The 127329-nt window shown below is 33.0% G+C and overlaps 11 protein-coding genes, 1 long non-coding RNA gene and 2 pseudogenes across 16 annotated transcripts; 10 read left to right on the top strand and 4 right to left on the bottom strand.

Moving 5' to 3' along the window:
- The first annotated feature begins 8069 nt into the window (after nucleotides 1–8069).
- On the top strand, nucleotides 8070–16105 carry LOC114391477 (serine/threonine-protein kinase SRK2I-like). The gene is made up of 5 exons (XM_028352486.1): nucleotides 8070–8183; nucleotides 14774–14866; nucleotides 15519–15623; nucleotides 15717–15815; nucleotides 16058–16105. Exons 1-5 carry the CDS (start codon nucleotides 8070–8072, stop codon nucleotides 16103–16105), a joined length of 459 nt encoding a protein of 152 aa, XP_028208287.1.
- LOC114392553 lies at nucleotides 14700–26646 on the top strand. Of its 2 annotated transcripts, none has more exons than XM_028353727.1 (14): nucleotides 14700–14866; nucleotides 15526–15623; nucleotides 15717–15815; nucleotides 19472–19562; nucleotides 23427–23715; nucleotides 23814–24026; nucleotides 24118–24384; nucleotides 24483–25178; nucleotides 25277–25530; nucleotides 25619–25786; nucleotides 25858–25962; nucleotides 26063–26135; nucleotides 26233–26328; nucleotides 26429–26646. In XM_028353727.1, the coding sequence occupies exons 5-14, from the start codon at nucleotides 23431–23433 to the stop codon at nucleotides 26534–26536; spliced, it is 2265 nt and encodes a 754-aa protein (XP_028209528.1). In that variant the 5' UTR covers nucleotides 14700–14866; nucleotides 15526–15623; nucleotides 15717–15815; nucleotides 19472–19562; nucleotides 23427–23430; the 3' UTR covers nucleotides 26537–26646. The 2 variants fall into 2 exon arrangements, with proteins under 2 accessions (XP_028209528.1, XP_028209527.1); XM_028353726.1 differs by having other exon boundaries at nucleotides 15519–15623.
- LOC114391476 lies at nucleotides 20098–23289 on the top strand. The gene is made up of 2 exons (XM_028352484.1): nucleotides 20098–21673; nucleotides 21749–23289. The coding sequence occupies exons 1-2, from the start codon at nucleotides 20098–20100 to the stop codon at nucleotides 23287–23289; spliced, it is 3117 nt and encodes a 1038-aa protein (XP_028208285.1).
- A 336-nt stretch (nucleotides 26647–26982) lies between the features above and the next one.
- Nucleotides 26983–28631, top strand: LOC114391820 (WD repeat-containing protein 91-like). Its single transcript, XM_028352800.1, has 7 exons — nucleotides 26983–27077; nucleotides 27180–27274; nucleotides 27387–27449; nucleotides 27630–27705; nucleotides 27780–27888; nucleotides 28298–28410; nucleotides 28489–28631. The coding sequence occupies exons 4-7, from the start codon at nucleotides 27685–27687 to the stop codon at nucleotides 28576–28578; spliced, it is 333 nt and encodes a 110-aa protein (XP_028208601.1). The 5' UTR covers nucleotides 26983–27077; nucleotides 27180–27274; nucleotides 27387–27449; nucleotides 27630–27684; the 3' UTR covers nucleotides 28579–28631.
- A 746-nt stretch (nucleotides 28632–29377) lies between these two features.
- LOC114393304 (synaptonemal complex protein ZEP1-like) lies at nucleotides 29378–30381 on the top strand. 3 transcript variants are annotated; one of them, XR_003662526.1, is made up of 5 exons: nucleotides 29378–29467; nucleotides 29577–29645; nucleotides 29721–29831; nucleotides 30124–30200; nucleotides 30281–30381. XR_003662526.1 is itself a non-coding variant. In XM_028354592.1 (5 exons), the coding sequence occupies exons 1-4, from the start codon at nucleotides 29395–29397 to the stop codon at nucleotides 30136–30138; spliced, it is 300 nt and encodes a 99-aa protein (XP_028210393.1). In that variant the 5' UTR covers nucleotides 29388–29394; the 3' UTR covers nucleotides 30139–30200; nucleotides 30281–30381. The 3 variants fall into 3 exon arrangements, 2 of the variants coding, with proteins under 2 accessions (XP_028210393.1, XP_028210392.1); XM_028354592.1 differs by having other exon boundaries at nucleotides 29388–29467; nucleotides 29545–29645; XM_028354591.1 differs by lacking the exons at nucleotides 30124–30200; nucleotides 30281–30381 and having other exon boundaries at nucleotides 29388–29467; nucleotides 29545–29645; nucleotides 29721–29971.
- Nucleotides 30382–48774: 18393 nt separating this feature from the next.
- On the top strand, nucleotides 48775–49378 carry LOC114391475 (uncharacterized mitochondrial protein AtMg00810-like). The gene is made up of 2 exons (XM_028352483.1): nucleotides 48775–49193; nucleotides 49321–49378. Exons 1-2 carry the CDS (start codon nucleotides 48775–48777, stop codon nucleotides 49376–49378), a joined length of 477 nt encoding a protein of 158 aa, XP_028208284.1.
- A 1092-nt stretch (nucleotides 49379–50470) lies between these two features.
- LOC114394074 (probable prolyl 4-hydroxylase 9) lies at nucleotides 50471–56793 on the top strand. Its single transcript, XM_028355636.1, has 8 exons — nucleotides 50471–50784; nucleotides 50928–51047; nucleotides 51585–51742; nucleotides 52353–52455; nucleotides 53533–53628; nucleotides 54734–54799; nucleotides 54879–54998; nucleotides 56432–56793. Exons 1-8 carry the CDS (start codon nucleotides 50653–50655, stop codon nucleotides 56516–56518), a joined length of 882 nt encoding a protein of 293 aa, XP_028211437.1. The 5' UTR covers nucleotides 50471–50652; the 3' UTR covers nucleotides 56519–56793.
- A 4993-nt stretch (nucleotides 56794–61786) lies between these two features.
- LOC114393813 (uncharacterized protein At2g23090-like) lies at nucleotides 61787–63759 on the top strand. The gene is made up of 3 exons (XM_028355270.1): nucleotides 61787–62086; nucleotides 62209–62249; nucleotides 63297–63759. The coding sequence occupies exons 1-3, from the start codon at nucleotides 62011–62013 to the stop codon at nucleotides 63414–63416; spliced, it is 237 nt and encodes a 78-aa protein (XP_028211071.1). The 5' UTR covers nucleotides 61787–62010; the 3' UTR covers nucleotides 63417–63759.
- Nucleotides 63760–66207: 2448 nt separating this feature from the next.
- On the bottom strand, nucleotides 66208–73978 carry LOC114393635 (casein kinase II subunit alpha-2-like). The gene is made up of 10 exons (XM_028355004.1): nucleotides 73665–73978; nucleotides 72847–72976; nucleotides 70872–71066; nucleotides 70470–70627; nucleotides 67884–67974; nucleotides 67680–67745; nucleotides 67342–67424; nucleotides 66834–66897; nucleotides 66653–66721; nucleotides 66208–66530 (listed from the first exon to the last, which is right to left on the bottom strand). Exons 1-10 carry the CDS (start codon nucleotides 73943–73945, stop codon nucleotides 66471–66473), a joined length of 1197 nt encoding a protein of 398 aa, XP_028210805.1. The 5' UTR covers nucleotides 73946–73978; the 3' UTR covers nucleotides 66208–66470.
- A 2552-nt stretch (nucleotides 73979–76530) lies between these two features.
- LOC114392012 lies at nucleotides 76531–77188 on the bottom strand (annotated as a pseudogene).
- A 446-nt stretch (nucleotides 77189–77634) lies between these two features.
- LOC114391473 lies at nucleotides 77635–80669 on the bottom strand (annotated as a pseudogene).
- Nucleotides 80670–90858: 10189 nt separating this feature from the next.
- LOC114392611 (BTB/POZ domain-containing protein SR1IP1-like) lies at nucleotides 90859–94875 on the top strand. 2 transcript variants are annotated; one of them, XM_028353810.1, is made up of 7 exons: nucleotides 90859–90986; nucleotides 91191–91259; nucleotides 91380–91523; nucleotides 91641–91710; nucleotides 91954–92556; nucleotides 93053–93595; nucleotides 94144–94659. In XM_028353810.1, exons 3-7 carry the CDS (start codon nucleotides 91504–91506, stop codon nucleotides 94657–94659), a joined length of 1752 nt encoding a protein of 583 aa, XP_028209611.1. In that variant the 5' UTR covers nucleotides 90859–90986; nucleotides 91191–91259; nucleotides 91380–91503. The 2 variants fall into 2 exon arrangements, with proteins under 2 accessions (XP_028209611.1, XP_028209612.1); XM_028353811.1 differs by lacking the exon at nucleotides 90859–90986 and having other exon boundaries at nucleotides 91061–91259; nucleotides 94144–94875.
- A 2302-nt stretch (nucleotides 94876–97177) lies between these two features.
- Nucleotides 97178–98433, bottom strand: LOC114391859. Its single transcript, XM_028352852.1, has 2 exons — nucleotides 98148–98433; nucleotides 97178–97951 (listed from the first exon to the last, which is right to left on the bottom strand). Exons 1-2 carry the CDS (start codon nucleotides 98349–98351, stop codon nucleotides 97409–97411), a joined length of 747 nt encoding a protein of 248 aa, XP_028208653.1. The 5' UTR covers nucleotides 98352–98433; the 3' UTR covers nucleotides 97178–97408.
- Nucleotides 98434–98542: 109 nt separating this feature from the next.
- Nucleotides 98543–100767, top strand: LOC114391860. The gene is made up of 2 exons (XR_003662185.1): nucleotides 98543–98802; nucleotides 100332–100767. It is a non-coding gene; the product is annotated as an uncharacterized LOC114391860 (long non-coding RNA).
- The last annotated feature ends 26562 nt before the right edge of the window (nucleotides 100768–127329 follow it).

Here is a 127329-nt window from a genome sequence, read left to right as displayed (position 1 = left end):
CTTAAAATTAACTATAATTAAAATCAATTCTTGTTAATTTCACCCTAATATGAATCATACTTTCAACTTTTTCTTTCCTGTGACACCATTAAATAATAGATTGATGCATGTAACATTTTCTAAACAAAAATAGAGATAAAAACAGATTATATATTAAGCATCAAATGCGCTGAAAAAGCTGCCAATAGCCTCTCTTTGCTCGTAGGGATAATGAAACGTTTCGGCTGCAAGTCAGTGTGGGTCGCACCAAATGTTTTCACAGCTTTGATGACGCGCTTTCTCAATGCCATCGTAGTTACACAGACTTACACGCTAACAACAAGTATCAGTGTATTACTTAGAATTTAGAAATACTTGTTGTGTCATGTTACGTATTGTCTAATTATGATGGAATTGATCTCCTTCACCAACTCATTTTCATTTTGACGATTTTTCCTTTTCCTAGAAAAAAGGGCATTGATGAGATAAAAATACCCAAAAAATTTAAAAAAATCCATTCACGTGTTATGTATCGCAATCACAGGGCCAAAGAACATAATTCATCACCAGCTTTGTATAATCTGAGATACTAGTGTAAGATACCACCAGGCAACAGATCGAAATTTTTATAAAACCATCTTTCTTAAATAATTGAGGTTCATAATCCTCAGTTTTTTTTTTTTATTTTTAAAAATGAAGTATATAAACAGTGTAGTTTTTCGTCTTAGTTATAATTGCATTGATCCATACCACTTGATCCAGGATATATTCTTTCTTTTTTTATCATTAACTTTCAGCATATATTCTATATTTTCAAATTTTAGTGAACGATATATATAGTTTGATATTTTGATTCATACTCTTCTCTGTCTGGGTATTTATTATACATGCACTGATGCACCGGCCTTTTCTTATATAGCTCGGGGACCAACTTCTACGTAAATTACAATTAGAGATTTTTTTTAAAAAATGAAATTACAATTAGAGATAATATTTATATATATGGACCTAATTATATTAATCAGCGTTTTGAGAGAAACTTCATTGGAAGGTTTTTAATTTCCTTTTTGCATTAAGGAGTTATACTTTTATAAGATGTACCATCAGAGTGCATTAAGGAACCAAAGTTATTTAGTAAGCATTGCATATATAATATATCTACTCAGAAAGGGACAAAAAGCGGGTTGATTTGGGAAAAATTTTTGTATTGTTCCTACTGAGTTTCGATGATGTCCAACCGAATTGTTTGGTCCTCTTCTTTTTAGTGGAATCTTTGATCTCCGATGTTGATGTGATGGGAAGGTACTTTCAAAATGGACTCCAACAAACAAGTCAATGGTACTTTGAAGTATTTAACTACCTATATTTGAAATGAGTAAAACATACCTAGGGATCTTCCCTTTGGGTTTATATATACAGGTCTAGTGTTGAGAGAGTTATGCAATGTTTGGAGCCATGTTGATAAACTGCTCCTTTATGCATTGTGGTCGAGTTCGTGGGCAGTAGTTGGGGATTGCCATGAGCCGAGTATGTAGGACCCCACGACTCGAGTACGTGTCGAGTTTCACGGGTCGTACGGTACATAAGTCCCCTAAGCTCTGAATTCATTATGAATGATAGAGTTTAATATGTGATCCTCAAACTCTGGCGTGGGTTGAGAATGTGCCGAGGTCACGGGCCATACGACACATAAGCCTTCTGAGTTCACACGAGTAGTTTCGTTGAGTTACCTCAGACGGGTGAACTAGCCATGGGGGTTGAAACTGAGTTGCACAACGAATGAACACAAATGTCACGTGTGTCTCTACCTTTTCAGACATCAAGAGTTTCCCAAGTATCGGCTGACACATGTCTCAATCTGTGTGGTTGGCCTCGTGATGGTCATTGGGTGTCTTGTCACTTTGAGAGGCATGACGGGGTCAGGGTAACGTCACACCATTTTTCGTGGGGTTTTAACGCTTCATTTTTCATGTCGCCTCATCAGAGGTTATGACTCATAAAGTGATTTTTTGAAACAGGGTTGTTGGAGGGTTTTATGAAAACAGAAAGTGAAGGCCAAGGGGTGTGCTAGTGAAGGCCAAGGGTTTTACGAAAGGTTGGGAAACCCTTATAAAAAAGAGCTTGAATGAAGATAGAAGGTCACCCCTATTTTCTTGCTCTCTCGCCCCTTGCTGTCCTTTCACCGGCATTGTTTGCTCATTTCTTCGCTCTTGCCTTCATGCGGTTGAAGTGTTCATTTTGCTTCCCTTTGCGCTTGCTTTTCTTATGCTTCCTATTAGGTATGCTCCTTGGTCATGCTCCTTATTTCCTTCAGTCCCTTGTTCTTCCTTGTTCTTTGTTTCTTGCACCATGTCTTCCTCTGCTACAGAGGATGGGTCTCCCGTTTGGGGTAGGTCCCTATTGGCCAAAGAGGTTAGGGGCATAGGGGAGTCTGGGAGTGAGGAAGAGTTTTTTGTGTTGTCCCCTTCATCTATTTTTGATTCGGAGAGAACAAAGGATTTCTTGGTGAGTGTTGGTGAGGGGGTAGAGGTCTGCGAGGAGATGGAAAAGATGGGATAGAGCCGAAAAAGGGATGACAACGCCATCGAGGGGGATAAAGGGACCAAGAAGAGTAGGGGGAGCAAGTGCCCCCCATTGCCATCCTCTGGGTACGAGTGGGTTTCCGTGAATGTTAACTCGTACCTTACTCGGTTTTGAACCCATAAGTCTATAGAGGAGTTGAAAAAGAAGGTTGACATGATGACCTTGGACGAGGTCGAGTTGTTGATTGTCGAGCCCCGTAGTACTGAGGAGCATGCGTCTATGGGGCATCAAAGGGTGAGGCTGACTTCGTGTATATGTATGATGATGTATTTAAAGAGTTGAACATTCAATTTCCCTTTTCGGATTTTGAATGTGAGATGTTGAGTTTGATGAATGCTACCCTTGTGCAGCTTTATCCTAATAGTTAGGCCTTTTTGAGTGCCTTTCAAATTTTTTGTAAGAGTTTAAAAATCGAGCCCATTGTTAATAAATTCATGTACTTCTACTAGTTGAAGATAGGTGTTAAGGCGGGCTGGGCTTCGTTGAATTCATTCAAGTTTGGAAAATTGTTACAGTTGTATACCCAATCTTGGAAAAAGTTCAAGTCAGGCTTTTTCCGAGTTCATCTTAATCTTGCCTATGGGGAGTCAAGAGAGTTGTTTTTTAAGAAGGATGGGGAAACTCCTAAGTTTCCTTTTTATTGGCAACGTTTTCCTTTTAAATTCAAATCTTGTCCTCACCAACTGTTGTTGGCGCAAGAGGTGAAGGACATTGAGATTATAAGGGAATGGCCACGCGAGATGTCGTGTAAATTTATTATGGTTATTCCAAACTCGTGTTTTCTTGATCGCATTCTCAGAAATGAGTACTGTTATGCTATAATCTCTTTTTTTATAAATTTGGGGAAGTACTGACTTGTTTATTGAGTCCTTTACAGAAGTTATGAAGGGCTACAATTACAAGAACCTGAAGAGTTTGGTCACTGATGACTGAACATAAGTCGAGAAAATGAAGAACAGGAAATGAGTGAAGAACGCATCTAAGCCTGAGAAGAAATTGGTTAAGTCTGTGGATGGGCAAAATGAGGTCAGCAATGCCAAGGTAGAGATTGTTAACTTGGATGGGCCTGAGGTGGCGAAAGTGAGCAAAGTGTCTGAAGGGCTTGTGGCGATGTTAAAAGAGGGAGTAGGGGGAAAAGAGGTTGAGAAGGAGAAAGAAGTAGAGGTTGCTTAGAAGCCGACTGCAACCGAGAAGAAAAAGATGACAGAGGTCGCTCAAAAGTTGACTTCTATTGATTTTGAGGGCAATCCGAGTATGGGGGCACCTCGAAAGAATAAGGTGGTCCTGCGTTACGATGAAGGTAAACTTCTTCGCTTGGACCTTGTTTTTGTGGCTCCGAACATTGTTTTGCTTTGGAATGCTGACCTCACCAAGGCATAATTTGTCTAATCTTTTGCTTTTTTTAGTCAAACCGATCACAACATGATGGACTATGTGGGCTCGGTGGAGAGTTTGGATGCAACTGAGATCTTTCTTGGTCAATTTCTTACTGTTGTTCACCACTTGAAGGAGACAGTGTAGGCTGATGAGAAGACCAAAGCAATGGTCGCGTAGTTGAAGTCGATTAAGGTTGAGTTTGGGAAGGCCAAGGAACTTGACCTAGAATTGGCCAAAAGTAAAGAGGTGGCAAAAAAGTTGCAAGAGGAATTAGATAAGCATATTGGGTGTCTATCCAATAAAGCCAAAGAGAACAAAATGTTGAACGGTCGAGTCTCCAACCTTGAGAAGCAAGTAAAAGATGTGGGGAGGAAAATGGATGAGTTGTCTTCGAAGAAGAAGACTGTGGAGTAGGAGTTGACAAAAATGAAAAAGGTTGTTGAAAAGTTGGAGGAGGATTTGCTGGAGAAATAAAAGAGCGAGAATGCTCTGATGGTCGAGTTAGATGTGGCTAAGAGGTTGATTGTGCTAAACCATCGAGAGGGTGTTAAGAAGGCGCAACGCCAAGTTAAGGTGTTGGTCCCGAGCATCAACTCTGCACAACATAACGTGAATGGCGACATCGTGGATGGTGAGACTATCAGGGAGTCATAACTCTGCTCTAAGTCTGAAGGTGAGGCAGAGAAGGAAGTAAAATCTAAGTGATCCTATTTTGTAGTTTCTAAGTTCATTTGTAGAAGTTTGCTGTAAGAATTGCTAGTTTTGATGTAAAATTTTTTTGTAAGAGTCTAAGTTTAAAATGAAAGAGAATGTTTTGTGTATCGAATGTTGAGTTGCTTGTATGAAACTTTAAAAAAAATTTAATGAAAAGAATTGTAATTTGCACATTGAAGCTGAGTTGTTGTATGAAACTCTTAAAAAGGAAAAGCTAAGTTATTTTCCAACAAATGTCGAGGTTTGAATTCGACCTCCTTTGCTTTGGAAGGTCAAGCTTCAGATTTGATCTCCTGAGAGTTGCTTGAAAAAGCCAGGTTCAAACTCGACCTTCTGGGAACTGCTTGAAAAAGCCGAGGTTCAGATTCGGCCTCCTGAGAGTTACTTGAAAAAATCGTGGCTTAGACCTAACCTCCTTAGAGTTCCTTGAAAATGTCGAGGTTTGGACCCGACCTCCTTAGAGTTGCTTGAAAAAACCGAGGTTCAAACTTGAACTCCTTTACTTGGAAATTTACTAAGTGAATTAGCAAATAAATGTGGATAACAAAAGGATGAACAAAGTTTGGCGACTAAAAGAATTGTATTGATAATGTGATTCATGAAGCACTCCTCTTTTACATGAGTACTCGGGTGTGACTCGTTAAAATCTCTTTAGCAAAAACCCTTATTTTTTTACAAGTGGGAGAAAATATGAAGTAGGAAAAAGAGTACACTACCCGATTTTAACTGTAATATGGTCTTAAATGAGTCGTATTTCAGGTCCTAGGGATGACCTTTCCTGTGACATCTTCAAGCCTATACGCATCGTTTTGCATGGACTCGGTGATGCGGAATGGGCCTTCTCAGTTTGGTGAGAGCTTTCCTTCTGAGCTATCCTTCCCGGCATCTCCTTGGAGCCTCCAAACCAAGTTATTGGGCTTAAAGCTACATTTCTTGAGCTTCGAGTTATATTTCCAAGTTATTCTTTGTTTACATCCTTCCTCCTCTAGGAGGGTCAAGCTTATTACGGAGTTCGAAATGGATAGATATAGTAACAACTCAGCTCTAGACGTGAGTCGAGTAAAGATGGGTAGAGTGGTGAGGAAAATCTTGAACTCAGAAAACATTGCTTTGCACTATTGGTCCCGATGGAAGTTGGTTGGCTGCTTCAGTAGCTGAAAAAACGATTTCGCCTTCTCGGCCATTCTCTTTAGAAATCGAGACAGATCTGCCAATCTATTGGTCAACTTATGTATTTCCTTCAAGCTTTGTGGGCTGCACATGGCAATGAGGTCTTCACATTTGTTTGGGTTGCCCTCGATCCCCATACAGGTGATCATGAAACCAAGGAACTTACCCCTTTCGACCCCAAAGACGCATTTTTCTGGGCTCAACCGCATGTTGTGCTTTTAGAGTTTGGCGAATATCTCCACCAAGTCTTTCGAATGATTGTTGAGGTCAGATGACTTTACTATTGGACCAGCAACCTCAATAACTTAAGAGGGATAGACTCAGAATGCAGAAGAAGTAGCAATCAATTTAATAATGTTCTTTAAACATGCAAGACAAAATTGATTGCAACAAAATAAATGAGATAAGGGAAGAGAGAATGCAAACACAGTTTTATACTGGTTCGGCAAAGTCCGTGCCTACGTCTAGTACTCAAGCAACCCACTTGAGATTTTCCACTACCTTTGTAAAAATCTGTTTACAAAGTCTGAACTACACAGGGACAACCCATCTCTTGTGTTCAGGAATCCTTACAACTTAAGAGATCCTCAGTCCCTTAATCAATCTCTTTGAATGAGAAGAAAGAAAGAAGAATTCTCTCTTAAAGAGAAGGATATTACAATTGAAGTCCATGGAGAAACTCTTGATGGATTTGCAAGTGTTTGCCCAAAAGTTTCTTTTGAGAGAGCATTTGACAATGAAGTTCTCTTGGAATATCTCTCTCATACATTTTGTGTCCCAAGTCACCTATTTATAGGCCTTTGATGACCATTCAAAAATCTCTTGAGCAAATGTGACTCTCAGGAGTTATTTTCTGAAGAGTTGTGACTCTTGGGAGTTATTTTCTGAATTTCTGAATTCTTGACTTAGATCAAACTTGAGAAGCGCTTATCTTTGGCATCATCAAAATCATGTATACATACATTCACATTCTCCCCCTTTTTGATGATGACAATCAAGTGATTTCTTTTCGACATCATCAAAACAATACATGATCCACATTTACGACCATATCATCGACGTAGACCTCCCAAGTAGGTCTTTGAAGACTTTGTCCATTAATGTCTGGTATGTGGCGTCGACATTCTTCAGACCGAAGGGCATGACTTTGTAACAGAAGTTGGCATCTTTAGTGATGAATGTCGTCTTGCTTTCATCTGGTAGGTACATCTTGATCTAATTATAGCCTGAGAATGCGTCGAGGAAACTCAGAATTTAGTATATGTGGGTGTCATCGACAAGTTGATCGATGCTGGGAAGCGGGTACGCATCTTTTGGGCAAGCCTTGTTATGGTCGATGTAGTCAATACACATCCTTCATTTCATGTTGGATTGGTTGACCATCACGACGTTGCACAATCATGTCGAGTACGCGACTTCTCAGATGAAACCAACTTTGATTAACTTCTTAGTTTCTTTCTTTACAGCTCATCGATGCTCCTTGCCGAGCTTTTGTCGTTGTTGTGCCATAGGTTTGGCTTCAGGAAAAATGGAGAGTTTGTGGCATATGAAATTAGGATCTATGCCTGGCATGTCAATGACGCTTCATGCGAAGAGATCAACATTCTGTGTCAGCACGTCCTTGATTCGTTTCTGAAGGTGCTCATTAAGTCATTCCCCTATCTTAGTGCATTGGTGTGGCTCCTTTCTGAGTTGGAAATAATGCAACTCCTCAGTTGGTGTTGGCCTTTTGTCTTCCTTATCTCTCTTTCGTTCGAGATCGACCCAGCTTGGTATAGCGTTTTCCACATGATTGACATCTGCTGCATCGACATGCTTCGCGGAGGCATGTGTGTAGGGCTTGACGAGTAGGCTTTTGGCATAACATTTCCGGGCTTCAACTTGTCTGCATTGACAGTAACTATGTCACCACTTTGGTTAGGGAACTTCATTGCGAGATAAGGTGTCAAGATGATTATGCCTAGGGCGTTCAACATCATTTTGCCGATCAAAAAGTTATAGGAGGTGTCGACATCAATGAGGACGTACTAGATGAGTAACATTCTCGATAACTCTCCTCTTTCAAAGGTGGTCACCTACTCTACTGCACCATGGGTGTGGACTTCCCCCTTGCAAAACCGATCAAGGGTTTGGGATGAGGTTTTATGAGCTTATGCAAGACATTTAACCTTTGAAAAGTGGACCAAAAGAGTATGTCACACGAGCTGCCTTCGTCTATCAGGACTTTCCTGACGTCCCAATTGATAATGACAATCATAATTACCATTGGGTCTTCTTGCTCAAGATCGAATCTTGTGAAGTCGACATCGGTGAACGTATTTGGTGGGATTGATCTCCTCAAGCCCGCTGCAATTGGGAAGGTTTGAGATTGGGAAGGTTTGGTTTTGTGACAATGCTAAGATTAGGAGGGTTTTCATGCAAAGATAGGTTTTGTTGCTTGTACGTACTTAGGCTGAGAAAGTTGTTGCTACCTTGGACCCAATAAAATCTCTTTTGTTGTTGCTTCATGGATTTCTATTTTTCTAGTGCTTTTTGTTTAATTGTTTTTGTAATTCTTCGAATGTGATTTTAGGTGAACTAGTGATTTTTTTGTGAACTGCTATGTGCTTGTCGTTGTGAATAATGTGCTTCTATCTATTTGTGATTCCACACGCATCTGTTTCTATGAGAATTTTTGCGTGTTTGGAAAATTTGCTCCACATTCTCAAATTTATTTTGGTAATTGTCGTAATTTACATGGCCGAGACGTGTTTTATGCTTTTAGTGAGTGATCTGGATTCAACTGTGACTATTTTATATTACACAGTCGATAATTTTGTTTAGGACTGTTCACACTAGAGAACACACTCAGCGGAGACTCCTAAAGTTCTATGTGAACTCTAAGACTCAAGAGTCCAATGAGCTCTACAACTTAAGCGTGTCCTCCAACCATTCCCGCCTTTTTCTGGTGGCTGAATGAAGCCTTAGTAGATTCATAGGAAGGATCTATAAGCATTATCTTTGGCCCATAGACTCTTTGCGATGTGGGATCTCTCCCATTCATTAATGGGTTATCAGTTGTGGCATTAGTCCAGTCCAATCAGTTGAGCATGATATTGGAGCAGTTCTAAGTATACGTTTGCCCATAAGAGAGATCGATCTTGACAAAATGTATGTTACCCAACTAGCCGTATTTGGTCTATCTCTCAGTGATAGAGACCAACAATGAGTTTCTTAGTGTGGTTAGATAATAGTTGGGAAGTTTATAATGCTTTCCAACTTCCTAAAGCAACATTGATTGAAACTTGAGATGCTTGCTCCTGTTAAATAATTTTACATAAATGTAGCTATCTGTGTTGGTTTTTATTTTGTCTTCTTTATTTGCTGCATTTTATAATCTCTTATGGAAAGCATTTCTCTTGAATCAATTCCTGTGTTTTTGTGAGGCTACTTTTTTCTGTTTGCACAACAAAAACATGAAGCACCATATTTTATTGCTTCCATGAACTTTAAAATTTAACCAATTTATGTCATAAGCTAGTGTGTTAAATGTAATGTGTTTGTTGTTGTTATAAGACTTTCTACTATTTCAATCCTTTATTTCTGTGATGATACACTTTCAATTTACAATTTAGGAACAGTGAAGCACAAATACTAATTTCCTTCTTGAAGTTTCAAATTAAACTGGAATGTGTTACAGGAGTTAACATTGTAAATTGTGATGCAATTGGTTCTCTACTACCTTTGTAATTTGAGATGTTTTTATTTTCATGCACTAAATTAACATTACTATACTAGAAATTGTAGTTTTCAAGTAGGGTTATTCTTCATTAATCCATATCCAATTTGGTTAATGCATTTAATATTCATGCTTTTAGAATTTGTTACATGTATTCAAAAGACTAGGAATTAATTAATTAAATTTTGTAAATCTTATGTCATTTGACTAGATAAGGTATATATATATATATATATATATATATATATATATATATATATATATATATATATATATATATATATATATATATATATATGACTAGGAATTAATTAATTAATTTTTGTAAATCTTATGTCATTTGACTAGATAAGGTATAGATATTAATGTTCAATATTAAATGTCATTTGTAGGCAGATTTCATTTTACACTCGACATCGTACATTGATTGTTGGAGATTGTTAGTGACTATCATCACAGTTACAAATATCATCCATACTTTTTTAGGCTATTTTTTTCTTACAACTACTTTTTAATTTCTTTTATGTGATTAATGACTATTGCTTTATATACAATTAATGCTCATTCTGAGTGAACCTTAGTTTTCCGTTTGAGATTCAATACAATGATTCTTTCAAACATTTTGGATTAATCGTTGTATTGACAGGTCAGTTGTATTTTGTAAGACATTTACTTTATCATAAAACATTTGACATCAATATTTTAAAATTGTACATATGCATGCATGTTTCTCTTAACCCGTGCTTTGAAAGGATTCAACGATATTCAAGGAAGTAAATCAAAGACTACTGCTAAATGGATTGTAGTTAAAGTAAGTCATTTAAATAATGGTTGATATATTAAAAATTACATTTTATTGTTGTGTACACTAATTTTTGGTTAACTTTAAATATTTTATTGAATTTAGTGTAATACGCAAAGAGGAAACACGGAGTGCGGGTATTATGTGATGCATTGGATGTCAACGATAGTCCTAGGAGGTTTCAAGGATAATTGAAAAATGATAATTGTTTACTTCAAAACTAATTTTATTTGTTATACTTGTTATTATTTATACTGATTAAGTTATGTTTTATTATATCATGCATTATTTTATTGATTCAAGACCATTGGAATCAGAGAGATTAGAGGCAATTCGCATTCCGTGGACAAGATTTTATGTCAAAGTTAAAAATGAAACACTAGGTGTTTAAGGAATTTTACAATTGTATATAGTTATGTTTAATTAGATTCATTATAATAGATGATTTTATGTATTGACATTATAGTTCTTCTAATTGATAGTAATTATTCAATAGTAATATGAAAATTTGTACTGTGAAACTGTCTAGATTGGTCTATTTTTAAATTTGCAAGTTTGGCTAATATTAAAAAAATAATACAAAAAATAACATCGATTTTTTAAAAAACTGATGTTGTGGTGCACTCACAACATCGGTTTATAGGAAAACCAATGTTGATTTATGCACCACATCTGTTTTTTGAAAAAATGATGTTTCTTTTTTTGCATATCTTACATTTTTTTGGGTTTATTACGTATTATACGACATCAATTTTTCTAGTAGTGTTATGTATTGTATGTTAATATCAGTTTTCAAAAAATCGATATTAACATTAAGTTCGTTAATGTTGGTGATTTCAACATCAGTTAAAAATCGATGTTGAAAGTAAAAAAACCCTATTTTAAAAATCTATTTTCTAGTAGTGTTTGAACCCACCTCTCCTCTACCAAATCCCTACACATTCTCAAACCTTCTTCATGACTAAAAACTAATTTTTTATTGGTCCTCAAAGTATTGTTCTGTTTTCTTTTTCATCCCACCATGCATTTAGGAGCTACATTAAGTGGTAACTTGACGTTTGAGATGGTGAAGGATGCCATGTGTCAAAATTGATGGCTTGTATAAAAAAATTTAGATCATATTATCATAGTTTGATAAGTTTAGAAATTATTGAAAAAATATTTTTATTTAATTTCTTTGATTAAATATTATTAAGTGGTGAAGTGTTTTGTGTACGTTTCAAAAGGGAGAAAAGCTTTTGTTGGTGGAGCCCTAATCAGATGAGAAGTTGGAGGCTGCTCAAACTCGTTGGAGAAGGAGAAGTGGTCATCGAAAAATGTCAGGTCAAAGAGGTTCTTGTGCGAAATTGTCAAGGTTGAGGGGTGTGCCTTCTTTAGCATCTTCGCCGACCTCCATTGTTGAGAGTTGAAAGAAATGCCTTTGTAGAGATATAAAAATGTTGGTAAGTTCACACAATGCAAAGAACCCAAGAAGACTATTTTGGGGATGCCTTAATTGGAAGGTAATTAGGTGTTTTGTTACTGTTTGATACTGGTTTATTTTCATGTTTTAGCTAGAAAAATTTGAAGACACTACTAGAAAAATGGCTTTTTAAGACACGCGATTTACGACGGTTATTTGAGGAACCGCTTTAGAAAGTGGTGCGGTGGCATTTTTGTAATTATTGTGTAACAAATTTCATTTTACGACGCACTTTCTAAGGCGGTTATTGAAAACCGCCTTAGAATGTTATGTTTTATAAAATTTAAGCCGGTTTTTAGAAAAAAACCGTCGTAGTTGTAAAAACAAATAAGGGAAATTGCCTCACGGGTGTGCACGTTTCTGCTAGCTTTCGAGATTGCGCTGCTTTGAACCCTAGACCTTTGTGCTTGCTCCTTCGTTTTCTGCTTTGAATCCTAGACCTTTGTGTTTGAACCCTATTGATTTTCGCTTTCTGCTTGCATGAACCCTACTGATTTTCGGTTTCTGCTTGCTCCTTCTTCCATTGAAGCTCCTTCACCAAAACTGGCAAATCGGATGCAACCCTAATTGAATCCAAGCAAGCAGGGAAGGGGAGTATTATTATTTGATACGAAATACAAAGCTCTTCAAAACCCAAACAACAACCGTACTGCACAACTCCACCACTGTGCAATGTAAGCCTCCAAGCTTCTCTCTTTCTTTCGTTTCTCATCTGCTAGATCTATTCTTTTTCTTCCATTATATATGTCCTCACTTTTCAAATCTAGGGTTTCCAAATTTCGCAGCAATTTTTTTAATTTTTTTATTTAGGCCTTTCTTTTTTTAACCGATTGCGATAATTGACTGTTTAGCGCACGCTTGATTGCCACAGATTTTGTGTGGATCGAAACGTCATTTGGGGGTTCTCTTTGAATTTGATTGAAAAGTTAAATTTTTTTATAGATATTCTGCGAATTCAAGTTGGGGGTTTGTTGATTTCAAGCATTTTAGGTGTGACCCCTTTGGAGATTGGGATCATATCCAATGCTAGAATTTTCTTAGGGGTGTTTGTTAGCTGTTTTCCACTAACTGATGTTGTTTGTTGCTACCTAGTTAGTGATAAATCGATGTTTGTGTTGAAAATGATTGCTTGTGTTTTGATTTACTTTATGATATGTTTTTGTGTGTGTGATAAATTCCTTAGAAAATGATGCTTTGAATGAGTTTTTTGATGGTCGGGTGCTCGATTTAATAAACATAATCTCTTAGGACCCAGACAAATATGTCTGACTTGACCCCTTCTCATTTTTAAGTTTTCTTTTATCAGTTTCATATATCTGGTTCCCTTCACTTGGTTGCGAAAGCTTTGAGTTTTTTTCTTTTCCTTTGTATTCATGGTTTTGCTAGTGCCTATTTAAATTTGCCACATTAATAATTAAGGTGTCTCTAATTAGCTTGTCTGCATATGAAAAGTTTGGCATCTATTGGAATTTGGTTGGTTTAATTTTGGTACTTCAATGTAATTGTGGTGTCACCATCAATAGCTTCCGCCGACTGCTGTGTTCTTCTGCTTGTGTTATTTTACTTTTCTTTTTTATGGCATTCTCTCCTATTTATTGCATTTCATTTGTTTGGAAAACAAATTTTTACATCTTTCTATGTTCGCATGTCATCCATTCACCATTCAAAATAACTAAACACTTAAAAATTCCAAGTATTGTTACCAGAACCTAATCACTTTGAGAGAAACACCCCAAATATATGAGAAATGAACTTTGACATATTTTAGGGTCCATGAAACTATTGAATATGTTTTTTCATATAGAATGTTCCATTATAAAATTCCCCTGTCTTCTTGATGGGCTAAAATGAAGTTTCTTTGTCCATGATTAAATGAGAGACTTTGACATCTCTGCCACTTATTGTGCTTGCTTCTAGTTCTCACACAGTTGTGATTTATTTTCAAACCAAGTAGAGAGAATGATCAAGAAGCATCAAACTACAGAGAATAATTCTTTTGTTTGTCTTACGTCTTGTTTTGCCTGATATAATTTATAATTATTGAGTCATGACTAGTTTGAAAAGTTCAGTTCTAACATGTTGATAATATAAATAGACTAATTTCTTCAAAAAAATGGTGATATTTTGGCAACTTTTTATTTTAAACCTCAAACTAACAACTCTTATTTTATTTTTTATTTTTTTTCTATCATATCAAGTTACATATAATCTATTATATAAATATTTTTGTTTCTTATTTCTTTATCTCTCTCAAATTATCAATTGGTCTTGGGTGTCAAAAGAATTTTTTCAAAAACAAAAGATTGAACTAAAACATCAATTTAATTCTTAAGATTCTTATTAATAATTAAACATTTTATTGTTTGATAATATGAATAAATAAATTTTGTCACAAGCTCTCAAAACTGTGAAGTAATTTAATTCATAAAATTGATATATTTGGGTTAGTGTCATGTTATAAGTATTAAGTATCTTTTAATTTTAATGTTATAAGTACGAAGTATCTTTTAATTTTAATTATGACTAAATTTTATTAACAATTTGAGTGACTATTTTTAGTGAAGATTTTCTTCCTAATTATTTTTTTTATTTAGAAGGCTTACCTAAATTGATCTATCCAATTAATTTGATTTCTAATAATTATAAAAAATAATCAAACAATTTAAAAGTCTGAATTTGATTACTATGAATTAGTTTGATCCCTAAAATTAAAGATTAAATTAACTAATACTTATTTTACCAAACTTGACAAAAGCAAGCAAGCTAGTCTACCTCGGCCTAGAATACAGACTAACCCAAAGATTCCTCAGAGAACAAAAATGAACTAAAGTCCACAGAAGGATCTAGTGCATATCTCAGTACTTAGGGAGTAAACTCATAACATCACTAGATAGATGAATTGTTTGTAGTTGTATTTGTTTGAGTTTTTTTTTTCTCACAAATCTGTTTGATGGTGTGATTCGCCCAGTCTTCAGTGCTTCATTCACAACCAAAGTCAACTGTGGGAACTCCTGCATATATTGCTCCAGAAGTATTGTTGAAACAAGAGTATGATGGCAAGGTAGAGTGGTTATTGTTTAGTTTCATGGTATTGTTCTTTTTCTGTAGATTTATTACTGTTACTCTTAAATGAACAATTTTGTTGTTAACTTGTCATCATTTATGAGCTTGCAAATTTGTTGACTTTTCGTGATATGAGGATCTAAAGTAATAATATTGTCTAGTTTTTCACCCAGTCCAATGGTCATTAATTTGGTCTGCACTCCAAACAAAGGTCATTGTATTTTTTTGGTTTTCATCTCCACCTAATTTAGGTCTTTCTCGAACTAGGTGAGAATCTTTACTTAGCAAGAAAACACAGACAGTTCAAAATTATAGCCATGTCCGTGTTGTACCTGTGTCCATGTTCGACACATCTCGTACACTAGCTGAGAATCTTTACTTAGCAAGAAAACAGACAGTTCAAAATTGTAGCCATGTCGGTGTTGTACCTGCGTCCATGTTTGACATATCTCATACACTAAAATTACTTGTCGTCTCCGTGCATTTTGCAAAAAAGAAAAAAAATCAATGTAAAATTTTTTATATATCACAAGAACAGAATAACTTGATAAATTATAACCTTTTTATTATGTCTACAATTTAATTTTCTATATTTTTTCATAAGTGTCTAATGAGTTGCTTCTGTTATGTTTTCTTGCATTTAATATTAGCTTGCAGATGTCTGGTCATGTGGAGTAACGTTATATGTGATGCTAGTGGGAGCATATCCTTTTGAAGATCCTAATGAACCAAAGGACTTTCGCAAGACAATTCAGGTACATCAGATATTAAGATATGTGCTCATTTTTTTCTTGAGTAGTGTCTGATTGCTTGAGTATAACTTGTGGTTGCTGCTTGCTTCTTTCCAGAGAGTTCTTAGTGTCCAGTATTCCATTCCGGGCGGTGTTCAAATATCTCCAGAGTGTGGCCACCTTATCTCAAGGATCTTTGTTTTTGACCCAGCAGAGGTAATTTCTATTTCAAATAGCTGGCCTCCTACTGCAATATATAAATTTGACAATACACAACCCTGAATCCTCGAGTAATTTTGTTCTTTAGATTCAGTTTTAATTTATGTATACTACCACTTGAATGACTTGATTGTGTTAATTAAATAAAGTTTGTGCAATTATATGTGAGATCAAACAGTATCGCTCATGTCATATTAAGTGGATTTTTAGCATTTGAATGTTTTTGACATAATTGTCAGGCATTTTCCTTCTCCAAGGAACATTTATTCAATTTACATTTGGCTTAAATATATTTTTGATCCCTAAAAAAATCCAACTTTTGCGTTTGTTCCCTTATAAATATTTGTTTTACATTGAGTTCCCAATAAAATAACAATTTCATTTTTGGTCCTTGGTAATCCCTAATAAATTAATGAATACTGCCCTTCAATAATGTGATTGTGCGGTTTCTCTAACCCTTGTCAAAAAAATATCACAGCACTTGACAGAAGCAAGCGTCAAGAGAACTGTGAAAAGAAAAAGGAAAGTTTGGACTAAATTTTGCAAAGAAAAATAAAATATATTCGTACTTGCCAAAGCTGTTGTTCTGTCTAGTGTCATGTAAATTGAAAGAGACCACAAAAAGAGCTATAAGTTGGTATATTGTGTGTCTTGTCTTCGGCCTCCTTAAAGAAAACATGACCATGAGTTGTGACTTGTGAGTTCATTCATATAATAATAAGAGATGTTAGAGGGGTATTGATACAAACAAGAATCTGGTGCATTTAGATTTGGACCACACTGACTTTGGTCCAAGTAAGAGGGCAGGGTGTGGGCCCAGGTCAAATTTCATTTTCACTTGGTGCTTTGGGCCCATGGGCCCATGGGCCCTGGGCCCGGCCCTCTTCAGCCTCATCACGTGTGGTTGCTGTCCGCTAAAGGGGTGTCAGCAGGGTGAGGGGATACATTACATACTTTTCCTCTTCACCTAACTCCATCCATTGTCTGAATGTTTGGTTTCACCATAGATATTTCAAACGACAAAACTTAGATACTATACTATTATAGCTGTTTTTGGTGTTCTCACGCGGATTTGAACATAAAGAAAAGAACATACACGGTGTTGTATGGTCCTTTGAATTCAAATAAAAATGTCAATGTGTTATTTAAACATAAGTTATGTCACTTCAAAAATATTTTAAGTAAAAGAAAAACCTATGAAATTTAAATATAAGTTACATCACTTTAAAATTAATTATGTCAAACATTTATCTAAACATAATATTTAATTTTGAGGGCATAAAAATAAAACGTACTCACTGAGAGAAAAAATGGCCTCATGGAAGGAGCCGAGAGATTTCAAGGAAAGAAAAATGAATATACAATCATGGTAGACTGTCAGTTTGAAAATAAAAAATTATTAGGTGCATATGATACCAGAACAAGTCCAATAATATTTGTAGGCTGCTCATAATAGACAGGAACTCTGCTATGCCCTTTCTCCAATATTGGATTCATCAAATCCCTGCTTAATAATAAGCATTCAGTTGGATGACAAAATGCTGTATAAGATACAAAAGCTAGTTTGAACTTGTAATTTTTTTGAGTCACAAATAGAGTCCTTACCTATCAAGCTTTGCATTAATATCAATAGAAAATATATCAGTTATGGGAGTCATGGCATCACTAGCTGTCTTTTCATAGAGTCCTTACCTGTAGGCTGTAAGGAATAGAATAGAAGAAAAACCAATACCCTCAAATAATAGATGAGAAACTCACCTAATGCTTGTGCTGCAGTCATTGTTTTCCTTGGATCTTTATTTTGAAGTCTCTTAAAAAGGATTTACAAAAGAAAATTTTAAATTTTTTTGATTTATGTATCAAATTTATTTAGTAGGAAAAAACATGATTTTATTGTGATAAGATAAAACTCTTAAGTTGAAAAGAAAAAAAAGAGAATGCTACCAAAGTTTCAAAGAAAGGGACACAAGCATAATTTGTATAACCGGTTGCATGTAAAAATGAAGGAAAAAAATAACATGCTAAGTCCAGGTGCAGTGAGTTGGATGAAACAAGGGCTAGTAAATCCAAAATTTGTTGCCAGCAGCTAAGAATAGACCTGTCTTGGAACGGTACATACATTAATGTGATTAGGTAGGTAGGTAGGTACTTTGTTCCTTTGGAAATCACTATCGACCCGGTCATGATCCCTTGAACATACTTAACATTGGGGAAAAGCTCTGGTATTAGGCCATACCAGTTGGTAAGCCCCATGCACTTGTTAAGTTTTAAGTTGGCCAGCTCAATGCTTATATTTAAAATTCTTGATAATTTTGTAATTGTAAGATGACCTATCTCGTACTCAACATAAATAAATAAATAAAAACTACACACAAAAAACAATAAAAAAATTGCTCTATAAGTAGGCATTGACCGATAACAAACCTCAAATGCACCTATAAGAAAATTGCTCTATTTGTGAATAGTTATATTGTTGACCTTGCCTGCATATTGTTTAGAAATGAGTCAGTTACTTTTAGCCTTTTCATCAAGTGATAAGTAACAGGATAACAAATAAGAAAAGGAAAGAAAGAAGGACATACCTTGAATCTGCAAAACAATGTTTTGGCATCCATAAAGAAGAATGAAAATGAAGATTGAAATTTACCTTGGCCAAGAAGAAGAAGTAGAAAATAGTTAATGAAATGGAGAAAAGTAAAACCAGAAAGTCATTACCAAAGACGTAGAAGGGCAAAAAAAAAAGAAGGAAAATCCTAGAAGAAGTGCAGAACACATACTGCATTAAATCTATTAATGCAAAAAATAAACTCCCCTGGATCATGCCATCGTCAGCTAAAAGTCTTTCTATTAAATCTACTCCAAAAAATAAACTTTTTCACGATGGAAATATCATTTCTGAATACAATTTTGTGATGCAAACACCAATTTAACGTTGCTAGGGAAGATTCTTGATATTGACATACTTTATAGGGCAAAACATCAACTCCTCAAGCCTCTATTTTCAGCCCCAAAAAAAAATGCTATTTTCTAATTGCTCTTGTCTTTAGTCAACTAGGCCTCTACCCTTTAGAATCAACCCATTGTTTCCGTTGATCTAAAAGCTAGCCAGCTAGGCAGCCAAAAATGGAGCAATCATAAATAATGGAAAACAAATGAACAAAAGATATAATAATTTTCAAAGACAATAACAACACAAATGAGCCTCATGTCACTCATGAATGCCCTTACGTACAGGGAATTTAATTACTTGACTTTTGTACATAATTGACATTGTTATACACCTACAAAATCGGGCCTTGGTTAATGGATGTTGTACTGATTGAAGTAATATTTTTGTGTAATTCAAGCTCTAATTCAATGTAATTAAATTAGTGGGCACATAGAAACTCTGGAATGGTATTATTATCATGTGAAAGAAGCTTGTTGCCCTCAACATGTTAAAGAATACATGAGTATGCTTTTCCCTGTTCTGGTCAAGTTAAGATGTTAGGCAAAACTTAATTTGTTTCCATTTGACTAAATATTTAAATTATCCTTATTTCACTTAAAATAAACCTCTTTACTGGTTGTACTATTTTATAAACCTCAAACATGATGCATTGTTATTTGAGTATGATTGATCCAGCTGATAGTTTCCCCCATTGATGGTACAGATTATATGTCGTCATTACAACATTTGTGTTAGTGTTTTCCCTGTAACTGCATCCCCGCACTCGTTGTCATTGACACTGAGCATCTTTCGAGGTATGTCTCTATTTTTAAAAAGTGGTATGATTGTAACATGTCGTTGTTCAAATATCGATATTGTTTCATGTTACTAGTTAGTTGCATTATGAGTGAACCTTAGTTCCCCGTTCGAGATTCGATACATCGATTAATACGGATAGTTTGAATTAATCGATGTATTGATTCTTGAATTGTCCGTTTGGACAGTTTGGGATGACATATTTTTATAGTTGAATCATACGTAGAGGTAAATTATCTTTTGAATGATTTGAATAAATTTCGGTATACTGCATTTGACATTGTTCTTCGGGTGCATATTTGATCGCGGTGATTGTTCACACATTCATCGCTTTCATCTTGTGTACTTGAAGACCAATGCGAAATGCTGCCGAAATTTCATCAAATCACTCGAAAGAGATTTTACTTGTACGTTTGATTCAACTATAAAAAATGTCTTCCTGAATGGGGTAGGGCCACACCTTCAATGCAAAAAAGTGAGTTTAGCATGCATCACAGATAACTTATTCATTGTCATGAATAGCAAATACGAAACATGGATCGAAGTTGGATGAAAGCAAAACGCATCAGTGATGAGTATGAGAACGGGGTGGAACAATTTCTACTGTTTACGCAACTTAATGCTGAAAGTTTGAGGGGCAATTATTTTTGCCCATGTGTTAAATGTCTTAATGGTAGACGACAGTCAGTTGATGAAATCCGATCACATCTGATATGTTACGGCATCATTCCAAATTACACAAAATGGATATGGCATGGGGAATCGGCCGACATTCCAACTGTTTCTCAGTCTCAGGCGGTTCACGAAGACAGCGGAGAGCGTATAGAGGAAATGATCCGTGATCTTGGACAAGAGACTTTTGAGCAAGCGCATGCACCTCTGTATGATACAATAGAACGTGATTCCAACACGCCATTGTATCAGGGGTGCACATCTTTCACGCGGTTGTCAGCTGTGTTAGCTTTGGTAAACTTGAAGGCAAGATTTGGGTGGAGTGATAAAAGCTTCACTGAATTGCTGGTCTTATTGAAGAACATGCTTCCTGAACAAAACACTTTGCCAAAAAATCACTACGAGGCCAAAAAGATTTTGTGTCCAGTGGGAATGGAGTACAAGAAGATCCATGCATGCCCTAATGATTGCATATTGTATAGAAATGAGTATGCAGAACTACGGCAATGCCCCACGTGTGGGGTATCACGATACAAAGTGCAACACGATGAATTAACTGATGATGCAGGAACCAAAAATTGTCGTCCTGCCAAGGTGTGCTGGTATCTTCCAATAATACCAAGGTTTAAGCGATTGTTTGCTAATGCACATGATGCAAAAAACCTTTCATGGCATTCGGATGACCGAAAATCTGATGGATTACTGCGACATCCTGCCGATTCGCCACAGTGGAAGACAATTGATCGTTTGTATCCAGAGTTTGGGGATGAGCCAAGGAACCTAAGGCTTGCTCTTGCTTCTGATGGAATGAATCCTTATGGTAGCTTAAGTAGCAACCACAGTTCCTGGCCTGTTTTACTGATGATTTACAACCTTCCCCCATGGTTGTGCATTTTGCGTAAATACATTATCCTGTGTATGATGATCGCGGGTCCAAGGCAGCCAGGGAATGATATTGATGTGTATCTTACGCCATTAATCGAAGACTTGAAACAATTGTGGGAAGAAGGGGTAGATGTGTGGGATGCAAATGTGCAGCAGACGTTCAGGTTACGCACAATGGTGTTTTGTACTATTAATGATTTTCCAGCATATGGAAATTTAAGTGGATACAGTGTGAAAGGGCATCATGCATGTCCTATCTGTGAGAAAAACACAAGCTTCATCCAACTCAAGCATGGAAAGAAGACAGTATATACCAGACACCGAAGATTTCTAAAAGCTTTTCACCCTTATCGACGATTGAAAAAAGCTTTTAATGGAAGTCAGGAGAATGAAGGCCCCCCAGAAGCATTAACTGGAAACCAAGTTCATGATCGTGTAAAGGACATTGTAACCGTGTTTGGCAAGTCCCAGAAGAAGACATCATCTCCCAACAACATGTGGAAGAAACGCTCAATATTCTTTGATCTTCCATACTGGTCTGATCTATATGTGCGTCATTGTCTAGATGTTATGCATGTGGAGAAAAATGTATGTGATAGTTTAATTGGTACTCTTCTTAACATTAAAGGGAAGACAAAGGATGGTTTGAAATGTCGTCAAGACTTGGTTGACATGGGAATACGAGAGCAGTTGCATCCCATATCACAAGGTCGACGAACATATTTACCCCCAGCATGCCACACACTGTCAACAGCAGAGAAGAAAAGTTTTTGTCAATGTCTGCGGAATGTCAAAGTTCCACAAGGATACTCTTCAAATATCAAGAGCCTTGTCGCCCTCAATGATCTTAAGTTGGTTGGCTTGAAGTCTCATGATTGCCATGTCTTAATGCAACAATTATTGCCTGTTGCGATTCGCGGCATCTTGCCTGACAAAGTTAGAGTTGCCATAACCCGTTTGTGCTTTCTTTTTAATGCCATATGTAGTAAAGTCATTAATCCTCATCAATTGGATGACTTGGAGAATGAGGCTGCCATTGTCATTTGTCAGTTAGAGATGTATTTCCCACCATCATTTTTTGACATCATGGTTCACCTCATTGTTCATCTTGTGAGGGAAATTCGGTTGTGTGGTCCGGTTTTTTTGCGGTGGATGTATCCAATTGAACGCTACATGAAAGTGTTGAAGGGATATACCAAAAATCAATACCGACCAGAAGCTTCCATTGTAGAAAGGTATGTTGCTGAAGAAGCTATTGAGTTTTGTTCACAATACATGGAGACAGTTGAAGCTGTGGGGGTACCGAAAATTCGTCATGACCGGACACGAGGAGGTCAAGGGACACGAGGCTTCAATGTTGTTACCATGAGTCGACAAGATGTGTCACAGGCGCATTTGTATATCTTGAATAACACACAGGAGGTCGTTCCATACATACAAACTCACAAACAATATCTGACATCTATTAACCCAAAATTGAACATGATGAAATTGTTACAAGAGCATAATAGAACTTTCATGAACTGGTTTAAAGAAACAATAATGACTGATGACAATGCTTCCAAAACATTAAGATTGTTGGCTATTGGTCCGAATCTAAATGTCCCTACTTGGCAGGGGTATGACATAAACAATTATTCGTTCTATACAAAGTCACAAGATGATAAAAGTAGTGTGCAGAATAGTGGGGTGCTTGTGGAGGCTCATTCTGAGCACTTTTCTAGAGCATCTGATAACAACCCAATTGAAGCCTCAATGCCTTATTTCGGAGTTATTGAAGAAATCTGGGAGCTTGATTATAATCAATTTAGAGTGCCAGTATTTAAATGTAACTGGGTTAATGGAAATACCGGTGTTCATAGAGATGAAATGGGATTCACTTTAGTAGACCTTAACAAGGTAGGTTACAAGGAGGAACCATTCATAATGGCAGAACAAGCTAGACAAGTGTTTTACATCCAAGATCCAAATAATCGTACATTATCAGTGGTTCTACAAGGAAGGCCAATTGGTGTTAGGGAACAAATTCATGATGCATCCCTTGACATTTGTGAGACTCCTCATTTTTGCACAAAAATGCCTTCAATATGTGAACAAGCAGAGGTGGATGACGTACATGCGATTCGTAATGATCATGCTGAAGGTTTATGGGAGAACATTGCTCCTTAACCGCCTTGTATCAATGTAATGTTACAATATTATTTTATTTGTTATTGACTTATATGTAACGTTCATATTTATTTTGTGCCGCATACATGCTATTTTTAATCCTACCAAATTAATCTAAATTTGTTTCATTTGGACAGCGTCATGGTGACACCGCCAAGGTCCCCTCCGCAGTCAGATGGTAATTCGGAGCCACAACCTAAGAAGACACGACAAAGCACACGTCTTAGAAGGTTGACTTTAAGAAGTTTAGATCAGCCTAGACCAATAGTTAATGTGGATCCTGCAACTGGAAGAGCATCAGGCCCAGAGAAGCAAAAGTTCCACAGTTTTTTAGGGGTTGTAGCTCGAGAAAAGATCCCCATTGTCCACACCAATTGGAAAAATGTGCCAGAAACTCTTAAGGACATGGTATGGGGGGACATTTTGGTAAGTCACATTAACAATTTGATGTATTCAAACATTGAGTTTATTTTCAAAAAAATGTTTACATGCACTAAAATTGACATGATGAATATGTAATGCAGGCTAAATTTGATATCCCAGAAGCTGAAAAGGCCAAGAAAAAAGTAATGTCCACGGTGGGCACTAGATGGAGGCAATTTAAGTCTTCGCTAACCACTAAATTTGTCTATGCTGACACACAAGCCGGACAGGAAGAAAATCCTTCAGCAAAATATGGTATGGATAAACAAACTTGGGACGAATTTGTTGCAAGTCGCAAGACCCCGGATTGGCAGGTAACATGTTTGTTCAATTTAGTTTAAATTTCTTTAGAAATGTACATTTTTAACAATTAAATAAATGCAAATAATATATTGTCAATGACAGGAAATTCGGAAAAAGGCAAAGGAGAGTCAAAAATACAATGACTGCCCCCACGTACTGTCTCGTGGGGGTTATGACTTGCTTGAGAAAAAAATGTTAGATGAGAAAACAAAGCAAAGACAACAGCAGGCACTTTTGACTGAGAATCCATTGTCTGATCTGGAGGAGCCGCCATCTCCCATTAAAAGGCACGTGAAGTGGAAAATGGCTAGAACCAAACGATATGGCCAGATGACATCAAAGGCAGCAAAAGAAATTTCGGATAGAATTGTGAGTTGCAGCATGATTATAATCAATTTGGAACTAATTTTTGTTTGCTTTATAATTACTACCTCATTAACTCTTTCAATATGTTGTGCTTGTTTTAGGACTCGTTAGAAGAGCAGACGACACAGGGTAGTTTTGTTCCCCATGGTCGGGATGACATCTTGAATACGGCCATTGGCAAACCGGAACATCCAGGTCGAGTTCGTGCAGCGGGATCTGGTATGACCCTTACTCAATTTTATGGTAGGGCAACACGTACGTCGAGTAGTTCCTCAGCAACACTAATGCAACAACAGTGGGCTGACATTATTGGAAACATAAAGGAACAAGTAAGGAATGAATATGAAGAACAACACAAGAGGAGTCTGGAGGAATTTAAGAAGGAGTTGTCCAGTCAGATCTTCATTCAATTGAGTCAGATGGGATCACAATACTCTCCCCTTATTGAGGTGGATTTACAGGCATTGGCTGCACGTCTTAGCACTAAAGGAAGTAATGTAGAAACTGCTGATGTTGACCCATCAGGCGACAAAAATGTGAGCTTAAAACCCACTATGGGGTTATACGTGCAACGACAAAATACTACAGTGTTGGTGGCCTTGGGGAAAATATGTGAGGGTGGATCAGCCATTCACAATGTCACTTATGCTGATGATGTTGTGAGGGTGAGTGTTGACAAAGTTATAGAAGGTGACGCCGAAGTGCCCTTCCCGACATCAGAGATTCAATATGTCAAGCAGGCTCTTCAAACATTCATTGCATGGCCAACAAATCTTGTGAAAAAAGTGTCACATGAGGTAAATTTGGTGTTATTATATTTGCTGCATGACATGTTTACATGAATATATGTTAGTTTATGAAATTATGTAAATTGTTGTTTTCATTACACAATTAGGAGTCCGATACTAGTCCAAAGAAACTTCCTGAAACAGATGAAAGAGGGACGAATGATTTTGACCATGATCCGTTGCGTCAACTGATTAAGAGCCTATATTTCATGTACGACACACCTGTTGAGTTGAAGTGGGATGGCAGCAAATTTGGGCTTTCAAATGTTGATGCTTCATTCTTCTTGACATTCTCTGATGTAAATGAAATAGTAGCTGGATACAAATGTTTGAACATATCTATACTACAGTTATGGATGTTGTAAGTAAATTTAATATGATTCATTGATAAGTAGTATTTTGTATGCTATGCATCAGTATCAATTTTTATGTATAATTTATCAAAGCAGGTTTTTGGATGAGTGGAGCTCTACTTTGGGTCATGCTTCCGTGTATGGATTCCTTGAGCCACAATCGATACACAATGCAAAGGATCGACGTGCTGAATGTGAGCATTACTTACAAGCATGGCTCAAGGAATCGCAACGAGAGGTGTACCTAGGAGCTTACTTAAATCAGTAAGTACTATTAATTCAAATGGTTATAAATAATGTTGAAGTTCTACGTACCTAATACTTGTTTCTTGTAGGGGCCATTGGCAACTGGTAGTACTGTGTCCTGCGACCAATGTTGTTGCATGGTTTTGTTCGTTACGTAAGAAGCCTGATACTCATATCAAAACTGCAATTAACAAGTAAAGTTTTGTATTGTCCCTCATATCATGCAGTGTAATATTTTGTGTCAACCATTTGTTATCGTCGTATAGATGTTGATCATGCTATTATTATAAGCAGTGCAATGAAGTCAGCAAACACAACCGCGGATGGTACAAATAATCCAGCAACTCCTAAGTGGGTTGAAGTCAAGGTTAGTGATGCAATTAATCATTATTTTCCAGTATTGATCTTCAAATGATAACCTCAATACAATTGTTAGATCGAATTATTATTTATATTGAATGTAGAGCCATGTACAAAGCGGAGGGTATGAGTGTGGCTACTACGTGATGCATTGGATGTGGAACATCGTCGGTGGGGGTTTAAAGAATGATTGGAGCATGGTATGTTCGGTTTAACATCTTCAAATTACTATTTTAGTAGTATTTTCATTCATTTTACATCTTCATTAAATACACCCTTTGTATTCTTCATATTTTGTAGTGGTTTCTTGATGGAACGGCGTTAGACAACGAAACAATTACAACGATTCGCCAGAAATGGGCAGCATATTTTCTTAAAGTTCAAAGCATTCAATGTACAAAGTCTTAGTTGACATAGGAAATCTTTTGGTTATTGTGAACATTACTGAGACAAATGTCACTATATTGGCTTGTATTTATTTGGAAATATATTTATGAAACTTTGTGTTTTGTTGTCTCTACCGCTTACATTTTTGCTATACCGCTTATTCTTTTTTTTAATAAGACAGCAGACATAAAATTCACAAACTTCTAACTGTTGTACATACTTATTCTTTTATAACTATAAAGAAGCAATGCTTCTTATTGGCAATGAGATTTCTTTGCCTCTATCAGATTTAGAGTGAATGATGGGGAGGACACCTACACAACTCTTCCAAGAATAGACCCTTCTGTGAGCCAAAGGATCCCGACACAACATGGTAATTTTACATTTTTTATTTATTTGTGAATGAGTTTAATTTTTCCTTGTTGAGGCTTTTGCTTTGTAGGCAGAATAGCTGGCCCTAGGCAAATCATATGATACATCAACTCCAGTGTCTAGAAATGCAACCATATATTGCAGCACTGAAATTTTGTCACTTGACTGGGAATGTAAATCAGACCGCTTGGTATGTGAATTGATTTATCATGGTGATTGAGTTTATTCAGTTGTAATGATTATGAGATGAGATTATGAATTAAATTATTAAGTTGTTCCTCTTGATAAAAAGCTTCTTATAGGTACATCCGATGGGTGCATTAAGGCATGGAATGTGGATGCAAAGAGAGTTGTCTGTGACCTCAACACAACCGAAGCATTTCCAACGTATTTCCTAATTATATATTGGCCTAATATTCGCAGAAACATATTTAAACCTTGTATATTTTCCAGGTTTCTGTGTATTGCCTTTTTAACTCTCCTACTTGTGGTTTTACAGTGTATTGGACATAAAGTGCAGTCCTGTGGAACCTATTTTTGTGTCTGCAGCAGCATCTGGAGGGTATTTGTTAAATTTCTAAATATTGAATTCTTTGTTGAACTAGTAATTTAATTTATTGATTTGATCCTCTGTTGTAACTTTTAATAAAATGTTAGTCTTATTATGATATGTATGTTTTGCTGTTTTGATTTCGGACATAAGGATGAACTATGGAATATGAGGACCTTACTTTCTTTGTAGGGCTGGTTCTAACTATATTGACAACCTGGGTTTTGCTTCACTTACTGTGTGGAACATGAAGACATGGAAAGCCATGGTATGTTCTTCTTTGTATAAAATGTTTTATGTTTATGTTGTTTATGGCTATTTTTAATTTTGGATTTCATAAAGACAGTCCTTCCTCTTGGAGAAGATCCACCAGCAATTACTTCTCTATGCTTTAATCACAATGGAAAGATTTTGGCAGCTTCTGCCGTTGATGGAATGATTCACATGTTTGGTATCCTTAATTTTGTTCATTTGATTGTTTCCTTGGTTTGATATACTTAGTGATTAATATGTGAAGTAAAATATAATGTAATTTTGTTGCTGTTAAACATATTTCCAATATAATTTGATTTGATTGTCATATTTCCATATTTCTATTGTTATTTGATTTCTTTCTAATTTCTCTTAATTCTTTAGTTTCTAATTATTTATCAATAATATCCATCACACTTAAATCCCCACAATTTCAACAATTGGTTGCATTTATTAAGTTATATCTTCCCTTGCTGGAGTTGCCAATTTGCTGGGATTTCTTGTTCAGTGAAATAAAATGGTGCATTTCTTTTAAAGATAAATGTATTTAGAATGTTCTAGCAGTGGCCACATGATTTGACAATCATGTCATCCTTAACTAGTCGAAGACATGTCTGCTGGTCTACAAATCACTGGCTGGCCTGCACATGATTCTTCCATCAGTTCAATTCTGTTTGGACCAGATGAGACTAGCATTTTTAGCCTGGGCTCTGATGGGAAGGCAAGTATTATAAATTTAATGTTATTCCAGCTTGTGAAATGGGTTGTACATTTATATTAATTTATTCTTTGTTGTCAGATTTTTGAGTGGAGTTTGCAAAATCAAGGTCAAATCCTGTGGTCGAGAGACTCTAGTAGGTATATTTCTAGTTTGACACCTTACACTTAGATGTACACTGTTTCTTTTTTCTTTTGTGCGGCTCAAAATAGTTTTTATTAGCCAAATGCAGGAAAATTTGATGCATGAAATAGAGGATTGTCATATCAGACTCAAGAAGTAAACAGACTTCATTATTTATGAATAAATTATAGAAATAATCTGGTTTTTTTAGGCAGTAAACGGAGCTTTATCTGTTGTTTGAGCAGTTCTGTGACCACTTCCATGCAACATCAAGGAATTCAATGTATATGAATTTCATATCTTCTCATTCGAATAATATCCACGCACTGGAACAGCTCCGGAGCATTAAAGATAAGGCAAGCAGCTCTGCACAGGTAGTGTTGTTGGTTGTATCCTTCTAATCACTTGCCTCCTCTGTCCCTCCCTTCCTAGATAAAAGAAAAAACAAAAGACAATGTACGTGATGTGCTAATGTGTTCTGTGTATAAATTTTGTTTGTAGTTTTGCAGTTTGTGAAGAATATTTTTGAATCAAGATTCATTGTACGTACACATTACTTTTGAATCAAGAATATTTTGATAGAAAAGCTTTATACTCTATGATCACATCCCAGTGGCAAAAATATTTGCTTAGTAATATTCTAATTGATTAAAAAAAAGTTATAGGTTGTATACTTGTAATTGCATTTAATTCCAACCAAGACACGAGGACCAATCAAGTCATGGCTTGAGGAGTTATTTTTGTTACAGGATAGGGGAGGTTATTTTCAGCTATTGCATTTATATCTATTGTAATAGAAAAAAATTACAGAACTTATGGATGACATTCGTGAGAATGTCTCTGTGTTGACACTGCTTGCTGGATATGATTGTAAATTCATTTGCTCATATGATATCAACTAAGCCTGTTGATCGATATACAAGACCAGAATTTACAGGTAAGGAAATTGATCATTTCTATTAAAAAATTGTATATCAGTAAGAAATTTCTTTATTGGTATTTTTTATTTGATAGAGAATGGGCCGTTGGCAATTGATTCTAAACAGGCTATTAATCATATTAAGAGGAAGTATGAGTTGGAGAATATGGAAATTGTGAACAAGGAAAAAGAAAAGGTTCGATATGATTTCCTGGTATTTGTAGAATGTAATTTCCATCAACATGTTTCTAATTAATTTGAACCTTTATAGGCTGACAAAGCCATTGCAGAAATTGAGGCAAAGTGTGGCCAAAAAATTGAAGAATGCAAAGAAGAACAAAGGCAGCAGTTGATGCGCATTGAAGATGAACACACGTTGCTCGTAAGCATAGAAAAAGTCTTGAATTTGAAATTATTGGCTGCTTAGAAATATTCTATCATTGCATTCTATTACATGGGATCATAAGTGTTCTGATTTGTCTTTAGTTATATTTTTAATTACTTAATGTTCTAATTAATTGAAAAAACCATTTTTTTAAATAAAGTTACTATCTGATTAGTATTTGTTAGAGATGCAATATAAAGTCATTCATGTATCGTTACCTAGCAGCTTGAGCTTTTTGGATAGTTTGTTAATGACATGGTACGAAATTCTCTATGACTATGTGGTCTAGAGATCAAAGCATTGAGGTGTGAACTTGAAGATGAGTGTCAGAAGCTGGAAGAGGAGTTGCATCTTCAAAAATCCAAAGTATGGAATACCCTGATATGATAAATTAATTTCTTGTCATAATTTTTATTATTATATTTATTCTTTGGAATATATTGCAGGAAGACAGGCAAAGGGCTTTGTTGCAGTTGCAGTTGAAAGTGATGAGTGACAAGCCCAAAGAGGACCAAGAAGTGAATTCAAAACAGGTTTACTTGTGTTTCAATCTATTTGTTTGTGTCTGTCTTCAAATGGATGCCATATTTGCTAATTTTCATGTTGGGATACCTTTGGTAGTTTGGTTTGATAGGATATTCCATTATTTCAGAGCTTCCTAATTTTGTCTGGTGATGGTGTGTTTTTACAAATGCTAAAATTAAGATAGACTCCATGCTATTACTTACTAGTAACTGTTTCCTGGAATTCTATAATTTGTTGTCTCAGACTCTCAGTCATAGCCTCTGCCAGGGAATAAATACCTTGAATTCAAAAAATCAGACACTGCATTCAAAGGCGGTTATTACATAATAACCGTCTTTGAATGTTACATCTGGTCGACATTCAAAGACGGTTATTATGTAATAACCGCCTTTGAATGTTACATCTCCTCGAGATTCAAAGACGGTTATTACATAATAACCGTCTTTGAATGTCGACCAGACGTAACATTCAAAGACGGTTATTACATAATAACCGTCTTTGAATGTCGACCAGACGTAACATTCAAAGACGGTTATTATGTAATAACAGTCTTTGAATGTCGACCAGACGTAACATTCAAAGACGGTTATTATGTAATAACCGTCTTTGAATGTCGACCAGATGTAACATTCAAAGGCGGTTATTACATAATAACCGTCTTTGAATCTCGAGGAGATGTAACATTCAAAGGCGGTTATTACATAATAACCGTCTTTGAATCTCGAGGAGATGTAACATTCAAAGGCGGTTATTATGTAATAACCGTCTTTGAATGTCGACCAGACGTAACATTCAAAGGCGGTTATTATGTAATAACCGTCTTTGAAAATTTTTCACTTTCAAAGACGGTTGTTATAATAACCGTCATAAAAAGCAATTGCGTTTCAACGACGTTATATACAACGACGGTTTACAACCGTCGTTAAAAGCACTTATTAACCGTCGTAAAAAGCCATTTTTCTAGTTGTGAGAGGGGAATGCATTGTTCATATTTTAGGTGGGCTGGTGTGAAGAATGGTGATTTGGATGTGCTTCACCGAATGGTTGCTAAAGTAGTTGAAAAAACGTAAAATGAAGATGAACAAGTTGTAGAAGAAGGCAATTGTGGAAAAGAAAAAGCAAAAAATTTGTATGGGTCTTACTTTGTTTCATGGATGATAACTACCGTGTATGGAGGCATGACCTGTGTTGCCAAATAATGGACAACCCACCTTAGAGTATCTCTAATAGGAGTACTTACATGAGTTGTTTAACTTTAGGCAATTTTACTTAAATTTTTATTCATTGGAGTAGATGAGATAGAGTTGTTTATATAAACATCATTGTTTAAAACATATATACCATAAATAATATATTTTTCAAATATTGTATGACCTACAAAATTAAGTTATGCACTTTCCTTAATAACTTTAGTATTGATGTGAATTTTTGTGTAGTGTTTAAATTTATATAGAATTATAAGACTAAAAAAACTAAGATAAATACCTCATCAATACAACTATACATTATAGATATTTTTATGACTATTAGTCATAAGAAAGGAGATTGTCTAATAAGCTTAGAAAAAAATCCACAGAAATTAAATATAATTTAATGTATAGAGAGAAAGAGAGAAAAGATAGAATATTGTAAATATATAATAAGTGATGGGTTATTAATGAATATGTTTATTTTATAAACACTTTATCAACTTTTTATTTTTATTTTTTTTCCTTACGTCAATATCATATTATGTATTATACTTAATATGTGTTTAGGTATGAGTTAGTAAAATTAATTTTAAATGAAATTAGTTAAAAAAACAGTTAAAATTAATTTTTAAATAAATTAATAATTGTTTGGAAACTTTTATCTTAAATGTATTTTTTAAAAAAAAAACTTAGCATAAATTTAATACGTAAACAAATATATTTTTATAAAATCAAATTTAACTGTAATTGAAATCAATTTTTGTTATTAGGAAGTTTAGCTTATTTGATTGAGAGTTTTGCTCATGTATTGAATTCCAGTTTCCAACCGTTCAAAAAGAGAAAAAAATCAATTCTTGTCATTTTCACCCTAATAGGAATCACACTTTATCTCACTTCCAACTTTTTCCCTCCAATGATACGGTTAGATAGTAGAGTGATGCATGCAACATTTTTAAACATAACAGATTCTGTTGAGCATCAATTGCGCTGGAAAAAGCTGCCTAGAGGCTCTCTTTTCGCGCAGGGATAACGAAATGTCTTCTTCTGCTAGCCAGTGGGTCGCCACTCGCACCTCATGTTTTCGCGGCTTTGATGACGCGCTTTCTCAATGCGTTGGTAAGTTACACACTTACACGCTAACAAGAAGTATCAGTGTTATCACTTAGATTTTAGAAATACTTATTGCATCATGTTACGTATTGTCTGATTTGTGATGGTACGTATTATCTCTTCCACGGGTTCATGTTCATTTTCTCGATGTCTCCTTTTCCTGGAAGAGAAACGGCACACAGATAAGATAACACTTGCCCAAAAAATGGAAAATTCATTCACGTGTTCCTCCACGCATATTATGTATCATAATCACAAGAGCATAACCATCACGATCGAGCTTTGTATAATCTGAGATACCAGTCTAACTGTCTAAGATATAGCCCAAGATCAAATTTATAAAACCATCTCTAATTGAGGCTCACATGCTCATCAAACTCTCGAGTTAACTCGTTAATTTTTACGAATTTAGACTCATTCTCTGCGAGTTGACTCTTGAATAAACTCTTTTTTTTAGTGAACTCTGAACAAACTCCATATAGTAAACTCGGTAGACTCTAATTTATCACAAAGTGAACGAATTAGTAAGTTAAAAAATTTAGATCAAAATATAAGTAATTTTTTATTATTTTTTATCTGTTTAGCATTTAACATACTTTTATTTAGTGTATTATTCTCAACTACAGAATTCTCATCTTTAATAATATTAAACTCTTGTTCTCTACTAATATCAAAGTCTCGATGAGAATGATCTACCATTACTATAACGATTGCAAGTTATTATCTAGTAGTGATGCATTATTATTAGGCTTGGTTATTTAAATATTCTAGACTTTTTTATTTACTGTTTTGCTTTATTATATTATTGAAATGTTTAATTAGTATGTTATTTATAAATATTTTATTATTATTTTCATATGAAATAGACTTTTAAGAGTCTACAACTTGAGCCCACGAGTCGAGTCTATAAAATTCTAACACAAGTCTGTGTAAATTCTCAAGTTTGATAACCTTAAAGACTCATAATTATTATTTTCTTTTTTAAAATGATATATGAACAGAGCAGTTCGTTCGCCTTATAGTTATAATTGCAATATTGATCCATACCACTTGATTGTGAGCTTTCTTAGAAATTCAAATAATTATGAGCTACTTGATTATTTTGTTAGTTTTTTGCAATTGATTGGGATGACACTGTCAGCACGCGCGCTTATAATTTGATTCATAGTCTTCTATGTGTATTGGCATTCACTATACTTACTTTTCTTAGCTAGGGGACCAACTCCTACGTAAATTAGGTAAATTACAATTAAAGATAACCTTTATATAAATCATCAGCATATTTTAAACATACCTTTCAACTAAAAAGTGTATATATTTTATAATACTTTCTTAAAACCTAAATATAAGAAAAATTAATTAACTTTTACAATAATTTTTTTAGTTAATATCATTTAATTTTTCTATTTACATTTAAGAAATAAACTTTTTCCTTAAGTGTCTTTTTTTAAGAAAAAGGAAGACTTGCTACCGCAAAGAAAGGTAGACTAATCCCAACTAAGATGGTACCAACTAGAAATCAAACCAAAGAAATTGCATTAACAATAGAGAAAGAGAGAAGGTACAAGGCATGGGGGCAAAACTAAACCAGTGTAAACAAAACAACAATTTGAACCTATAGTTTGATAATTCATCTCTATTCTTATAAAACTTTACTTCTACAAAAGAAGAGATTGACACAGAATCCCATCAGCTGAGACCAATAATAGATGTTGCATGGAAGACAAATAGGTCTGCAAAAATGTTGTCCTCTCTATAAATATGACCAACTAAAAAATGTATATATTTTTTTTCTATGCAATTAATCCATCTGTTTCTCAATTTATAAGGAACCAAGTTTAAGTTTTGGAATGTATGCACTACCAAAATTGAATCACACTCTAGCCAAACACTGATTCTTAATAGCTATTTTAATAGCCAGAATAGCTCCCATGAGCTCAGCAAATAAAAACTTTTGAATGCCCATATTTGCAGCATAACCACCATGGAAAGGTTGCCTTATTATTTTTGAATATATATGCCCCCACACCTAGCAGCACTCGAGCACCCCTTAGTTGCACGATTAGTGTTAGCTTTAACCCAACCTGTCAAGGGCGCATGCCACATGACCTGCTTGATTTGCACACCCTTCCTGGGATGACCCCATATTGTTTTCATTGAAACTTGTTTTCAAGAATAAAAAAAGTCATTCAAAATAGAATTACAATTAATTGATTGAAGGGTATTTTTTAGATAATATCATTTTTTAGAAAAAGGCTAAAAACCGTCATGAAAAAGGATGTGCATCCCAGCTATATATTGACAATCATTTCCCCCACACACCCTCAAATAGCCAAAGTATTATAGATGAAGATAAAAGGAAACATAAAACATGGGGGGATTATACCAAAACCCATGGAAGGAGGAATCAACCAAATCTGTAATTAGGTGGACCTAACCTATTGTGCATATAATCAACCATACAAAAAGTAGGAATAGAATCCCACCAAGAAGGGTGCTAACAATTAAACCATGGATAGCTAGCTAACTTGCCCGCGCAAGAATTCCCTTCTCTACAAATGTGGGAAACGCGAAACTGCATTTTAGAAACCAGATCAAGACAATTGAGCCAACGATTTTATAGTCTCCAAGGAACCAAGGATGGCTTAGAAAAAGATTGAACAACCAATGTGGAATCACATTCTAACCAAAAAAGAATCCATCCTTTTTTCCCAAGCAATCTCGATAGACAAAATAGCCCCCCAAAGCTCAACGACAAAAGTTGTTGAATTACCAAGATGACTACAAAGCTACCAATTGCTCTTCCCAAGTAATTTCGAAACTAACCCCCGCGGGCAGCCAAGCTAGGATGACTCTAGGCAACGCCATACCTTTAACCCATCCATGAAGCGGAGGGTACCAATAGATTTGCCGAATCTGATTGCCCTTCGGAGGGTGGCACAAAATAGAGTAATTCTTTAGAACAATGAATTCATCAATTGAGGATTTTCATAGAGCCTTTAGAGATATTTCCAGAGAGAGTGGTTGCTGCAGATATCAATTGAGTGGCAACCAAGAAGGTGATGCTTGTATCTTGAAAACGACTGTTGTTTCTAGCAAACTAAATCGCCCAAATAGTGTTAGCTATGGAAGCCAAGGCGACGTCCTGTACCTAGCTGCTAGAGAAAGATTCACAGCAAGAAAGAACAGTATGCATAGAAGATAAATTAATACAACACTGAAGCTTGCTGGGAAGCCAAGCACAAAGATTTTTCGCAAAATGCACAATCAAAAAAGAGGTGATGGGTGGTTTTAGAAGTGGAGCAGCAAAGGCTACACCAAGAGACGATAGTGCAACCCCTCTTAATAAGATTTTCATCAGTAGGCATTCGGTTATGAAATATCCTCCACAAGAGAAAGGACTTAGAAGGGGGAATGCATGGCAGCACTTCAAATCTTGGAACCCTAAGAAGCATTAGGGAGACACCGACGTAGGAAATTAAAAGCAAGCTTGAAAGAGAGACAACTTGAGTCCGAATTAATATTAATGCTGCTAGATTATCTCATCAGGCCTGGGACAAGTTGGGAAGTCTAGTAAAACAATTTCGGCTGCTAAACCAGCAGGAACATGATCCATGATAAAAGCCGGAATGTGCCAAGCTCTATCTATTTAAAAATCACTGACAGTGGCTTTGAGAGAGAATCTGACCTCAGCGGGCAAATTTAAGGCATCTGCTATTATTTCAGACAACCATTTATTGCTCCAGAACTTCATACTTTTACCATATCCAATTATCCGGGAGGAGTGAAGCTTAACAAGACTCATTTTGTTGTTGATACCTGGCCAAATGAATGATTTGATATATTTGTGAGAATCATGCCTCAGGAAACGGGCTGGACAGAAAGAAGCCCATTGGCTAGAAGAAGTTAATACGTCCCAACAAAGTTTTAACACAGCAGCTTCATTGATGAGAATAGTAATTTTTTGCGCATCGGGGTCACCAGCCCAAACAAAATTGCACATCCAGTTGTTAATAAGCTTGAGAAGGGAAGTTGGCCAGGAATAAATATGAATGCTAAAAATCAACATTCCCTGGATAACATGAATGCTAAAATTCAACATCCTGGATAACATGAATGCTAAAATTCAACATTCCCTGGATAACAGACTTAACCCATTGCACACGACCTATAATAGAGAGCATATGAACCGATTGGAATTTTCTATTCCAATAATTAATATGAGCTAATATTATAAGACAATTATATTAACTATTTATTATTAATAAATTTTATTTTATGTGATCAAATTAAATAAGCCTCTTAGACAACTAAATTAGAGAATATGAACTTAAATGAGCATATGTTAGTGTGTGTCCATTAAGGGATCATGAGAACCCTATTAGGTTAATACACTAAGACTATGTTCCCAATATACCAAGTCATCACATATAATTTTTTTTCTCCCTATCTAAAGAGTTATGAATGTTCTATTAAGGAATAAAGAGATTCGGATTGAGAGAGAACCATGAAGTCACCGGTTACGCTGTTAACAGTTATCTGATTCCGTAACAGATCCTAAGAAGAATAAATAGATCAAAAATCACCTACGAATTCAGATTTCATTGCATATGTTTGATCAATTATTATGGATCCAGGTATTCCTAAAACTTTTCTTGATAATCTAACGTAATATGTTCCTAGTGGTTATATTGGTATTTTATAAGGATCCTCTAAAATTCCAACAAGTGGTATCAAAACCATCATTACTATTAGATTATTGGGAATTAAAGTTTTTTTTGCAATAGACTGATTTGTAGAAATTGGGTTGTTTTTCTATTTCGTCAAAAAAAAAATTAATGTTGCTTTGCTGTTTTCCTGATCTTGGTTTCTGACAATTGACTTTTAACGCCATCTAATCATGTATTGGTTTGATTCACTTCCTTTTGGATAAAATTTGTGTTTCACATTTCTTGTAATGCTAATAAATTAAAGGAGAAATATTATTATATATTTTATTTATATAACTCTGATTTTCTAACGTGGGAGCAAATTAAAATTAAAGATGACGTAAAGTTTTTCCAGTTTCCAAGGTGCATTATACAAACATTACAAACATAAATCAGTACCAAGGAAATATTTTTTATGAATAATCTTATTATTTTTTTTATTTATATAAAATCTTTTAAAGATTTCTTTTAGGAATTTATACATGATTTTTTTAATTCCTTTCATAAATTTGTTATAACTTTATTTATGAATGCAATATTTACTTGGGATATTTTAAGTATAAATCAATGATAACATTAAATATAATTTAAAGATATGATATTTACTTGCCGTAATTAATGTTTTATATTTTTTTGCTATCATGATTGAGTGTAAATTTAGCCATAACAGATATTTCTCATTTAGTTGTAGGTTTAGTGTTTTTTAATTAAATTGATTGACACGATATATTACAAAAGTAATCCCTATTGTGAAAATTGATTTAATTAAAATTGCATAGATTTTGTATGAAATTATTTATGCGAATTGTGTTTGGCTAAAAGGAAGACACAATTTGGCAAAATAAGATTTTGTACCTATGATGATAAATGTGTGACAATTATAAAGGTATTTTCATGTGAATAATAGTCAGTCCAAAGAAAAGCTATTATTTGACAGAATTTATTGTCAATATTTGATCATTGTGTTGAGAGTACCAATTACAAATTAATTTCTCTAGGAATTAATGTTGTGCTAGGTATCTTGTGATGGGTCTGTTCTACAAAATATTTGCATATTCTGTTATATATATTTTATATAACTAAATTATATGTGAAAGTTGTGTAATTTTATGACCTCCTATTTATTATATTAAATTGTTTTGTATGTTTTGGTTAAATTAATTGAAACAACATGTTGTCAAAGTAATCTCTGTTACGTAAGTTGATTTGATTAAATTTACATGGATGTTGCATGAAATTATTCATGCGAATTGTGTTCGGCCCAAAGGAAGATATAATTGGGCAGAACAATTACATGCTTGCGATGGTAAACATGTGGTAATTTTAAATAATGTGATTTTCCATGTGAATAATGAAATGTTCAAAGACAATCATGATTTGACTGGAGTAATCATCATATAAGTTTTTCATGTGAGCAATGGAGTGTCTAAAGACAACCTTTATTTGACAGAACTTATCACCAATGTTTGATCGATGTGTTAAGAGTACCACTTGCAGTTAGTCTTTTTCAATCCAAAGATTGAAGATTAATCGTGCGCTAGGTATCTTGTTTGGGTCTTGAAATTTACCATAAAGATTATTTGTGCATTGTATGTTTATTGTTCTCTTCTTTAATTATTGTTGTTGTTACTATTATGGTTTAAATTACTCATTATTTAAATCTCAAAGTTGCATGTATAAAATTTAGAGTTTGAGAGGAGTCGGTTGAAAGTTGAACATATTGTATAATTTATTTTTTTTCTAGAGAAGAAACAAGAGAACAATATAAGAAATTTCTTTTTTGCTTTTGTAAGATGAGGCATATAAAAAAAGGTCTCATTTACACTATTTAGTATGTGAAAATAGTAAACTTCTCATTTTTTTTGTTTTAAAGTTAATTTAGTTTTGTACTGAAGGACATTAGTGGGTAGATTTTGGTTCTACTACTCACAAAAGCATGTCTATACGATACTACCTATGGAGTCATCCGCCAAGTGATAATGAAAGATTCTTCTATGTGGGCGATGACATAAAGTTATAGTTGAAGCTATCAGAACTTTCATGTTGTTTTAAAAAACTCAATTTCATTTTAATTTGGTTGAGACATATATTGAGTTATTTATTAAACTAAATTTTATTTCTAATTTTGACAAATTCAGTTATTTTTGTTCAATTAGAAATAATATAGTTAGTCTCTCGTGTGATTCAAATATTGCAAGTTATGAGTTTTTTTATGGATATTTCAGTGTTCCTATTGCAAACATTTTTTGGGTGGTACAAAACTTAAAATTAAATGAGAATTTCGTTACTTTATAACATAAGTGCTTAAGTCATATCTCTTAATAGAGAATTTGGATGCTTGTGTTATAGGAAATTTTGGATCCTTTATATTGGTTGAACCTTATCGTCTATATTGAGTATATAAAGGGAAAATAAACAAACAAAATGGAATTCAGATGCTGAAAGAAATAAGGATGTCTTAGAACTAATACATGCATATATTTGTATTTTATTTCTTATGAATTCATGGAATGAACAAATGTATTTTAGTATATTCATAGATGATTCCTCTTTATTTAAATTATGTAAAGTTTTGGTCTCTAGACATTTAGTCTTTCAAAGATGAAGTTGAACTTCAACTAAGAAAAAGAAAAAAAAATTAAGATTGTCAAATGTGATCGTGGGAAATACTATGGTATAAATGACATAAGATACAATGTTTGGAATCTCCCATGTGTTTTCTTCAAAAATTGTGAAATTGTTTTACAACATGTAATGTTAGACAAATCTAGCATGAACAAAGTTATAGAATGATGAAATTAGACTTCTACAAATATGGTAAAAAGTTTAATTCTTCTCTACCAAAGTTGCTTTGGGGAAAGACATTAAAGAATACAATTTATATCATTTTAGGGTACCAATTAAAGTAGTCACTACCCTATAGGTATGAGTCAGGAAAATTCCAACATTAGGCATATACACATTTAGAGATGTTTAGTCGAAGTAATGTCTTATAGGTTGCATAAAGGTAAGTTGGACTTAAAGATAATTAGTTATAATTTTTTTATTACATTTAAAGCTCTCGCATGTATAAGTTTTACAATTCCACTTTAAGATTATGTTTGAGAAGTGCAAGATTCCTTGAGGAAATTGAGCTTGGAGGGGAAGGAAACATAAGGAATGTTATCTTTAAAGAATAACTTGTTATTGATAATAGATAAGCCTTTGTATTTACCATTGTTCAAGAAATGGATATGGTAATTAAATAATGATGTTACTCCTAACATTATTAAAAAGACAAGACAACATTAAGATTTCCTCTCAAGAACCACCTAAAGTTCAAACTCAATAACCTCAAGAAGTGTCATTAAGAAGATCCACTAGAGAAAAGGAAAATATAATTTGATATGATTATGTCATATTTCTTGAAGAACATGAATATGACATTAGGTTGACTAAGAAGGTCTAATTGACCTTAGTCAAGTCATGTTATACTCTAACTCTCAAGTGGATTGATGTCATAAATGATCTAATAAAACCGATGGTTAAACATGACATTTGGGATATCGTCAAATTGCTTGAAAGTATGAAACCCATAAGTTGTAGGTAAATATCTATAGTCGAAAGAGATTCAATGGGTAATATTGAGATATATAAAGTTTATCTTGTCATCGAAAGTTTTACAAGAAGGAAGACATTGATCACAAAGAGATTTTCTCTCTGATTTCTTAGAAAGACTTTCTTAGGACTATAATGATATTGTAGATCATTGTTTTATAATTGTTTTGCATAGATGAATGTAAGGATTACGTTTCTAAATGAAAACATTGATGGAAAAATTTATACGGTGCAACCAGAAAAACCTTGTTTAAGATTATCTAAAATCTATGGTATGCAAACTAAAGAAATTCATTTATGCTTTTAAACAAGTCTCTCATCTATGGTATTGCCAAATTCATCAAGATTACTTCTTATGGTGTTGAGGTAAATTTGGTTGATGATTGCATATACTAAAAGTTCAATGAGAGTAAATTTATTATTTTTGTATTATATGTTGATGACATCCTACTATCATCATACGACTTATTATTGCAAAATAGTTATATTACAATTTATCATGTATGCTTAAGTTTATTTTTTTTATTGTCCTGGAATAATTTTTTGTGGGAGTCCTAAGGTGATATATGAGTAATCTTGGTATGCAATACTAGAAAGTAGTAAAGTGCATTATGCGTTAATTGAAGAGAACAAGAAACTACATATTTTCATATCAAAAGTCTAGAAGTTTAGAGATCATTGGGTATTCTGACTTCGATTTTTTCAAAATGTCTTAATAGCAATCACTCCACATAAGGATCCACATTTAACCGTGTTGAAGTTAATATTTTGCTATAGACATCATACAAGAATTTATGATTGCTACATTATTGTAACTGGTTTGCCTATTGTCGCTAACATTAAGTAGTTATCGGATGTTTATTGGAACAATATCTTAGCGGTATTATTAAGGATTCAACCAAGTAAAAGTTTGTTGACATAAACTATTTGGTTGCTAAATAAAGGATTCAGAAAATATAGATTCATATAGAACATATAAGAACTCATTCCATGCTAGCTGATCAACTTGCTAAAGGTATGACACTTAAAGTTTTTCATGAGCACACTACTCATATGGGTGTAATTCCTGATAATACCTTAGTTTAGTGGGAGTCTTACTTATGTTATATATCTTATGATTTACAAACATTTTGTTGTTTGGGTTTTCTGCAGAAATAAAGTTGAAGTTTATCATTTCATTATAAGCTTGTTTTGTTTGCAATATTTATGTTGTGTTTGGATAGATCTCTATAAAGAATAAAGTTTGGACCAATTGGAAATAGGCTTGACTGAGATCACATTGGATGTAATTTCCATGTTACTTATCCATATTGACCTATGTCATTGAGTGTATTGATGTGGTGGTCATTGGGATCTAGTTACATTTGTTGTAGTGATGAAAGACGCATTGATTTCATTATTGATACATGAAATGAACCAGGTTGTTAAGGTGAAAGTCTAAAGGTAAATAACATACAGATGCGCGCTTAAGGATTTTTTATATAATTGTTACAATATGTAGCGCAAGTGGGAGATTGTTGAAATTTTCTATTCCAATAATTAATGTGGACTAATATTATAAGACAATTATATTAACTATTTATCATTTTTATCATTAATGAGTTTTATTTTGTGTGATACAATTAAGTGAGCCTGTAAGATAACTAAATCAAAGGATATGAACTTAAATGAACAATGTAAGTGTTGGCCCATTAGGGGATAATGAAAACCCTATTAGGTTAATACGCTATAAGAAGTCTATGGTTCCCAATATACCGTGTTGTCATATATAATTTTTCTTCTCCCCATCTCAAGAGTTATGAAGGTCCTATTAAGGAATAAAGAGGTTCGATTGAGGAAGAACCATGAAATTACCGGTTACACTATTAACCGGTTATCTATTCTGTAACAGATCTTAAGAAGAGTACATAGATCAGAAATCACCTACGGATTCATATTCCGTTGCATTTGTTTGATCATTCATTATGGATTCAGGTTTTCCTAAAACTCTTCTTGATAATCTAACATAATGTGTTCCTAGTGGTCTCTTCTTGATAATCTAGCATAATGTGTTCTTAGTGGTATTCTATAAGGATCCTCTAAAATTCCAACAAATCCTTCTAAGAAGAGAGTTTGGCTTTAGTTTTATCGGCACTAGACCTCAGAAATGCTTTGCAATCTAGATTGAGTAAAGTTGCTAGCATAAAATGGGCATATGTTATTAATGAATATTTGAATGTATTTATTAATTGATTATTATATATTTATCTTTATATTTAAAAATTTTAATTTTAAAAATAAAATATCATATTTAAAAAGAAAAATTTTAAAAGAACTAAAGGTTTTAATAGGCAATTGCGTAAATTATCATTTGTAATTACCTATGACCTATAATATATAAATTTGACGGTGTTTCAAAAAATATTATCACGTGTCTTGCGTAGTAAAAAAAATATTCATAATGTCAAAAGATTAATAACCGGTAAACTTTTTTTTTTTTTACACAACGGTAAACTAAATAAGCATACACAGTAGATATAAGATTTTTTTGACAATTAATTAGTCGTGACAATTAATTAGTGCACGACTAAGTAATTAGTCAGATTTTTCATCAATAATTAATCATCAATAAAACTAATAAATATTTTCACACTAATATTATAATAATCTAAAAAAATACTTAATTATATTTTAGCTAAAATACAACTTTGATTATCCTATTTTAGTCAACTGATAATTTTAGTGCTCATTTTAAAATAGAGATAAATTATTTTTTTAATTTTCAAAAATTAATAATTTTTGTTTGATATTCAATTTTGCATGTGATTTTTTTTTTATTTTGTTCCAATTAAACATTAATCCTAACATATTCATTTAAGATACATTGAAAAAATAATTTAATTAATTAAAATATAAGAAAAAATAAATATAAAGAAAAAAATGAGAATTGAACTAAAATTATGAATTTTTGAAAATTGAAATTAAATGCCTTTATTTTAAAATAAAAGGGGAACAAAATTAAAAATTAGATAAACAGGAGACCTAAATTGTATTTTAACCTTATGTTTGTAGTCCTTCAAATTTATATTTTTTTAGTTCCCAAATCAAAATTTATAATTTTTGTCCCTCAAATCCAAATGATGCTCTTTTTAGTCTTTCTCCTCAGATAAAATTTACATTTTCCATGTCTCAAATTTTGGCAAGAAAGACTAAAAAATGTATTTTTGAAATTTGAGAATTAAGAAATAGGTTTAAATACTTTTAGTCTTTCTAATTTATCTTTTTTATTTTATGCTTATAATTTTTTTTGTTTTATTCCTTACAAATTATATTTTTCTTATTTTTTTTTCTTTAAACGATTTAGATAATGTTTTTCTTTTTTCACTGTTAAGAAAATATAGCTATTAGATAAAAAAAATATAGATAGTTTTATCTTTTGAGTATTTTATATTTGAGTCAGAATCCTATCCTATAACTTATTTATTGAGTAAAAAATATTAAGCTTTGATTCTATCTTTTCTCTTTTAAATTTTGTATCTCATTATATATATTTTAAAATCAAACTGGAATAACATTTGTATTCTAATACCATATCTTTTAGCACAATGAAACTAACATTTATATCCTATAAAGAAATATTAAAACGAATTTTTGTCTCTTTTACATTTTAAGTATTAGTTCAATTGCTATTTTTTGTTTTAAATTTTTTACTTTAGTATCTTATAATAATCTAAAAAAACACTTACTTATGTTTTAGCTTAAATACAACTTTGATTCTCCAATTTTAATCAACCGATAATTTTAGTACTTATTTTAAAATAGAGATAATTAGTTTTTTAATTTTCAAAAATTAATAATTTTTTTATATTCAATTTTGCATATGATTTTTTTTATTTTGTTCCAATTAAACATTAATCCTAAGATATTCATTTAAGATACACTGAAAAAATGATTTAATTAATTAAAATATAAGAAAAAATAATATGTCAATTTGTCAATTTTTTATATTAATAATATTAATTTTGACTTACATAACTTCTCCAACAGTTTATCATGTTACTAATTTAAACCAATTTTGATATAATGAAGAAACTTTAAGGAATTAAAGTAAATTTTTTTGTGGTTAGTTGCAATTTTACCTCAATTTTTTTAATTTTTGACGAATTTTATTTCTTAAAAATTAATTTGACATTTTCAAGTTTTATTTTTTAAGAAATTTGTAAATTTTATTTTCATTATTTTAATGGTAACATAGTTACATTTTTTAATCTCAAATTCTTATTTTGTTGACAAATTTTGCATCCACTTTTTATACTTTTTAACGAATTTTACTCTTAATGTTTTTTAGCATTTTTTTCATCAACTTTTGCGCTTATTGGCAGATAAATTATGAAAGTTAAAATTTATGAATTTCTTAAAAAATAAAGATAAAATATCTTAAATTGATTTTTTAAGAGTACAGCTCATAAAAAAATAAAAACTTGAAGGTAAAAAGTACAATTAAACTAACTTTTTAAGGATATGTTTGATTCCCTAATTTATTTCTTTGTTATAAATTACTTTCTTATCTTTTAAAAGTTTTAAAATGATCTACTAAAGATTTTTTTAGTAACATGTTTGTCCTTTGTTAGTTTTAATTTAAATAATGTTAAATTTACGTCATTGGTGAGTCAATTATGACTCCTTTGGTGTGAAATGCATCGGTGGTAACATCATCCCACCGTTCCACCAGCCATGCAAGCGGAGTTCACTCTGAACAATGTCGGCGGACTGATTCTTTGACGTGAGCTTCGTCGACAATTATTACCTCTCCATGATCGTGGATCTACGAGACAGAACCCTTACATGAAACTGCATTGCCACGGAATCAAAGGAGCCACAATCGCCGGTATCACAAGTTTTACATTGTTTGAGTTAAAATTAACATAAAAAAAATATATTACTAAAAATATCTTTAGGGATAATGTCAAAATTTTTAAAATATAAAAAACCAATTTTTAAAAAATAAATAAATAAGTGTTAGGAAAATCAATATTCTATAATTCTTGTTATTATAAGAGTTAATTGTATCCCATGATTCTTGCTTTAAATATGGTAACCGTCAGTCATATTAGAATGACTTGATTGTAGGAATAGATTGCTGAGTTATAGGAGCAAAATGATCTAATTAGAGATATGTATTTGTGTATATATTGTCTCTATGATTTTGAATGAAAATACAACCAAATTATTTTCATTTTCTCTTTCCATTTTTTACATGGCATCAGAGCAATAACGATCTGCTTTCTCTCTTTCCCATTTTTTTACCTTTCAAACATTTTTTTTTCTAAACCATTATGGCTAACGATGGAAACAAATCTGATTCCAATAGCTCTTACTCTCTTCACCATTCCGATCAACCTGGAATGGTCTCATCAGCACATGTTCAGCCCCTTGTGAATGGATTGATTGAATTATAATTACAACAAATTTTGTCTATTATGCAAGACAATGGAGCATCTCAATTAGCTGCTCTCAAGGCAAATAATGTCACTTTTTCTTCAGGTCTGTCCGCATCCAAGTTGATAATTGATAGTGGTGCAACTTCTTCTCCATCTATACTTGTGAATAGTAAAGAAAACACTTCTTTACAACCAGTTGTTATGCCAAATGGAGATCAAGCTCCAATTATTTCTACTGGAAATTTACCTTTGAGTCCTATTATTTGTTTAAAGAATGTACTTGGGGTACCATCTTGTAAGATGGATTTGATGTCTATGAGTCAAGTCACAAGAGAATTAAATTGTTCACTAACCTTTTTCCCTCAATTATGTATTTTGTAGGATTTGATGACGGGGATGACGATTGGTTTGGGTGAACAACGAGATGGACTATATTACTTGGTTTCAATGAATAAGACACACAAAGTAAATACCATCAAAGCTGCCTCCACTTCAAACACCTCAAGTATATTGTGGCATAAACATCTAGGACACTTATCCTCTTCTCGATTAGACTTTATGGCCAAAAACCTCCTTCATTTCCCTTTCAAGCAAAATAATGATTGTACTATTTGTGCTCTTGCAAAACAAACTAGCCTTCCTTTTTCCACAAGTTCAATTTCCTCTGATAAACCTTTTGAATTAATACATTGTGATATTTAGGGGCCTTTCAAAGTTCCTTCCCTTTTTGGTGCAAAATATTTTTTGACTATTGTGGATAATTTTTCTCGTTTTACTTGGGGTTTTCTAATGCATCATAAAAGTGAGACAAAAAAATTTCTAACCAATTTTTTTTCATATGTGAAAACCCAATTCAATACTACAATAACAAATATTCGGGTTGACAATGGAGGAGAGTTTTTCTCTATGCGAGATTTTTTTCCCCAACAGGGCACTAATTATCAACATTCTTGCATTTACACACCTCAACAAAACGGGGTGGTTGAGCGCAAACATAGACATATCCTTGAATCAGCATGAGCTCTTCATTTTCAATCTCATCTCCCTTTACACTTTCGGGCAGAATGTATCTCCGCTGCTGTTCATATAATTAATAGGTTGCCCACACCTATACTTTCTCACCAAACTCCTTTCGAAAAACTTTATAAAAAAGTTCCCTTTTATTCCCACCTTAGAGTTTTCGAATGTCTAGCTTATGCTACAAATGTTCATGTACCCCATAAGTTTGCTCCTCGTGCCACCAAATGTGTTTTTATTGGTTATCCAGTTGGTCAGAAAGCTTACAAATTATATGATATTGAAACCAATAAAGTCTTCACTAGTCGTGATGTTATTTTCCTCAAGGATATTATTCCCTAGGAATCCATTTCTCCTTCCCCAACTAAAACAGATTTTGTCCTACCCATTGTTGTCTTAGATTCCTCACCTATCCAGCCAACACATGTAGAATCTAACCTTGCCATTACTATTTCTCCAACAACCCCTTTGCGTCGTTCTCAAAGAGCTCATGTCCCCCCTGTAGCCTTGAGTGATTATGTTTGTAATCAAGTAAGTTCTTCCGAATCATTGTCATTCTCGCCATTTTTTCCATGTAAAGGTACATGATATCCTCTTTGCAATTTTATCTCATATGATTGTTACTACTTACTCACCACAACATAGATACTTTATTGCTACTATTACTAATGATGTTGAACCTACATATTATGAACAAGCTGCTTCCTAATCTCATTGGCAAATAACAATGCAATCTGAGTTGGCTACTTTAAAGGCCAATAATACTTGGTTTCTCACACCTCTTCCTACTGGAAAGCAAGCTATTGGTTGTCGTTGGGTCTACAAAATCAAGCGCAAATTAGATGATTCTCTTGAACGCTATAAAGCATGGTTAGTAGCAAAAGGTTACACACAACTTGAAGGGATTGATTACCATGACACTTTTTCACCTACTGCTAAACTGGTTACAATACGTTGTTTATTAGCTTTGGTAGCTGCTCAAAATTGGTCACTTCATCAACTTGATGTCCACAATGCATTTCTTCACGGAGATCTTTCTGAAGAAATTTATATGTCTCTTCCTCCTGGTTTTCAGCGACAGGGGGAGAACCTTGTGTGTCGCCTCAACAAATGCTTATATGGATTAAAACAAGCCTCTCGCTAATGGTTTGCCAAGTTCTCTACAACTATTCAAGGTGCTGGATTTATTCAATCAAAAGCAGATTATTTATTGTTTACATGTAAGAAAGGCAAATCATTTACTGCCTTATTGATCTATGTTGATGACATCCCCATAACTGGTAATGATCCCAATGCCATAATTGCTCTTAAAAAGTTTTTGCATAATCAATTTCGGATTAAAGATTTGGGTGACTTGAAGTATTTTTTGGGCATGGAGGTTTCTCGGTCAAAGAAAGGTATATTCATTTCACAAAGAAAATATGCTTTGGAAATTCTAAAAGATGGAGGATATTTGGGAGCTAAGCCTGTGAATTTTCCCATGGAGCAAAATGTAAAATTGTCAGATGAAGGAGAATTGTTGAAAGATCCATCCCCATATAGGCGACTTGTAGGATGCCTAATTTATTTGACTGTTATTCGTCCGGATATCACCTACTCAGTGCACATATTGAGTAGATTCATGCATGCTCCTCGCAAACCTCATATGGAAGCTGCCATGCGAATATTGCAGTATCTAAAGAACAATCCAGGTCAAGGTTTATTTTTCTCTTCCCAAAATGATTTATCTTTATGTGCTTTTTGTGATTCGGATTGGGGAGGTTGTCCAATATCTAGAAAATCTACTACAAGGTATTGTGTTTTTTTGGGATCCTCTCTAATTTCTTGGCGAACAAAAAGATAAAAGACAGTTTCATTATCATCAGCTGAAGCAGAATATAGAGCTATGACAGGCGCATGTTATGAGTTGCTTGGCTAGGTTCATTGTTGAAGGATTTGGGGATATTGCACTCAACGACAACACTGTTGTATTGTGACAACAAAGTAGCTCTTCACTTTGCGTCTAATCCGGTATTTCATGAAAGAACTCGACATATAGAGATAGATTGTCATTTTATTCGTGATAAAATTCAAAATGGTTTAGTTGTAACTAAGTATGTTCCTTCAACAGAACAAGTTGTCGATGTGTTCACTAAACCACTAGGAAATGAATCATTTCTTACAATGAAGTGTAAGTTGGGAGTTTTTGATATCCACTCTCCAACTTGAGGGGAAGTGTTAGGAAAGTCAATATTCTATGATTCTTATTATTATGAGAGTTAATTGTATCTCATGATTTTTGCTTTAAATATGATAACAGTTAGTCATATTAAAATGACTTGATTGTAGAAATAGATTGTTAATTTATAGGAGCAAAATCATCTAATTAGAGATACGTATTTGTGTATATATTACCTCTATAATTCTGAATAAAAATACAACTAAATTATTTTTATCTTCTCTTTTATTTTTTACAATAAGAAGACCAAACATATAATTTAGCCAAAGATCAAATCATATATAAAATTTTATTGAATTTAATTTTTCAAAAGAAAAAAATTATTTTATTTTTTAAAATCTAACAAATAACAATCATTATTTTGCGGCATAATCGTGTCATTTGTGAGACGTTCAGAATGCAAGTATCCAACGAGTAAACGCACTACAGTACAGCCTCCTATAGATTGGAAACAGTTTTCAATTTTCACCCAAGAATCCTGTCCGATTGGGCTCCAGCCAGTGTCCCACTTAAATTTTTTTGTAATTATAAAAGTAACTTTCAATAAAAGTAAATAAATAGTTACTTCCTTCGTTATTTTTTATTAAAAAAATAATTAATTTTTTTCAAATATAAGTGACATTTAATTATTTTTATTTTCAATAAAAAAATAATTTAATGAAATTAATTAACTTTTTAATATATGTAAAATCTTTTTTTCTTCCCTTTTAATAAAGAAGGAAGGGAGCAGCAGTATATGGTATTACTAAATTATCCAAATTAATTCCGAATCCAATGAATTTACTGCCTCATTTAACTAGTCTTAAAAATGAGGACTGGATCAGAATATATAATTTTTTTTTACTAAGAATAGAATATTTTCTTCTGTTGACCGGAGATCCACTGGAAATCGATCACTACAAAAACAGAAAGTGAGAGAACACCAAACCAAACGCAAGATAATAAGTCCCTTCTTCGTCTTCGTTAGTTATTACCATTCGTGGAAGAGAAAAAGAAAAAAGTAACTAAAAAAAACTGTAATAAAGAGTCCAAATGAAAGCGAAAGCGGTGAAAGGAAATTGGAGCTTGAGGACGAACAAGCTCAGCTTCCCTTACGTTTTCCTCGTCTGCATCTTCTTCTTTCTCGCTGGATTCTTCGGTTTCACTCTCTTCTCTCACTCTCAGGTTTTCCTTCTAAGTTTTAATCGCTACGTTGTTTCAGTTTTTCAGCAATTTTTCCTTTGACATTTTTTTTTGTGTTTTTCTTTCTTTTTTTTTTTTTTGCTGGAAAATATTGAAGTGATTAATCGATCGCTGAGAATTTGCAGGGCGATGGAGATGGCTTGAGGCCGAGGCAGAGGCTGCTTGATTCGACGAACGAGGCGGAGTACAATTTGATGCCTGTTGGAGAGCTTGGTGATGATTCCATTACTTCGATTCCTTTCCAGGTGTGTGATTTTGTTTCTTCAAGCGCTCTTTTTTTTTTTTTTTTGAAAGGCTCTTCAAGCGCTCTTGAATCTTTAGCTGAAATGTTGTTGTGAATGATTCTAGCTTTTAGCTGAAATGTTTTTTTTTTTTTTAATTAATTACTTGCCTGTTTAGATTTATGTTTCTTAATAGTGTAGTATTTCGCGGATTTAGGGTAATTTTGGACAATATTTAGTAATTGCGGCTTATTTGAAATTAAAGTTGAATCAAAGCTCAGATTATAGCCGTTGTTTGCGCATGATTCCTTTCCAGATATGTTAATTTTGATTTTATAGACGTTGATTTGAAGGAGTGGAATTCTAGAATCTGTTATTATTATTTGACTAAAGTCCAGTCTTATGCATACGGTTCTAATTGAGGATTAACTTTATAAAATAGTTTTCGTCGTTGATAAAGAGGAAGAAATATATGATTAGTTTTGGTCGTGTTCATAAAGAATTAATTCTTGTTTGTTGAATCTCAAATAAAAATATTTTTTGGTTGTGTTGCTTAATTAGGTTTTGAGCTGGAGACCTCGAGCTGTATATTTTCCTAATTTTGCAACTGCGGAACAATGTGAAAGCATAATTGATGTGGCAAAGGATGGCCTCAAACCATCAACCTTGGCGTTACGCCAGGGAGAAACAGAGGACAATACCAAGGGAATTAGAACAAGGTATTCTGTGTGTGTGTCTGTAAAATACTTAACTCTTTGGCCTCACTATGAACTGGACAAAGTAGAATAGCTAACTTTACTTTATCATTAATTGGATGAAGATGAATGATTAACTATATTTCTTTATGAAAAACTAGGCAAATGTATGAGTTGCTCAAGTCAGAAGTCACTAGAAAGAATTTGATATTGGAACGACTAAGGTGGCAAAATTGTATAAAATGTAAAGAATCACTGAAGGCTGCCCAAGTTGAAAGATTATTGGCTTGTCCGAAATTTATGATATATTCTGATCAGGATTATCAATCTGTCTGAGACTATCAGTATCTTAGAAATTAAGGGGCATTTAATTGGATTCCCTAAATCCTAATACTGGCTCACCTATTGCTTGTCTCTATATAGACCATCAACTTTTTGATCAAGACATTAACACGAGATATTTTATATGCTTTAGTATAATGCAAGTGTAACCTTAGACACTAGACAAATGATTTTGACCCACGAAAAAATATATAATTTTTGTTATAGTACCTTGTGCTAAATCCTAGATGGACTTATGTCACATAGTTCCTTAATTTAATCATAATGTTGTATTTTCTTTTTATTTAAACAGCTCTGGCGTGTTTGTTAGTGCTTCTGAGGATAAAACAAGGACTTTAGATGTCATTGAGGAGAAAATTGCTAGAGCAACAATGATTCCCAGAAGTCACGGAGAGGTAACATCCCTATTAAGGTTTCTCTTTGCTGAAAGGCATTTTGGAGGGCTTTATCAACCTGATTTACTGAAAATATTTCTCTCTTGTTTTATCGTTTTATTAATTGATTGTTTGGATTTCTATCTATGCTAAAAGTTGTTAGAATACTGTTTTTCTTTCAGTAGCAAAACTGGCATCATGTCCACTACTTTTGTAATGTAAATGTACTTACTCTAGGGGAAGCAAAAAGGTTTTATGCACAAGGAAAAAAATGTTCTTTCATAGGTGCAGGCTAGTACTTATGCATAACCTTAAATATCAGTTCCCATGACTGGGAATATCCTTCTATTAGTGAAAATGGTGCAATTTTTGTTGATGCAATAAAATTTACCACATTATTGAGGGTGGGATAATTGATATGAGAGAATCACTGTGTAAATTTATAACATTTGGAATGGTAAATTTGCTCCTCATGGGTTTGTGAGAAATTTCAGTGCATATGACATTTAATGCCAATGTTGTTTGTCTAGGTTTTCACATTTTATGTATACAAATCTTGAATGATTCACTTCACTTGTCAGCCCTTTGCCACTAACATGGCATGTGCTGTCGTTACTCTTGTGTGATCTAGCTGAGTAATAGTCCACTTGTTGTCGGTGAATCTGCACTAAGTTTTGTAGTTGTCTTCTATATCTTTGGAATCAAAACTACCAATTACATGTCTATGGCAGGAATAGAGTCACTGATGAAGAGAAGATAATATTTCCTTCTGTGATTTTTTAAATTTCTAATCTTTATTTTTTCTTTGGAGAAGTGCAATCTAAACTTCTCTCTAGGCTAAAAGTAATTTTTAGGGCAATTGTCTTCATCTTAAATTAACCATAATCATATATTTTTAAACAGAATAAAGGGAAGAATGATCCTAATAACATTTTAGAGAAATATTTTTGTAGGCTTAAACAATTGAATGTAATATGTTCCCTTTCTGAACTTTATGTTATCTGCAACAACTAAGGTGCTTTATGATTTTGTTGAATTTGTAAACCTCTCTCATTTTCAGGGTGATTTTAAATTGTCTGAGGAATCACCATGTTTCAGGCATTTAATATCCTACGCTATGAGGTCAATCAAAGATATAATTCTCATTATGATGCATTCAATCCTGCTGAATATGGCCCACAAAAGAGCCAACGGGTACGTCTGAACTAAAACTCATACATTTCTGATTCATTTTAGTTAAAAAATTTGTGTTGGTTGTGAGGACGATGTAGTGGTCATGCCTATTGTCAAACATGGCTTGTCATTTTACAAGATTGATATTTATCTAATGGTTACTTGATGAGGGTTTGGATGAAATAGAATAGATGCTTTTATTTAGTGAAGGGGAGGTTTTTATCTTCTTCTTTAAATTAATACTTAAAAGATTCTGTTGTATGATCTAATCTGTATCATCAAACTGTAGGATTCCGGAGGAAAGAGCAAAATGGTGTTATTATGTAGGCCTGGGTCCAATTAAAGTTTAAACTGATCTAGTTAAAACTACGATGTAATGATTGATGTGCTATCTTATGAATGGTGAAGAAACGTTTTCAATATCAAAAGATTATAAACCAATGAAATTTTTAATGTGGGTCCTTGAAATGTGGCATAATGTTGAGTTGCTTGTACTTGCCTCAATATGATATAATAATTTTGTTCCTAGTTTATTGCTTTTTCTACTTTTTAGCTCTTGAACCAGTGCAATTTGTTTCTTTTAGAATAAATGTTCATTTTGTTTCTCTAAAGATATATAAGTGTTTGCAGGTTGGTCCCCCAATTATTATGTCATAGTTGTCCTTCAATGTCAATTTATGTCATGAAATTGGTCTTCAAACTGCCACAAAATTGACACTTAAAAATGAAATTAATGGCATTAATTCTCACCAAATAACCTTTCTTTTGGTACCACTGTGACAAAGATTTGAACCTAATGACCTCACACCAATTATTCAAACCTCTGACCACTAGCTCAATCCCAGTGGTTTACTAAATGACGAATTGTTGCACAGAAATATCAAATTATCAATTTGATGAGAACAAATAGATGACCAATGTGAAATTTTTTAATGACCAAAGTACACTTTGTTTAAAGTATCTAGTCTCAGAATGTTTGGTTTTACTTAATTATTCTACAAAACCAACTTTTCAGCCAAAGCACTTTCAATAGCATTTTGATCATAAACAGTTTTACCACAGAATAACTTACGCCAAACACATTTATGAGATCATTTCTTAGCTTCAGTTTTGGTTAACCATGCAGATGGCATCATTTTTGCTATATTTAACTGATGTTGAGGAAGGTGGGGAAACTATGTTTCCATTTGAGGTAAAACCAAGTCCATCATTATATATTGTTTCACATACTCAGTTTTTTCCTTGGTAGTTAGTGCATTATTATTCTGCAGAATGGCTTGAACATGGATGGTAACTATGGTTATGAGGATTGCATTGGTTTAAAAGTTAAGCCACGCCAAGGAGATGGTCTTCTATTTTATTCATTGCTCACTAATGGTACAATTGATCCGGTTAGTATTGTTCATTTGTTCTCATGATTTTTAACTTGTCTGGTTGTCGTGTGGGTAAGACTAGATTAACAATCCCAACGGACAAAATGTAAGACTGCAAACTCTTGTCCCTCAATGTGGATATGGATTCTAAACTCAGCGTGTTTCCGAGGGGTTCACCAAGCAAAGATAAATGGGTACTGTTACTTCAGCACATCTCAAATATTGAAATGTGTGGTTGACATTTTTTTCGATCTTTTTACTACCGAGTTTTCCCATATATACTATATATGGAAGGGAAAATATTTCAACTAACCAAATTTGGACCAAATTCCTTATAGGATTTTTAAATAAGTAGACCCTGATATGTCAAATTAATTTGTAGATATGAAGAAATGAAGAAATAGATAGGAACTTAATAATTCAACTAATATATAAGCTATAAACTTTGGGTCAGTAAAAAATGTTCTATTTGGTGGGGTAACAATTGTTGTGCTAACATGTGAACTAAATTTTTAACCAGCTTCTTTGGCAGGCTTGCATTTACATCATACAACAAACGTAATCAATTCTATTCTGTTACTTTTATTCTCTTAAAACACACCTTTCTTTGAAGCTACTTGATGGAGTTTTTCTGTTGAATTTATAGAACATACTTTGTGTCGAAGCTATAAAACAGCAGGTTTCACAGTTTTACCTAAGATCATCCAACAGTCATCATGGTTAAACATAACCTCCACTAAACCATAGGGATATTATAGAATTTCTGCCAAAAAATAAATATCATTGTCCAAAATCAGGGTACATGAAAAGATGGTTTATCCTATGTCCTGTATGTCAAAATTTATAGCTTGTTTATGTTCGACGATTTTATTACTTTTTTTGCAAGATAAGTTGATATAAACTATTAGACAATGTGTACCTTGCCGACAAGATGGCAAAACTGAGAAATCAAAACTAAAAAGGAGAGACAAAGTTGTGAGGAAAATGTTGTATAGAACATTACATCCTATTTAACACCTAGGATGAGAAAGAGATAGAATATTAAGTAATATAATAAGTGATATAATGTGATAGGAAGAGACTAAGAGAAGTGATGAGTGCTAATGGAATGTTTGTAAAACAGAGGTGTTCACATATCACTTCGCAAGTTATGAAATGAGAACATTTTGATCAATTTATCCACCATGAATTACATATGGGTTCATATACATACAATAAATCAAGGGTGGGAGTAGCTGAAGGGATTTAGCTAAGACAACTGCTCTAGTTAAGTGGTCTAAACATTAAGCTCAGCTGTTAAAAGTGACTGATGACTCTGACAACACAAGGTATTTTAGACGAGCTATGCAGAAACCATTTTTACTTTGTGTCTATTCTTTACTTGGGTGATAGACTTGTGTTAGTGCAAACCAGATTCTGGTTGTTTGACTTGTCCTAGGTATCTTTGGCAGACATCACTCCATGGGAGCTGCCCCGTGATAAAAGGGGAGAAGTGGGTGGCTACAAAGTGGATAAGAGATCAAGAATTGGATGATTAGATAATTGGCACCTGCAATCGAGATTCGAGTTCCGACATCAATCGAAGCAATTCTGTCTCATAAGCAAGGTCACCATCATACATTTTATTTTTATATGGTCAGATACTCATGAATAATCAAGGGGTAAATTTAATTAGATGCTGAAATAACACCAGTACAAAGTTTGATAGCATGAACGCACTACCAGCTGACCATTAAATTGAGACCCATTATTCATTACTCTTCACTTTTTGCATTACTCTCTCGATCTCTAATTTAAGAGCGTGTTTGTTTTCTGTCTTAGGATGTACGAGTTATTATAAATCATCTAGTACTTATTTTCGATTCTTATATGGATAAAAAAAAAATAGTCATGTACGCTGACAAGTGCTCTTGTTCTTTATGACACAAGGATTTTTTATAGTATCCTTGTTGATAACACTTTTTAGTTTTTAGTCGCAAAACTTTGCATTTATCTAAATAATAATACTACTATTAAATATTTTTAGGTTAAATTGATCCATGGCTTCCAGGCCCTTGAACTTTTTATTTTTTTCAATTGAGTTTTCTAGTCTAATTGTTGTGAAAAATTAACTGCAAACATTTCATTAGATGTTAAGATAGCGGAATGATGTTATATAAGCACAAGTTAATTGCTGGAGAGTTTTTTTTTCCAGAGTTTTTGAGGTTAATTTTTCATAACAATTAAATGAGAGCACCTAATTGAAAAATATAGAAGTTTAAGGACTCAATTAAAAGTTTAGTAAAAGTACAAGGACGTGTAGAATAATTAAAGTATATTCTTATGTTTCATTTAATATTTTCTACTTTAATTTTTTTAATCATTAAAATTCATTGATCAGTAGTGTTATATCTTCGTAAAAACATCTCTAAATATTGCTTAGAGGCTAGAGCGGATGTACAGTGTGTTTCTTACCCTCGTGGGTTTAAGTAATTTGATCAGTGGTGCCCCCCCACTGTTTTCAAAAAATAAAATCTCTAAATTAATTAAGGGGGATCTAATACTTATCGTGACCAGTGCAATGCATACAATTGAGACAACCTCTATTTGTACTCGATCTGGATTTACTGTAGCTAGGTTTTTATGCATTAACATAGTCAGCAAATCAGAACTATTGGATCATATGGCTCAAATCTCAATATGTCATTCGATCTTTATTCATTGGTTTTGATTCATTGACTGTGAATACGTAATAATAAGGCTGCTACAGATCTGGATCTGAGTGGGGTACAAATAAAGGTGTTCAATTATTGGTGTTGCATTTGGTGCTCAGTTGTATGCATTTCGTTTGCACGAAATTAACCTAAACCACCAATATAATCTGAACCTGAAGGTAAATGTAACACCAAGCTGAGCATTAAATGCAGCAGCCGAACTTGACCATACCAACACATAACAACTCGACATAAAGCACCGCAATACACCACGAAATAACTCCCAAAACCAAATTCATTTATATTCGTCAACTCTTATCAACCGATTTTAGTTTGCAGTTCCAATACCAAACTACTTAAGCACCAAATTATCTACGACATTAAAAGAGGAGCAGGGAGGTCAACTTAAAATGGCTACTACTAATTTATTACATTGACAAGACAATAAAATACAAGTTATTCATTTAATTTGTTTGAAAGTCTAACATTACAATACTAAATATCAATGTTAGTCTATAATATCTTAAACTTCTGTTTTAATGGAAATATTTACTTAGCAATTATAATATTATATGAAGTTAGGACATGACATAATAGTTTTCCACTTGTTTTGAAGCTATGATCATCAACATTGTTGTTACCTAAATTACCAAAAAATGTAAATAAAAGTATTAAGCCTTCTTCTATTTGATCACAATTTTCAAGATCTCAATTTTTAATAGGACAAATCGTAGAATAATTGAGTGTCATACCAATGGAGAGAATCTAGTCATGAGTATATATTAATACTAAACAATCATTACATGTGTGGATTAACTAGAGATTATTTTATCTTAATCAGTAGTTTAAGGTTTGAATTCTAACTATGCAATTATATTAAATATTTGAAGATATTTTTTCTGTCCATAATGATCCTATCCAACTCAAATATGATTATTTCAATTAAATATATCTGTAGTCTAGATAAAAAAAAAATTAACACTAATCACATCTCATAATAAACTTGGTGGTTAAGATCTACATTGTTGTCCACATATATCAATATTAAAGTTCATTACTAATGATTACCATATCAACAAATTGAGTATCATATGATGGATCATGGCATTAGTTTGTTGTTCACAAGTCAAAAGTCATAATTGATTGAAGCCCCCAAAAATATTAGAAATCTTCCAATATTTTCACACTTGAGCAAAATCAATTGTGATATATTAATTTGTAGAAAATATTTTTGAAAATTACTCTAAGTCTTACATTTCGTGAACAAAAAACACATGATCAAGATACAACATCTAATTAATCTTACATCTAAAAAAAATCATGTAATATCCAATCATGGAGTAGTTAATTGCATATCTCATTGATGCAACATCTTCCATGATTACAAGTATCATAAACTTTGTTGACTAGTGATCATTGTGAGTGTACCAAGAAAATGGTGTGCTAATATGATAAGTCATACTGTTATTTTTTTCACCAATCCTCAATTTCTTTCAAATGCTTGAAAGTTAGAGAAATTGATGATTTTGCCAAAATCATTATGCTTCAACTCCAAAACAAAATGGAGCTGGGAATAATAGTCCTAATAACACCAAACTTTAATATCCCACCTCATCTCCATCATGGTGTCAATCACCAACATAACATTCCAAATGACACCGAGCATAAACATTATGCCTTAGCTCCAAATGTGACGTCAACCACAAGCATAACAGCCCTAATTTCTTTTTCTCCTTAATTTTCTTCTCAAAATTCAAATTCTTTAACTTCTCCCATTATTGTTCAAATTTCATTTACTTTTATTGCAATTTAGTGTTTTGCAATCTATCCGTCTTTTCTCAAAACTAAAACTCTCAATTTTTTTGCTTTGTCTTTCAAATTCTATTTAATTACTCTTTCGTCCCAAAATAGATGTCATATTTTTATTAAAATTTGTCCCAAAATGATTGTCACATTGGACTTTTCAATGTAGCATTAATTTCTCTTTTCACCCATACCCTTAATAAATGTTACTTTTGTTACGTCTATTTATTAGTTTTTTCTTTTTGTAAGTGTAAGATAATCTAAGACAACACTTATTTTAGGATAGAGGGAGTAGTACTTTTCAAACCCTTTATTTTTTAAATTTATTTACATTTTTACTTATTTATTTACTTAGTGAAAAGTATATTACACTACTTTTTTTTGGAACTTTTGATAGCCTTCATAGTTTGGGTCAAATTATTGTATTCAATTACGATTATATTAAATCCTTTGTATACAAAATACTTCTCAAAACAACACCTTTAAAATACCGAGACATCCAGGTATTTGGCTTAGCCAAAGAACATAAAACTCTTAGAAATTCAACCTAGTCAACATACCCATATACCTTTGAAATCTAAAATGTGTAGAAATCCAAGGTATTTACGTATTCAACTAGACCGAAAACCCAAGTACCCGCCATCATCCAATCAATAATGATCATCCTAATCATGCTCATTAACCATATTAACACCTTAATGATAATTAGGGGTAGATTAGCTAATAAGGTTATGACACAAGGGCCCATGGATCTAAGGCCTACTAAGGTATGCATAAATAACTATCCGAATTTTGCGGTAAAGACATTGTTCATTCTTATTTAATACTTTTATTTATTATTCTGGACCGATACCTTATTTGAGAATTGGTGTGTTATTTGCAAGTATCTCACCCCTTGACTTGTCAAAACAGGGGATCATGAAAAAGGACATGCGGAGTAGGAGACACAAGGACAAAATTTACATGTCTACCCGTTGCATATACACTTCATTTGCAAGTTTTCATACTTGTTAACCTTGGCAGAATAAAAAACCATCATTTGGTTCCATTTTCAGAAATTGAATTTGATATTATATATACTAATAAGAGTCTTATTCACATACAAATTAAGATTTTAACTTATCTCGAGCCCTCAAATTGAAAACACAACATTGCTAGTTCGACATAAAAGAACTTATAACTAATTTTGATTCTAAGTCTCACGAATAAAATAATATATTTATCAATTAAAATTACCAAGGAGAGTCATCCATTAGAGAATTAAAGATACTTGGACTCTTGAAACAAATGTCCACAATAAACATCAAAACACTCCAAGAAACTGATTACACAATAAAAATGAAAGTCTTTTATTATAAAAAAAAATCATTAATATACTACTTCTACCATTGTTTTGAATGTATTTCCAATACGAATTTTAGTATTTTTTTAATTAATTTGTTAATTAATGCTCTTAGTAAATTTCCTATTTTATTTGTACTATATTATTTTTTTTTGAAGAAATTTGTACTATATTATTAAGTATAATAATTGTTCTTATATGCCCAAAATTTTCCACTGTAGTTTAGGTATCGAAGTTAATGCTAATTTATAAACATCCACTTATCTTTTAAATGTAAAATTGTGACCGATCATTGAGCATAAAAGTGAATAATATGTCAAAAATAGTGACTCTAATGATGCCAAAAAAATCTTTTACTTATAAATGTAATTTAAATTTTATTAAGATTTTTTTAAAACCAAAAACTCATTTTAAAAAATAAAATAAATAATCTCAATTATTAAAAAACTAACCATCAACATTAAAACATTAGATTTAGCCCGGTGTAAGCGAATCTTATCCCATATATTAAATTATAAATATATATTCTTATTAATTTTTATTAATAACGAAAATTGCTTACTTTTTAAAGTGAATCGTTCCTAGCAAGAATTCTTAATAAGAAAGGAGTACAGCCTAAAAAATTCTTATTAACAAAGTTTTTCTTAGAGAGGGAAAAGAGCCATATCTAAGGTTTTAGTAGTTTTATTTAGAGAGAAAAGAGAGAAATAAGAGAAAAATATGTGTGTTTCATGTAAGACGTTTTAAATTTTACACTCTATCTTAATTTTAAAAAAATCTTTTTATTTTCATCTTTAAAATTAAATACAACATTAGAAAAGAAAAGAAAAAAAAAAAGAAGAGAAAAAGCATGATTTGTGGTAAATGGGCATGAGTGCATTAGTATTGGCATCTAGCTGTGACATTTGCCGCGTAATATAATAATTACGTGCTGAGTGCTGACACAGATGCCACGTGAGGATCCCTACACTTACACCGGTGTGGAAAAACTAGGGGCGGAAAAGAGCTCTTTAAAACCCACATTTAATGAACCAAACAATTGCGCGTGAGAATCACTTGTTGTTCATAGTCCCCCGTATATATCCGTTCTTTTTTCTTCCTTCCTTCCTTCCTTCCTTCAACGCTCAGCACTCAAATCCTCTGAGAGAAAAAAAAATTAGGGTTTTGCATTTCGGGTCAGACAGACTCAGACATGGGAGGAGGCAATGCCCAGAAGTCAAAGATGGCTCGCGAGAAGAACCTCGAGAAGCAGAGGGCTGCCGCTAAGGGTAATTTCTCTCTCTCTCTCTCTCTCTCTCTCTCTCTCTCTCTTTTCGAATACCTTAGCGGGGTTATATGTGTTAGATCTGATGGAGTTATTGATTTTAATAATCGTTTGGTATGTGTGCAGGAAGCCAGTTGGATTCAAACAAGAAAGCCATGTCTATTCAGGTAAAATTTCCGCTGTTTTGTTCTTTGTGTTATATTATAACCCCGTGTTCGTATCAAAGATTGTAAAATAGAGCAATATGATGGCTTGGAAATAAAGCTTTGAAAATTATGTTAAGTTCATGCGAGGACACTGTTAATGCTTAAATACTTAGCTGAAAGTCTTTTATTTACTTCTCTTTCCGAGAGAAATATCTCTAATAAAGTCACCTTGTTGTTGTTGTTGTTGTTGTCTTTTATTCAGCAATTGGTGCATGTTGAAATTCATCGAATTTTGTTTGGCTACTAATATATGCTTATTACTAAGACCCTGTTTGGTTAAAACTTTTCAGTAAACACTTAGTTGAAGAAAATAAGGAGGTGGAATGAATTAGGCTCTGTTTGGATGAGTTTCTCCACAAGCTCTTGTAAGAGAAGAAAATAAGAAAGAAAAATGAAATAAGCTTCTTCTATAACCTAAAATTTAGCTAATGCATAAGTTTAAAATCGGTGGTTTTGGAGAAGCCAATCCAAGCAGGGTCTTTATTTTCTCCCATAAGTATAAATTATCTCATGTAGCTTTTATAAATTAGTTTACCCATAAGTCAATTTTAACTTATGGGAGAAGAATCAGATGATTAGTTCATTTTTATCTTATTTTCTTCTCCTGTAAGTAAGTACTGAGAAGTTTATTGAAACAGGGCTTGAGGGATTGATTCTTTGTTAAACATGATTATATATTTAGTATGCAAAATGCAGTTTGTTTGAAGTGTTGGCCTATTTGTTTTTATTTTTCTAATGCACAAACTGTATACTACATTATGTCAACCTAATAATTGTTTTCTTGTTCAATCTGTCTTGGAAGATATTCTTTTGTCAAATTATTTACATTTACACTTTATGAATGATGTTCCATTACAATATTGTCAAAATTTACACATTGAAGACCATTGATTGTTTGGTTTTGGATCTCCTATACGGGGGAGCTCTTCCTCTCTCATTGCATAAACTGTAGTGACTCAGCATAAGGGAGCTCTTTACCGATTATAATGTTGTGATTGATGATTGCAGTGCAAGGTGTGCATGCAAACATTTATATGCACCACATCAGAAGTGAAGTGCAAGGAGCATGCTGAAGCCAAACACCCCAAATCTGATCTCCATGTTTGTTTTCCTCATCTTAAAAAGTGAAAGAGTGCATGTTGAGACATGATATATCAATATATGGCCTGTTATATAGTCTCTATCCACAGAGATCTTCAATTTCTTTTATAACAAATATGTCTGTGTGTTTGTGTCTTGGGGGGTAGGGAGAGACGAGAGGGGATAATTAGTAAGTTTTTCCATTGTTTAAGCGTGAGAAACTGTGTTAATTTTCTCTTTTTTTGTCTAATTGTAACTTATGAATGATTGCTAGTGTCAATATTAATCTTCTTACAGAATCATAGATTACATGAAAGTGTTTAGGAATGACAAATATGAAAATAAGGGTCTCCGTTCCTAAAATTTGGGGAAAATGTCTATTGAAATCTTATTTGCTTCCTTCTATTTTTCTTAGCCCCGAAAGCAAATATAATTTGTGAGTGGACACATTGGTATTAAGGAAAATGAATAACTGCATTAGTAAGCGAATAACTCAAGACCAAGAAAAATTGGTTAAGAGCTTTGTCAAGCTAAGCTTGACAGAAATTCCCCTCCCTCTATCTTATGACCAAGAGAATATGATTCCTGTGAAACCGAAGTGGTGAAGTGGACAGAAATCAAGTAAATCTTGAAGTTTGATGTCAATAATATATCATTCAAATCTGTATTGCCAAGTTTTTTGTTGACTCTGACTAATATTTCACAGAACACAACCATGGCATGCGATATAAGATGATACAATGTAAAGAAAACAGCTGCATGGTGAGGATTTAATGTTCCTTTTATGGCCATCCGTACACACCACTGATAACAGTGGGCTGCCACAGTTGAGAAGAGTCCACACTCTATGAGCCTTACCTCCATATCAAATTACGTAGGAACAACGAATATCAATTATCGATTTAGATAGTATTTGGCTTAACTTTTTTGTTTTTGTTCTTCATCATCAGTTTGTATAGTATTTGGCTGGTAGCTGGTTTTCTAAGAAAGAGCAGTTGAGTTAAATATAAATTTAGAGAAAATTTTAAAAATTAAAGTAGCTTTTCTAATCAATGAACAAAGAATTTCATGTAAATCAATTGGAGGAGCATCTATTTTTCAAGTTAAATCCAAAATCTACCGTAGTTACATACACAACTGCCAACAATATCGTTATCTCCTGTACCTTTCTCGTTCCAATTAAGAAACAAAATGTGATTCTTCACACTTTACAAGATCAGTTTCAACGCCACCGTGAGTTTACTAAGAGGGGCTCCAAATTTCCTGAAAAAAACTGCACCATAATAATGCAAGAACTCTTACCTGGGATGGGATTGGCCCTTTTCATATAGGAAGCTTAATTGGGAAGCTCTTGATGAAATATATGCTGCGTCTGGGTAACGATGGTTGATTCAGCTAGTAGAATGAAAACCATCTTCTAAATATAAATAGGCTCTCAATCGTTGTTGGTAGACTTTTATTTGTAGGTTATCGTTTAAATATAATGGCTATATATAATAGGTTTGTTTGTTGATTTTTACAATAATTATTTTAAAAGTTATACTAGTAATAATTTGTGATTGATTGACAGAATAAAACTGTTTTATACTTACATTAATATTAAGTGTCACTAACCTAGAATTTTTATTAACACTTGTGACATATCATGACTTAAGAATGTCATATTCCTTAATTTCTAAACTTACTCCTACTGGCTACCGAATATGTAAGACAAATATCATAAGAAAAAAAGTTAAATTGTGATTTTAAAAATTTTCTAACATTTTTCATGAAAACAAAATCATCATCTGAAAATTTAATTTTGTAAAACAAATAATAGATTTTCCCAATAACAAGTTTAGACTATAGAAATAGATTTTACAAAACAGATTGTGTTTTTAAACAAAATCAAATTCAAACCTAGGTGAGTTTAGAGCACAAGATATTCAAAAGAAATATGAAATACAAAGAATTATATTGGTTCGTTTCTACCTTTAAAACTACATTCAATTATTGGTTAATAATTAAGTTCCACTAACTTCATGAAATTACAAGCACTAATCATTGTCACGTCTAACTCTACAAACAAAGTTTATCACCAAGCTTCAACAATCCAATATTTTTTGTCCTACCAAGTCACTGCTGGCTCCAATACAAATCAAAAGATTTATTGTTGGTTTGCTCACTGACTAGATCTTAATCGTCTAACAAACAAGTATACAAGCTAAACACTTAGTCATTTCTCTCAAGATATTTAATGTGTTTTGAAAGATATGAACTTTACAAGAGAATAAACTAAAAGTTTTTTACATAAAGAATTTGAATGTAAGTGTAAGATGGTAGCCCATTTCTTTAAAGCTTTTGGTATGTGTAGGGCTTCATCTTTAAGTGCTTGTCTCTAAATGGATAAAATTCTTCACTTGAGCTCTGCGTCTAAAGTTTGTGATCGTTGGAACATTTAATGTTTGCATTAAATGCACTTCCTTCTTCATACTAGAAATTACTTTGGTTGGCTTTTATGTTGAGCACTACAACAAAAAACCACTTTCTGAGTCAAAATAGATTTATTATGGCATAACGCGTCTTTTGATGTTTGATAACTCACAAAACTTGAATTTCATTTATTCTTTATGGGATTCGCTAGATTCTAGGAGAATGTCTTGTAAGATCATGACTTAAACCTACTTTCGTCTGAAATTTCAGACATAATAGGATCATGAAGCATAGTCTAATATCACATAAAACACATATCTTAATCTTTATATTTATTTACATTTAATCAAAATAATTAATGGTCATAATTCGTCTTAAAACACAAATATCTTTTCACTAAAAAATATAAGTAAGCTTGAATCAATGGTGACAGTCTTGATAAAAATACATGATACTCTGTGTCGGTATTGCCTGGTAATGTTATAATCACAACTTTTTTAAGATAGAATTTGAATTTTCAACAGCAGGCTAACAAATTATTCAGCTGGAACAAGTTATGATATAGTTACATTCCACAACAAAACTAACAAACTATAATTTTAACAGAAGGCAACCATGCCACATTTGAGGGTGTATTATAAAACAATCCCACATATATGAAACTCAGGCTGATGGATCCAATGATTTAAGTTACTGTGTCCTCATTCTGCTACTTTCAGCTGCCCTTACTTGAGAGAAATATGGATGTGCCTGCGGGAATACATCAAGCATAAAAAATTGTTAAATCAAAAGATCAGAAAATATTGTGCAAATTAAGCAATACACAACAAAATAACCATGTTACGGTAAAATAATGAGCTCTTTATAATTACCATTGCTTCTCTTGCTGTTAGCCTGTCCTGGTGATCGTATCGAAGGAGTTTATCAAGAAAATCAATTGCCTGCATGTCCGATATATTGAAATAATTAAAACCGATAACGGAGAATTGTTAAATTACAGTATAAACTAATTGGTTAGGTCCCAATGACATGTTGGAACATGGATTAAATTACCTCAGGAGACACAAGATGTTGATTATCTGCATTGATAAATTTAGACCAAGGCTTGCGACTGTGCCTGGAAAAGGTAATAGTGTAACATAAAAAAAAGTGTAAAAATAGTTATACTGAATATATCTATCATCAGTAGATAAAGTCAAAATAAAAGCAGTAAATTTCTAAGTCCATGTTTGGATTAAAATTTACAAATTAAAGTTTGGGTCAAACTTAAGTTTGTAAACTGTGTTTACAAAAGCAACCCAAGTCTTGTTTCTACAAAATTGAGTTTTCAGACAATTTTCATGTGCATATATACTTTTGGGAGTAACCAAACATGTTACCAAAATGAGTTTACTTTCCAAACTGAGTTTGGAGCTCCCCAAACGAGAAACCAAACATAGACTAAGAGAGCTGAGAGTGAGATGAGGTACTAAATTGCCATGGAAGACAGTGACAGAAAGTTGTGGATTCACTAAATCAAACTTGCTATGCAATATCCAAAAAATCAAATAGAAGATGATACCTTCCAACCAGTGCATCAAGTTGAGGATCAAGCTCCAGATGATACTTATTCAGATATGCATTCAGTTCATCTGTCCCAAGCACCTGCGGATTAACATTAAAAAAGAAGAGACAATGAAACCTCCAGATCTGGAAAGAAGAGTATCTAGAAACAGGCAAGTGATCTAAAATTCAATCTTTTAGCATGCAAAACAGGAAATAATTTAGGCATACTTAATTATCCCCATATAATAAAAGATAAAATATTATAGTCAGAAACTAAAACATGACATTAACTTGCACAGCATCAACAAGATAATTTTGCAATTCTATACATTACTGAACCTCCATAAATGTTACCTTAGCTATTTTGACAAGCTGATCATGGTTGTCGTGACCATAAAAAAAAGGTTCCTTGCGAAATATCTGCATTAAGTAAAATGATCATAACCCAGAATTACACGATTTTGTACATGTAGATTCAAAATTAGACTTCATATTAAATAACGCCAAGGGTATGTCACATATAACCAGTAAGTTGTAGCCTATAGCTATAATTCTCACCATTCCAGCAAACATGCAGCCAAGACTCCACATGTCTAATGAGTAGTCATAGTCTTGTAAATCAACTAGAAGTTCAGGGCCCTTAAAGTATCTGAGAAATAAAAGCATAGCATATGACAGGTTGTTGGCAGTGTCATTCAAAAACTTCCAAAACTCACCCTCACATAGCAAAATATTGTAGAAGTCTAGGAAAATTTAAATGATCATTTTTCCTGTGTCAAGTTTATCTCTAACTAACAAATATAAGCAAATTAAAAGAAACATTGCAACAGTAAATTAATGCTGGCCTAAAAGGCAGCTGAGAATTTCTATATGATTATATAGTATAAACCAAGTGGAAGATTAGGGACCTGAAATATGCTACAAATATGAGTTGACAGAAATTTAGATGACTAGACAAATGAACTTGGGTATATTTCAGCTGAAAAAAACAGAAAAGAGGGGAGCTGGTTCGGAAAAATGAGAATACCACCAAACTAGAATCAAAACCTCAGTTCATGGAGCCCCAACACAGTTCTTGGAACCCCATTTGTTCTTCCTTGTCCCTTTTGTCTAAAACAGTCCTCGCACATGGCAACAAATGACTCGTTGTTGTGTTCTTAATATCTTCAGCTATGCCTAATACACTAATCCCTTTAAATTGCTTAGTAGGAACTGTGATTAAATGAGGAAATTGGGTTATTTAACAAATCTTAAAAGTATGTTCACTTTGGCATGTGGCATATTAGCCTGCTAGTCTGCTACATTAGGTCTGTGTCATTAAGGTCAAACTGCTTCAGTGTCAATTAAAAATATGTCTGAACTATTTCTCCTTTGGCTTTCAGTAACAGTCTTGCACAATGATCCTTTACAACTACTCATTCTATAATGCATGATTGGGAAGAGAGTAGTGTATTATAGGCTTCTGAAAGAATAGTCTAATAGTTGTTTATAAAATTTGTCTCTTTAAAGAGTAAATAAAAAATGTAGCTGAAAATATAATGCATTGGCAAACATTTAAGGAGAGTCTCTTACAAGAAACTATAAACAAAAAGCATAAGGGTGGTTGCATGGTTTTTATTTTTTGGTTTTTAAATGCAAATTTAAAAATAAAATGTGTTTAGCTAAAATGGAGCTGAACTAATATTTTACTCAATTTTAAAACACTTTTAACTCATTTTTTAAAACCAGAAATTATTTTGATTTTTGGTTCAGTCGTAAAAACAACTCAAAAATCCCCCAATCCCATCTAAAAAAAACCCATACACTACTGTCACTACCATTGCCATTACCCACCACCACCACTAGTTCAACCACCACTATTGTTGCTACAATTGCCACCAAAGCCACCACCATTGCCACTCTTGATGCTGCTGCCACCGTCACTACCACAACCATCATAATTGATTGCCTTTGCCACCTTCATTGTTCCCCCACCCACCACCACTACTGTTAATACTGTAAACATTGCCAGTAAATCATTATTGCCACTGTCACCACAACTACCACTGACTGCTGCCTCCATAACCACCACAATCATTAGTTGCTACCACCATCATCATTGCCTCCCCCACCATTGGAGGTTGTTGATGGCATTGTGTCTTCCCCTGACCTAATAGTCTAATACCATCATCATTGTTGCAACCACCACCAATAAACTATTGTTGCCACTACAACCAACACCAACTATTGCCTCACATTGGTCGTTACCACCATAGTTCCTTCCCCCAACCTAATACCACCATGACCATAACATCACCATTACATTGCTGGCCGCCACCACTACCAGTATCACCCTCACTGCTGCTGCCACAACCGCCATTGGTTTCCATCACCATCATTGTTGCTATCACTATAACCACCACCATAGGCTACCACTTCAATCGTCCGCCACCCCAACCGTCACCACCAAATAAACCCAAATAAAATAGTGATTTTATAGTTTGGATTTAAAATTTGGTATTAAAATATAAAAAAAAAACACAAGAAATTGAAACTAAAATAATAAAACTAAAAACTGGTTTGTTTGTAAGAAACTCAAAACTAAAAATCTCCCCAAACAAGCCCTAAGGAATTGGCAATCTTTATATAATTAAATAGGGCGATCTATTCAAAACGCTAGGTTCACTAATACAGTAATACTGGAATTTGTACGTAACATTTAATATTTAATATTTTATCTAGCATAAACTGGTTGGAGTAATTTACAATAAACTTTGTGCAAGTCCTAAGAGTCACTATTTTAGTAGGCAACAGAGTAGACCATAGAGTGCACATCTCAATTGACCAAGAAAGAAATCACTTCTAGACCTGTATTTCAGTTAAGAAAATTATAGTAGAGCTAGATTTTGTATTATTGATGCACTGTTCGCTCAAGTTTCCACATTTTCAGAATGAAGTTAGTGGATATACCACTACTTGGGAAGCAACAATTTCAATATCCATTTGTATTGAAAAACTCATGCTTGAATGAGCTAAGGATGCCTAACTGATTTTGATTTATGCTACGTAACTCAGGCTAATCCATTGTATACATCTTTCTTTGATTTTACTTTTGAAATATAGTTGCAACCATGGTCAATAATAGGCCAGAGACCAGAACATTACCTTGAAGCCACACGAACATTGTATTCCTTTCCAGGATGATAAAATTCAGCAAGACCCCAATCTATCAAGCGAAGTTTCCGTAATTCATGATCTATCATAACATTATGAGGCTTGACATCTCTATGCATTATGCCTTGAGAATGACAGTAATCTAAGGCCTACATTCAAAACTAAAGCATTCAAGTAACAAGAAAAGGTCATCAACACATGTTTGTGCTAATGTGAAGTAATTTTCATGATGCATAAGCAAAAGCCTATACACATGAACCAGATGCAAAATTGATATAAGCCTTGTCCAAGACAAAGATGCTCCAATTACTGTAAAGGAGAAATATATACATTATGGATAGGACACAGAGCATCAGTCAAGGTATACCATGAGAGATTGAAGGGTAATGTTACCTTAAGAAGCTCATATATGTAATAGCGTATGTCATAATCAGTCAAGGTTGGATACAAAACTTTAAAATCTGTACTGTTGACATACTCAAATATTAAGCTAGGAGTTTTAGAGTGCTGATCTCTGACAATATCAAGAAGCTTGACAATATTTGGCCCCCCACAAAGGTTCTGAAGTATTTTTATCTCTCTTTTAATCTGCAAAATGATGTTGAAGATCTCAGAAGTTATGACAAAAATCTCACAAGAATTGAAAGCTGAAGTTAGTACAACAAACAACCAAAAAATAAATTCAAATTAACACAAGACTTCAACCAGTTAGTCTAATTGTGAGAGTTTTTTTTTTTTAAAAAAAAATAGAAGATATATCACAAAAGTCCAAAAGTATGAGGAGCTCTTTGTAGTTCCTACTCAAAAAATTGGAATCAAAGTTCTATTTGTTCATACCCTAAATGATTTACATCACCGATTAGAATTAAGGTTTGGCTACCAATAACAATAACAATTTCCAAACTAGAATTTGCAGAAACAGGTTGCTGCAGTGCACCAAGAACCACACTGTCCTGCTCTTAATGTGGACCCCCCAGCCTTAAGTCCTTGTTTAGTAATTAGAGATATGCTTACTGAAGACATACAAAAGTCTATCCCTTATTGTATGTTTTTCACAAATGATATAATTTTGATTTAGGAGTCAAGGAAAGTAGCTTACTCGCAAGTTGAACTTTGGAGACAGACTTTGGAAACAAACGGTTTCAACTTACGTAGGAGTAGTGCAAAGTATACGCCATGTAATTTTAGCAGGAGAAAAGAAGAATATGACATGGAATTAAAAATGGGAAAAGAAGTCTTGCCACATTTTTCTAAGTTTAAATATCTGGGATCAATACTACACAATGAAGTGGAAATTAACAAGGATGCCACACATAGAATATATGCAGGGTGGCTAAAATGGATAAAGGCATCAGGGATTATTTGTGACCACACTCCATGGTACTTCTATATGTCCAACTACACTTGATGGTGGTGAATGTGGCCAAAAATACAAAATAAAAATGCTTGTATACAAGGAGAGATTGGTGTACAATCAATTGACAAAAAGATAACAGAAAATCAATGGTGGTTTAGACATGTACAAAGAACACCCTGAGAGACACTAGTGAGAACAATAAATTGTATGGTTTTTAGTCATGTGAAGAGGAGGAGAGGGAGGCCAAGAAGAACGTTAGAGGAAGTGGTCAAGAAGGATCTCATGGTAAATAACATCGCTAAAACATTGATTTTTGACTGAGTCAAATAGTGTCAAGTTATCTATGTAGCTGATCTCATCTAGCAAGATAAGGATTTGTTGTTGTTAATGTTTCAAAAGGAGAAGTTTATACATATGATTCAAGCTCACCTCCAATATTTTAAGGGGACACAGAACTACACATCTTTCATCAACAAAAAGTCATCTAGTTTGAACTTTGAAGCCCCTCGTCTTATTTCAAAGCATAACTTCCAAAGATTTTTTTCATCAAGTGTAGTCTAATATGATGGTACCAGAGCTATGTAATAAAATTATATCAGGAATTATGAAATCATTCTTACGAATCATAATATATGTCCATATTTTTCTTTTCTTGTGAACTCCTATATTTATTGATAAAACTTTTTATGGCTGATATTGTTATTCTTCAATATATTTATGTTAACAAAATGATTATATAATGTCTTCTACTCTTCTTACGATGAATTTTAAGTTTTTTTTTTTCTGTTTTCGAAATAACTATTGCATAACTGTGTTAGGGAGATTGTGCCAGAGTGGTCCAGTTGTTATTCAATAGTTCACAAGAAAATACTGAGAAATTTGTGAGTAAATTACTGTTTATTATGCAAATTTTAGGAGAATAGTTCAAATGAAGCTTCACTGGCTGGCTTTATTCACTCTCCGGATCCCAAAGGTCGAAAACAACAACAATGTAAAAAAACAAAATCTCACCTTCTTTTTCTTGACAGGCTTGAGAATCTTGATTACACAACGCTCATTGCTATTAACATTTATGCCTTCAAAAACCTCACTGTACTTTCCCCTTCCCACTTTGCGCACAACCTCATAATCATCTTGATCACTGAAAAAGAGCACACGGAGAATTCATAAATAACATAATTGGAAGGAAAAATCTAAATCCTCACAAGAATCAGTCCTAATACACATCAATGTTTATAAGTATTTAACAATAGAATCCAGAAAACAACAGCATCAACCAATTTCAAATCACAAGGTGATTCTTCATGCTCAATCAGCTTCTCAGAGTTCATAGATACCACAGAGACGGAACATAGCAAGGACAAGAGATTCAATCAAAAGGATATAATCAAGGTTTTAAAAAACGGTCGGCAACCGTGATTTGGGCCACAACATCAAGCTTTTTTAACTGTCCATGATCGCAATTGGGACCGCATCAGCTGCATTTCTCTGCGATTTGCCGTGATATCAACAAACGTGACGGAACCACAACAAGACCACGACCATGACCGCAACAGGACCACGACCGATATTTAAAATCTTGGATATAATGATAACATAAACAGCATCATTCAGCATAATTTGGTAGGAATGTAACAAAAATTGTTGAACCTCTAGGTATTCAAAATCAAGAACGAGTAAAATTACAAAAACAACACCTAAAAAACTAGCACATACTCACAGTTCTTAACCTAAAACGCGAAATATACAATCTATTGATTGTTAACTGTGTCTAATCTGAGCATAACAGAAGGCTCCAGAAACAAAATTAGGGTTGGGAACATTATTACCCCCATTGAACGGTGAGGGACTCGTAATCCCAGTACTCTTTGGGGCGAAGAACATTGACATCGGTGTAGACGCGTGCCTTGGACATGGCTCGACGATTGGAACCCGAGATCTGGGTTCTGTAGCGCTGGTGAACGATTGTGAAGGTGTTAGTAGTTTCGATGAGGTGATTGGGGATGCGCAAGATAGGGGGCTGCGCAACCGGCGCACGCAAGGCGACAATGGTGCACACTAGCAAGAAGCGGAGAAGTAGTGCTGCTGGTGCTTCGTGCGCAATGCGCATATTTAATGTGCGTATAGCGATATTATTTAGATTTCACATACTACTTTTTTATTTACATTCTCTATTTTTATTTTTATATATAATAAACGAATATTAATATTCCCCCAGTCATTGAAGATTAATGTAATTAAGTTAACATTGAATTATTTCAGAAGTAGTTTAATCTCGACGAAAATAATTATACACTAGATTTTATTTATCTTTTTGTTAAATTTTGGATTAATTAAAATTTATTTTTCTTAATGAAATGTAGGATTAACCTGATTAATTATAAGATTAAAATATAAAATACTCCCTTCAATTTGTTTCTTTTATCAATAGAAATTAAAAATTAAAAATAATATAAAAAATTTATAATAATTCATTTACTTGTTTAATTAATTGAGTTTTACCTATTTGATTTCCTTCGATTTAGAGTAACTTTTTTTGGAATGCTTTGAGGTTTGAGGATCACTTTTTTTTTTCCCTTCCTGAACGGTACAAAGTGCCCACGTCAGCATCATCTTCTTCTTCTCTGCTTCTACGCTTTTGCCAAAAAAAAAAACAAAACGCAATAAAGCTGCGTAGTCGTGTCTCCGTTTATGCTGTTTTGGGTGTAAATAAAATTATTTTATTCCATTTACCAATAGGTGTAGATGCTTGGGCCAAACTGACACTAATGTTTCCTTAGAGCAGTGTATCAATTCAATCAGAATGCAACATGTAACATGACTTGAATATTTTACAACCATATCATGTCTAAAAAATATTAATACGATCGATCATGTTAATTTTGAATTCAAAAAACGTTGAGTTCTGCAGCACAACGATCAGAACATTTTTAAATGTATAGTTGATTAGTTTATTTCGGAGGCTTCCAAATACACTCTTTCTAATACAAAGATTTGAGGAAAGATTTATTAAATATAAAACAAGAGTAGCAATAAACTATTTGTACGAGTAATACTGAATTTAGTTTTTTTTTATACAAAATATTATATTCAAGTTTTTTTAAGGTAAAAAACTTGATTAGAATAAGAGAATCATATTAAAGATGATTGATTAATAAGATTTTTCGATAAGAATTAATTATCAACAAAAAGTAAAACTCTATATCAATAACATAATTAAAAAAATTAAAAAAAAACATATAAAATGAGAGTTATATTTTATAATTTCTAATAAGTTTTAGTTGAGAAAAGAGTGTATTAAAAAAATTATTGTTAAAATTTCCCTTTATTTTAAACAAATAATCTTGTCTTAACTTTAAAAAACTTAAAAATGAAGTTTTTATTTTTTTATCTAAAATCTGATCATTTCCAAACTTAAGTTAAAAAGTCAATTTTATCCATGACACATTGACTTTTGTATCAACAGGTTAAAAAGATATAGCGATAAATATCTACTATGCACCAAAATTTATAGTAGCTTCATTTCATGCATGCTATTATAGGTCTTTAATGTGAGCCCATGGTAGCAACCAGCAAGTGCGCAATACGAATTGAATACCAACTCTCAAAAGTAAATTCTCGTGTAACAAGTTGCTGCCCCTTTTTTAATATAACCTACAAACTGTCAATTTAGGGTAGAATGGACAAGTTCCTAACTTTGAAACCAAGCTTGCAATGGACCATGCATCCTTTGAAACAATACTGAATTCCGATTTTTTCTCGCAAAAATATCAACACTCACACTCTAATCGCCATGTATTTATAAACATAAATCTACAATAAAAAAAATCAATCTTAATAGTAATCTAGGATTTGAGACTTCCCTAGAAGTTAAAAGACATTCAAGATAATTATTAAACTCGTAAATACTACTTGGTACGAATAAGTAACCTAACTAAGCACAAAACTTATTTGGGGCCTATTTTGGATACAAAACAAGTATTTTTTGACAACTTTTTTTGAAAACATAAAACTTTTTCAATAGAGAAGCTCTCAAGAGCACTTTTAACCTTGTATCCAAACCGACTTTAATGTAAGACTAAACTAGATGGATCTGTCTCTAATCTACCTGCCAAATTAGGATTTTAAGCCTTCCTCAAACATGACTAGGAGAATACACGAGTGCTTGAAAGTTAATTATTTTTGGACTTAATAAACATTTGCCAATCAATGAATGATATTCACTATGTTCCAACCTGGTTGCAGCAAGTTCTGCCGGTCATTTGACCTCTCTCCCACGCACCACAACATTCTTTCGGTGCATGTTACGGAGTTGTAACGATACAAATATTATTATATTGCAAAAATGACAATAAGTAGAAACATTTGAAAGCAATAATCAACGTATGGAAATCTTGTTGTCAATGGACCCATACATGTACAAGTACAACTGCATGTGGACTAGAATTCATCACGGAAAAAAAAAGCCAGGTTTACAAACCTGCAGAATTTTGTCAACCAAACTGGAAATTTTGAAGATGACCACTGTTTCTCAAACTATACGATGAAATTGTAGCATGATTATCACTATGTGAAAAGTATAAAGGTGAACAATAGAAGACAATGAAAATGATTCTCAGAGCCACAACAAATACTTGGATTTCTTTTTTCATCTCATAATTTTGTCATATGAGGCAAGTATTAGGCAATATTTATTCTAAATCGCCTACTTGTCCAATTAGACTCCTTGGCTATAGGCGATTGGGAAAAAACATATAGCCAGACACATACGCATAATGCATCCTCATATCCATGCAACTTTAGGAATCTAGGACTCATGACCTCAAAATTAATAGAATACAATGAATATATATACAAGAGCAACTACAAAAGAACTTGCAAATCAATTATAACAAGGTGGATCAAATCATCATAAGTAAAAACCTAGATCAAGAGGGTTAAAAAGGAAAGGAAGAGATATGTAAAGAAGGGAAAGGTGGTCGAAGGATATGAGGAAAAGAAAAGTTCGTGTATCCTTGTCACTATTGTATTGTCTCTTCATATTTACTTCGCTTCAAGCTGGGTTTGCTTAAAGTCAAAAACCTCAAACATCAGACGTCTCACATCACGTTTCCCATAAACAACATATGAAAGCCCGTGAAGGGCCTGTTTAACAGTTGTAGTGACTGGGTATTTCAGTCTATAGGCACGTTGTTATGCGTCTTGAACCTTTTCGTCATATATAGTAAAATGGTGGCAATTTTTGGCCTTCAAATATCTTCCACAATACTTGTTCATAAGAAACCTGCGATGCCTATTTTGTAACCATAACCCTGGAGCATCTAAATGCTTCATCAACAATCTTTCAGCCATTACCGAATCCTGTAAAAAAATCCCAAAAAGAAAAATTATTTAGTATGCAGCATAGAAGACATAAAAAAACTGTATATGATATATTTTCCTGAATCAAACAAGAGTTTCATTCCATAAATGTAACCGAATATTAGTACGGACATACAATGAATAGAAAGTACCTGTATCTTTTGGCCAAGGTATTCTAATCTCTCATAGAAAAATTGAGGATGATCAAATTTGTACTTTGATGGATGCAAGAAACATAGCTGCAATTCAACAAGAAATTAATAGCATCAAACTCATAACAGAATCTAGGGAACCTTGAAGCTGATCTACTGACTTCACATTTTCCAAGGAAGGTTCAAGGGAGATTAAAGAAAGTTGTAAATGAATTGAATATTTCTTGATTAAACTATTAAGAATTAACATGCTCAATATTTGGGTGCTTTTAAGATGAACTTCGTTTTAATAAGGTGACTGTGCATAGGCAAACCAAGTACCGTAGAGCAATAAAAATACCTAAAACATCCAACAAACAAATTAAATGATCCAATTAGCAGGCATGATTCATTATCAATTGTGTTATACCAATACCTCAGTACTTGTCATTCTTTTTATATTTACTTTCCCCATTTCCACTGAATCACATTCAAGTATCACTACAGGTTAAATAAAAGCCCCACTTCTGACAACTTTAATTGTCTTTAAACAACTTTGATGGCCATTGTAATATGAATATTGAACCCAAGGATGGAAGCAATAGAAGCATGCATGGTTATCTATTTGTTCAGAGGTGCATCAAAGATATCCTTATTCCCTAACCGTCAAAAGTCAAGTCAACGTATATGTGATAGCCTGATAAGGCAAAATGAAAACCAGAACGAGAGGAAATAATATACCTGCAACCCAAGATCAAGCTCTATGTTCCTGGCTTTAGTAATTTCTGGAATTCTATCTTTCATTTTTAATGGATATCCAAGGACTTGCATAATCTGGGGTCTGCAATCATAATCCCATAAATTTCCTCTAAACTGATGCATGCTTGGAGGAACACAAGCTCTGAACAGTCGTGGGTGTGCAAACAAGGCATCTGCAGGAGGCAGAATGCAGAGCAGTAAACATCATTTTGTTCTTCAAATTATATTGTACAACAGGAGTTTTGCATGCACAACTCACAATAAAGTAGAAAAACAATTTTGAATTTATAGTGAAGGAAGATTAGGTTTGACATCCATAGTCCACAATATTCAGTTCCTTATGAGCTATGGTTTTTGAAACAAATAATACGATGACAGAATATAAGTGGAGCTTGCCTTATATGCAACCATATCTTGCCAGCTTATCTTGCCTTCAAACTCGGCAGATACATGATCTATATCTTCAAGTTGCCTACACAATTTGGGCTGGCAATCCTCAGCATTTGGATCCATTCCAAAGACTTCAAAAAGAACACGATACACTTCTGGCATACCAAAACAAAGATAGATTGCCCCAAACAAAGCCCAAAATACAGACCTGCCAATATAGTATAGCAAATAAAAAAAACACATTTAAGAAACAAATTATTGGCACGGGCACACACTTCACTGATTAAGGTGTTCTACAGTATATGGATTAAATTTAAAACAACAGCAAAATATATCATCATGAGAGGCCAATGAGCATTTTTTTCTCTTCTCTGTCCTAGATTTCCTTTTGACAATATGCCACTCATATTTTATTATTACTATTATTCATGAATCATAACAGATTGGTCTCCAAAGGAAGCTAGCATCAAAAGAAAAACTAATTGATCTCAAAAATATTTACACATCCTGATATAACAAACTAATGGCACACATTATGGATGATTAGGCATAGGGAGAAACAAAAAGTAGAGTCAAAGAGCCGGCCTCAACATACAAGCATCCATGTCCAAATCTGCCAGGCAGGTATTCAGTTTGAATAAAACATAACATCAACAAAATTTCCAAATCCAAATCCCCTACCCTATTGTTTAACATTTAAAAGAATACCATTATACCATGAGAGGGGGCAAAATTAGGAACTTAAAAGCAACTAAAAACACAATGTGTTAATCTAATCAATCAATTCAATTTGGCCAGTTAGGTGACTCCTACCAAATAAACCCCACATCAATGTGCTTACATAAATACATCACAGCAGACCTCCCCCTAGAATACTCAGAGTTCAGGTTTGAGCCCTAGTCATACAGTTGCTTTAAATACTGAGAGGGGGGTAACTTTGCCACCCCTAATATTTCTGTGTTCTATGGACTCAAACATGGTTATCTCTCGTAGGACGTAGAGGATACATGTAAACTCCTACTAAGAAAAGACCTACCCCAGGAATGAAGGCATGTTTACATTTTCTAAAATATTTTATTCCTTAAAAGTGAGCATATCATATTGTAAAGCAGCTAGATGGACTACAATTCCTACCATCAACGACTTCATTGAGAGCTAATTTCAAAACATGAAGCAAGTAACATTAGGGAAAAGGCTAAAAGAAATGACAGTAAACAAAGTTCACTAGCATCACTATCCCCCTAAAATGTAAACACGTCATAGTATTGAAAAATCCATCAAATTAGACCCCAAATGCTAGTAAAATATATCAACTTAGCAACTAAACTGAAGGATATCAAATTAGACCCCGATTATTTATTTACATAATCTCATGACTTTAAGAAACAGTAAAACAAAATTCACTATCATCCTAAAATGGAAGCGCATTCCTTGTATTGAAAATTAACTAACAGCAACAGATAAGAGCTACTTACTTTACAGTTGCCTCCCTTTCCTTTCGAACCAACTTGTCCATATCATCATACGGGAAGCCAACCCCCTTAATCCACCCAGGCAAGCTCTTCTTTCAGATCAACCCGAACACCCGCTCCCTCATCGGCGCCGGCGACTCCCTCGGTTACCTCTGCAAAAAATAATCGGTGAAAGCCAACTCCAACACATACTGCCCGAGAAAGAACAGCCTCGAGTGCCCGAACCGCACGTGCCGCGCCCTACTCTTCTCGCACACTTCATGCTGGAACGCCAAGTACAACAGCGTGTCGAGCTCCCTGGCGGGTTTGCTATCGTCCCTGAGCGTCACCGAGGGCTCCAGAGGGTACCCCAGTGCGTGCTTCTCCATCCAGATGTTGTCCACGTGGCCGAGCGGGGCGAAGGGAAGGCATGAGCTTAGGAACGGGAATGTGTTGAGCGCTAGCTGGGGGCTGCTGAGGAACCTGTCCGCGACTCTTTTGTCGTCTAGCGGGCGCGTGAGGATGAACCTCCGCGGGGCGCGCGTGGAGTTCGGGGTGAAGGGCGCTTGCGCTCGGTGAGCTCCCTTAGGAGGCGCTGGGGGCTGTTCTTGGGAAGCTCCTGCGGTGGGTCTATGGTTACTGCGGAAATGCGGGATTGAGTTTTTTGGGGGAGATTTGGATTGCGTTTGGAGTGAGGGAGGACGAGAAGGAGAAGAAGGTAAGTTCCATTGGTGAGGTACGAACATTACAGTTGATGTGTGTGCGGAAGTGAGAATTCGGATCTGATAACATTAACATGGATTGGTGGTTGATTAGAGGGTTTTGGGTTCGGTCTTGTTACTTGCAGGGTTTTGAGCTTCTAGTTCTTCTTCAACGATATAACTGATGGTTGGATTAGGACGACGTGTCACAGTAAATATTGTGCTTGCAAATACACTTGGTTTTAGTGTGGCAAATTTACGATAGAGGGTCATATTTATAAAGTATTTACGGATTAGGGTCCCTTTTGAAAGAAATTGCAGGGGGGTCTGTTCTGTGTTGGATGCCGCCAGTTACATCAGCGATTTAGGTGGTGCCGCCACTAACTGTGGCGAGAAAGGGCCGACACAGCAGTGAGACACTTGACAACCCGCCAATGTCAATGATGGGACATTTCTCTTCTTGAGGCATGCAAGAAGAAAGAGGAGTCGTACTGCACAGAGAGAAAACTGGGTGGGTTAATGGTTTTCTTTTCCTTTCCCTCAGATTTTTCTTCTTTTTCACTCTCTAGTTTTCATACCTCATCTCACTGATTGTGCCTTTTAGCTTTTTTTTTTTTCACTCTGGATTAGTTAGTGTGGTGGCTTCACTTGGGAGTTGGTACATTCACTCACTCACTCATCTTTCAATGGCATAAAAAAGTTTTGTTTTTTGGGGTTTTTTTAATTCACTTTTTGCATTTGGAGTATATGGGTTGGAATGAAATAATGAAAGGCTTTGGCTTCCATTATTGGTTTCTTCATTTGCATGTTTTTTCTCTTCTGGGTTTCTAGAGAATCTTGCACTTGCAGTGTAAAATGCATTTAAAGTTTTGATTTTTTTTTCCTCTGGGGTGTGGCTAATTGATTTGAAATTGGTTGGTTGTGTGTGTTTGTGTTGTGCAGGTGTTTTGAGATAATAATGCTGAGGAAGAGGAACAGGTCAGTGCAGAAGGATCAACACCACATGTGTGAAGCCAATTCAGAGCACTATTCTCAATCTCATCATGCTTTGGTGGGGCACTAATTCGGAGCACTATTTATTTTTACTGCATTTGCCGTTCAGATTGCTTAGATGATACATGCAAGTCATGCTATGAACAAGCCAATGCAAGATTTAATCCATTAAATTCTTCAACATATGAGGCTTCAGATTGCTTAGATGATACATGCAAAGACCTCATAAGCAGTGGACAAGGTAAACAATCTTCAATTTAAAATCACTTTATTTCAAAACAACGAGTAAGCTTAATTGATTTTTTTTATGCAGGTTCGTTGCAAATGTCCCGCCACTGGCATTGGCGGGTTGTCCAGTGTCTCGCTAGTGCTAGTAGCGGCACACGCTGTACCGTAGTTGGTGCTGGCGGCACCCAGCCACGTCAGCCCCATTCTCACCACAGTTAGTGGCGGCACCACCTGAATCGCTGATGCAACTGGCGGCATCCAACACAGAACAGACCCCCCTGCAATTTCTTTCAAAAGGGACCCTAATCTGTAAATACTTTATAAATATGGCCCTCTGTCGTAAATTTGCCTTTTAGTGTTTTATTACATTTGTCAATTTTTGAATTTTATTTAAAAGTATATATTTGAATGAATTGACTTATATCAAAACTAATTTTTCACCTCTGCGTTGCGATGCACGCACGGGTAAAATTTGTTTGTGTAGTTATATAATTTTATATTAAATAATATAGTTGTATAACAAAAAGAAATTATTCAATTTTTTTATTGAATTATTTATTTTTACATAAAATAAGTAAAAAAACTTTAAAAAAAATCAATTTAATAAAAGTAAGTTTTTTTTTACAAAAAGAGAATCATATCATTTCATTCATAATATTTGGAAAGATAGTGGGAATGCAATCATCAAGATCATGGATTGAACTTTGATGCCCTTGCTAGATTATGAGAAACAAGGTTGGTTTGTCTCCTTACATAACTCACCCTAGAGTTTGGAATAAAAGATAAGAATTGTCTACAATTTGATAATATCTTATGGTAAGAATTAATTCATGTTGCGACAACTGTGATATTATGTGTGATCAATTTACTCTAGGGTGACATTTCAGAAATTCAATGTATGCTTTTTAACATGCCAAATACTTCTGCTTTTGTAGGATTTGGTAGCCCATTGAAGTAGCATGTTCGAGCTTTTAAGAACAGACCATTGTTGTCTCAAAGGCACATTCCAATACCAAAAGGTGCACATTCCAATACCAAAAGGTTTGTCCTTCTTAAATATTGCAATGTCTAGATTGCACTTTATGAAACCTTGATATGGTTTTGTCCATGACATATGTTGAGGTGGACTACGATGTTGGTTGTCACGAGTTGTATGTTTGACCACAAGCCATTTTGACAAAAATATTGTTCGGAGAGTCTAATCGGTGTGACAAGTTGAACTTCAGTTTCCTCCCAGATTTTTTTATTTCTAGCCTTCTAGATGCTCCAAAGCGTGAAAGCCAAGGTGTTTTGTTGATGTTGTGGAATGGAATGGAGGAGGTAGAATATAAGCTGATTGTAGTCATCTACAGAATCCAATGAAGCTTATATAGTGTTCGAGAGACCAGCATGCTGCCAATATTCCTTAGCTTTGGGGCAAGACAGGAAGAGATGCCTCTCATTCTCAAAATGTTGGGAGCAAAAAGAACATTCAGATTGACAATGAACACCTTTTGCAGCAAGGAGAGTGGTTGGGAGGCAATTTCGAGGGGATCTCCACAAGAAGTGCTTGATTTTGGGAGGAATATTTAGGTTCCATATCTTCATCCAATCTCCCTCAACTTTGTTGTCATTCGTATCCAACAAGCTCTCCATAACTGCATGATAAGGCTCTTGAGGAACCTGTTCGCGAAGAGAGAAAAAATAGAAGATTGATCTGATGGTGAAGGAAAATGGAAAGGAGGTTGTAGTCTTTGCTAACAAAAACAAACAATTAATATTTGCCGACAAAAAAAACCTATTTACAACTTTTTTATCGTCTCGCGGGCGCATAAGAATGAACCTTCGACGGGGGGCATGTGGGGTTCAAGAGGAACGATGCTTATACTCGACGAACTCCTTGAGAAGACATTGGGAGTTGTTTTTCAGAAGCTCTTGTAGTGGGTCTATGGTTACAACGGAAATGTGAAGGGTTTGAAGTTGAAGTGTGGGATTGAGTGGTTTGGGGGAGATTTTTGGATTGGGTTAGGAGTGAGGGAGGATGAGAAGGAAAAGAAGGTGTGGGAGAGTGTGAAAGAAGAAGAGAGTTACATGGGTGAGGTATGAACATTAGAGTTGATGTGTGTGTGGAAACGAGAGTTGGGATTCGATAGCATGGATTGGTGGTTGATTAGAGGGTTTTGGGTTCGATATTATTACTTGCAGGGTTTTTGAGCTTTTAGTTCCATAATATAACTAATGGTTGGTTAGGGATGACATGTCACGATATACTACTATGCTTACAAAATAAATAGTATACACTTGGTTTTATTTACATTTGTTGATTTTTGAATTTTATTAAAAAAAATATATTTGAATGAGTTGATTTATATTCAAAATTACTTACTATAAAGAAAGTAATATAATAAATATTATTATTAACTAGAAGGGGGATTTCCAGTTCTAACTTAGTTTATCTGAATTGCCATTCATAATGATCTAACATGATTCAAGCAAAAACATGATTGTCTTATGTGATGGAAGATACACGTGGTTTAAACAAAAAATTTAAAATATAATAAAATAATCTTCACTTGTTTAAATATAATTATAATGCACATATATTGATAAAGCTATATCAATATTTATATAACTTTACCATTTTATTTCTATTCTTTTTCTCATGTATTTCACTTTAACCAAATAACCTAACATCTTATTTTATATCTATTTTTTTTCCTAATTATATCTTTTTTGTTTTTATTTGTATCCTTCGGGCTCTATTGGATTGTGCCGAATGGACTAAGCCATTGGTCGAGCCCAATGGATCATAAACTTTATATTTGAGACTCTTTGTACTATCGTACTTGAGCATGAAAGACTATATACCCTTCGATCTTCATTGGGTCAAGCCCAATGGATCATGAACTTATACTCTGGCATTTGCTATATCAACTCTCCTTTTTTTCTAAGTATACTTCCTTTAGTATTATAAATACTCAATATACCTAAAATGCCCCTATATCATCATTCCAGAAAGTACACTTCAAAATTAATGCTTTAATTTTTGTATTTGAGAAATTTAAACATCATTTCATAATTTACTTTTCAAAACACATAATTATAGGTTCTGGAAAGTACTTTTTCGAAGTAAAAAAATTTGAAAAATGTATTTTTCAAAATTTAATGAAAAAAACACGTTACATCTATTCTAAAATCCAAAAAGATGATCATTTCAGTATAGTGATAGACAAAGAAAGCTCTCTAATGTATCTATACCCCACCACTTGAACCTCTAACCAAATCACAAAATGCGCAAACCATGTATGGAGATTCAAAGATTGTAAGCACTTTTCCTAGTTTATAGCAAGAGGATAAAGCTACTAGATTAGTAAATCCAAGCAAATGAGGAAGAAAATAATATTTTGTTGTCATGAAAGTAAAAAATAAAGTGAAAGAAAGGAAGGATTCTAATGAAAGAGAGAGGGAAAGTTTTTTTTGTTGTGGAAGGAGTGCATTGTTGAAGGAGAGTGTACGATTGTGCGAGGGAAAGAAGGGGATTTGAGATAAGAAGGTTATTTAAGTCATTTGGTTTAAATAAGAAGAAGGAGAGTGTACTTAGTAAAAATGGAGAGTGGATATAGCAAATGCATATACTCCTGATACTTCTTCGTACTATCATACTTGGTAGACTATGTACCTCTTAGTCTCCATTGAGTGGTGCCCTATGGATTAAGCTACTAGCCAAACCCAATGGACTGATCAAATCCAACTCAATATGCCTAGGGTTGACCACTTCGACCATATCTACTAATAGCACCCCATTCTATAGCCTGGGGGAATCTAGTCATATCCTATCATATCCTAATTATATTTCAATCATATCTTACTTGGATTATATTTTATCTCCGTGATTTGTGGAAATAAGATATTATTAGATCTTACCATATTTAAGAATCCCTATATAAGTCATGCTCGACCGAAGGGAAAGAGTGAAATACACTTTGGTGTTCTGGAATATGAGATCTCTAACTTGAGGAGAAATCTTATTCTAGAATATCATCTACTCTATTTCTCTTCTCACAACCGAACAGAGCATGAAGGTGACTGTATGATTGGTATGGTAGGAAGAGACATGAATGACACTCATTTCAAGGATAGAGTGAAAGGTAATTCCTTCCTTGCATGCTATTGAAGTTGTCAACTTCTAAGTGTCAAGTTGGTGCTTAGTCATCTAGGTGTGTAAATTGATATTGAGTTTCTATTGGGTTAAGGTGTGTGGACTCTTTAAGCTTTTAGGGGGCAAAAATATAAGGCTTCTACTTCCTGCACTTCCTTTTTTTCTTCTTGCACCCCTATAGAAAATTAAAGGGACAAATCCTTTTTTTTTTTTGTCTCAACCCTAGTGTACCCACCCTTCTTTCCTCCTTCCCTTTATGTGGTGGTGCCGCCCACCTCCCTTGTTGCAACTTTGACACCTTAACGGCAGGAAGCAATGGCCCAACATACAAGTGGTGTATAGGAAATTTTGATAATGAAAAGAAAAGGGTGGATCGAGTATTTCAGAACATTACTTCAGCGCAATTGTGGTGTTAGTGTGTTGGATTTCATCCTGAAATCTAAGGGTGGGTCTTCACATATTTTCCTTAACCGCTTAAATCCGGTATAAGGCAATTAAAACACTTAAAGCACAAAAAGATTCAATTGGTGCAACTTTTGGTTCAAATTTTATACAATCAAACTCACAAATTCATATCAGTAACAATTAACACAAAACACAAACTGCAATTCGCACAAGACGCAACTTCTATATGCATAAGCACAAATTATTGTTCCCTAACAATACCGAGCCTTCATTTGCAAATGCATCATTTTGCAATAGCTTCCCATACTTTCGATAATCCATAATAAACAAATTAAAAGGTTTTTATTTATTTATTTGCCCAATAGGCCATTACGGAACAACCTATCCGAAATTATGATAACAAAATTTTCGGATTAGGTAATCCGGTAACAACCTGCATTTTGAATTACTTAATTTGGAATTATGTTTTCATAATTCTAGTATTGACTACTTTGTAAGGGTGGGTGAATTATGTTGTTGTATATTCTAGATTCGTTATTTCGGAATGCATTTGACATTGTTGATTTTTTATCTCTTCAAAAGGCAAAAAGTAATCCTCCAAAATGGTTATTCTGGAATTCGTATTATTTTTTTTAATATTATGAATCGTCTAATCCTAAATGATTATATGACACCTACAAAGAATCAAAGTCGAAGGTTGAACAAACAGGAATGAAGGAATGAAGACTAATATGGTCGTGGTTGAATTTCTAACTCAGAGCACCAAGGTTGATGCTCATTGACCATTTGGCTTTGCTTTGTAGATCAATATTGAAAAAAATACTTTTGTATTTTTGTAGATCAATATTTGCTTTATAATATAAATAAATAATACATTAAAAAAGTCATATTCTATAACACCATATTTTTTATTGTAAAAATTGATACACTTGAGCAACATGTCGGTGGGCAACCCATTAAGGAGACCAATATCAGGCCCAAAAGGACTATTGTCACTCCAAGGAAATGGCAAGACTATGTGTCTTAGTCATCAGTACTAGTTAGATTAAGGGGGAATGATCTATTGAATTCTAGAAGGGGCATATATATTAGTATTATGTTATTAGGATATTTTGGGAGGGGAATCCATTATGCTAGGATTCAGTTAGTAGCAAACTTTGTGGTTGGGATATATACTTGATTTTGGTATTGCATGGAATGAAGGAGAATTTGATTATTCCTTCCTCTCTCTCTTATTTCTTCTAGGAGGCTCTCTGACCTCCAATTCAGAGTACTATCACACATAAAAAATATAATTTCAATGAAGCCCGAGGAAAAATGCTAGTAATATTTACGTTGAGGATTGATATCCTTTCATTTGCCTGAAATTTGGATCTGTAAGTAATTTTACTCGATAATGAACGATCCATACAACATGAAATGGAGAATATTTCCATGTAACTCTATATGTTAAATTAAACTTTTTCTCCTAATCATGATACTACTTAATTTTTATTAATTCTTACATGAAAAAGCTTTCAAATAAATTTATAATCACAATGTAATCTGTTAGTCATGTAATTTTTTTGAAAGGGTTAGTCATATAGTTAAATTTAGTAGTTCATGGGCATTTAAAAAAATTATGAAACCAACAAAAGGCCGGTCGAATTAATAACAAAAAAGCTCATATTTAAAAGGATTCAATTTACCTAAATTTTTTGTTATCTAAGAAAAAAAAGATGAATACTTCATGGAATTACAACAATTGTAAATCACAGATTTATTTGATAATTCTTTAATGTGTAAGTGTAAGACTGAATTATATTTTTTTATGTAGAAACTAAAATAAATTAAGAATCACGTGTAAAGACTAATGTTTTAATTTAACCAAGAATATATTTCATCCATTCGAAAGGATAAATTTTGGTTCAGCATACTATATCATAATAACTTAAAAAGTTTATTCAACGTGTATAAAATTTCGCAGACAAAATTAATTCAAAATACACTTATAATAAACTAGATGTGAAGTGAAAAAAAAATGGTAAATTGAGTAATCACAGAAAGAAGAGATTTCCTTGCATAAGATTAGAGAGCCAACAATTGTTTGACACGGATATTGCTACAGTTGTTTAATGAATGCACAAAGGATGATTATTTCCTTATCTTGTTTAAGATATATCATATTGGAATCTGATTGTGTAAATTATCTTGTTTAAGATGTATCATATTGTTGTCGGATTGTGTAAATTACTGAGATTATTATTATCTCACACACAATAAGTAAGCAATCCGACAAGCATGGGCAGCTACTTTAAGGCATGCACTTGGGTCGTTTATACTTTTTATTTACATTTGTTGCGTAGTGGTTAACGATCGAGAAGTATCAGAAGCAGTGGATTGATCGATTTGTAACGAAAATAATAGCAATGGTGGTGTTGTAGGGTATCTTCGAATTTGACAGGTGGCCATAAGATTTATGTGGTGCATTATTTGGAGAGCCAATCCAAGGAAAAGATCCATAAAGAACTCATTTGGTACTGAAATGGATTTATATGAATGATCTTTCTGTCTGATGATAAGTCTGCCTTCTAAAAGGGACAGTTATTGGCTTATTATACATGATGAGGGAGCAAGATGATAGAAAATGCCTTTGATTGGTACATGAGCTAGCCTTTCATTATATTGGGGCATATCCTACCACTGCTTCTGTAACAATACCCAGGTGTCAATGTTAGGATATTTCTTATAGATTTAATGGAGGTGATAGAGGAGAATGATGGTCTTCCCAAATTTTGATAAGGTCTTTCATAGGTTTAATTCATCTACAGATTAGATAGTCATAAATAATTAATATAAATGCAAAAAAAAAGTATTTTAACAAGTTATTAATACATCATAGGAATTTTTTTAATTACAAATGATATATATTGTTAATAAATGAACAACTTACTAATTTATCATGAATTGAAATTATTGGTTGATAGAATCGAATTGGTTTAGGAACATGATTTATATGTTTGAGTTTAAAGAATTAGAGTGTAAAATTATAATTTTAAATTAAGTTATTAATTTTAGGTTAAATTAGTGTTTATTTTTTAGATTCAATTTATTTCTTTAGTTTTCTTTGAATTCAATTTGGTTTTTTAATATTTTAAATCGATTCTATTTGATGTTTTAGATTAAATCATACGAAATTATACTTTGTGGTGGTTCAAAACTATCACTAAGTGGTTTTAAATCACCATAAAATACATATTTCTTAAAATAATGAATCGATTTTAAAAATTAGAGAACCAAGTTGAATCGATTTTAAAAATTAAAAGATCAAATTGAACCTAAATAATAAATTAGAGAAAAAATAATTTAAACTTAATTTTATTTTTACACATGTAATTATGAGGAGTTGTGGGTGAGTTAAGTCAAATTGGACTACAAATTATTGATCTAAAAGTGACAATTAACTATGGGAACAAGGATGATAATGATTAATCATACTAGTAGTGACGAAAAATATGATAACAATGACGAAGAATATGAATATCGAGTTTGTCGCAATACAAATGATAACGATAATGATCATAGTAATAGTGGTAATAACTGGGGTAATGATAATGACAAATAGATGTAGAGATAATAATTAGGGCTAACAAAATTAGTAAGTGAACAAAAAAGTACCCTATTAATCCCATAGTGAGATTTAAAATAAATAAGATTTTTTTTTTTACTTCAATTAGTTAGATGTAAAGCTTTTTTGTTCCATCATTCTTTTGTTTTTTTTTATGTAACCATGATATTGAAACAAAATATTTATATTGTTGATAACTAATCTTTATCAGAAAACCTGATATATTTTATTATGATATTTTTTTTATTAATCACATTTTTTTCATCCATAAGATTTGTACTAAGATCTTATTTAAAGGTATCAAGTTCAATATCATTCAGATCAACCATTTATTAGTAACACGATCAATCACACTCATAAAATTAAGTTGATGCTTAAAAAAAAACAAATAACAAATATGAAGTGTGTAATTTCTTTTTCTTTACTACTTTCCCCTCTCCTTCCATGTTATTAATTTCTTCTTAACCAAACAGAGAGTAAAAAAAAACTAATAAAAGAATAGTGCAAACGAGAATCCGCATCTTGAATTAAAATCAACTCAGATATAAAAATAATTGGCCTAGGATGTATTAATATTCATCGTGGTTGTTGAACTTCAACCATTTTCTCCTTTGGCCGTTTTGATAATATTTGGATCAACATATATGTTTACTTTTGCATTTCAGTGTAGCACAATTTGCAATGGTCACAACCCTTTTTTGTGTGTGTGTGTATGCACAACAGTACAGAGATATCATGAATTGAAGGTGAAGAAATATCTTTTAAGAAGTAAAAATCATTACAATATAAATACTACTAAATTTTACCTTTTCTAACAAAATATTTTCCAAACATACATCTAAGTATGGAACTTTTATCATTAATCAACATATCTTAAAGCCCCAACAATCTTCCAGTTAGTTTGCGATGATAGGAAAGTGTTCATGAAACAGCCTTGTTTGTGGCTTGAGACTTTCCATGTGGAGAAAAAGTGCAGACCAGACCCCGGTAGACGCCAACCAACATGCAACTATCTCATCCTTTACACTCAAAACTCACTTAAAGCACAAACCACACACCACACACCACACACCACACACCACAAAAACACATATTCCTCGCTGTACCCTCAATAGGGTTGATTTTCTTGCATGCAACAAGACCCTACTTTGGGATTTCATAAAAGTTAATTATTTGTTTCATGATCTTCAGGTCTTAACTCCCCCTCATTATCCATGGAGCTTCTCATTCGAATAATATTTCAAAGGGATATAATATAAAGTAAGCACTCTACTTCCTTACCCTTTTGCCCTGAACATGTATATATAATATATATATATAATATTGTCTTAATATTTTTGCTACCTTTCTTTGTGCTTCATCGTCAACCGTACGGTAAAGAAACTATAGCCACCTGGAATTCTGTCTCTGACATGGTCGATGATGACAAGAGAAATAATAATCTACGACAGCTGCTAGTGATTTGTCTCTGAAAGAATTAGGAGCTTATTTTATTTCTAGTGCCATGAAGAGAGCAAGTGAATGGTATGTTTCCTCATCTTCTAAAACTCCTTCTTTGGTGGCTCTTTATAACAAACGTTCCTAACTTTCTTATGTAACGTACATTTGCTAAAACTCGTGACTTGAACTATTTGATTGCAGGGCTTATTCTCATGAGATTCCAAGTGATGTCACCATTCAAGTTGGCGAAGTTTCCTTTTCGTTACATAAGGTACTGAACCAATTCATACACAAACACTTTGCAGCATATATTAAATTATTAATCATAGATAGGATCATTAAATGGAGAATAACACTTTCTATTTCTTGGCAATTGTCAAGCAACTGTTACTTGCTTAATATTATTCACCCAATTTTATGCTTTTTATCTACAACCATAACACTTAGATTAATGATTGTTAATTTGGGATTCAATAATTACTGAGTTTCTTATATCTTGATATGCAATTTGCAGTTTCCATTAGTTTCCAAGAGTGGATACATAGGGAAACTGGTCTCAGAATCAAGTGATGCCTTCATTGAACTCTATGATGTCCCTGGTGGAGCAGAAGCATTTGAACTGGCAACAAAGTTCTGCTATGGCATAAACTTTGAAATAAGCATCGAAAACATCGCTATGCTTCGTTGCGTGGCAGAGTACCTTGACATGACAGAGGATTACTCAGTTGGAAATTTGGTGGGAAGGGCTGATTCTTACTTGAATGAAGTGGCACTCAAGACTATTTCCGGGGCCGCGTCGATCTTACACGTGTCGGAACGCCTCCTTCCGATTGCAGAGAAGGCAAAACTGGTGAGCAGATGCATAGATGCTATTGCATTCATAGCCTCCAAGGAGACTCAATTCTGTTCATCTATGAGAGGTGACATTATTGGTACTGATGGCATTGGCATGGCTTCTCACCAAAGGCCAGTGGTTCATTGGTGGGCTGAGGATCTCACAGTTCTCAGAATTGACATCTTTCAAAGAGTTCTTATTGCAATGATGGCAAGAGGGTTTAAACAGTTTGCTCTTGGCCCTGTCATTATGCTCTATGCACAGAAATCTCTACGAGGTTTGGTAAGACTAAGACCCCTTACCCAAAAGATTGAAAACATACAAATAAACATGGTTTGATATGTTATTGACTTTGTGCATTGAAAATATTCACTCTTGTGATTACCCTTAACAAATAATTGTTTCAAATACAAAATCAACTTTTATAAATAATTGTGTATCTTTTCTAAATGTTCTTGTTGTAAAGAATTTTTATATTGTCACTTCTATGATAAGTTTATTAAACTTTTTAATAACTACTTAAAAGTTATACTTTAAATGAATTCTGATTAATTCACATTGTAAATTATTTTTTTTACATGGACAACATATGAAAATTATATTAGTACTTTAAAGAATTTAAACAAAAATAATTGTCTTAAAATTACTTTTTATATAAAATAATATATTTAAAGCTAAAACATAATTTGTATAATTAATTATAACAAATAATAATGATTAACTACCACATTTAATCAAAATACAAACTGAATCATGAAACATTCTTTTGTTGGAGCAGGAGATATTTGGAAAGGATAGGAAGAAGATTGAAGTTGAAGCACAAGAAGAGCATGAAAAGAGGGTTGTTTTGGAGACACTAGTGAGCCTTCTGCCAAGGGAGAAGAATGCAATGTCAGTGAGCTTTCTTTCTATGTTGCTTAGGGCAGCAATATATCTTGAGACAACGGTTGCTTGCAGGCTTGATTTGGAAAAGAGGATGTCACTGCAGTTAGGACATGCTGTTTTAGATGATCTTCTAATTCCTTCTTATTCTTTCACTGGGGACACATTATTTGATGTAGATACGGTGCAGCGAATCATGATGAATTACCTTCAATCTGAAAAGGAAGATCATTCACCATATAATGCAGATGATGAGTATTTTTCTCCTCCTCAAAGTGATGTTTATTGGGTTGGAAAGTTGATGGAGAATTACCTTGCTGAGATAGCCACTGACAGAAATTTAGCTGTTTCAAAATTCATCACTGTTGCTGAACTAATTCCTGACCAATCAAGAGAAACAGAAGATGGGATGTATAGAGCCATAGACATCTATCTTAAGGTGAGGTTCTAAAACTAATACTCTCACTAGTGCTAATAATAGAAACTGATTTTCTCCTACTGATATAACTTTTATTAAATCCAACTCAACCATTGATATTATCTGCATGTGTAACAAATTATGGATGTGTTTTCTGTTAGTACAGGAACTTACAATCACATTTTAGTATTTTGCAAAACAACATTAGATTTCTGTCTTCTACAAAGCACATACACTAAGGCTTCACCACATTGGCTTTAGATTTTGATTTAGTTGATTTGCCAGGGTTATCTAACTTACTCCAAGTAAAAATGAGATTAAACAACCCCACAGAAGATGATTAGTTAATTAAGAAAATTGTATCAATCATCTTAAAGTACATAATTAATTCTCAGTTATCTACTATAGGCTATTTAACCTCATTTGGGGTAACACTGAAACAACATTGAACATACAATAGTATTGTCATTGAATTCAAGGATTTAACTCTAATATTCTTCTTATGTAAAATATTTACACGCGAGTTTATCATGAATACTGCTGACAAAGTAGAAATTTAAAACTCTCAGGCTCATCCTATTCTAAGTGATATGGAGAAAAAGAAAGTGTGTAGCGTGATGGACTGCCAGAAGTTATCACGAGAGGCGTGTGCACACGCTGCTCAAAACGACAGGCTTCCAGTTCAAATGGTTGTTCAAGTTCTCTACTACGAACAGCAACGCCTTCGCGATTCCATGGATAGCAGTGCAGGCTGGGATTCTCCTAACTTCCTTGACAAGGTAAATTCATCTCCCAACGAGCTCTCCATCTTGCGAAGAGAAAACCAAGACCTGAAACTAGAGATAGTGAAACTGAAAATGAGACTAAAAGAGTTTGAGAGAACTTCAATTAGATCAGCATCAAGTAGTCCTGTGATTTATGCTTCACGCTCTGCTGATAAGCCTCCTCTGCCTAGAAAGTCATTCATTAACTCTGTGTCCAAAAAGCTTGGTCGTCTTTCTCCTTTTTCACGTGGCGATGCTGCCACTATACCTCCCAAAGGTCGCGTAAAACCTGATAAGAATCGACGCCATTCCATATCCTAAGAATAAGATCGTTATGTCTGCAGGGTATACAAGTTCTAATGTTCTATCTTTGTTTTCTTAGGCTTGTAAACAGGACTAGTTTTACTTCACTGTTATACTTGTGTAGATTATATTTAATTATGCTTAAGTAAATAATAACTTTAATATGTAATTTGTAAAGGTTGGTAAAAACCAAAAGTAATGCAGAATTTCTGATTGTGTTGCATCCTAAGGTGACATAGATGCTCTATAATTACAAGAATAATAGAATCAATAATTTATCATCTGTTATCATTGGAAAAATCATTGCTGTTCTTATCAACCATGTGCACAAAACATAAATCAGTATAAAATCTTACATGACAGCATATTCGTTCTTTCAAACAACAAACGAAAGCGTAATTTGATCAAGTAGTGAAATTTCATTTAATTCTACGAATTAAAAAGTGCATAGCCTCTTGTGCTGTGCAAAAGAAAAAAAAAAGTGCATAGCTTCTTGCTGACTATTCAAATATTTATATAAGGTTAAATGTTATTAGGTGAGTAAAATTCTGTTAGAGTTAGTTAATCACTTGGTTTATTAAAATTAGTTACTTGTTAGTGCTTCATAGTAAGTACAAATAAGTGTATCATGTGCATTTTCTATATATATATATATATATATATATATATATATATATTTTTTTTTTTTTTTTTTTCATATCATCAATACAATGAGACATTTTTATGGAAGTCCTATATTGTTATTGTTCTGAGTTCTAAATTTTTGGTCTCATCAACTTGGGGTCCCTTGTATCCCTTAGATTTCTAATATTAAACTATTCATTTAGTCAGTGTAGTTGTCTTCATTTTAAATTTTAATATCTATATGAGAATTTTGTTAAGTTTTAATATCTCCACATGCATAAAAGTTAATTTTGGTTAAGTTCCCTATCATTTAACACATGGGAGAACTTTCAAGCAATATAAAACTGTTCTAAATATTTTTCTACCGGTGATAAATCAGTACAACAAATTGTGTAGGTATAAAATTATCATTTTCTGGTATAAGTAAAGACATAACTAAGCCAATAGTTTAACCTATGAATTTAATGGTCATGCACGGATAATTTAAAGCATTTTTTTTTACATTATTGTCCAATCATAATTTACTATTAATATAACATTTAAAGTAATTATTATAAAAGTCAATAAACTTATTATTATGATTGATTGTAATTGGTTGATAATATAAAACTTTTTCATGATAATTGTATAATCCTTTTTCTTTGAAAGATATTTATAATTCTGTCTGTGATCAAGAAGAAAGAGAGGAACAGAAATAATCCGTTTTTCGCTTAGTATCAACATAGCAGGAAAAAAAGAAAAAAAGAATCAAGGGTTATTAGAGTAAATATGAGGAAAGTACAATTTGATCATATTTATAAATGTGGTCATGAAAATTAAGCGGGTCAACTTGTAACAGTACAGCGACACAGACAATACATCTTTCCAACGACCATAAGATCCCTGGAAGAATACAACATCTGGTAACAGCAGTTAGTGGGGTCTGTCTTTGAATTATTGAGTCCTTTGGGGGATAAAAAAGGCTTTGGGAAAAGGTAATATGGTTCATGTGACAGCCTAGCAGTGTCCGTGCTGATGTCTGAGAGCCTAATCATCTAACAAGAAAAATAGATCATGGTTTAGGTTTGATTCATGCACATTCCAAAGGCATTAAATGTAGTTATAAGTTATACATATATATTTTGGGACAGACCTAACATAAACTATGTTAAAAGGATGTTTTAATATTAGCTGGAGAATCTGATGTCCATCTGATGGCAGACAGGAACTAGATCTCCAACTTCTTGTTGGTTACTATGTGAATGATAGGTGGAAAATAAATCACATTGGATTGGAAAGAGAATAAAAAAAAATTGTTTACCTACTTAATATGTTTAGGGTAGTAAAACAGCAATATCATCAAATGTTTTTGGCTGTTTGCATTGATCTCTCACCCAAAATTTATGCCAGGTGCAAAGAACCACCCACACTCCTTCAAGAACACGATTTATTGGGTTTTAAGAGATCTATTTGGAGAAACATTCACTTTCAGTTGGGAATTTGGATATTTTATTATTTTTGGTTAAATTAATTTTTTATCCTTTAATTTGTTTATTTAGGTTCGATTTAGTCCTCTAATTTATTTTGGACTTAATTTGATTATTTAATTTTTAAAATTGATTTTATTTAGTAATGTCATCTAAATTAAAATGATGATATTATATGTTTTTGACAGTTAGTGACAATTTTAAACCACTGTAAAATGTAATTTCTTAACACTGTTGACCCGATTTAGACCGTAGGAAAAATTGGTATCTAAAGTTTCTCCGTTGAAAGACTGAATTGGATGGTGGGAATCTTATTAAAATGAAATATCTCATAGTCTTCCACAGAAAGTGATAAACTGCTGATTTTAATAAATTCTACATAGTTGGCCTTGGCAATGTATGAAAGGATGATTGTGCGGTTTTTAGTGGCAAGGAATGAGAGAAACTGCAGGACCAAAGAAATATCAGTGGCATGTGAATTGCGAATTGTGAATAGTAATGGGTTTTGGTACCAGGGGAAAAAAGCTATCTCATATGATAGACATATCAAATCCTATCACACTCAATAATTTGGCTGAACATTCAACACAAACATCATCCACAAAGTTAGTCTTAGCTCATAAAACAGAAACTTAAAATATATCACATTGACCATAGAATTTTCTTTTTTCTTTCTTTCAAGTCATGTTCAGATTCAACACTTGGAAAAGCCAAGGTGACTGTTTTAATCTCTCTTGTCTTAATTGTTCTTCAATATCAAAACTGTTTCTAATTCCACTTTGGTATCCTGGTGTTGAACCCGGCACCTGGACAAGCCGAATTATGCTTCCACTTGATTCTTCTCTAGTGTGACTGCCATGACATCTTGTCTTGTTCACATGGCTGGATCCACTAGAAGAAGAAGACAAGCTGTGTCCTGAATCTGAAGTTAGCGGTGTCTCAACTTTCTTCCTTCGGTTGTAACTCGACGGGCCTAATGTCAGCTCAATCTCGGTCTCATCGATGACTTCTAGCACCCCATCTTCTGATTCTGCAATGTGTTCCTCTGCAGGACTTTCAAGGTCAAATTTAATTTGAGGCTTTTCTTGTGCACCTTTGTGAGTTAAACCAATGCCATTCTTGAAGTGCCATTCTTCTTCGCTCGCTTCGATTCCTCTTCTGGCTTCCATGTTTTGCATCAGTATCTTCTGAATCCTGTACAAACGATGAAGCTCGTATACCTGTGAAAAACATTCTCATGACTTTCTGTTGTGCAATTGAGGGGGGCTAAACACTAAACACTGGGGAGATTTTCAGCAATAGACCATGAGCAATCACATTAGTGAAGTTGATACCACACTTTAAGTCAACCTTCTGAAGGAATAGAAATCATGGTTGAGGAACAATATTCTGAAGGAATAGAAAGAGAAGAAGTACCTGTTCTTTGAAAGTTTCTTCATGTTTTAACATGGCCATCCTCATGTATTCTTTGTTGCAACTGGACCTAACAAGCTTCTCCATCAGTGATCTATGTAGCTTCTGAGAAGGTGAACTTTGAACTAGTGATACACAATTAACTCTTTTTTGTTGGAAACTTGTATTCAGACTTGCTTCTTTATGATATGACTCTACTACCTTCATATATAAGTTATATAAGCTTAAGTGAGGAAAATTCAATGAAAGATTGAAAACTGAAAAGCTTTTATATAGAAAACAAGGTGGTTCAATGAAAGCATGGTTACAATGAAAGCATGGCATCAACTTCCTTTTAGTATAATTTGTCTGTTCCTTTTCTTGCTCTCCTTTCAAAACTTTGGACCACATTCGACTGAACCCCAGCAAAAAATAAAAAAGAAAAAAATATCTCCCGACACTTTTATCAGTTGAATTTTCCTAACCATAATTATAACTTCTCATACATACCCACGCATGATGTCATTATTCATGTTATCCGTTCAATTATTGCAATATTTAAATGCACGACCAAGCAAACATTTTTTCTCTTCTTTTCATACCCAGTAGTTTTAAAAAAGAATGCTTGGAGAAGCAATATCATTATAGTTAGGGTCATATGGAAAAGCCCCATCAACAGGTTTTTTTTTTAACCCTTTCACTTTCCTTTATCAGTTTCTCTCTCATTCACGGAATCTGTACCATAATTTTTGTTTCTGTCATAATGTTTTTTTCCCCTTTGTTACACTATCTGCAGACATCCATCTCTATTACTCTAGAGAATAGAGATTTAAAAGAGTGAATGATTTAGGCTACGATTTTGTGCAATCTTTTAGAACGTACTATGGTTCTCAACATAGGCCCGGCATGATGCCAAAGCAAAGCATATCCTCATGCATAAGATAGCAAACTCTCTCACTTTTCAGAAAAAAATTCTTGAGGATTCTATATTTGTTTGTTTTATTCTCCCTTGACACTAAACTATCACACCAATGACATGATATAAATTCCAAACACATATTAACATATCATCTTCAATGCTCAATAGAGAAACTTTGTAGCACCCTCATTAAAGTTATGCAAACCCAGCCCCACCCTCCAAAAAACATAACAATATGACATAGTATATGAAACAAAATTTGCTGGCCAAAAGGGAAGAAGGGGTGTGTGTATTAGTTTAAAAAGTCAACTAGTAAATTTAACAAAGAATATGCTTATCAAGAACAACAATTGGATTTAGTTTTTGAGAGCCTTCCTAGAACCAAACATAAGTTAATTAAAAGATAGGAAATCACTGAATTACTGCAAAGCATGCAAAAGATTATGAGAAATAGAATATAGGTTCTAACCTGTCACAATTCAATTAGCTGAGGACACCACAATTTTATGATGAACAAGAAGACAAGAGAACAAAAGGAGATCTCAGAAGTAAAGACACAAGAAAAGAAAAGAAACTCTTTTCCTTTCCAACACAACTTAAGCGACAACCTTGTTTACTTTGATGAAAGACTCTGCTAATCTGCTCTCACATTCCCCATCAGGGTGGTCAGTATATACTGTTGGGGATTAAATAGAAGACTACTGTACAATATAACAGAACTGTTGTGGAATTTAAGATTCTTTCTCTTAAGAACACGGAAACCAAGGTGCTATTGCATGAGGTTAGAGGCATGCCAAACAAATCCCAGTGCCTTGACCAATGTGATTCAAGTTTTGTGGACGAGATGCCTGAGACAGGTCCAGCAATGCAGATATATTAAATTAGGAGTAAAGAAAGGAGAACAGATAAACAAATACAGGTATTATTAGCATTATTTTTAAAAATTAATATATAATTGTTGAGGATCACAAGGCCTTGTTTTGCTCAAGACAAATCATCAACAGAACAGCATAGCCTACATAGCCTGCTGAGGGTGAATCACATGCACCTAAAATTTCTACACAATAAAATAGTTGGTCTCCAATTGCACACATTATATTGTTATTATTCTATAATTGAAGCATGCCTATAATGATTTTTTTTCCTTAAGAGGTATCTTTTGTTAGAGACAATTCTATTCTAGCTAACTAAGTATACTATGTGCAACAAAGTTTTTTTTCTTTGAGTATTTAATGCAATTACATTTTTAAAATTGAAATAATTTTATATTAATTGATCTACGTGTTCAGTAGCAAGCGTGCCTATAATGTGAGGGAGCTTAAGGTGGCATCTTCTCTGCCGCCGACAGTTGGGTCCTGACCGTACGATAAGTGGGTATCTCTCGTAGTTGTCCAGGCTAGAAACCGGCCTCAGGATCATCCAGCTATAGGTGTGTTTCAGTTTTTCACACATTAAAAAAAGGGGACACAAAATCATGGGTTTATCCCTTCCTTAATTCTTTAGTTCGGTTCTATGGCATTGATGGAGCAAGCAAACAGTGAATCATCATCAATTATGATGGATGTTTCGTACCTGTACTATGCCAAAATAGGTGGTGCAATATGCTATTTGATGGGCTTTTTCAGCAGGGAAGACCCGTGGCAATGATTATAGATGTTAACTGGCCATGTGGGTGTGCTATATGTTAGTGTAATAATATTAATGCATGGTTGTGCTCCCTTTATACATTTTAATTTACAAACGGATGTGCATACGTTACGGGTATATATGTACGCTAATCCATATAATAACATAGGAAGCATAATAATACGTATTGGTATAGGATTAGAATTAGATCCATGTGTGTAATACCCTTGTCCTTATCAAGATGACCACACACATGCTTGTGAGGCTAAGCTTCTCTCTCTTTTAGAAATGTATGTACATTATTATTAATAATTTTTTTCTTGTCAGAAACTACCGTGTCTCCATCCATAGGTCATAAATTAGTCACACTTATGAAATGTGGCTAATGTTAGTCTATATAAATTTTGCACAGAGAACACGTAAAATATAATAAGATCTTACATTGTACTAATACTTTAAATTATATTATTATTATTTAAATATAGAATAGAAGAAAATTAATAATAAAAAAAAAGAGGACATGGAAATGGACGTGGAGTGGAAGCACGCGTTGCCGGGGCTAGAAGGTGCATTCTTATGGGGTGGTGGGTCCTTTGAGTTTGCAGAAAAGGCTGACCTATATACGGGCTTGCTATATTGTTTGGTCCCATTTGAATTGGATATTCAACGACAGCAACGAACCCAGGCAAAAAAAACTAGGAAATGGGAAACCCTGATAGATAATAATACTTATATAAACTTTACTAAACTACGGAGAAAATCATACGTATTCATTTAGAGAAAAAAAATAAACTAAGGGAGGAAAATTCTTAGGTGCTCATAGATCCAGAGATTCCCTATGATTTGACACATTTGATTAAATAAGAAAATGGAAGTGTCACGGTTGATTTACTTAAGTTTGTGAAGTGTGTTAATTAATTATTGTAATATTAGTGAAGAATTTAAAATGAAAATTAATAAAATATAACAATTAACAAGTATTTGTTTTTTTTAATCCATAAGAATAAAAACAAGTACAAAAAGTTTATAACAACCAACATATAAAAGTTTAAAAAAAGTAGGATTTCAATTCAACATTGTTTATGGTGCTCAAGACCCCCCCCCCACACACACACATATATATATATATATAAATGAAACTGAATTCTAGTAATATATACAATCTATTTCATCAAGGATAAATAGATAAGCATCAATTTTAATTATCTAGAATACATTTGAACTTTAATTTTTCTATTATTGTCTTTAATTTAAATAAATTCAAATTATTGTTATACACTAATATACCCCCATAAGATGTAGTTGTCCTCGACAATGCACATCTTGGTTGTTAAGTCCTTGAATCTAGCAGTTGGTAGTGGTTTGATCAGGACGTCACCAATCTAATCCTTGGTGGAGACATAGGAGACTCTGAGTTTTTCAACTTGGACTTGTTCACAAACAAAGTCATAGTGCAAAGAGATATGTTTCATTCACGAGTGTAACAATGGATTTGAGCTCAAGTAGGTGGTGTTGACATTATCACATAAAATTATGGGAGACAAGCTAAGTGGCACTTGAAGCTCTAAGAGTATGTTGTGAAGCCACATAACATTCACGGTTGCAATCCATAAAATTATGGTAAACAAGCTAAGTGGCACTTGAATCTCTTAGAGTATGTTGTGAAGCCACATAACCTCCACTGTTACGGTTGCAATCAATCCATAAAATTATGGTAAACAAGCTAAGTGGCACTTGAAGCTCTTAGAGTATGTTATGAAGCCACATAACCTCCACAGTTACGGTTTCAACTACTCTATTTAGCTTATGTTGATGATCGAGCAATGATACATTGTTCCCATGAGTGCCAAGAGATAGGGTTGCCTCCAAAGAAAACAACGTAAATTAAGGTCGAGGTTTCATCATCAACATTACCCCTCCTCCCCTGCATTTGCATTGTTATATGCAATCAAGTTTAGTGAGGTTGGTTTCTTAACGATGATGCCAAGGTTGATGATGGATTTGAGGTATAATAGAAGCCTTTTAAGGTGTTAGGGATGAAGGTTTGTTGGTTTGTGTATGTACTAGGAAAGTTCATTGATGGCAAAGGAAAGGTCGGGTCGGTGAGGTTCAGGTATTGCTGGGGCTTAATGATTTGATGATATTTGGTGGCATCACTAGCTAATGTTCCATGATGTAACTTGAGAGTTGATGTTGCAAATAAGGGAGTGAGAGACGGTTTTGATTCTACTATGTCAAAACGTTCACGAATATCTCTTATGAACTTTTGTTAGGAGAGTAGAATGGCAAAGGTAGTGGGAACTAGTTCAATGCCCAAGAAATAATGTGGCGTGCCCATATTTGTGAAAGAAAAATGAGATGACTATGAGGCAATAAAGTCAATCATGAATCTTGTGTCATTGCATGTGAAGAGAAGGTCAACCACATAGACTATAGAAGTAGGTGATCCCATGTTTGTTGGTGTATTTGAAGAGAGATAGGTCACTTTTGCTCGTGATGAACCCATATGATATAATCAAAGATTTTAAAGCATCATGTCAGACTCTCAATGCTTGTCTTAGACCATAGATTGCTTTATGGAGTTTGCAAACATGGTTCAAGTGTTGAAAGTCTTTAAGACCAAGAGGTTGGACCATGTATACTTCTTCATGGAGGGATCCTTGTTGGACAAATGGCCTCAGATATCTTAAGAAGGGGGGGTTGAATTAAGATATTACAACTTATTTCCCCAATTAAAAATTCTATTTCACTTTCTATTCAAGTTATAAATTCCCTTAATAATGAATTTCTTAAATATTGATTCAAATAGAACAATTTGAATACGAATGTAAAACAATAATAAATAAAGGAGTTTAAGGGAAGAGAAAATGCAAACTCAGGTTTATACTGGTTCGGCCACACCCTTGTGCCTACGTCCAGTCCCCAAGCAACCCGCTTGAGAGTTCCACTATCTTGTAAATTCCTTTTACAAGTTCTAAACACACAAGGACAACCCTTCCTTTCTGTTTAGAATTTTTTCACAACAAGAGACCCTCGGTCTCTTAATCCCTTTTCAGAATGAAGAAGAAGAAAAGAAGAAATCTCTCTTGAAAGAGATAAATTGAACAATTTGAGCACTCAAATAATTCCTTATTGAATCACAAGTAATTTGGACAAGGAATTTGTAAGAGGATAAAACGATTTTGCTTTATAAGAGGATAAGACCTTTTTGTTCTGAAAAACTCTTAGCAAATTCGTGTCTCAAGTCACATATATATAGGCCTTTGATAGCCATTCAAGAACCACATAAAAAGATGTGACTGTTGAGAATATTTTCTAAAAATCTGCTCTGGTAATCGATTACAGTATATATGTAATCGATTACAATCTTTAAAATTTGAATTAAAACGTTCAGAAACTGCTGGTGATCGATTACCATATATGTGTAATCGATTACACAGGGCAAATTTTGAATTCAAATTTTAATAGCTGTTGTAAATCAGTTTTGGCCACTGGTAATCGATTACATCCTCTGGTAATCGATTACCAGAGAGTAAATTTCTTGTAAAAGACTTTTTAATTTAATTTTCTTGGCCAAACCTTTTGCTACTTCAATTGGAATTCCCTTCCTATTTAATATACCCTTTCTAAGACTCTATAGACTGTCTTGATCATCTATCTTGAATATCTTTAATTGCTTTGTCTTGAATAAAGCTTTGAGACGCATGTGATCTTTTGGCATCATCAAAACATCGACTTGATCCTTTGTCTACAATCCTTAAAGGAATGCATTGTTGACATCAAGTTGATGCATCTAGCAATTATTGCCAAAGGTTAAGGTGAGAATGATCTTGATTGTCTGTGGGCGAACAATTGGTGCAAATGTTTCTTTGAAGTCAATTTCAGGGCATTGCATGAAGCCTTTAGCTACCAAACACGCCTTGTAGCGAGCTACTAAACCATTTAGGTTCCTTTTTACTCGAAAAAGCCATTTGCAACCAATAATGTTTTGACCCTTGGGTAGAGGGACAACAGACCGGGTGCTATTCTTAACATTACCAAGAATGGTAATGACAGTCGAATCCACATAGGTGATGATGACATGTATGATTAGTTGATCCTGTCGAATCCAGTAGTTGTAGTCTTGATGATTAGAGGTTGGGCACGTGTTGGTGCCATCAACAAATCCAATTAGGTTGTAGTATACAAGGGAGAGCATTAATCTAACCTCTCCATGTTGGGTGGTTCAACCAAGTTAACTTGATAAAAGATTAAGTATTGAGGACAACTATTGATTGAGAATAGTCAAGGGGTATGGTTGTAGTAGTAGCTATGGAACTCATGTTTATGGTTGTTGGATTAGTACTTTTAAGCAAAAATTGCTTATACCATATAAAGGTTAAGAGAAAGTAAGGTTTCAATTCAATATTATTCATGGTGCTAATGACCATATGTTAGCTCTTTGGCAAGTGTACCAAATCGCTTGTAGTAATAATTTTTCGATAATCCGAGTATCGTACCACAGGGATTTTGTTGCACTTGTGTGAAGTACTTTTCAATTTGCAAATTGTAAATTTAGTTTGTAAAATTAAAGACAATTTAAATCTAAGTAAATACTTCTAACTTAAAGAAAACTTAAACAATAAAATAGAGAATAAAGTCAATATAAAAGATTGCTAAAACCTAACTAGTCTAATCAGCCTAAATAATTACTTCTAAATTAAAGGAAACTCAAACAATAAAATAGGAAATAAATACTTCTAAATTAAAGTAAACTTAAGCAATAAAATAAGGAATAAAGTCTATATAAAAGATTGCTAAAACCTAACAAGTCTAATCAACCTAGATATACAGATTCAGGATTTGTCTGTTATCAATACCAGTTAACTAATTCTGCCCCACATCTATCAATCTACTTGCCCCTGATGCCTCACGATGACAAGCCTACCTTAATTGCCTATCTTCCAAATGCCTTTGCAAAAACTCAATAACTAAGGTGCATTAAGATTAAATTCTAGATGTTTGCTAAAGCATGGGCATCGGGTTATCATTCTATGCCTAGCAATGTCAACCCTATGATTTCTTTTCTTTGATTGTTCTATTAAGTGTTACCATTTCCCAAGTGTATAACCCTTAAAACATATTCAAGCATTCATTCCTTATTCCTAATTAGGCTTTACCCTCTCCTGAGTAGACTAAACTCTAACAGAAAATAAAGACTGAGATATAGGATAAATAAGAAAGAAAAGCAAATAAAAGAACCTGAAAGGAAATCCTCTTTTTATTGATAACTCTTGAAATGCTCCATACATCATTGGCTTTTTAGGCCTGCCAGACCCTAGCTAGGGGATTAGCCACTCATAGCCACGAGGACTTTACAATGAGAGGGGGGAGGGGTGAAAGAAAGGGAATAAAAATATAAGAAAAGGGAAGAAAAAAGAGAGAACTGGGTGCCAGAGGTCTGAGAAACAAGCTCTGAGGAAGTGTGTACGTTTTCCTAGGCTGACCCACTTATTTATAGGTGCAAAATTGAGCTCTGGGCCTTCGTAGTCTCGCTGAGCGCAAAGCCTCGCGCTCAGCGCCATCACGCGCTCAGCATGTCTTGCGCGCTTAGCGCGAGTGCTGGGCTGGGCCTCTTCTGATTTTCTTCTTTTTTTCTTCATTTTTGCTCCTTTTTGCTTGTTGTATCTCCCTTTTTCATATATGCAGTCAGAATTCGAAATTAATTAAATCTTTCCAAATTAAAGCATAAATAACTGCTAAATAATTCATTCTAAGTTAATTTCAGACTGATTTTCCACTATTAATTCACTATTATTTAGCAATTATCACCATATATATACATGTGAATGAAACTGAATTCTAGCAACAATATGCAATATGTTTAATGTAGGATAAATAGATAAGCATTGTTTCTAATTATATATAATACATTTGAACTTTAATCCACTACTGTTATTTTTAATTCAAATAAATTCAAATTGTTGTTATGCACTAATACCACACACTTTATATTTAATTAATTGAACTAAAACCCTTAATCTATAACAAGTAATCTTAAAATCACCTCAACCTTACTATAAGTAGAATCACCATTTTCATTATTTAAGTTTTTTTTGCAGAGAATATTAAAAGTGATGGATTTATGAAACTTAGTGAATAAAATAAAGCCCAGAAAAGCATGAATAATTAAGGAAAGCAAGCTAATTGAGGAAAGTAGGGCTAATTAAGGAAAGAAGACTAATTAAGAAAAGTAAGCTAATTGAGGAAAGTAGGGCTAACTAAGAAAATAAGACTAATTAAGGAAAGCGGAATAATTAAGAAAAACATGATTAATTAAGGAAAGTAAAGGCAGACTTAGTGCAAGAAGCCCCAACTAATCTGCACCTATAAAAGAAGAAGAAAAAAGAAGAAGAAGAAGAAGAAGACACACAGAAATTCCAACAGAATACAATTTCTTATAGAAGGCAAAGGCTAGAAGAAGGAGAAGCAAACAATGGGAGTCATTCCTTCCTTCCATTCTCTTTCTTATCCTTTCTCTTTTTACTAAATATTTTCATCTTACAATTGTAAAGCCTCCATGATAATGAGAGGCTAAATCTTCTTTGTTGGGAACTTGACAGCCAATTACCCTTGATGTAATTTCTCTTCCTATCTATTTATGAATATTACATTTGTATTATATTTTCTTGTGCTTAATATTATTGTTTGTGGCTTGATCACCCATTTGCATGGTAAGTTTTAGGGGTAGCATTAGAAAATATTATTTTCTAATAGAACTAGGAAAGGGTATATAAATAAAGCCATTACTAGAGATAGGTTGATATTTGTTTATCCTGTTATACATCTCTATTCTTAATGTAATTTACTATTTTAGCTCTGCAAAGGGATTTAGGAGAGAAAATAGATAAATTAGGCTCTTTCATGCGGGAGACCAAAGTTAAAGTATACTAGTAGATGCATGTGTAAATTAGAATAATTATAAATAGAGAAAAATCATTAACATTACATCAAAGAGTAGCTCTGGTAGGTTAAGTTCCCAACATTTTCATCTTTTGAATTTACTTCTACAATATTATTGGGTTCTCTAATATTTTTGTCTTTTAATTTAAATTCTTGTTTATTTTAATTTTTTTGTCAATTTAGATTATTGTTTTTCTACAACCTTTCCAAATCTTTTTCTTAATCAAATATTCATCTACATAAGTACAAACAAAGTCTCTGTGGATACGATACTCGGACTTTCGTTTTAGCTTTACTACTTGGGATGAATTGGTGCACTTCCCAAACCATCAACAAGTTTTTGGCGTTGTTACCGGTGACTTTGTTCTTTGTACTTGGTATTTTGGATATTCTATTTTTCCTTAATTTTTTTTAAAAAATTCAATTTTCAAATTTTCTTTTTCACTCTTAATTTTAATCTTTAGTTTTTAATTTTTATTTTTTTGTGATAACGTGCATGGTAATGTTTTTGTTTCTTGTATGCGAGGAAACAATCTTGTTTCATTGGATCTAGAGATTAAAGCAACGTGTAGAAGAAACAATGCTGCAAGAAGAAAGACATAACAACAAGGGAATCAAGAACCATCATCCTCTGTACCATCTTCTTCTTTTCCACATCCCAACTTTGAAGAACACATCATGGAAGAAGACTGGCCACAGATAAGGCTGGGTAAGCGGGCCGACCCGCCCCGCGTAAGGCCTGCCCACATAAGCCCGCATTGACAGCGGACCGGGCCAGTCTGCCCCGCTTCTTACACGGACCGAATAAATTGGTCCGCCCCCGCCCCGTGGACCTCGTGGGTCAAACGGGCCGGTCCGCGGGCCTAGTTTTAAAAGAATTTCAATTTTAATAAAAATACAATATAATCAAATTAAGTTTAATACAAATGTAAATAAAATATCAATAATTAGTCAATTACATCAATAAAATAAATAATGTCTTAACAAAAGAAAATTCAAGCAATAAATCTAAAATATGAAATTTAAACATCTCCAACAACAAATGATTCCATATTTGAGGGGTGTGTCGCGTGACTGCGTGAGTGTGAGTCGTGTTTTGTTTTCCTTGTAAGGGAAAAAGTAGTATGACTTACGCGTATGCGTGACTGCGTGGTGGAGAAAAATTGTGAGGAGAAAAAGTGTTTTTAGCCTGCTACAATGATAATTGTTAAATATGATGTGAGCTATTTTTTATAATAAAAATATATTAAAATATCTTTAAAAATATTTATTTAACAATTATTTTTAGCTTAAATGATAAGAATTGATATTTTTATTATTTATGGCTTGCAGATATGAAAAGGATAGATTAAAAGAAAAAAAGATCGAGAAAATATCAGAAAGGAAGATTTTTAGTATGTTATCACTTATCTTTTTTATCTTAATCTTTTATTTCTCTTATCTTATCCTTTTTTTATCTTTATCATCTTTTAATTTAAATCTTTTATTTTTATCTTTAAATCTTTATCTTATCTAATATATTTCTTTATTTGTTATTTTAAAAGAAAAGTTTAAAGTGAAAAACAGAAAATCAAACCTAATATAATTGGGTAAGAGTCACACAAATCAAACCTAATGCGGGCTGTAGGCAACCCGCGGACCCCACGGGCCAAACCCGCATAGTCCGCGAGTTAAGCGGGGCGGACCAAAAAATATGACATAACCATGGATCGTTTAAAAAAAATTGGTCCGTAACCCGCGCGGACTGTGGGCCCCGTGGACTAGTCCATGGACTTGGGCCCGTTTACCCACCCCTAGCCACAGAGGATCACCTTGGAGGACTACTCTAGTACCTCTACACCTCAGTATTTCACAAGCATACCCCAACCTGAAGTTCAAGCTGCCGACATCACTTATCCACATTCTCTCTTCCAGTTGAGTCAAAGCAATCTCTTTCATGGGCTACCCAATGAAGATCCATATACCAATCTTGCTACATACATAGAGATTTGCAACACGGTGAAGATAGTAGGAGTTCCTGAAGATGTCATCTGCCTCAACCTGTTCTCTTTCTCCTTGGCTGGTGAAGCAAAAAGATGGCTACACTCGTTCAAGGGAAACAGCTTGCGAACATGGGAAGAGTTGGTGGAGAAATTTTTGAAGAAATATTTTCCAAAGTCTAAGACCGTTGAGGGAAGGGTGGAGATCTTTTCATTCCACCAATTCCCTGATGAATCACTAAGTGAAGCTCTTGACCGCTTCCATGGTTTACTCTGGAAGACTCCCACCCACGGGTTCAGCGAGCCGGTTCAACTCAATATCTTCATTGATGGCATACGAGCCCACTCGAAGCAGTTACTTGATGCCTCCAATAGTGGGAAGATCAACTAAAGACACCCTGATGAAGCTATGGAGTTGATTGAAAATATGACAGCTAGTGACTATGCCATCCTTCATGATCAAGCCTACACACCTACAAAGAAGAGTCTTCTTGAGCTCACATCACAAGACGCATTACTAGCCCAAAATAATCTCGTAGCCAAACAAATAGAGACCCTCACAGAGACGCTGGGCAAGCTTCCTCAACAGTTGCATGCAGTGCAACGTGCCCATTCTTCAGTCATGCAAATTAGGGGATGCAACATTTGTGGTGGGGCCCATGAGCCAGGTATGTGCATGAACCAAGACAATTCATCCAAGGAAGTCAACTACATGGCCAATCTCAATCGTCAAGGGTTCCATCAAGGAGGACCTCCTAGAGACAATCAGGGAGGAAATTTTTGTCAAGGCCAAAGGCTAGAGATTTCATCCTGGGAACAACTTCAACAACGATCAAGATGGACCATCCATTCGACCTTCCAATCAAAGGCCCGACTTGTATGAGATGACCACCAAGCTAGAAGACACTATGACTCAGTTTATGCAAGTTTCATTGTCAAATCACAAGAGCATTGAGTCCGCCATCAAGAATCTGAAGGTGCAAGTGGGTCAACTAGCTAAGCAGCTAGCTGAAAGGTCCACAAGGATTTTTGGGGCTAACACTAAGAAGAATCCCAAGAAAAAATGCAAGGCATTCCTTACTAGAAGCCAAATGAGGGAGAATGCTGAGAGAGAAAAAAAAGAGATAAGGGAGTATTGGAGGATGTGAGTAATGAGGAATGAGAGAATAATAAGAGAGAAAAGGTGATGAAGAGAAAGAAAAGAGCAATGAGAGGGGTGAAAAGGTCTTACCCACTAAGACCAAGAGTCAGTTAGCAAGGGAGGCTAGAAGGGAGACACCCACAACCTCAATAAAGGACATCCCTTATCCTTTGGTGCCATCAAAGAAAAAGAGGGAGCATTACTTTGCTCGCTTCCTCGACGTATTCAAGAAGTTGGAAATCACCATACCCTTCGAAGAAGCCTTGCAGCAAATGTCCATGTATACAAAATTTCTAAAGGACCTGCTTATAGAGAAGGGCAAATACATCAACAATGAGATCATCGTGGTGGAAGGTAACTGCAGTGTTGTGATCCAGAGAATTCTACCACTGAAGTTCAAAGACCCAGGGAGTGTAATCATCCCATGTTCTATTGGGGAGGTGTCAGTGGGTCAAACTCTCCTTGATCTGGGGGAAAGCATCAATCTAATGCCTCTATCTATGTGCCGGAGGATTGGGAATCTGAAGATTGCTCCCACCAGAATGACGCTTCAGCTAGCAGACCATTCGATCACCAGACCATATGGTGTAGTTGAAGACGTCCTTGTCAAGGTTCACCAATTCACTTTTTCGGTGGACTTTGTGATAATGGATATAGAAGAGGATTATGATATTCCTCTAATATTGGGTCATCCATTCAGGCTTATTGCAAAATGTGTTATGGACATGAGGGATGGCAACTTGGAGATGAGTGTCGAAGATTAGAAAGTTACCTTCAACCTATTCGAAGCAATGAAGCATCCTGGTGATCATAAAGCATGCTTCAGGGTGGCGACAATAAAGCAAGAAGCTGACCTCATTGTGCGGCAGTTGGCCATTCATTCACCATTAGAGAAGGCCCTTATAAATGTTGTTGATTGCCTGACCTATGAAGAAGAAGAAGATCTCAGAGACTGTCTAGCAGACTTAGACAGATTAAAGGAAGTTCCCTCAGGGCAGGAAACCTTTGAAGACTTGAAGAAAGACAACCCAACAGAGAAGCCCAAGGTGGAGTTAAAGGCTCTACCCGCTCATCTGAAGTATGTGTTCCTAGAAGATAATGCAACTAAGCCAGTCATGATCAACAATAACCTATCATCATATGAAGAAGCACGATTGATAGAGGTTCTTAGGAAGCATAAAGAAGCTATTGGGTGGTATATCTGACCTCAAGGGAATCAGTCCCTCATACTGCATGCACAAGATTATGATGGAAGAAGAGTACAAGTTAGTGAGACAGCTGCTGAAAAGACTCAATCAATCCATGAAAGAGGAGGTGCGAAAAGAAGTTCTCAAGTTACTTGAGGTTGTACTTATCTATCCTATTTCTGACAGTGCTTGGATGAGTCAAGTCCAAGTGGTGCCCAAGAAAGGAGGAATGACCATGGTCCGCAATGAAAAAAATGATCTAATTCTGACTCGTACGGTCATTGGATGGAGGATGTGCATAAACTACCGCAAGCTCAATGATGCTACGAGAAAGGATCACTTTCCATTACCATTTATGGATCAGATGCTGGAGCAGTTAGCGGGCCAAGCCTTCTATTGTTTCTTGGACGGTTATTCAGGGTACAATCAGATTGTAATGGACCCCAAAGATCAAGAGAAAACTGCTTTCACATGTCCTTTTAGAGTTTTTGCTTATAGAAGAATGTCGTTCGGCCTATGTAATGCGCCAACCACTTTTCAGAAGTACATGCTGGCTATCTTTGTTGATATGGTGGAAAAGTGCATTGAAGTATTCATGGACGACTTCTCCATTTCTGGCCCTTCTTTTGACTGCTGCCTGACTAATCTAGAGCATGTGCTGAGATGTTATGTTGAGGAAAATCTGGTGCTGAATTGGGAAAAGTGTCATTTCATGGTCCAAGAAGGTTGGGCCACAAGATCTCAACTCAAGGGATAGAGGTAGACAAAGCAAAGATTGATGTCATTGAAAAGATACCTCTGCCAGTAAATATGAAAGGCATCCAGAGTTTCCTTGGACATGTTGGATTCTATAGAAGATTCATAAAGGATTTCTCCAGGATTGCCAGACCCTTGGGCAACCTGCTGAATAAAGATGTGTTTAAACTTGATGAAGAGTGCTTGACAGCCTTTCAGACCTTGAAGACTGGTCTCGTGTCTGCTCCCATAATAGTGGCACCTGAATGGAGTAAAGAGTTTGAGCTCATGTGTGACACTAGTGACTATACAGTGGGGGCAGTTCTTGGACAGCAACGAGATAAGGTATTCCATGCCATTTATTATGCCAGCAAGGTCCTAAATGATGCGCAACTGAATTATGCCACCATTGAGAAAGAAATTATCACCATTGTTTATGCCTTAGAGAAGTTCATATCCTATTTGGTGGGCTCCAGAGTCATCATCTTTACTGATCATGGAGCTATTAAGTACCTTCTCACAAAGGTCGATTCGAAACCAAGGCTAATCAGATGGGTCCTTCTGATTCAAGAGTTTGATATAATGATTAAAGACAAGAAGGGCTCAAAGAATGTAGTGGTTGGCCACCTCTCCAGGTTAGTCAATGAAGAGGTCACTCAAGAGGAGCAAGAAATTCGAGATGAATTTCCCAATGAATCCCTTCTACATGTGTATGAGAGGTCGTGGTTTGCATATATGGCCAATTATAAGGCTGGAGGTATCATTCCAAGTGACGAATTGGTGCATTTGCCAATCCATCAACATTGAGGTAATCAACTCTTAAGCAACATGGTTGACAACTTGAGATAGCAATGAAATGTCATATCTTTAAGAAGCAGTAAGGTACTAACATTTACAATTAGCAAGTCAAGTAATAAGGACATTGAAGTCCTTAATATTGAAGAATAAAAAGAGAAAAAAAATAGGTTGGTAGATGAGGACTCTATATTGTGAAAACCCAAAAACCAACTATTGATAAAAGGGTAAATTAGTTATTCCATCCAATTTAGAGCATGATCCAAAAAGAAAGTTAAAGACAAGAGCATGAACCAAAAAGATGATGGATTGGAGACCATTAAGAGTCAAACACACAACAAAAGACCCTTTCTTATATTAGAGTGACATATAAGAAAAAAGATAAGCACTTTTCTCACTTCTCAAATGTTTTAATGTGTTAAGGAAGGTACAAAATAAAAGTTATAAGATTAACTTAATGGTTGAAGGGGGAAGGGGGAAGGAAAGGCCTTCGGTTCGAATTCCTCTCACCAACATTCTAACAAAACTAACAAATAACATTTACCGATAAAAAAGGAAGCAACAAATTACTATACATTTTATAGAAGCCCTTGAGCACATGCCCCCATGATACATAAAAATCACAAGTATACGACGTCATTAAGTAATAAAATCATATTTTCCCACATGGACTGTGTGTTTGGCTATGTGAAATTACAATTTAAATAAATTAAAATAGATGAAATTCGATTTTAAATTGAGAATTGGTTTTAGGGAAAATGCGGAATTTAGGAATCACAAGAAAACAATTTATACGAATTAAAATTCAATTATTAAAACCTTATAGGATCAAGTTTCACGCTTTGATGATAAATAAAATTATTTAACTACCCTTGTGCTCTTACAAATTCATATTGAAGATGAACCAACCTAAGGTAAATTTTGTTCTCTTTCAAGACATGAAAGTTTATCTAATCAAATATCATTACTCTCTGGTGGTTCTATTTAATTAGACACTTTAAGTTTGATGGTGATTTGTTTGTTCCTCTTAGGGTTTAACCTAATGTCATGATTATACACCTAAGATTCCTCTTATGATTATGATGTATTAGATCCTCCTTTCAGTACTCCCCTAAACTCCTAAAATATATATCAAACAAAAGCCAAATTTGCTTAACAAGATAAACACAATAGGAAGAAATCAACAACAACAAGATTCACACAAAGATAAATTGGAATTACTTCATTAACAAATCATAGGAATAATGTCCAATCCCAAAAGAAAAGAAGACTATTTGCGGTAGTCATGAAATGTCAACTACCACTACAAAATCATCATTGGTATTGTCAAGATCATTGTCATCACCACACAAACACATCCTTACCCTTTCAATAGAACATTAAACTTTCCAAATGAGTTTATTTTAAATATTAAAATTAGGAGGGAAACTAAACTAAATTTTAAAAATTAAACACTAGTTCTTTAAAAAAAAATTAAAACCTACAACAAAAATTCAATAAAAATTGGTTGTTGATTGGTTTTATTTTATTTTAAAAATAATTGTTTTTAGAGGTGTGTCTTTCTGTTTGTCAATATAACTATCCTATCAGTTATTTATTACACTTTTATTAGACTAAACTTACGAAGTATTACCCATAATTTGCCTCTATATTTAACGCTTTTTTTTTTATCGTTTTTATTTTTTTTTTCTCCCTTCAAAATATCACTATTTGAAAATGGCCAACGGCACTCACAAAAGCATATGATGCTAAATAAAAAAAAAGTCTCAACAATGCACAACTAATCTACTAATAATAGGAATAAACTTTACGGATTTAATGGATGGGATAAACAATTACTACTATCTCTGTTTAACAAACCATCTATCATATTTTTTAAACACAAATCAAGATATTGAATCAATCATAAAAAGATATTGAATCAATGATGATCATGGAAGAAAAAACCCATTGTAGACTCTTTTGAAAACATTCTTTATTAAGAAAGAAATTTTATAAAGATTTTTTGTTGACAAATAGTAAATGAGATAAAAAAAAAATCTTTAAGTGGGTTGTATTAATTGTCCATTTGTGAAAAATTATTAACTAACGTGTCGGGAAATATCGATGTTTAAGAAAAAAAAACTATTAATAGATTAAATATTTCAAATATGTTTTAAATGAACTAATGATTTATTTTTTACCCTTTCATTTTCATTCAGCTCAATTTATCAAAATTCATCCATTTTACACCCCTATATGTATACTTATATTTTATACTATCTTCATTCCTTTAACAGCTCGTTTGTTAAAGTTTTTTCGTAAAAGAATAACTTTTTTGAAAAAGATAATGTATATTTTTAAGTTATTTACTCGTTTGATTTCAAATATAAGATTTACACTAACTAAAAAAAATTAATTAATCATATTTAATTTCAATTAAAAAATAAATTATTTTTGAACTTAAGCTTTATTGAAACTTGGTATCAGGGATACATAGGAATCATTGAAACTAACACTTCAATTAAATAAAGAATATTTTATACTTCCTTTGTTCTTATATACAAGACTCAATTACATAATTCATTAAGATTAAGAAAAATGAATATTTTAAATTTATATTTTTTCCAAAACTATCATTATCATTAATACTTCTCTCTCTTCTAATAATTTGTCAATACATATTATTTCTTCTTTTAATGAGGATATTTCAAGTCTAAAAATAATTAATGCAAAAAACAATATAGATTGAGTCTTATAAATAAGAATGAAGGAAGTAGATAGTAATATTAAATAAGATAAAATTAATTAAAATTTTCTTATATTTGAGACTAGGAAAAAAATGTTATTTTCTTTTTATAGTTAAAATCGGAGGAAGTATGTATTTGTTTTAACTTTCAAAATAATCAGAAGCTAAAATAATCTAAAATCTTATAAAAATCAAACATTATTTTTAATAACTTCTCATAAAATAAATTGCTTCTTTTAAAAAAGAGTGATTCTTATGAATGTAAGAAAATGAAAAATAGTTTTTTTTCAAATCTCTAAAAAAAATAGCCACAAAATTATTTTTACATTTTTTTACACATGAATTATTTTACATCAAAATCACTATTTTTATTTATTTATATATATATATATATATATATGTAACAAATTTTAATAAAATTGTTATATGAATTATATCATACTAATTTTTATTAATCTTATTCATTAGTTTGTTTGTCATTGATATATTACTCTTTATTTTTCTTTTCCTTTATCTTCACGAAACATCTTTGGTGTCATGTGCGCGGCCTCGTCCTACTAAAGGAGTCAAGGCGGAGGACAAAGATGGTTACAACTCATGATAAATGGACATATAAGATTGATTGGATGGTTAGAAGAGAGAAAATGAAAAAAAGATCCTAGTTTTAATCCCTCATACTAATAAAAACTAAAATTAATAATTAACATTTATCAATAAAAAAACAATTCATGATACACTTCTGTAAATGAAAGTTGTCTCTTAAAAGAAGAGGTAGCTTCATCCAATTTTTTCATTTAACATCCTTCATGTTTTTTACAAAGTTGCTTTTGCAAGTGTTTATTTTGAGAAGTAGCTCCAAGTTGCTTTAAGCTTATTTTTTGCCTATATATTTTTTTTAAAAGTTTAAACAAACATCCAAAAAATTATAATAAATGTTTTTATTTATTTAAATAAGTGTTTTTTTTCTCAAAATAAGTTTTAAAAAATTGTCCTTATATCTTATACTTATCTTTCATCCTTTCTTTTAGTTATAAAATTTGTTAAACAATTTTTTTTGTAAATAATATTTTCCAAATATAAATAAGTTTTAAAATAAAGAGAAGGAAAGAAAAGGTTTTGACACGTTTTTATTTTCAAACCAATAACATGCTAAAACTTTTGTTCTCCTTTCTCTTTGTCATTGTAGTTGTTGAAATCAATTTTAGGAAGAATTATAAAATATTAACACACCTAAGAGTGAGGCTAATTTTTATTTAAGCTTAACAAATATAGCTTGTGCCTTTGAGTTGAAATATAACTTATTTATCAGTACTTAAGGTATATCTTAATGAGTGAACGGTGATTTTGGTCTCCAAAATACTCAAATCATCAACACTTTTTTTTGTAAGGTACATGGACATTCATCCATTTCATTTATGTCAATTACACTTATAGTTTCTCTCCATTATTCTCTTTCTATACATTATATAACTTATTAAGTTATACTTGATTTTTTTTCTGTTTAATCTCTCTCTCTCTCTCTTTATACTAGGTGACTAATATATTTGTGGTGTTCGCAAATGAATTTTGGATTAAAAATGTACATGCACTATATATTAAAGATAACAACTATGTGAAAATGGAACTTCTCCTTAGAGCATTCACAATGCATAATTATCTATATGAATTATTTATCACAATTTTGTAAATCTTATAATTTCTTATAAATTTAAGTATTTTAAACAAAAATTCATTCAAATACTAAGATTCTTAAAACAAATGTTTAAATTAATTTCGTAGATTCTATTATACTTAAAAATATGTTATTTATCATATAATATTGTTAAGTAATGATGTTTATACAAACAACTTCATGTCATATGATCTAGTGAAAAAAAATTTAAGTAACATCAATTAACGTTAAACAAGTTATATAAGCATCCCATTGAAAATGGTCTTAGTTTTAATATTTTAGGATGCTAATAAAAAGGTGCTTACATAATGACGTTAGATCTCCAACAAATTATTCAACATCTTTATATTTTATAAAGAAAATATTGATTATAAAAGTAAACATATTTAATGATTTGGAAACTTAAAATTATTCAATAACTTTTTTATTTAACAAGCAAACAAAAGGAATATTAGTGTTTTCAACATATTAATATGGTGATGAGGTATAGTTTTCCATGGAAGGGAGTTTGGTTATGAGCTTTCGTTGTTCGTTTCCAACCATACTAATATGTTGAAAACACTAATAATCCTTTTATGGACACTTACAACGGACCTGAAGGGGACATATATACTTGTAGAGTTTTTGACGATTAAGTCAAAATTTAGCACATTAACTAGTAAGGAGTGTGAATAATGCCTACCTGGTAAGATTTCCATGGGGGTGTACCTATTATAGACGGTATGCCAAGGAATTTGATGGCTCTTTCATCATAAGTTTGTCATGGGTCTCTCACGAGAACTTGTAGTGAAGTGTAACAAGTGTCTTTCATAAGTGGCGTTTTTGCTCAAAGTGTTGCATTATTGTTAGTAATGGTTGCGTGATTGATAGTGATTAATGATCAGACAACAATTATTCTTGAAAATAGGTCGAGCACTTGGTCGACGTATATGAAAGTGAATCAATTAACTAATTAGAGACCAAGCTAAGTCTTCAGCTTTCTCATTCCTCCAGAACAATTAGTATGAAACTTTGTAAGAAGTTTTAGAAGCTAGATTATTAGAATTATTCTTTTACTATAGTAGTTTTCATAATTATAGTCTAGATTTTTTAGTGTAAAGGCTGAATATTATGTCTTGGAATGAGTTAATGCTGCCTTAAATCAATTTAAACTTACCTTTTGAATATTTGATGAGAAATAGAACACCGTATAACAGTAGGTTAAGAGCGATTAGTGAAAATTAATATAGAATCACCTTCATAATAAACGTGGATCCAACATTATGAGTTGACCAACATAAAATGAAGTCAATAAGGATGATCCACAACTCCAAGTAGTGCTAAATCTGAAAATTGAATGACATGTGTCGTATGTCATCAACTCAAGAAAGCTTGGCTAGGATATTTCAGAATCCAAGAAAAAAAAGTACCGTGTGTGTATATAATATATTTGGACATTTGCTCTTTTAACGTCAATTTGTACTCAACTATAGTGAACTCCATTTGATTGGTTTTCCATTTGCCGCAGATTTTATACATCTTCAATTCTCCACCTTCATTGGTTCGTCTTGCATTTTCCCGCTTAATAAGCATGCACGTTAGACCCCACATGGTATTATCGTCTTTGTTTGCATTATGATGGAGCGTTGCATGATGATATAGACAGAGAGAATCCACTTTGGCTAATGATAGCATCATTGTGCCCCCACCATGTTGAAATTGAATCAAGGGACACACATTTGATTGAAGTTACCATAACCAGAGAACAGAAGATGAAGAGGTCAAGCAAGTGTTTGTTAAATGTCGTATATGGAAAAATGAGCATAAGTGGACCTTAAGCTTAGTTCACTCACAGCCTGAGACGATTACTTCCCTGGACCCCACCCTTGAAAATGAATGTCTCTTATGCTTATTCTTTCACTATCATTTTTCTCTCCATAAAGTAATTTTAATATACGGAATTTCGGTTTATATGTTTAAATATATGCAAATGATATATTATTGTTTTTCCACTGTTTTTGGATAAGTTAATTTCGAAACACTTATCTACATATTAATTTGTAGAAATTTTTTAATTTTTTTAGAGAGCATTTGGTATAAAAGAAGTTTTTGATTTGTTGGGAATTATAAGTTGGAAACTTAATTTTTCATATTTGATATGTATTTAAAAAAATGTTTTTGAGAAGGGATATTTTTTGGAAATGTTTTTTTAATTAGTTTCTCACAAAAATAATATCATGTTATTCTTTATTAAATTATATAATATAATAAATAATTAGTAAAAATATTCATAATTTTTTTAATTTTTAAGAAACTTATAAAGATTCTTAATAACTAACTAAATAAATTTTATTCATTTTAAATAAATATGATTATCAGCAAAAAATCATAATTTTTGGCAAAAATTTGTCTCTTACCAAATATCTCCTTAAAAAAGTAATATATATACACAAGGATTTAATTCAGTTGACTAAGTAAAGTGTGGATGATTAGTGAGTACGGATTAAAAAAATAGAAGAAAAATATATATAACATCTTTACAATTAACTTATGTATAAGTTAATTTTAAATTATTTTTTATCCAATACTTATGGATAAATTTACTCAAATATAGTCATAATTGGCCATAAGAATTAACCTTAATAATAGAAGATTTATTTGAATAATGTAGACGAAATATTAGGTTGAAACCTTAATACCACACCTGTAAAATTAGAAAATTAAAGGAAGAATTAGTACATTTCTAAATTCTAACGCTTAAATCCCTGTTATCCATGAGAGCGACGTAGGCTTAATATTCCTTGCAATCTGCATGATGAGTACGTTGTCTTGTCTTGAATTATGGGGATTACAGAAACACCATGAGAAACACGTGGAAGGGTGGAGGAAGTGGCACTTCATTGGGACCGTTTGGTGAATCATTACATAAAAATACTATTCAAAGGTTAATTTTGATTATTTTATAATATAAATAACACTTCACAATTTTAATTTCCAAAATCAATTTGTTTAAATTTGTAATATGGAGATATTTATTTATTTATTTATTTATTTAGAACACTTCAAATTCCTTTTAACAGATATAAACACATGAAATTCCGAAAACGTAATTGCAAACACAATTAAATATTTTTATAGAAAAAAGACATATAATAATGGTAACTAAGTTTACTTTTGTTAGTATAACATTTATCTAATAGATATTAAACTTTTATAATATAAACATTATGAATTTATACTAATAATGCGAACTTTTATATCCCACTAACTAACAATTCCATGGCATAGAAAATTAATATATATTAGTGATACATCATATTGCTAGTTATTAAATACTCCGCTGTTAAATATAAGAAAAAATATGACATACTAATAAAAAAAATTACTTTTACATCAATTTTAATAAAAAAAAATAATTTTTTCAACTTATTCTTTATTAAAACTTGGTATTAAGGATAAAAAAAAATAATTGAAACTAACACCTCAATTAAATTAAGGATATTTTTTATATAATAAAAATAAATAAAATAAAGTTAGTTGAACTTTTCTTATATTTGTAAAAAAAATATTTTTCCCTTTTATTTGAAAACAAAGGGAGTAGAATAAATAGATTCATATTGTATGAAAAAAAGTAGATTCAAATATATATATATATATATATATATATATATATATATATATATATATATATATATATATATATATATATATATATATTGTTAATACATCTGAGTATACACTTATTAAAAAAATTAAAATCAATTTCAACCTTGTAGTGAAAAAAAATCAATTATTCCAAAGTCATTATTTAATACTCACTTTTTATATCTTCATTAACTTCTAACTTCTAATAAATTAAAGGATAAATTGTAATAGTGATCCTGTTTCATTATTTATGTACAATTTTAGTTCTCTATTTCCCACCATAATTTTGTTATCCTATTTTAAAAAATTCATAAGTTTGGTCTCACGTTCTCATTTTTTTTATATGTTTATTTTGTTTTATTTTTTACATTTGAATTAATTAAATTATTTGTTAATAATATCTTAAATGAATATATTGAGGTCTATGATTCAATTAGATTAAAATAAAAGAAATAAAAGATATGTAAAGTTGAGGATTGAATTAAAATAAAGAATTTTTTTAAAATAGGAATTTGAAATTGTGGGGTAACAAATAAGAAATCGAAATCACGGGTTAAGAATTAAGAGATGATCAAAATTATAATTTAACTTGAAAAGTAATATTTTTAATGTGTGAAAAATTAACTAAGTAAATTAATACTTGAAATAAGAATAAAATACGTAAAGTGAATTTTTTAATGATGTAATAAAGACTTTAGATGTTATCCCTTAAACAACTCTTCAGTCGGATGTCCGTCAAGAAAGGGAAACACAAAAAGTAGGAGTCAGTGCATTGCTGAAAATACCAACTATAGTTTATGGCACTAATTTTAGAAATGAAGATTAAAGCATTGTTTGGATAAAATTATTAATAAATATTTATTGAGAAAAGATAAACGAATAATTTTTTTCTCACCATTAAAATAACTTAAAAAAAATAATTCATTTGACCTTTTTATTTTCTTCTTTCATAAATACTTATTGAGAATTTTATCTAAACAAATTTTAAAAACCAAAACAAAAAAGGTATTGTGGTGTTCTACATGAATAGGACCAGCATTTTTCAAAAGATATTTGCTAACCAAAACATCAAATGAGGGACACAAATTCCATGTTCCACTCACATTCACATAAACCAATCCATATAAATGTATCTCAAAGGATAATAATAAAAAAAAGTTTATCATCCAAATGCCATTTTCTTCTAAAGATTATTAATGCAAATCAGGAGGAGCCCATTAATGAGTTCGCGAGAAAGTCAGCGAACAAACAGAGAAAGGCCCATTAAATATGATTTCCCACGTGATCACAGAAGGTCTTGGAGTTTAAAACAGCAATCCAAGAAACAAATGGACCCATTGATTGCAAAACCGAAAACATGGGAAGGCACGAAGGTGTGGATCTTGTCATCCTTCTATTTTTTATTTTTTTAAATTTATCCATTTCCAGTTCTCTCTAGATATGTCTCTCCCTCTTTCTTATTTGCACTGCACTTAGATGGCATGACTTGAATAAATCAGAGTGACAGCTAGCTAGATGTGAATTTATTTATTTAATTATGTGTTGGAAAATTATTGAAATACCATTGGACATGTGTTGTGAAATTATTCTAATTTAACCAGAAGTATTGAGTCCAAGTATCAGCCATCCAAATGTATGAAATACTCAAGCAAAAAATTTATCGACCCGAATAATTTATCCGGTTTAAACAAGATTATTTTAAGAAAAAAAATAACTATTGAAACCAATATTTAAACAGCCCTCCCTTTTGGCAATTTCCACCCTACTTTAGATGGAGATTTCTTACCATAGAAAGTAGATCTAAGAAACATAAACATGGATTGAAGTGAAACACATTAGATTCACAAATAATCATAAAAATAAAACGTGAAAGACGATAGAGGATAAAGAGGACTCATAAAATTTGGTTTAACACCTTAAAACAAATATGATAGATAATATTTTTTGTAATTTATAAGAATCGAAGACAAGCACGAACACTCAAGAAGGTAAAATGTGAGATCTATTAACAATTTTTTGTTTTATAGCCACTATAAATTTTAATCATACAGTGTTTGAATTAGGCTGTAAAATACTAGTTGACAAAATAAATATTGTAAGTGGGGATTTGACAAAATTGAGAAATATTGCTTCTAAGTATAAAAAAATTTAGTTATTCATTTATCTTATAAAATAAGATTTGTTAAGAAGCAAACTTAATGGAGTTGCTAATGAGTTAATAAGAGTGACTCTATTGTTTCCTAACATGTATGCTATTAATCATGTAAAATTTCTTATATTGAACATTTGATTCATAATGAAATGAGATAAGTAATATTCAATAAAAAAAAAAAATCAAAGACAAGTACTTGAAGTTTACAATAATTCAAACATCTTGTCCAATCAATTAAATTAGATCTTTTTGATAGTATGAAAGGTGATTTGATTAGAAGGAGAAAGATAAAAAATAATGATTTATTAAAATATCTGATATATAGAAGTGTTGATATATCATTACACAATCCTTTCAAATTTCATATCATAATAGTTATTAATTTGTAGATAATATAAACCTTCTTATATCTCTCGCACATTAACAAGTTAAAATAATCAAATACAAACAAATAAACGTAAATCTAAAGTGTTAAGGTGACCTTATAAAAAGGGTTAAGGTATTTTTTGTTAAATAAGTTGCTCCAGCTAAAAACTTAAGACTCTTTGAGAAAAATGTTTTCTGTTTTCATTTTTTTAAAATAATTTTTATTTTCCAAATTTAAAATTTTAAAAAACATGTAAATATTTGCTATTTCATTTTCTATTTTAAGGAAATAATAATAAAATATTATATTTGTAATAGACATGGAGTTTCCTCCTCCTTGTGCCGTGTCCTTCTTTCTCTATTGATGGACAAGTGGGATATTTATAAAGATATTTTGACACTTAAGTCAACAAAATATTCTATAATTCATCTTTCAAGTTTTTAGATACAAAATTATTTATTAAATTATTATATTTGTATTTGTTTAACACATCATTAAATTATTTGACGTGAATGGTCATATTAAGATTTAAGATACAACTTATTTAGTTTCTATAATTATAAATTTTTTATTTTTTAGTCCATATACTATATATGAACTAAAAAGATAAATAATTATAGAAATTAAAGTTTTAATTCATATACTTAAAAATTATTTCTTTTAATTTTATACATATTATTTTTAATTTCTTTTAGTTCATATGACTGTAAATGGTTGGGGGTTAAAAAAGATTAAAATTATATATATATATATATATATATATATATATATATATATATATATATATATATATATATATATATATATATATATAACTGAAATAGATGATTTTAAATAGAGTCTGAAAGATAAAATTTGTACAATTGTGGAGATAAAAAAATGGCAAAGAAATACTAAAAGGCAAAAGAAAAAAAAAGCAAATACTCTAACAAATAAACATAGACCTATGACATCTACTACTCTAGTTTAAATAAACAAACACACTTTCACACAGTTATAGGTAATGAATGAAAGCAAGACGTGTAATATCTAAAGTCCAAATAGGTTTCTAAAGTGTAAACTTAAAGTAAAAACTATTCACACACACAAACACACAAAAAAAAAATAAAAAAAAATAGCACAAACTTAGCTTAAAAATTAAAGACAAGTCAAAATAGAATTTAAGTTAGATTGGAAGAAGGGTGTTAAGATAACAGGACTCGTATTAAATGGTTAGAAACAAATAAAAGAGTGAAAATAAAGAGGACAATTTTGAGTTCGAAATATCAAAATATTTTTAGGTAAATAAGTTAATTACTAAAATTAAAAATTTACTTACTTGATTTCTCTCACATAGACAAAACTATATATATCACATATAATTGACTCCTTTTAATTAAATTAAAAGAAGAAAAAATTACCATGTTTTGTTCATTTTAATTAAGCGCGAGTCATTATTTATTTGAGAGGTGATATTCTTTTAAAAATCAAGCAATCCACATTTTAAAATTCAAACCAAGTCTAGAAAAAACTGAGAGGGGGCTCTTGTGTCTTGTGTTTCTTTCAACTAGAGGACAGGTATATCTTATATGATAATTTACTTTAGAATAAATGATCATGTTTCCTTAAAAAAATGATTGTTTAATTATTGTGGGGAAGATGGTTTTGTCAACATCAATACGATGAGTAAATGAGTCTAGTTTATTAACATTATAGCTGGCAAAATTGATACAATTTGTCCTTCATTTTTGTACATAATGGATACATTTTTTACCGTTATATTACTACATTCTCATGAGAACATTTTATTTCCAAAACACATATAAGCTATTAAAGATGTGTAGACTTAATCTCTCCTTATCCTTATTGAGAAATCATTGAAATAAAGTTGTTATCAGCAGCTGCTTTTCTCATAATTGGCCAAAACAATAATGAGTATTGACTACTAGACTTTTCTTTTTGTTAGCGATGTAGATGGATGAGCATGACGACTGGGTCAAAGCTATACGAGCCTCTATACTTACGACTCTTATTTTTCTTTTTTCTGAAAAAAAAGAAGAAAGAAAGAAAACACATATACTTATTTCTATTTGAATTTATATTTTCTCATCTCAATCTAAATTATTATTTGAAGGGCCATGTAAAAAGGTTTTAACAACTGAAGCTAAATTTATTTTTAATTAAGTCTAATATAATTTTAATTTTTTTTCTTTAAATTTTATGGGTTATAAAACTATTTATTAAATTTTTATGTTTAAATATATAATATTTTCAATAGAAAAAGTGACTAACCCATTTAATACATTTTAACATATATTTGATTACTTGCTTTGTTCTAAAACAAAAACATGTAATTGATCTTCAATATAAGTTTTAAGTAATTTTAATTCGAAAAACTTTCTTTCGTAGGGATAATTATTCAATTGTGAATAATAATATTCTGAGTAATTATTTTCTGGGGCTAATCAATCTATCCTTCGAGTAATGCATCTATTGTTTTTAGTTTTTTCTTTCAATATCTTCAAACATAAAAATAAATCAAAACCATGCACATCATATATATATATATATATATATATATATATATATATATATATATATATATATATATATATATAATTGGTAGATCACTTTAAGTCTTCAAACCTCAAATACCTTCATGATGCACTTGATTAATTCAAAATGATCACTTTAAATTTTCAAATAATTAAGATTATAATACAAAAATACTAGCATCAATAGTAGGAGAAAAATAAAATAATAATAATAATAAAAAATTAGAAGAACAGGGAAAGGTACAAGAATGAATTAAAAAAGGCAAGAGTGCGAAGATAATTATAATATGAGATACTTAAAGTTTTCGAATAAATAGTTATACAATTATTAATTAATAAAGCTATTAATGTATGGAATTTATTTTAGATAATAAAACAAATATTTAAATATAAAATTAATAACTAAGAGTAATTATTATACTGATGATAAATTTATAATTCTAAAATAACAGAAATCAACAATTTTTTATTGAAATTTATTATTAATAGAAAATATATTTCTAAAATTAATGAGTTAAATTTATTAGAAAAATATTTTTTTAAGACCTATAGCCTTATGTAATTGCCTCATTTGTCTAAGGATCTTCAGTCCATTTTATTTTTATATTTGAACTTGTCTCAATCGACAAATTTACATAAAAAAGGAAAAAAAAAATATAATTTTTCGTCTAACTCATATTCAAATTAAATTTGTATGTATTTAGTGTGAGAATCTGTGTTTTATTCTTACCGTGTATAAAATTTTCTTAAGTCAATGAAAGACATGTATTGTGAGCAGAATTTGTAACGACCCGTCCCGTTACTT

This window comes from Glycine soja, chromosome 17, assembly GCF_004193775.1.
Source record: "Glycine soja cultivar W05 chromosome 17, ASM419377v2, whole genome shotgun sequence".
Taxonomy (NCBI): domain Eukaryota; kingdom Viridiplantae; phylum Streptophyta; class Magnoliopsida; order Fabales; family Fabaceae; genus Glycine; species Glycine soja.
Note: the sequence above shows the minus strand (reverse complement) of the source record. Positions and strands in the feature narration are given on the sequence as shown.

Coding starts and splice junctions, on each gene's coding strand:
- LOC114394074 (XM_028355636.1), top strand. CDS start 50,653: ATGAAAGCGAAAGCGGTGAAAGGAAATTGGAGCTTGAGGACGAACAAG. Junction 53,629..54,733: donor GCCCACAAAAGAGCCAACGG/GTACGTCTGAAC, acceptor TTAACCATGCAG/ATGGCATCATTTTTGCTATA. Junction 54,999..56,431: donor CTAATGGTACAATTGATCCG/GTTAGTATTGTT, acceptor TATCTTTGGCAG/ACATCACTCCATGGGAGCTG.
- LOC114391476 (XM_028352484.1), top strand. CDS start 20,098: ATGGATCGAAGTTGGATGAAAGCAAAACGCATCAGTGATGAGTATGAG. Junction 21,674..21,748: donor CTGGTCTGATCTATATGTGC/GTCATTGTCTAG, acceptor TTAACATTAAAG/GGAAGACAAAGGATGGTTTG.
- LOC114391859 (XM_028352852.1), bottom strand. CDS start 98,351: ATGAAGGTAGTAGAGTCATATCATAAAGAAGCAAGTCTGAATACAAGT. Junction 97,952..98,147: donor AAGAAACTTTCAAAGAACAG/GTACTTCTTCTC, acceptor TGTTTTTCACAG/GTATACGAGCTTCATCGTTT.
- LOC114392611 (XM_028353811.1), top strand. CDS start 91,504: ATGAAGAGAGCAAGTGAATG. Junction 91,524..91,640: donor ATGAAGAGAGCAAGTGAATG/GTATGTTTCCTC, acceptor ATTTGATTGCAG/GGCTTATTCTCATGAGATTC. Junction 91,711..91,953: donor TTTCCTTTTCGTTACATAAG/GTACTGAACCAA, acceptor TGCAATTTGCAG/TTTCCATTAGTTTCCAAGAG.
- LOC114393813 (XM_028355270.1), top strand. CDS start 62,011: ATGGGAGGAGGCAATGCCCAGAAGTCAAAGATGGCTCGCGAGAAGAAC. Junction 62,087..62,208: donor GCAGAGGGCTGCCGCTAAGG/GTAATTTCTCTC, acceptor GTATGTGTGCAG/GAAGCCAGTTGGATTCAAAC. Junction 62,250..63,296: donor AGAAAGCCATGTCTATTCAG/GTAAAATTTCCG, acceptor TGATGATTGCAG/TGCAAGGTGTGCATGCAAAC.
- LOC114391475 (XM_028352483.1), top strand. CDS start 48,775: ATGGAGGTTTCTCGGTCAAAGAAAGGTATATTCATTTCACAAAGAAAA. Junction 49,194..49,320: donor TCTAGAAAATCTACTACAAG/GTATTGTGTTTT, acceptor TTGCTTGGCTAG/GTTCATTGTTGAAGGATTTG.
- LOC114393304 (XM_028354591.1), top strand. CDS start 29,395: ATGATTGTAAATTCATTTGCTCATATGATATCAACTAAGCCTGTTGAT. Junction 29,468..29,544: donor TACAAGACCAGAATTTACAG/GTAAGGAAATTG, acceptor TTTATTTGATAG/AGAATGGGCCGTTGGCAATT. Junction 29,646..29,720: donor TGAACAAGGAAAAAGAAAAG/GTTCGATATGAT, acceptor GAACCTTTATAG/GCTGACAAAGCCATTGCAGA.
- LOC114391820 (XM_028352800.1), top strand. CDS start 27,685: ATGAAGACATGGAAAGCCATG. Junction 27,706..27,779: donor TGAAGACATGGAAAGCCATG/GTATGTTCTTCT, acceptor GATTTCATAAAG/ACAGTCCTTCCTCTTGGAGA. Junction 27,889..28,297: donor TGGAATGATTCACATGTTTG/GTATCCTTAATT, acceptor AACTAGTCGAAG/ACATGTCTGCTGGTCTACAA.
- LOC114393635 (XM_028355004.1), bottom strand. CDS start 73,945: ATGCGCATTGCGCACGAAGCACCAGCAGCACTACTTCTCCGCTTCTTG. Junction 67,746..67,883: donor GCTGCATGTTTGCTGGAATG/GTGAGAATTATA, acceptor TACTTAATGCAG/ATATTTCGCAAGGAACCTTT. Junction 66,722..66,833: donor AACATCTTGTGTCTCCTGAG/GTAATTTAATCC, acceptor TCGGACATGCAG/GCAATTGATTTTCTTGATAA.
- LOC114392553 (XM_028353727.1), top strand. CDS start 23,431: ATGGTGACACCGCCAAGGTCCCCTCCGCAGTCAGATGGTAATTCGGAG. Junction 24,385..24,482: donor AAGAAATTTCGGATAGAATT/GTGAGTTGCAGC, acceptor TGCTTGTTTTAG/GACTCGTTAGAAGAGCAGAC. Junction 26,329..26,428: donor TAAAGAATGATTGGAGCATG/GTATGTTCGGTT, acceptor CATATTTTGTAG/TGGTTTCTTGATGGAACGGC.
- LOC114391477 (XM_028352486.1), top strand. CDS start 8,070: ATGACAATCATAATTACCATTGGGTCTTCTTGCTCAAGATCGAATCTT. Junction 8,184..14,773: donor AGCCCGCTGCAATTGGGAAG/GTTTGAGATTGG, acceptor TGATTCGCCCAG/TCTTCAGTGCTTCATTCACA. Junction 14,867..15,518: donor AACAAGAGTATGATGGCAAG/GTAGAGTGGTTA, acceptor ATTTAATATTAG/CTTGCAGATGTCTGGTCATG.